Genomic DNA, 144,179 nt, shown 5'->3' with positions numbered 1-144,179 from the left:
GGATCCTTCAAATCGGCAAGCCAGCAGAGCGCGTGGTGGTCGCTGACCACCTTGAACGGCCGTCCGTAGAGGTAGGGGCGGAATTTCGACGTAGCCCAGATGATGGCAAGGCACTCCTTCTCAGTGGTCGAATAGTTAGCCTCGGCCTTAGAAAGGGAACGGCTAGCGTATGCGATGACCTTCTCGAGCCCGTCACTTTTTTGAACGAGAACGGCGCCTAGTCCCACGCTGCTTGCGTCGGTATGAACTTCAGTATCGGCGTTTTCATCAAAATGCGCAAGGATCGGTGGGGACTGTAAACGACGCTGAAGTTCTTTGAAGGCTTCTGCTTGCGGCGCTTCCCATTTAAACGGCACGTCTGCCTTCGTCAGTTGGGTTAGGGGCTCGGCGATGCGCGAAAAGTTTTTCACAAATCGTCGGTAATATGCGCATAGTCCGAGAAATCTGCGCACTGCTTTCTTATCGGCCGGCGGTTGAAACTGTTCAATAGCGGCTGTTTTCTGCGGGTCTGGGCGTACTCCTTCCTTGCTAACGATGTGGCCTAGAAACAGCAGCTCTTCGTAGGCAAAGTGGCATTTCTCTGCTTTCAAGGTTAGGCCAGACGACTTGATGGCGTCTAGTACTGTTCGAAGTCTTTTGAGGTGCTCTTCAAAGTTCGAGGCGAAGACAACGACGTCATCTAAATATACCAGACAAATTTTCCACTTCAGGCCTGCCAGCACTGTATCCATTACTCGCTGAAACGTCGCTGGTGCGGAACAGAGACCAAATGGCATCACCTTGAACTCAAACAGCCCATCCGGAGTTATGAATGCTGTCTTCTCGCGATCTCTTTCGTCGACCTCAATTTGCCAGTAGCCGCTCTTGAGGTCCATCGATGAGAAATATTTGGCGTTGCAGAGGCGGTCCAGTGTGTCGTCGATGCGGGGGAGGGGGTAGACGTCCTTCTTTGTTATGTTGTTCAAGCGGCGGTAATCCACGGAGAATCGAAGTGCGCCGTCTTTCTTTCTCACTAGAACAACCGGTGCCGCCCATGGGCTGTTTGAAGGCTGGATGACGTCGTCGCGAAGCATTTCTTCGACTTGGTCCCGGATGGCTTGTCGTTCTCGCGGAGACACACGGTAGGGGCTTTGACGGAGAGGTCGGACGTGTTGATCCGTTATAATGCGATGCTTGGCAATTGGCGTCTGCCGCACCTTCGGCGATGTCGAAAAGCACTCACTGTAGTTTTGAAGCAGATTGCGGATCTGGTCTTGTCTGTTCCGGTGCAGGTCTGGGTTGATGTCGAAAGTGGGCGAGTTCTCTTGGTCAGGCGGATCTTCTGCGGAGGGGTCGGAGAGGGCGAAGGAATCTCGTACGTCAGATATTTCGTCGTAGAAAGCAATCGTCGTTCCTCTGTTAATATGCCGGTATTCTTCGCTGAAGCTAGTCAGCAGTACTTCGGCCTGGCCATTGCGGAAATGTGCGATGCCTCTTGCGATGCTGATTCCTCTGTCTAGTAGCAACTGCATGTTCCCCTCGATGATGGCTTCAGTGTTTATGGCTTTCGTGGCGCCTACGGTCACGATAACGCTTGAACGGGGTGGGACGCTCACTTCTTCCTCCAGGACACTTAGGGGAACGTGATTTTCCCGAGTTTTCATCGAAGCGATGGCTTCGTCCGTCGAAAGCGTGATCAGCTTGGATCGCAGGTCGATGATCGTCTGATGCTCATTAAGGAAATCCATACCCAAGATCACTTCGCGGGAGCATTGCGGTAGCACAACAAAGGTCGCAGGATAGGTATGTCCTTTGACAGTCACTCGCGCTGTGCATTGTCCTGATGGCGTAATGAGGTGGCCCCCAGCAGTGCGAATTTGTGGGCCGTCCCAAGCCGTTGTGACTTTTCTGAGCTGCGCAGCGAATGTTCCATTCATCACCGAGTAATCGGCTCCTGTGTCGACTAGAGCGGTAACTTTCCGGCCGTCGATAGTCACTTCTAGGTCGGAGGTCCTGGCTCTTGCATTGCATGTCGCTCTCGGCGTCGGGTCACGGCTTCGTCGCGTATGCGAGTCACGGGTTGGGCGTGTGGTCGAAGCTCCTCTGGGTGGCGGCGTCGATTTCAAGGTAGCTTGCGGCGTGGTCGAGGTTCTCATTGTGTGCGGCGTCGGTGCAGCGAGTGTCGGTTCTTCATGCGGCGCCGCGGGTGCAGCGTCTTCATGGGGCGTGGTCGGTGGAGGATCTTCGGCGTTTAGCTCGTGAGCAACCTCACCTCCAGAGGTTGCTGCCTTTAGTTTCCCCTACGGGGGCTGGGCGACCTTCCTCGTACCGCGGCTGCGTAGCTGCGGCGTGGCGACGCAAAGCGCGAGGTTGACGGCGATGGTGAGCGCGAAAAGCGGTTCGGCGTGTACTCTTCTCGACGCAGGTACTCGTCGATTTCGTGCGGACGTTGTCCGAAGCGTGGTCGTGGGGCGTTAACGGCAAATCCTCGAAGACCGATACGTCGGTACGGGCAGTGACGAAGAATATGGCCGGCCTCACCGCAATGGAAGCACAACGGCCGGTTGTCGGAAGTCCTCCAGGCGTCGCATTTCCTGGGGCTTGAGGGTCGGTCACAGGCTGGGCGGGCGGGGGCTGGGAGGCGGCGTTGTGGACCAAGTGGCTCATCTCGGGGAGGACGTGGGGGTTGTCGTTGGGGCTGAGCAGTCCTTACTGCAGCGGCGTAGGTCATGGCCTGGGGTTCTGTGGCCGTCGGGGTGCCAAGTGCCTGTTGCACTTTTTCCCGTACCACGTCCATCAGAGTCGATGCTTGTGGCTGTGGGGAGGATGGCAGTAATCGGCGTAGCTCCTCTCGGACGATTTCGCGGATAACGTCCCGCAAGCTGTCGCTGGTGGTGGCCGGCGTGTCCGAACGGATTGCATAGGCAGAGGAAGGGCGGTTGTACTGCCGAGCTCGGACGTCGAGGGTCTTCTCAATCGTGCAGGCTTCCTGCATGAATTGCTCGACCGTTTTTGGCGGCTGGCGGACGAGGCTGCCAAAGAGTTGTTCTTTTACGCCGCGCATTAAGAACTGAACTTTCTTTTCCTCGGTCATCCCGGGATCGGCGCGGCGAAATAGGCGCTTCATCTCGACGTAGCTGCGGACGGGCTCATTCGGAAGCTGGATCCTGGACTCGAGGAGTCGTTCGGCTCTTTCTTTCCTCACGACACTGGTAAATACGTTCAATAGTTCTCTCTTGAATAGCTCCCATGTCGTAAGGGACGACTCGTAGTTTTCGTACCACGTGCGTGCGGAGCCATCCAATGAGAAAAAAACGTGTCCAATCTTTGCCGCATCATCCCACTTGTTGAATGACGCCACGCGCTCAAATTGATCCAACCATTCTTCAGGGTCTTCGCCTAGGGATCCATTGAAAGTTGGCGGCACCCGCGGCTGCTGCAGTATGATCGGTGTCGACATCTTCGGCGAGGTTGCGGTGCTCGTAGCCGCGTCTTTTCGCTGTCTTGTGCGGTCCGGCAGTTTCCCGAACTCAGGCTCCTCTCCCTGGAGACGTCGGCTGGCGCGCTGAGCTGCTGGCTCGTCCTCGGGTGCGAAGCGCTCAGGGCTGGCTTCACGACTTGAAGGGGGCGTCCGGAACATGGAAGGCTACCCCGCACCTCCACCAGATGTCACGTAGTGGTGACGGCAGTCGAAGCAGCGATGAAGACGGACGAAAGGATCTTCTAAAAGAACTGTTTATTGGGCTGACTTGCACCCAAAATGGACTGAATCACTCGGCGGCGGCGAAGCGTCAAGCGTGCTCGGCGGTCGTCGAACAGAATGCCCGCCGCTGTCGGCCGTGCTCAATTTAAAGCTGATAGCGAACATTCGAGATAAAGGGCGCAAAGTTACTAGAACATTCCGGAACAACGTAGAATCAGCTTTGCCTGGCTGCGATCAATCGAGATAAATCTAGTCGCGTCTGCGTCGCAAACAAAGCGATAAGGTGGTGTCGCGGCAGATTTGAAAAACGAATAAACACTGCAAATATTCGCGGCAATATTGTTTGGAGCGAGCTCCAATGCCTTCATTCACTGATTATATGCAGTATGTGATTTTACTTTTAGCGATGGCAGAATTGACCGAGCCAAGATTTTCAGGTTGTTTGGTGTTTAACCATGACGTCTCACAGTTGTTGTCTGAGGCTGAGCGGCAATTATTGAACATTGCGAAACAGGCTACCCAACTGACCTGAAAATTCGTGCACCAGCGTGCATTTCTTGAATGCAATTTTATATCGAAGCTGTTTTTTTTCGCTTCAAAAAGAATTTTCTCTAAACATGAATTTTCGCGACATTAGATGAAAGCTACGTTTTTCGATTAGAAGCCAATTTCTTTAAAACATCAAATTTCGACAAATTTCACCCTTTTCCTCAGGAACCACAATAAACACCTAACCTAACATAACAAAAACAGGTGGGAGTAAACTGAAGCAGAGTTATAGAATTTATGCAGAGAATTTCAAGCAAGCAAGGACTATACATAACCACTAGTTCTGCCATATGCACCGTTCAAGAAGACCGGATCCCCAATCAATGAGCCAGACATATTTCTTAATGAACCCGCGAAACGAGTACTCGCTAACTCGAAATGTCGTTGCCGCATGTGTTGTGATTTACATTTGCGGTTATGGCTGTGATAGTTCACACCTCCAGCAGCACTGCGCCGTACTACGCTATGCTGTTTAGTCGCCGTGCTGTTTTTCCCTGCGCTCTTCTGTCGTCGTGCTGTTTTGTCGCTGTGCTATTTTCTCTATGTGCCATTTTGCCGGGCGTGCTGTTTTGACGCGTGCTGTTTTTCCTCTGTGCTGCTTTGTCCCCATGTCGTTTCTTCCCTGTGCTGTTTCGTCGCTGCGTTGTTTTTTGTGGGCTGCTTTGACGCATGCTGTTTTGTCGTGTGCTGTTCTTTCGTGTCCCCACAGTAAAACAGTTCTACAACCAAAGAGTCATATTAATTCACATAAATATTCCTTGTTCCCACATGCTATCGCCCTTTTCAATAATTTGCCTGCTGTGGCAGTAAATTGCTGCACTGTTTAAACTTTTATGGAGTGCATTCAAAGCCTAGAGATATGAAGCGATTTGTTAAGAGCCTTTGATGTTGATTTGATTCATTGTCTTTTTTATTTTTACCTTAGCATTATTCCACACATCACATGCGCTGCTGTTTCCTAAGTGACCTTAGTGTCTGTTTAGCTTTTGTTGACGTCATTGTAACCACGCCTGCTTGGGCCCGAAAAGGGCCTGTAGTATTTGTAAATAAAATTATAAATAAATGCGGCAAACTAAATGGTAAAATCCAAAATAATTGTTAACAGGAGTAAAGGCGAAGGTAATGCAAGATTAGGTTTTCTTTCGAATTCGTAATTCACAGTCTCCGGGTCAGATAATCACCTCAGCGCACACAGTGTACTCAAGCTCTCTTATAACGATCATGTTCATTACGAGGCATGCGATTCTTATATTTAAGGATTGCATTTTTTGTTTTGAACAAAAAGAAAAATATAAATAAATGTCCGCCGAATTCTATTTCGACATTTGGTCTTCAGCGAAAAAAGCCACCTTTCTTGACGAGTGCGCCACATTTAGTTTACTAACTGTAGAGTAGGAGCTCCACTCGACCCCTGCACAAAAATTACTAAGCCTGGAAACAAGAAATTAGGACTAGTGAGACGGTAGTACCGTTAGATTAAGAAGCGCAGTTGTGATTTTTGAGGTGGTGTTACGCAGCCTTACGGCGTATTCCAGACAGCGCAACAAAACATTGATCTGAACCCGCGAAAATTGGCCTTGATGTTGAGAAATTCAAGCCAGCGATTGGAAGAAAAAACCCAGGCTCTGCTCTGTGGGCAAAGGTGGAGCGATCCGCTCCGTAGCAACTTGCTGCAGATCCCCTAATAGTTAATAATGTGGATTGTTGTGCTAGTTGGTGCATGATCACATAAAACCGGCAGCAGAGAACCAGGCACAAGGAAGAAACACTTAGACGTGGACAAAGCTGCACGGACAACTGAAGATCTATTAGCAACGCCGCATAGTATACTCTCGAATAGTGAACACATCGGATGAGTTCTTAATATCATTAGCTGTTTCCACCGCTGCGCAAAAAATTAAATTCTTTCTTCGATAGTCCCACTAAAGGCGGGCTGACGCATTGTTCTCCGGATTCACGGATTATCCAGGCTTCCAAGGTTTCTTGGGTTAGCTTGTCTCGGTTCTTTTTTAGTTTCTGCACATGATGTGGATCAGCAAGGCTAGTTAGTTTTTCACATTCTTCACAACCCTGCAATGCACCGCAAGGTTAGTGTCAGGTCTCCCTTCTATGGCGTTAGCGTGCTCTCTTGTTCTATCGTTGACACATCTCCCCATCTGTCCTATGCACTGCTTTCCACAGGATACGGGGATCTGATACACTACGTCTTCGACGCATTCAGTGTACATCGTTCGCTGTTTGGGTTGACAATCAGATTTTTTCACCTACCCATTTACACGCGTACACATGCTTATTGCCTTGTTTGGGATGAATAGAATGGGAAGTGCGATGATCGCTGTTTTAATCACCACCTTTAGCCTGTTCACGTCGTAACTGTCACAATTACCAGCTATATCATTTCGAGAGCACTCGTGCTGAAATGAGTCGAATTGCTTCATGTAAGTTCTTTACTTCGTTCAAAATACTGCAGACCAATACACTGGCTAGAGTGAATTTCTTGTTTCGCTTATTTTTTGGCGGCACTACAAGCAGTAGAAGGAGCTGCTGTGTGAAGGAATCATAAAAACAAACACGAAATCAGTAAAAGAAGGGTCGTTTGGTACGCAAGTGGCCTAATAACAAAGCATTGAATACAAATACTAAATGAGAAGGTATAATAGATAAAAGCAATTCAGTATAATAACTTTGATGCCCTTCACTATTCTGCTCGCTGTCAGAACTACCAAATAATGCATCGCATTAAAAAAAATGTGTCTACTGGGTGTTATTCACCGCTGCTTCATCGTCGAGGACTCGGACGTGCATAGTTCTTTGTGGGCCTGTTCACTGCAGTAAACTACTTTGCAAATTTTAATCCGTTATGCCAAACGCGATCGTGGACTATGAATTCCCTCTTATGAGTCAGGTAATGAGCTTCCCAAATTCAGAGCCTCTCGTTTTTCTCCGATGATGGGCGGTTCTAGCATGCATATAAAAATAAGAATAAAGATCTCACTGTGTACCATTTTCTCGTGGAAGACAACAAGAAAAATCAACCAAAATGTTTAGCTTTATTTGTTAGGCCTAAGTAAAACGTATGGCTTCTGACACACATTAGGTAATAGATAAATACTACAAAAGTAAAAGGCGAGCTTTTATGCTTTTTTACTTTTGTGCCCTTAGAAGTTCTACACAAAATTTAATACAGCGAAGGCAGAGGCACAGACCGTAGTTGTATTCATTATTAGCGTGAAGGTTCAAATCAATTCAGGTATGAAGTTTCACAAGAATGCACGTGACTATTACTGAACTTGTGCAGAATTTAAACAGCGAAGTATAGATAATAGGAAATTGCAATATAGTTTAAGTTTTGTTATTATTGCGGAAATGATTTCAATGATTTGAAACAGAGCATCACGTCTCTAATTTAACCAGAACCAAAATCTTCTAGTCTTGAAACGTTTGAGCGGGTGCAACGCTGCATGAGCCGGAGAAAGAAGGAATAGAAAGCTGATAGCTTTCCTTTCTAGCCGTTCGGTTGCGCTTGGGTGGATGGCAATGAGTAATTACACCCGTCTTACAAACAATAGAAAAAAATGGCAGTCTTTTAGCTCTGATTAAACCTGGAGTGACGCGATACCAACAGCTGGCCGAGTAGAACTCGCTCAGTTGAATTGCACCGTCAGCCTTTCACCGCTCCGTTTCGCTCGTTCCTTCTTCATATGCGTCCCACATGAACCGGCGCATGCGCACAGCTGTTGCAGCTCGGTTTCGCCAGCGCGCCGAGCCGCCGGCAGCAGCAGCTGCTCCGCACCACGTGAACAACTACGTGACCGTGTCCGCGCGGCCACGCAGAAGGCTCGAAATTATACCGTAATGTTGCTATCGCTACAAAAATTGACAGGGTATAATACCTCATTCTGAACTACCCTGCGCACTTTTCTAGAGAGGAGACGCATCGATAATTATTCTGCAACGTTTTTTTTCATATAACGACGTTGTTGTAAAATGTAGGCAGTGCCGAGTTTTTACATGAAGAATAAAATTAGGCAGATTTGTTCGCGTAAATAGTTTTCCACTAAATGGTTACATTACAGGTGGGGAACGACACGGCAGAGATGATTAATTTTACTTTCAGCATTGTAGCTAGCCGGCTGTTAGTGAAGTTTGTTAAAGAAAAAGTTAACCGGCGAGTGCTAGTACCAGCGGCTGCTAGTTTGAGCCGTAGGTTGTGTTCAATTATTTAAATGTTGGTACTTAAACAATAACTCCGGGCACTGAATTGAAAAACTTTCTTTCGAAACTATTCACGTAAGGGTGTGGCTGATGACTGAAAAGGGGTTTGACAACTGGGTTATATTCTCATTTCCCACTAATAATACCGTCAAATATGTAGTTTACTTTATGGTTTGGTTTGGTTTATGGGGGTTTAACGTCCCAAAGTGACTCAGGCTATGAGGGACGCCGTAGTGAAGGGCTCCGGAAATTTCGGCCACCTGGGGTTCTTTAATGTGCACTGACATCGCACAGTACACGGGCCTCTAGAATTTCGCCTCCATCAAAATTCGACCGCCGTGGCCGAGATCGAACCCCCGTCTTTCGGGCCAGCAGCCGAGCGCCATAACCACTCAGCCACCGCAGCGGCGCAGTTTACTTTATGTATTACCTGAATGAAGAAAAGGCAATAATCGTCTTTAACAAGTATCGCTTCAATTAAAGTCCACACATCTGTTTCAGTTTAGGATAGTTTCGTGATATAAGCCCAGCTATACTCAACGGTGCTCTGTCTTCATAGTTCCGGTTTTTATCAAGTGGGGATAGTGTACTTTTTCGCTCCGCATTGTAACCGCACATGTTTAGTCCTTTTCACTTAAATGGAAGCTGAAGGCGCTTTCCCATTCGGGACGCCGGTAGGGTCTGGACACAAAGTCATTCATTTTTCGTTTTCCTTCCTAGTAGTGACTTGATCATCGTGAAAAATAACGCTGTCGAAGTCAAATAATTCCACTTAGGTGACGTAAGGGCCCTTTGCATCCACGCCTCCTGTGACGAGCTCGGTTTTTCATTTTTTTGCTTTCTCTGATTCCTACGTTTAAACCGTGTCAGCGGAGCAGGAATAATTGTAGGTCAAGCACGAGTTAAGTGGCGGGCATAGCATTCCGCCGTTCTAAGTAGTCTTCTGCTGCACGAGACACACGAGCTGCAGCGAAGCCGTCTTTCCCTACTACTCGCGATAGCAGGTGCTAAGGACCATAGTCAGTACTGGCATGGGTGGCAGTCGCTTTGAAGCCCTCCGAAGCAGCAATGTTCACCGCAGGTGCCTTCTGTGAGGATAGAACCTTCAATCTTTGTCAATATTGCGTGCACTACTGTTTTGAATAAAAAGTATTTCATTGAGTCCACGAAAATTAAATGTCATTTGTCTTTGCTGACATAACAATCTTGTCGACACCACATAACAGCTTTCGTGAAAAGAGTGCGCACGCAGCGAAGAGAAGTGCACGAAATGTAAGTTAAAGGATGATTTTTGTATTTCGCCTATACTCCGTTTCATACATCAGCTGCAATGGTTTCAAAGGTAGCGCTCCTGTTTGCGCTGCCTACAACCGCGACCAAAAAAGTAATGTTTTCCTTGTGGTGAGCAAAAACTAGCAAAAGTATTGCCAGCAGGGTTATTACATGATACATTTGTCATGAGTCTGATTAAACGTGCTCTTAGTGCTCTGGTACATTAGACGCCTCGGCCACAAAAGGCCGGAATAACACGCCTGGTTCTATTTTTTTACGTGGACTACTTCTGTACATTTTACAGCGTCCCTACGGACTATAGTTGGAATCGCTGCCGGCGAGGCTAGGATTGAACTTATCAATTGATGCTGTGGACTAAAATGCTGTAGACGCTGAATGGTCTCTGTTGATGTTTTTTTTGTAGAGTTACCTTCAAACTTAATATTTTCTAATATAAACCGAAAAAGAAAACAAATCACAAAAATTTCCGAATTTTGACCTCTTCAGGATAAGATCACAAATATTCTAAGTTCTTGCAAAGTGCAGTTGAATATTTGTCTATAATTCTCGCAGCAGTCTTTTCTAATTGCTTAGAGTGTTGCTTGTTGCCCAGCCACCGGAATGTAGCGAGAGTGGTCCCACTAGATAAATCAGGTAATAACCGTTGCCACAACGGCAGTCCAGCAGCAGTTATTCTTAATCGTATGCTTAACCGCAGTTACCGAACTTGACTGCGGTTAACGAGAATTGTCAGCGTGGTTATCGGCAGAGGGACGTTGCATCTGCAGATATCTTCGTTATTTACAAAGTCCTGCAGGGCGGCGACAGTGGACAATAGTGCGCTCAAGCGCCGTCCTGTAGCAACATTTCCTGCACCGCCGCGTACCAACACCTTCTCGGCAACGGATCCCTGGCGCCACCGGGAGAAAGCGTGCTTAAATTTGTTGTTCTCCTAAATAATGAGCCTTTGGATAAATCAATCTATCTAAAAAATGAATCCTCCTTGAGGATCCCTAAATCCATGTATCTGGCAACAGTGATAGCTGCGATACAAGTTAGTTGCTCCTCACAACCGCATAGCAGCTGCCGCTGCTGAGGCGCGGCTGACCCGGTCTGCTAGCAAGCTACATTCGCCGCTAAGGAGTCGCTGAAATCAATCATATCTTTAGTAAACTATGATAAATATATGTTTACACTAAACCAGTGCCATGAGTAGACCATTTACCAAAGCGCCCTCCGCTAAGGCTTCGATCTGAAGCGACGATATTATGAGTAGCGCACTGCCAGAGCACCATCGTCCGCCTCGCTGGCGGGCTGCACCGTTGCGGTAAGCTCGCGGGGTCCGATGCTTCGAGCGCTGCGAACTTGCCACCTTCTTTTTCATGATGCGGCAGGGGCGGGACCTTTTTTCGATGTTACTGCGTTAAACATGTATGTTGAGCGCCGTGCTGCGTTGCTTCAGTGCGCAGTGGCGGCGCTGTCATACAGTACTCGCTGGCTGTATAAAAGTGCCGTCGGAAGGCATTCCAATGCTTCCTATATTAATATCTTGCTCTTGAAACTCGATTTTTTGTGAAATAGCCATGAAGCTTGAGCTTTATGACAATGGTGCTTGCCTCATTAAAATAGTTCTTTATCAGCAAGTCGTATACAATGTCAGTGTAGTCAAGGGAACTGACTTTAACTTGCACACTAGACACACTAGATCAATCAGAGATATATGTTCGCCTGCTTCAAAAACCACCTCCAAAGTACAGTGCTTAATTTGCCGTCCTGCCGGAACATCATTTCATTTGTGCAATGTCTCTGGATGGCGGCAAGCTGATACGACGAAAATTACTTGAAGACGTCAGAGGAGTAGACTGACTGCGTCCCGTAGAAGTACAGCGGCGCCGTCTGTAAGCATCCCGAAGATTATCTGAGAAACCATAGCCCTCTGCTCCAAACGCTGAATATGAGGCGAGTTTCTTTGATACTCGGCCGGCTGTCAAGACGCAATCCTATTTTATGGAGGCAGGGACGCTGGCGCGACGAAGAGTATTTGACGGCGCTTAGCCGCTAAGGAAAGGCAGCGAACAGTTTTCCTTGAACGCAGAAGATATAACGCCAGCCGGAGGGGCGCCCGGACACTTGATATAACCATGCCCTCGGCTTTCGAATCCAAGCCAAAGGCCACGGTTGCACAGGGCCTCGCCGCAGACATTACCGCGAGGCGCCTCCAGTCTATAGCCGCCACAGAAGAGGAGTCGTCAACGCTCTGGACCCCGGCGACGTATCTTGCGTCCTGCTCCTTACTACCCGCCCGCCATCGGCGTGATCCGAGCCTCCCCGAAGCTGCTGCCGGTAGCAATGCCTCGTGGTCTTGGAGGGGCGGGTGTCAGACTCGAAAGTCTTGGCGCCAGTTGGGCTCCACTGCTGGTCGGCCTCCTTGTCCCGGGGCGCGATGTATAGCTGCGAATATCGTCGGCGTTCCACTCCAGTTTGACGTGGTCGGCGGGCGAGCAGGTCGGCATGCACGCACAGCCCAGGATGGAAACGCCCAGCACGGCGACGATCGCGTAAAGGCCCACCCTGTTGGCGAGCAGCGCCGGGTTCACCAGCATCTCCAGTTCGTCGTCTGAGCTGCCTCCCGCTGCGATTCGCCGAGCCCTGGTGTGCCACCAGGTGATACTGGTGCGCCGAACGAGTGAAGGAAGGAAGGCCTCAGACGTTGCTGGCACATACCCACTACGGAGGAGTGGCCAAGACACAGGCGGTTAATTGCTGGATACAAGAAAGTTTTGACAGGAAAAGGAGTGGTAATAGGATGTAGTCTGATAGATTGGAAGACAGAAGGACAGGGGTCCTGCTAACTTAGAGATCGAAGACGGGACAATGGCTTAATGCGCATAATAGTATACAATATCTGTAATGTTTCAATGTCGTACTGACTGAGAGCGGAAAAAAGAAAGTAGAATGGGAGTCGCTGCGTTTCTTGAAGAAAATTTTGCACAGCAGAGCGCACACTCCTGTCGCTTCGTCCAAGCAAAGAAGCGCCAATGGAAAGAACAACCGCGGAGGACACAGGCAAGCCCGGTTGATGAAATGGAATTTGCAAAAGACGCTTCTTCAAATGAGAGAAGCGGCGGCAGAACAGCAGGAAGTGATCTATTGTCTCAGATTCGGCACAAAAAGGGCGCAGTGGGGAAGCCGCCAGGCCAGATCTGTGAAGGTAGAAATTTAGAAGGGGAACCCGGAAACGCAAGCGCGTGAAAGAGACCTCTAGTCGGCGTGAGCGCCAATCTTTGCTACTGCAAGGATGCAGAAGATGCTGATTTTCGGGAGATGATGTAAGAGCCGAGGCAACAAATGCCTGAAATATTGTGTAGCTGCGAAACCTCACCGCAGCTGTATATGCACACGTTGGCAGGACAGAAACAGTTGGGCCGAAGAGAGAGGCTCTTGCCAAGGAATCTGCAACCTCATTTAAGTGAAAGCCCATGTGACCTGCTACCCAAAGCAACCTTACCGAATTTAGATGGAGCGGAATCAGGAACTTAAAGAGGCGTAATGCCCGAGATTCAATGGGTGACGATAAGGAAGAGCAAATGGACAGAGAGTCTGTCATGACCACGACCTGGGAAACGGTAGTTTCTGATTTTCGTAAGGCTAAGGTTACTGCTAATAATTCAGCCAGAAAAATTGGAGTGAAGTCAGGTAGACGGAGAGAAAAAGACCAATCCAGTGAAGGCAAAAAAATTCCCACACCTGCCTTCTCGCGATCCTGCGAGGCATCGGTACCAATAAGAACACGAGAGGGAAAGGACCTTAGGTGGTCCTGCAACAGACCCTGAAGAAGCGGGAAGGGCTGCAGCTTTGCATTCGATGGGAAAATGTCATCGAATTCAATCTGGACAGATGATAAGGTGTTAGACAATTGGCAGACATCAGTGATATGGATATTTATGGGATCAAGGAGGGACTGCACGTAACCTATCTATGGGGTATGAAAACGAGACCAGGCAGCACAAAAAAGAAGAAAGTTTGACAACGAAATATTATAATAGAAGCGTGAAGAGGTGAGTCGCACAATTTTAAAAATGTTTGAACTGTTAAAATGCGAAACCTAGCTGATAATGATGGCATTCGCACCTCAAGGTGCAGAACAGCATTGGCGACATATTTTGGAAGCCCAAGACAAAGGCGCAAAGCCTTACGCTCGAACAGCACAAGAGGGCGAAGTTTATAGGCGGGAGCTGCTGAGAATAAAACACACCCGAGCTCCAAAATTGGGCGGACGTACATTTTATAAATCATCAGAAGTGTATGCCTTCTCATGTCTGACCTAGCACTACAAAGCCTGCGCAGGATGCCAATGACCCGAACTCCTTTTGCAGAAACTTGCTCGATGTGTGGGCGCCAGGAAAGAGTAGAGCCGTATATTACTCCGAGATACTTCACCGTCTGAACTTGAGGTATTATGTTATTTCTATAGACCAGGCAGATATTTACAGGATCAGAAACTGGAAATACTAACAATGCGCATTTCTTCACATTAAGAGACAGATGAATCCTTCCTAACCAGTTGTCAAGACCATTGAGGTAATTTTTCAGGGTTTAATAAAGAGTGTGAATGTCACCTGCTGATGCAAAAAAATGCAATATCGTCGGCGTACACATAAGTTTTCACATTTTGAATGCATAGAATTGAGCTTAGAAAAATGTTAAAAAGAACAGGTGAGACAACTGATCCTTGCGGTACACCTCTTGTCTGTGGAAATCTCCTTGAGGAAACACCACTTTGGCAGCAGTAAAATTCTCTATTTTCCAAAAAAACAGAAATCCGGGCTGCAAAACAGCTTGCGAAGTTCAGTTCCTGGAATCTTAGTAATAGAGTCGAGTGCTCAACGCTGTCGTATGCTTTACTAACATCCAATGTGACAAGCGCAGCATACTGTTTTCTATTGCGAGCTAATCTAATAGGACTCTCTAGGTCAGTGACCACACCAAAATTGAAAAACCCGGCCTAAAACCAATTTGACATGGATGCAATAGAGCATTTTCTGAAATGAATGACATGACACTGCTGAGAAGGACCCTTTCCACCAATTTCACTAGGTTCGATGTTAACGAAATAGGGCGTATATTGTCTAAAGTTAAGCCCTCCCCTTGCTTTTAAAGCAATGGAACTATGTCCGCAAGACGCCACTCGTGCGGTGTCCAAGGACATTTAATAGAATGGTTAACTAGAGCCAACAGGTCTGCAGGAGATTCATTGAACAAAATTTTGATCATAGATGAAGTGACCTTATCGGGGCCAGGAGCCGCTGGAGATAACGCAGAACAATTTGCGACAGCTCAGGCATAGAGACCTCAGTGAAATCACTTGAGGTGCATGTGAATATAGTAGGAGAAGGTAAGGCAGATGTAAAGCGAAGCTCTAGGCCACACGCAATATCCTCTAAGGCATTTGCGATGCCTGCAGTGGACTGAACGAGGGATTCAATGTTGGCAGCCGGTGGAATCACCATGTTGCGCCTCATGAAATTAAACAAAGCTCGTTTATTTCCTGATAGTGAAAGGAAATCATAATGATTTGTATTATACTCCTCCTTTGCACGGGCAAGAGTGCGCTTAAATGTTGCCGCAACATACCAACATACCAACACTACCCAAAGGGAAGGTAGGGAGAGCCCCCCTGGGTCGTCTACCGCTCATTGATACACCATTTGAGCGAGTGACTGTAGACCTGATTGGACCGTTGCACCCCACTTCATCCAAGGGAAACCGCTATATACTTACGTTGGTGGACTTTGCAACACGATATCCCTACGCGATACCTCTACCTGCGATCGACTCGGCCACGGTGGCAGAGGGTCTTCTGGAAATATTCTAACGGATTGGTTTTCCAAGGGAGGTCCTCTGTGATCGAGCATCGAGCTTTTCGTCTTCGTTAATGAGGGAAGTTAATGGAATGCTTGCAATCAGGCGTCTGTCTTCCACACCATACCACCCTATGTGTAATGGCTTGGTGGAGCGATTCAACGGGACGTTAAAGAGCATGCTCCGCAAGTTGTCTCAAGAACAGCTTAAAGCTTGGGACCGTTACCTCGCGCCTCTGCTTTTTGCGTACCTGGAGGCACCGCAGGCTAGTCTGGGCTTTTCCCCGTTTGAATTAATGTTGCCGCAACATCCAACCAATTTTCTGGGCATTGATTGATGAGAAGTTTCTTCCAAGCTGCTTTCCGTCGTCTATATGCACGCGTGCACTCAGCATTTCACCAATTGTTCGCGATTGCACCCTTGGTTCTCTTAACCAAAAATTCAGACTTTTGCCTTGCATAGTCCAGTACTCAACATAGATGTGCAGCCTTGCTTTCGGCACTTGTCTGAGCGCAAGTGTCTAAAGTGATTAGGAGGGCTGATTTTAGCGTGTCTTTAAAGCAACTGTAATTTATTAACGTGCGCTGATTTCGCTCAGGAAGAGTTAATTTACACACAAACTTGAAGCTAATCGGTACATGATCACTGTTGCACAGTCAACAGGCGCCCAAGACATAACAGGGACTCCTGGGGAGGAAAAAGTTAAATCCAAGGCAGAGCGGCATTGACTCTGAACAAACGTAGACAATCCGGAATCGTTGCAGATCAAGTTGTTGTCAGAAGCCCAATCAAATAGTCTAGAACCAAAGCTGTCTGTTTTAAACCCCCACGTCACATGGTGCCAATTGAAGTCTCCAAGTAATAGAACCTCAGATCGGCTACTAGACATGAGTGAGTCAAGGGGCCGAGTGTCACGCACACCAGACGGGAAATATGCATTAGCTACCGTAAAGGGCTGTTGACCTGGGACGCTGAGGTCAACCGCAAGGATTTCACCTTCATTGTCCGCATATTGGAAAGAAATGCATGCCCTGTGACCAAACATTTTATGGAGATGAGCACTAACATCCCCCCCCCCGCTCGTAATGACCGGTCAAGCCGGAACGGACGGTAATCCTTGAGATGATAATTGAAATTTGAAGTTAGGCATGTTTCCTGTAAAGCAAATAAATCTGGTAGAAGCTGATTGCATAGGCAATTTAAATCTGTTGAAGCTGAGAATATAGATCGACAATTCTACTGGAGTACACTTAAGAACCCTATCTTGGCGGGAGTGCCGCAGCCGCGACTGCCTTTTCTAGAATCCTGGACTTAGCATTTTGACTTTCGTTACTTTTTTTTGTCTTTGACTGGGGGGGGGGGGGCAAGATGGACCTGCAATATTCAGAGGAGACCCACTTCGTTTCTGGGCGCGGAGATCAGACTCCACATCCATAACGCTGTTCGAAGGAGAGGCCTGAGAAGTCTTTTGCTGCTCACATTGTTTTTGGCCCTGTGCAGCGGAATCGATTACTACAGAAAGAGCAGTAGCTTCCGAAGCCAAAGAAAGGAAGAGCGGAGCGGTGGACGCCTGCAGAAGATTGGACATCTGAGCAGCTATGACCTGCGAAACGCATGTAGATACGGTTTCCACAATGCGGTCCATTGCATTTGCCACATGCCACAGCTTTCTCAGCTGCCGCTGTAATAGCCTGGGACCAACTAGAATCCATAATGGGTGGGAATTTGGCGGCCACACTAGAGTAGCCTGAGGCACTCTCCTTGACTGCGGCAAAAGCCTCTCTGCGCGTGCATCTGCGCTTGTCTATAACCTCGAGCACCTGAACTTCTTGTGCTCGTGCAGAACAGTCAGGCGGATCAGCAGGGTGAGCACCGCTACACAAACAACATTTCTCTTGCTGTTCAGGACATTCCTCTCTGCAATGACGTTCCCCACAGGCACAACAGCATAAGGCCGATTTGCAGGCTTTGCCGCTGTGACCAAATCGCCAGCAGTTTCGACACTGAAGGGGCCGAGAGTTAAAGGCATCTACTCTTAAAACCAATGGCCACACCTTAATCTCTGGCGAGCAAAATATTTCTGCAAATGTGGCAATGACGGACTCCGTAGGATTTTTTACTCCGTCAGCCATCCTGCTGCATCGATGGACAGCAATCACTCCTGCAGGTGAGAGGTTCTCAAGCGTTTCCACAGGGCTCAATCGAGAGTCGACCCCTCGGACCAAGCCCTTGGAACATGCAAGATGAGGCGGAATGAATGCGCTCACCGGGTGGTTGGCGAAGGTCGTACACTTTAGCAGGTCTTCAATACAGTCTTTATCCGGTGACCTGCACAAAATACCACCCCTTCCAAACTGCCGGACATCAGTAATGCGCATGTAGTGCTTGGATGTGGTTTGAAGAGCAACCTGTGCTGCCTCTGGGTTGTTCAGTCTGATAGCGCCTCCATCGGAAGGCACTAAAGCGACCGGAATGCTCGAAATACCACTGCGCAAAAAGACATCAATTGGGAGCTGTTGTTGAGGAAGAGATGCCGACCAAGGGGAAAACCCCTGGCCGGGATAAGAAGTAGACATTAAGCACTCGTCCCGCGCCCGATCACCGCAGAACAGGAGCAAGCAGGCACAGACAACAAGAAGGAGAAATTCAGCAAGCTAGCGCAACACCGCCAGGTACTTAGCCGCTGCCCCGCAGCCTGGGTTGCTGGGCCACGTCACCGAACGCCTGGGCCGGAAGCCTCAGCCGCCGTCTTCTTCTTCTTCTGCCTCTTAAAACACGGCACACACCCACATGGAGGATTGGCTAAGGCGTAGTGTCATAAACAAGAAAATTTCCATAGAAGATTGCGGCAAAATTTTAGCACCAAGGGTGAATTTTCGTAAATTTATCAGTAAGAAATGACAGAAGAATATTTAAAGAATATTTCACCGCCGTCATCATGGACGCTTCTTCTGCTTCGTCTTCCTCTTCTTTTGCTGCTCCTTTTGTTATTGGGCAGATGGGCGCGCCCTGCATGGTGATGAGCGGAGGATTATTCCATGCAGTGAAAGTTTACCCAGCATAAACCAAACCACTGACTCGGAGAGAAAAGCGCTTTGTGCTTCAGACAGTCTGGGCCGAGTCTGTTGTGAACGCGGGTCAACTCGAATACGATAAAATGTAGGTTGTTAAATCGGGTCTGCTCGTGAGCTTTCCGCCCTAAGACAACGCCCGGCACAGTCCGTTCACGCACACCGCCATTTGCTCGGTAAACGACGCAACCCAAGGTCGCCAAACTTGCTTCGCAATAACCATGGTTAGCGGCATAACTGCGATCGGTTCCGGCCTGTGAACAGCAGCAGCCACGGTTGGCGAAAAAACCGCGGTTATACCGTAACCTCGGTTCATCTAGCCCATGTGGCAAGGGTATAACACTCATGTCCCCCTTAACGAGACATGTGTTCAACTAGAGTTCCTTGTAAGCTTCTTGAACACGTCATCTACTCCACCCTTATCTCTTGCTTTGAATGCAACTCGACTGCCGAAACCGTCTCAGGAAGTCTTCTCGTGAGAAACGCAATTCATATTTCGAACTAATGATTTTGGCAAAGGTGTCGATTGAAACATATCGCTCACGCATTTTTCTTGAGTTTCCTAAGGGCTTTGATACCCATTCATATTAGTTACTCTTCCTTACGCTGCAGAGCGGCTGTGGTGTGCCTCAAAGCCACTCTTGTTTCTTATGCATATTCATGATTTGCGTGTCACGATTAACACATCTGTATGGATATATTCACCGATAAATGCTCTTTATACAGAGTAATTTCCAATAACAATGCCGTCAACACCTCCCAATCTAACAGCGCTAGACAACAGGACAAGAAAGAGGAGGAGACAAACACGGCGAGACAAACACGGCGCTCCGTTTGTCTCCTCCTCTTTCTGGTCCTGTTTTTTTTTTTGGCATAATCTTTCTTTTATTCTCAGAAACAGTACACAAACTGTTGGTTGGACCCATAGCCTTTACGGCTAGTGAGGGGTCCAAATACAACACAAGCACAATACTACCGCAGACCGTGTAAAATAAAAAACTTCAAGATTAACACACACAATTGATTCCTACATTTCCATGGAAATTAAATAGTGTTTTAAAGATGCTGAAAAGTTATTTTTTTCTTTAACTTCATTCGGGATTTCATTCCACACATGGGCTCCACTGTATTCTAGGAGTCTCCGGCCGTACATATTGTAACAAGGTGGTAAATTAAATAGATTGTTAGTTGCAGCTCTTGTTTGTTTCATTGGTAATCTAAATAAACTAAGGGGCAGGGGGTTGTTAGATTCTATTACATTGTTTACTATTTCAGCTATCTTCAGTTTATATGCCATTGATAGGGGTAAGATACGAAGCTGCTGAAAGAGTGGCCTGCTGGGGTGTGTATTATTTGAATAAGTTATCATACGAATAGCTCGTTTTTGAAGGCGAGAAACAGGATCTAGGTATGTTTTATATGTACCACCCCACGCTTCCAGGCAATAAGATAATTGACTGTGCACAAAGGCGAAACACAGAACGCGTAGAATTGGAAGATCAAAGCAGTCCCTGGCCTTTAGTAAAACATGACAACCATAGGCTAATTTGGAGCAAACATTATTAATTTGTTCTTTCCAGTGCATATCAGACGTGAACAGGACATCAAGATACTTGTATTGAGGCACCCTCAGCAGAGTTGTGTTGTCGATAGTTACAGATATACGTTCGTAGTTCATGTTCTTCCTGCGCGAGTGAAACACGGTGTACTTTATTTTCTCAGTATTAAGGGTTAACCGATTACTTTTAAACCACTGCGAAACTTCACCAAGCTCTTCATTAATTATACATTTAAGTGCCACTAAATTTTCCCCTGTAAAAAGCAGTGCAGTGTCATCAGCATATATTACAGCTTTCGAATATTTCAGCGTTGATGGAAGGTCATTAATATACAAGGAAAAGAATAGCGGCCCAGCACGGAGCCCTGAGGCACACCTAGATTAATGCTTTGCGGTAGTGAGGCTAAATTGTTCACGACAACATATTGTTTCCGTCCTGTAAAATAGCTTTCTAGCGCTGTTTGAATTTTCTTGTTGCCGTGGAACATCAACTCGCCCAATCTGCCGACCCCCAATTCCATCTTGAAAAAACTTCATCGCCGTGTATAATACAAGGCCAATGAGACATAACACTTCCAATCAAAGTTAATGATGAGGATATTGCACCATTTAGTCGACCCCTGCAATTACACTTCAGCTCTTAAAAACTCGAACCTAATATTAGTTTACTTATATATAAGTATCTCGGAATTCATTCACCTCAAATCCGAGCATAAAACAAGCATATCGATTTAGTGTTGAAAATTCTAACCGATAAAATTCGGGCGCACACCTGCGCCGTGATTTTTAATTTGCTCCAAATCTTCTTGAACTTACACTTTATTAATCTCTAGTTAGACTTAACTGAATTATGCATGCACGCTTGGGATACGTGTAACGAATTACTAACGCATGCTAATTTATCCAATATGTTGCTACCCGTTTCATCTTGACTGATTTGTTTAGTCACACAAGCATTCAATCCATGAACCACTCCATCACTTTACCTGTTACCTGACTTGGCGTCTCGACGGAAGCACCTTAGACTGCGTCTTTTACACGAAATTTTCCACACCAATTCCCGTCTGGGACACCAGTTATTGCTTCATCCATCATACACTTCGTCACATATTGATTACATGCTTAAAGTAGATGTTCCCTTATGTCCTACTAATAAGCACTCAGATTCATTATTTAGTGAGTCCTTAAATGAGTTCAGTGAGGACTGCCACCACCTTTCCGCTTCTGTCGCTGCATCCGCCAATAACATCGCCATCAAAAAAGCTGTAACCGATTGCTTCAATTACTAATTTCTTCTCTTCACCCACACCTCTCTATATTGCCCTCTGGCCTAGAGATATTTAAATAAATAAATAAATAAAAATCGATAAATAAACTCAATGAAATGTTGACTGGCACTCGATCAACGCCGCTTCCATATTGCGCCTCTGTGACGACTTAAAGGTATTCTCTATGCATTTTCAAGAACGTGGACTGTTGGGATAGTAGGAGTCGCATTTTTTAAAGCGAAAGCTTACTAGTCCTCTCCGTAGCTTCTTCGTCGTGTGCGCCGTGGGCGTGAGTTTGATTTGGAATCGAGGACAAACCACGTGAGAGCTATGACGTCACTCATCGCCGCCGCCGATACCGAGCGCTCACCTCTGTTTCTAGAGGCCGTCGGCGTTCGTTGTGCTCACTGGCGTTGGCGTTGACAACGTTCTGGACGCCGATGATTTTGAGGCAAAGAAGGGCGCCTAAAGTGCCAACTCCAAGGGCCCTTCCTGGGCGTACGCGCCCAGCGTCGGCGCTCTTGGCGTACGCCGGAACGGGCGTCGAAAAGGGGCATGCATCTCCATTGGCCCTGGTGTTGGCTCACTCCCCCTCTCGAGAATTTCAAGCCCTGAAGAGAAGGGCTTGGGGGGCGATGAAAGGACAACTTATACCGCGAAGAAAAGTTCGAGGAACCTGAAAGAGCTTCAAGCCACAAAGAAAAGAGCCACCGAGAGCCCCCCGATCCTCTTATTGTTGTAAACTGGACCCCTCTTCCGACGCGTACGCGAGCGCCCGTGCGCTGGCGCCGATATCTAGCACGGTCAGATATCGGCGCCTCGCCGAGGTTTGCTGGCGTCTCGAGCAGTGCGCATGCGCAGACCGGTTTTTGAGTACGCCAAGAGCGCCTACGCCGAGCGCGTACGCCCAGGAAGGGCCCTTGGAGTTGGCGCTAAACTCTCTTGGTCAGTGGACGCCTCCATCGCGCTTTCAGGTACGTGCTGGTGGTCAGAGAGAGAGAGAGAGATGTGGGCTGCATCCATCAACGCTGACAAGGTTGTGGTAGACATACGTCACTGCAGCAATAGGCCGCAGCGTTCGTTGGGTGGCCGTCCTATCGCGATAAACCATTAATTTACGGGAGCCCCACAAGTTTTAACAACTTTTTTTGTAGAACCATTTCACCGTCCCTTCAGGACGTCTGTCACTGTGAACACATTTTATTTGTCGCTATAGGTACTTTTAAAGCAGCAAGAAGAAATCAAGGTTACACGAAAACCAACGACACAATTTTGTAAAGTCTAATAACAGAGGCGATAATAAAGGGAAAAAGAGGACAGCCTCGGACAATTATAGATCTGAATAAAGAGGCCTTGACTGGCTCTATTCAGGTGTGTTGTCATCTTCCCGGCACCAGAAGACGATTTAATTGACGATAAAGTTCAGTTTTTAAACTTCTTGCCTGCGCTCGATGCCAGATGTTGATATCTGGGTCTACAATAACTGGCTACCACCATCTTTAAGTGAACGCCTCTGTAACCTGGCCCCTGGGATTGGCATAAAGATTGCTGCCGACCTAGGCAGTTTACTTGCGAAATCGGCTGGTAATGGGACACTTGTATTAAATTTTTAATCCTTTTCTATCTCATAAAAAATTGGCAGTGGCTTAGCTTGGTTATGCCACGATATGCGTAGCGAGAGGTACGTTTCCTTGGCTGAGCTTGTTTTTCGGAAACTCGAATGGTGTGATCAGTCACCCGACGGGCCCTCACATCCTCTTCTGTTTGTTCCCGTTGGCTGACGCCTTCCATAGGCTCCATCTCGGCGGCTATGCGCTGTCTATTACGCTCGGCAGTCTGGCGTCTCCGTTTGGCAAGGCATTCCCCTCTCTGATCGGGCGTCTCCGCTGCTCTCTTCACCTTCTTACACTCATTTTCTGGAGTACCCAAGTGCCAGGCGACAACCTCAGGATCGGAAGAGTTATTGTTCTCTTGTCTATAGCGCCGTTTAGCAGCGGCTGGACTCTCCTTCTGTGCATCCATGTCGAACGTTGTGATAGAGACGCCTATTACCACGGCCGCTCAATGGCAACAATCAAATATGCTCATTACTCTCCACGCAACCTGTGTGTGCGCTGCCGGCTTACATCAGCAGACAGTTGCCCAAACTCAGCAACTCTGCCCGCCTACTTTCACTGTTAAGTTCATTGCTGATTTTCTTATTTCCGTTTCAGGTCGTTTTTAGCGCGTTTGAAAGAACGAATGCCAAAGGTTGTTTGGAAGCGAAGTTTATTTAGTTTGTGTGAGAGAGAGAATTAACATTATTAGGAGACAGGATTAAGTATCGAGAATATCCTGTGTCAGTGTAACCATAGCCAAATGGCCCGTTCAGTGCTCCGACCCAGGCTCGCCACACTTTGCGGAGGAGGGTTATGGTTAATGGGGGATTGATGGCAACGAGGCAGGCAGGAATGTTCCAGATTAGCAGAGTGCTCTGGGCAGTTTAGGCATAGACAGGAGGGCTGGAAATGGTAGAAGCATGAACGGGAAGAGATGACTCGTTTCAATATGCACGTGGCGCCCTCTGCGGCTAGAAGCCGCAAAAAGCGTCTGTTCTCGCCGCGCCGTCTGCTGGTACTTGCCATGGCGCACGCCAGTGTGGCCGCAAGTACAAAGCTATAAAAAATTTTGTTTCTACAACAGCCACAACAATACTGCCAAAAGAATTCAAACGTTGAACCACCGATCATCTGTAGAAGTCCGAAAATAATCAGATGAGAACACGCCGAATCACAGTGGCACTTCGTGCAGGCTAGGCAACAGCTCTAAATGAAGCCGCTTTGGCATATGAATACACCGAACAAATGGATAAAAAAAGACGGAGGCACGAAGCGTGTGCAACTTTTTCTTTTGTATTTTTTGTTTTTTTACCTACCGCGATGTGCGCATACATGTTTAGAATGCTGGCGTACCCAAACATCTCCTGTGGACAACCGCTTTCTTTCTTAGCAAACGTTTCGTTGCTTCAAATGCATTGTCTGCTAACTCTGAAGACAGCGATGGGTGCTAGCAGACGATATCAGGCGGAAACTAGCCATAGTGACCGAAGTCAACTTTTCGCCTCGGCCCCGCATTTCCAACAATATCCGAAAACCTCATGGCGGCAGCAATCTCATCCCAATCTCCGTAGACACCCTGAACATTGTCTACGGATATATTGACCAAGCAAAGAATTCTTTTGACGTTTGAAATCGTCAGAGTGCTCAAAACTGTACTCGTCCTTAGCTTCGCGCTACTACTATCTTCGCCCAACCTCAGCCAACCTCTCTGCCTTTCCCGTCAGAAAACCCTCTCTCTTTCGCTCAAAACCACCGCAAAATGCTTGACTTTACTGTTGGTGGCGCCCGGTGTAGCGGAGCGGTGGCGGCCCCATACCAATGCACCTCGATGTCATCAGTTTCCATATGCGGCAGCTTCACGAACACGAGTGGTCCTCACACGGGAGAACTTTTTTTAACAATTTTTCAAAAAAATTTACGATAAGAAAAAAGATTGCACTTATGCTTAAGGACGGAAATGCGAAAGCCATGCCTTTTTCTCTTGCTCCCTCTGTTCATTTTTTTAATTGGAAACTTTTTATTTCATTTATTTTATTTTGTAGTTGCTTGTTTTTCATTTTTTTATTTGTTTTTTATACTAAGTAAGCCTTGTCGTGCATTTACATCGTTTTTCCTCAAATCGGTCACACAAAACCTGCTTCATACACAGCAATTTTTTTCATTATTTCAACTTAATTAACTAATTACAATTCATCAACCAAACTTTCCCCACTTCAAGATCACTCGCGCACTGCCTAACTCAAACTTTTGCATATTTATCTCCACAGAACGACATAACCATGCAGACAGAATTTGCGGACACGTTTTGCTGATGCGAAGTAACCATATAATTTTTTCGCATTATTAAAGAATGCCAAATTGTTAGGATTAAAATGATGTCAGAAGATGAAACGTGCGAACATGCAGGAAAGTGTATGGGACAGTTTTTGAATGTAAAACTGTTTCGCTCACCTGTCCGAAAGATTTCCCTCGTTTCTTCAGACTTCTTCTTTTTCCACCGGGACTTCATATTGTCCCACAGTTTTCGTAGCTGTGCTACACACACAGTGCGTGTGCCGGCCAGGCTATTGTAATCTTCGCAAAGCTGAGACCAGGCTTCATCCTTTGCCTTTTTAGTGGTATTGTCCGTTCGTTTGTTTTCTATCACGTCGCGATACTTCACCATAATGTTCCTAAACACGTGGCGTTCCTCTACGGTGAAGATGAATGGCGGACCGGCGGGTCGTTTCTTGGCGCGCTGGGTTGCGTCCGAAGCGGATGCCGATGGTCTCGGGCTGAAGTCCGAAATGTCGAGATCGGACATTGTGCAACCAAAAAGAAAAAGAAAGGCAGACACTAGAGTCACTAAATAAAGACTTAGAGTACCGGCACTCTTTTCTCCTATTGTTCTGTGCCGCCGCCACGATCATTGGTCAGTTTGCATCACATGATATTTGTTTAAACTGCGACGGTTCATGGGGGCTGCCATTTTGTGGCTTATGCGTTTTCAGTCGGGCAACTGTGGTAGTCCTAGTGCTGCGACGCTGCGAGTGCTGCCGGTGACCGACTCAGTGACCAGGGATTCCGCGCCTCGCAGCATTTCAGCTGCACAAGAGCATACGAGGATGCCGTTTTGCTGCGTTGTTGGCTGTTTCAACTCGCAGAATGATGGAAAACGCTTCATGCGCTTTCCGTTGGGGAAAAATGACGGTGCTCGACTCCGCGCATGGCTGCAACTCGTGAGCCGCGATGATATCGAGCCAACTCCGCACTCCAGGATTTGTGAGGTGAGGCTCTTTGTAGTGCATTTGTGATATAAATAATCGCTTTGTTTAAAATATAATTACCGCACACGTTTAAGTTTGTCTTCGCGTTTGCATGGCGTTGTGTGGACGTCTAAACTCGCAAGGAACTCTGATTAACGTTGGTGCATTCAGTGTGGACCTCTGCCCCCTTGTTTATGGGAATTTGAAATTGCTTGACGGATTTAATGACGGAAATTTAGCGTTCGCCGTTGTGCCAAAGAATTGTCGTCACTTCTTAGGGTTTTTCTTATTATTTTCGGCGTGCACCTCTTTGTCCAAGTGCGTGCTTTTGACCGGTCACAAACTCCTTCCTCCTGTTCTTTTGGTGCCTGTTCGGTTACAGTGATTGGCCTGTTCACGTTACGTAAATTTCCGCGTTCCGTTTAGCGATTCCATGTTGCTACAAAGTTTTGCATCCTTGAATATGAGAATATGACATGAAACTTGACACCATTAGGAAGTAAACTGAATGCATTCTTTGCACACTGAGTAACGAATCCACTAAAAGAGTTTCAAAGCATTTTCACAGCCTATACGATGTGACTGCCTTACCGAATAGTTCGAAAACAACGCACTGCGATAGCTCATGTACCCTAATTATCACGAACTTAGATTATCCCATTTGCGATTTCTTTCCCTGCGGGATAAACTCAGAAGTTCTAATGTGATGCTGCTGAATACAGCTGCTAGCTGTACCGCTGCACGAATTTCAATAATCTTTAGGAAACTTGAGAGGAAGGCGTTGAAGCACATTTAAAGCATTCAAACAATGTTTTGCATTCACTAAAATTTTCCTTGTTTGCTGATTGTTTACTATTGTTTGTTAGGCCCACTTTGAAGAAAGCCAGTTTGAAACTGGCAGGTCTTACGGCCGAAAGCTCCTCAAGTGGAATGCTGTGCCAACAATCGCTGCATGTGACAACCGGCAGAAACATGCGAAGCGAAAGGTTTCTAGAAGGCCAGGCAGTGATCAAGCGCATGGTATGACATTTAGCTGATACACTGCTATATATCGTATCATGCATGACTTCGAAGATGTATATCTGACTTTCTTGGCATTTCAGGCACATTGGCTACCCCCGAGGAGCTTGCTGCCTCTACCACATTTCCCAGCAATGTGCATGGTTGTGAAGTGCGGCTTCCTGCACCAGAGATCGAAGCTCAGTCTAATGAGACAGGTAAGCATATCTGGGTGTGAAAGTGGATTTAGTTCACTGAGGCATAGGTGTTTGTAGGTGAGTTGGTAATCTATAATTCAAGCTCATGGCATGAAAGAAGAAAGACAAGGAGTAACAGAACAGGGTACGTGACGCATTCTGTCGTGCGCTTTACTCTGTTCCATCTTTTTTTTTGTGCAGTGAACGTGAAGTAAATAGTTGTCGACAGAATTTGGCCGGGAGTTGTGTTAAAGATGTTTATATTGAAAATTTGAAAGTTTTAGAGCTTTCCAGATATGCTTCTCATGGTAAGCTAGGTACTTCGTGGCTCAAGAGTGGCATCTTCGCTTTGCGTGGCTCAAACTCATAGAAATCCTGAAACTTTTTTAGGAGGACGCCAACGTATTTTTTGTCTTCTTTTGCTTCAAACTTGAACGTGCTGTATGCATTTCTAGCTTCTTCACCAACCGTCACTAGCAGTGTGGCTGCCTGCACCTCTTTGCTCTGCTTGATCAGCTGGGTAGCTGTAGAAAACAACGTGGACTCACTCTTCCACGTTTGCCATCCTAGCCAAGCGTTGCCTGATGTGTCCAAGGGCTTCGGTGGCGGAAGAAGAGACGCTGGCGTCGAATAGCGTCGACATGCCGACTAGGGACCGCTGCCACCATGTGAGCAGGCTGGCAGTCAGTGAAGAACAGCGTTTATTTCCGACAGGAAACGGGTTTATGAAGAGACAGGAGGGTGACGTACTAGGTCGCTGTCAGCGGGACGTCAGAGTGACTCAGCTCTGCTACAGTGTGTTTAGGTGCAACTGTCAAATAATCTTAATCGAATCAATCGGACCAAAGCTGCTTTGTTGAGTAATACTTACGTAAAAAAGTTGCGATAAACATGTATTTCTGCTTTTTAGCACTGCCATGCACCATTGAACTGGTTGGTTACCCAAGGCTGTCATCTCCACTGGCAATGGAAGTAGAGGTCGAAACAAGTAAGTATTACGCTATAGAGTTTACTGATTTTCTACATCTTAGAAATAGGAACTCTAACACCACGATTTTGGCAGGTGCACTTGTCCCGAAAGGAAAATACACGGATGCTTGTACCAAGCCTGATGAGCCAGGTAAAGTACTTACCATAGTATGAAAAACCAGTAGCCGTAATACCAGAGTAGTGGTGTGCGAAATGTGGCAATAAATGTTTCATCATCATGGTCAGCCTGACTACACCCACTGCACGGCAAAGGCCTCTCTCATGTCTCTCCAATTAACCCTATCCTTTGCCAGCTATTCTGTCTGTAGGGTTAGACGCCCTCATGCTTAGATGTTTTTTAATCAGATCTTTCGTCTTCTATGATAGCTTGCCGGTATCCTGTCGAACCATTCTGCTGCCTACTTCTATTGCGCACTCCGCAATGATAGCTGTCATATTATCGTTCATTGTATCAGCATGAAGATCATCTTCCTCAGTCAAAGCTGAATATCTGTTCTGCAGCGATATCCTGAATTCCTCTAAATGTTTAAGGCGTGAAATTTGGTGCCATTGCCTCTGTGTCCTGCCCGGAGCATGCACTGTATACTTTCAGAGAGCGGAGGGCAGTGCAGCTGTGCCACAACTAAGAAGCAGCAATAATGTGTTTGTTCTTTGGTTGCCCCGGCAACTGTGAACTTCGTATTAATGCGAACGCATTACTAGCCCCATTAAGCGAAATAATGTGTGTGTGTGTCTCTATGTGCATGTGTCTTTGTGTGTGTATACTTAAAAATGGTACAAAAACTAGTTGCAAACAACCTGGGCTCTAACAGTCCCTCGGAAAAAGCCGCCTGCCAAGGCAGTGGTGGATCACTGAACCACTGCGCTAGCAATTTAGTTTAGCGGCACTCCGTAACCGGTGTCTACATATACGCCACAGTGTCACGACTGTATGCTCATGCTTTCGCATTCATACACGTAAGCAGCGTTAAGTGTTTAAGTGTCTCTGCCAATTTTTTGGTTCCTTATCTCGGCTGCTGTTGAGTGAGCCTCTTCATGACGCACACAGTTGGTTCTTGCGTGCCAGTGCCACAGATTTAACTAAACTTTTTCAAACTAAAAATTAGCGCTGCCAATATTAGCAATCAAAAAGATAGTAGAAGAGCTTGGAAAATATATCAGCGGCTGACCTATGATTTGCGGTTCCTGAAAACAGCAGACTTTATAAGACAGTTTCAGAGCATGTGCTGTCAATACCTTGAGAATATATGTATCGTAAAGTGCACCCTGCAGTCACTAAGATAAGCATTAAACTCATTTTAACTGTTGGTTCAATAGTGCCAGCATGTTGCTTTTTCCTTTGGCATTGTGCCATGAATCCAGTGGGTGCACAGTGCCATTCCTTTGTGATGATGCATTTTAAAGTTCGGTATTGTAACGAAGATTTGTAACCCACTGGTTAAACTGGGCTATAAAAGATATATATATATATATATATATATATATATATATATATATATATATATGCTTGCTGACTCGTTTCAAGCTATGTGCATAGTTATTTACATCCTAGATATATAAAAAAAAGCTATGCAGTATTTGACGTCTGCGTCCATTAAAGTGCCTTGAAACCCTGCTCAAATTCCAGGAAGCAGCGTGCAGTCTTCATCACTGCATCCATGAGGATTTGCTACAGAAGCATATCAGGAAACTGGAAACACAGCTGGATGGTGTTGTTGTGAGCATCTCATTTTAAATTTCATTTGGATCTTGGTTCGCATGATGCACTGACTGTATTAGTGGGCTTGTAGAGCAGCTAGCAGAGCTGTAAATACAGTGCCCAGTGATGCGATTTCCTCGAGTCCTTTTGCAGCAAGAAAATGAGATTTCGTAGCAGCCAGAAAGTGTAATTTGGAGCAGAAAAACAGGCATTTGCACCATCGGGACACACGCTTTGAAGGGGTAAACTGGCCTTCAGCGAAGCATCATAATATAGAGTCACGAAATAAAATGTCTTTATTTAGTGACTAGCATAACCAATGTGAATTCAAAACGCGATTACTGAAGCAGAGGAAAATCCATTAACAAAAGAGTGTATGTTATGCTTAAATAACAATTTGTTAGCGCTCCTTATCAATGTACAAAGTTCGAGCACAACCACATCAAAGGAGGTCATATAATTGGCGTGCGAGAACAAGCTCTCAGAGCTAGTGCCTCCGCTTTAGGAGGACTATCTTCATAACACGCGATGCTTGGCTGCATTTTTCCGAGACAACCGAGTGGGGAGATGGCAGGTGCGCTCGTGTCATCTGTCCTAGAGTCAATAAATAAAAATTTTATTTGTATTTAGTGACTCTAGTCTGTTCTTTATATTTTAATTTTTCCGTTCTGTTTCATGCGTAAGCTTTTCAGACATGTTTTTTTAATGAATGCATGCATATGATGCACGGGCTACACTAAATCATTCAGAGCTTGGCCGGTTAGCTTTGCTTCTATAAACCGTAAAAGCAAAGTTACATGCCTAGTTCGGCACAGATTATTTAAAATAGCTGGATGTAGCAGGATTTGCCTTTTGGTGCGATTGGCATAGCGATCACATCACTGAGGGTATGAGCATGAAGGCATTAAAGCTTACTGTGGTCTAAACAAGGGGAAAAATGGTATGCTAGTAGCAGAATTCCACCTCTGTACTTACGTTTTCAGCTGTACAGACATTTGATGGCATGAAGCCAATATATCAGTGTTTGTGTTCAGGTTTTATGTGTATATTTTTCTCATTCAGGTTTCATTTCTTGTACTAATTCTTTGTCAATTTAGGCAGAACTGACTCATTGACATGCAGTTTAAAATGTTTGATAATCATTACCAGGGAGAATTAAAAATAATGCTCTACTCACATTTTTGAGTACTTCACTAGATGTCTTGGTCCTCCTTGGCTTAAGATGGTCTTGCATCATTAAAGCACATATAAGGTTCACCAGTTAATTCTCAGCGATAAGAATAAAACTAAGTGCATGGTGTGAATTTTTTCACTTCTTTTTGTTTTTCAGGCAACAAGCTTGCGCACCTTGCCCCAGACCAAGTCCACAATGTTGCTAATTGTGATCCACGTGGCAACAGGTGGACTAACAAAACTGTCCAGAAAGCCCTGCTAATCCGCTTGGCATGTGGCAACAGAGGTTACAGCCTCCTGAAGGAGGACGTTATTCCTCTGCCGTCAGAACGCACCCTGCAGAGGCGTATCGAGGAAGTCAAGTTTGAACCAGGTGTGTATGCAAACTTCACTGGCTGATATTGCCACTGGCAACTACAGACTTATTAGGCAGCAGTGTAAGCACTACGTTTTTTTTTTTATTTTTAAGGAATTCTTGAGGAACTGCTGCCTCCACTCAAGGCCAAGCTCGACACAATGAGGCCAGAAGAGAGGCATTGTGCAATCTTGGTTGATGAGATGCAGCTCACTGCGGGACTCGACTTTGACCCAACTGTCCGAACCCAATTGGCCTTGCAACGGCGCCACTGTCCAATCCAGTGCCTGAGGGCGAGCTGACCTATGCGACACATGGTCTAGTCCTCATGCTTACTGGACTGTCGTCTCGCTCGAAGCAAGTTGTTGCCTACCACCTGACAGGTACGTCCAATCATACTTTCGGCCCTTTTAAGCCTAGGCGTTCATGCATTTGGTCTCGCTGCAACGGAGCAAGCAATCTGCTGTTACATGGGAAGATGAAAGCGAGCGAACGCGTAGAGCAGCGGAGGATGAATGAAAGTTTTTGTGAAGAGAGTGCAAGCAAGAAAGCGAAGGAAGTGGAGGATGAGGGTACCGAACGAGGAAACAACGCTGCATGAGGGATGGTATGTCGGGAGTGGCGAGGAGAGGTCGCTCATACCCTCCTTCCAGCTCATCCTATGTCAGAGCTGGTGGCTTAAAGAAGGCTGTAACGAGGAGAGTGCGCACTGCAGTGGGAGGCTGGGAGGGGTTTGCTGGTATGATAACGCAGAATGTGAAAGCAGCCCAGCACACCACAAAGGAATCGTCAGTGGTATGCTTACAGGTGAGCGTCCTAGATACAGTCACCCTCAAGGGAAGGTGTCGAGGTGCAGGAATTTATCCCTTCGTAGGGCATTTCAGAACACGTTACTCGACAGCCTGTTCGAATTTGCCTTGGGGTTTCGTTCGTTTTGCCATCAGGTTGATTTCAAGGCATAATTATCGCAGTAAGAGATGATATAACCGCAAAGAAGAATATTTCAACAGCTGGGTTTGAAATTTGCACTAAAAAAGGTGTAATTGTCACCCAGCCTTTTAATATTCCTGCATGTGGACAGTGGAAGCCAAAGTATTGCAGCGTGATGTTGGCATTTGTCTGTTGTGATGCCATTGGGCTTTTTTGAACTAAGAGGTTTACTGAAAGGGAAACCCTGAAACTGCCTGAGAAGTACACAATTTTTTTTTAAAAATTGGTTGATTTATGGGGTTTAATGTCCCAAATCTACTCAGGCTGTGAGGGATGCTTTTTCGAAAAGTAAATTTTCGCACTCCTCACCATGCATGAAAAAATTTCTCTTATCATTAAACTAGGACTTGTGTCACATATGAGCTGCCGGAGGATTCCAGGACGACTTTCAGCACTCAATATATTTTCATTATGCTCTGGAGAAACAGCATGTGAGGGCCCGTGGTTGCTTCTGTGGAGAACTGTGCCTTGCCAGATATTTCTAGCTGCAGTGCTGCTGTTCTTTTTTAATGCTGCTTTGTTTTTAATTTTTTTTGTATTACCTCTCAGTCATCAGTTTCTCTGCCCGCTGCTCTTTCCATTACCGACTGAAAACGTGACTGTAGCCTTGTTCACAATCTAAACCAGCATACACCTCATCTTGGTACATTTTTTCTTTAGTAAATCAACATCAACCCATTTGACATTTTTTTGTTTTCATTCTTTTGCAGGGGACTCCATCGATGGCAGTTTTTTTAGAGACTTCCTATTCTCTGTGATTGAAAAGTGTGAAGCGGCTGGGTGTCACGTGGATGCTGTGATTTCTGACATGGGGCCCAGCAACAAGGCACTGTGGAAGAGATGTGGGATCGCTGCAACTCGCTCAGTCAAGCCCGTGGTGTCATGCAGGCATCCGTGTGCGGCCAACACTGACAGACAGCTCTAATTCTTGGCTGATGCTCCACACGTTTTAAAAACATAAGAGGTCACCTAGTGAGGGACCAGTCATTCTTTCTGCCCGCTGCCATCGTGACCAAGTACGAGCTTCCAACTGACGAGGTGGGTGCAAGCACAGATTCCATACATTCTATGCCCAGGCTGTCAGGGTAATCAGGCAAGCATTCTGTATTGAGGAACCTAATTCTGTAATGATGGACTTAGTGGGTATGATTGAATGCCACATTAACTTGCATTTTACTTCAAACTTAAGTTTTGTTAAAAATCACATTTACCTGTGCAGTGTAACAGGGATATTGTGACATTGCTTGAGCTGAGGTCTTTTAAAATATGGTATGATTTAAACCATTTTCAAATCTGTTTTGTGCTTCTCACAGGTGTCTGTGAAACACATCAGGGAGCTTGCTGTCATTGACGCAGAACAGGACCTTAAGTTAGCCCCTCACCTGAAGCCTGCACACCTGGACCTTGACCATTTTGCCAAAATGAATGTGGCATCTGCGGTTGCAGTTCTGAACCACAGTTTTGGTGCTGCTATGCGCACCCTAGTGAGTCTTCGGCTCCTGGAATCTGAGGCTCTAACCACAGCATGGTTTGTAGAACGCGTGTTCCGGAGGTTTACACTGATGACATCACGGTATATCGGCACTGCAATGTCCCTTTTCAAGCAGGATGCGCATTATGAGGCAGTGGCTTTTCTCAAGGAATTCATGGAGATTTTCGCACATGTTTCCATAAACTCCGGCAACGCGAAGGAAATGTTCAAGCCTGTCCAAGCTGGTGTGCTCATCACAACGTCTAGTGCACTCCACATTCAACACCAGCTTCTAAGTGTGCACAAGTTCAAGTTTGTGTTGTGCAGACTGTCACAGAATGCCCTGGAGAACCTCTTCTCCTGCATTCGCTCAAGACACCCAGTGCCGAGGCCACGAGTTTAAACTGATGCTCAGGCTCATAATGTTGAGCCAGTTCTTTAAACCAAGCACCAAGGGCAACTATGGCATCGTTGACACAGTAGACCTCATTGAGTTCGTTGAAATTAAAGAAGCAGCTTTGAAGAACGGTGTGAAGGCAGCAGGAGATGAGCTCTTGAACGACAGCCTTCTTGACGATGATGCTCCCCCCATTGATGAGGTGCAAATGGAGTCGCTGGTCTATGTGTCTGGGTACATCACCCATAGCGTGACCAAGAAGTACAAGCTGTGCAGCACATGCAAGGAGAGTCTTGAAGCAGAGCCTGTAGAACAAAACGACCAGCTATTAAAGCTGAAGTCGTATCGGTGGCAGTCGCAACCAAGCCCCCTCACTCGTCCTTCCCGTCACGTTGTGAGCCTGCTGCAGCATGCCAATAAGGTCTTCCGTGACCACGAGCATGAGGCCTTAACTGTTTCCCTCTCCTCACTTACGAATGCTACCTTGGACACGTGCAAACTCGCATACAGCTTCACATTGCCATGATCGGCAAAGGCGCCTAACCCAAGCTTTCCTCATGCTGCGGCTACGAATTGCACTACGAAAGCTCAGCAGCAAGGCAAAAACTGCAACCAAACGCTGCCCCCTACCGCGATGCCTAACCACCAAGCTGTACAAGTGAGCCCGGCCGCCATTGTCTCTACTGGTTCTGGGCGCCAGCGAGACCCCGCTATTTTCAGCGGCACGGACAACCATTATGTTGAGGATTGGCTCCCATCGTATGAGCGGGTGAGCGCATACAAGTGGCACGCAGAAACCAAACTCACCAATGTGATTTTCTACCTGACGGGCGTGGGGAATCTGTGGTATCAGAACCACGAGGCGGACATTACATCATGGTCCGTTTTCAAAGCAAACTTCTCAGAGGTATTCGGCCGTACGGCACTTGCATGCGTGATCGCAGCAGGTAGGGGAGAACTTCACGAGTTACACTGAGGATGTCGTTGATCTGTACAAGAGGGTGAACGCACAGATATCTGAAACCGACAAGATCAGGCATATTATCAGGTGCATTGATGACGACGCCTTTCAGATGTTGTTGGCACGAGACCTGCGCATCGTCGCAGAAGTCTTCAACCTATGTCAGAGCTTCGACGAGCTATGCAAGCAGAGGGCTCTGACACGCAAAACACCACGAACGTCGACTCGCTTGCTGGCCTGAACAATGCAAGAGACCAGTCATCGCTTTTCACGCCATCAAGAGCCATGACCACAAACAACTGCGAATCTGCGGCACATCATTCAGGAACAGGTCGCCGAGGCTGTCCTGCAAGTCCCTCAGCCCACACCTCTCGCTGCCCCGCTGACATATGCGGATGTTGTTGCGCAACCTCCGGTTACTGGCCTCAGCGTTAGTACTCACCTCGTGCTGACCCGCCCCTAAGCCGTTCTCTGTCTCCTGAGCGCACCGTCTTCCCTGGACGCCGTTCGCCTTCTCCACATCGGCGCTCCATCTCTCCGATGCGACAGCTTCCCTCGGCCACACAAGAGGAAAACTAGGTGCCGCAGTTCCTGAGACGAGAACTGCGCTGTCGTCGAAATTTGAAAGGCCTCGTTTGTCTGCCGCTAATTTAATTGAAGTTTTGTAGAGGGTGTATCTGTGATGGCGCTTGTCGACACCGGTGCTGCGGTTTCTGTCATGGGTGCAGTGCTTTGCCGCTGTTTGAGGAAAGTGAAGATGCCTCTTTCTGGCCTGTCGCTACGAACTGCAAGTGCTCACCTCATCCACCCGTTAGCAGCGTGTACTACTCGAGTAGTCAGAGAAGACATTTTATATTTGGCAGAGTTCATCGTTCTGCCGTCATGTTCGCATTCGATCATCTTGGGCTGGGACTTCTAATCGCTCCACGACATGGTCATTCACTGCGCTCGGGCTCAAGCAGCGCTCTCTACGTTGCCGAATCCCGGAAATTTGTGGCGCCCCTGTTTCTGCAAAAGCTTTTGTCGCAGAATATACCGATATTCCTGCGTGCTCTTCTGTGATTGTGCCTATCTCCTATGACTGTGTTCGCGATGCCAATGTCATCTTCACACCGTCTCCTACTTTTCTATGCCGCCACTGTCTGCCGCTGCCTTATTCCCTGCTCACTTTATCCGCCGGCCTCACCGCACTGTGGGTCTTCAATCCGTTTTCAAGCCCCTTCGCTTTGCGCCGCGGAGAATGCGTCGGAACCGTGCAGCTCTTTCATTCTGTGTTCGACCATCCTGACACTGTCGCATAATCACCGCTGGGCGCCATGGACGCCCTCAGCTCACCTACTCCTGCGCTCGCCCCGTTGTCGACCAACCTATTCCTTCGCTCTATTGACGCCAGTCTTCCTCCAACTCAGCGAACGCAGCTTCTTGCGCTTCTTGCGCTCGTGCCTCGACTGGCAACGCCGCAAGACATCCACTAACCGTACTGCTGGCAAGTTGCAGCCGCTATCTTGTCCGCCTCGCCCTTTCGACCGCGATGGCATTCATTTATATGCCCCCCTTTTACTGCTTCTGGCAAACGATGGATCATTGTTGCTGTCGATCACCTCACGAGGTATGCTGAAACTGCCACGCTCCCTGCTTGCCACGGCACAGGATGTGGCATCCTTTCTTCTGCGTCAGTTCATCCTTCGACACGGTGCCCCTTCTGAACTCCTCAGCGACAGAGGTCGCGTCTTGCTATCTGATGTCATCAAAGCTCTCCTCTGTCCATCCATCCATTGGACTTGCACCGCTTACCACAATCTTACCAACTGCCTCACTGAACGTCTTAACCGCACTCTGCGGGACATGCTGGCTATGCACGTCGGTTCGAGCCACACGAAATGGGACCTTATTCTCCCTGTTCTAGGCTTCATTTTGTCTGCCTCACGTCTTTAAATATGGCACAGCCATCTAAGGACGTGGAGCGAAGCCCCGTTGATGACCTCCAGAAAAAAATAAAGGACATCAGGGTGCAGCTGCACACGTTACTGCAGACATTCAACGTGAGCAACGATCACGGACGAGATCAACAAGCCGATAGAGCACTACATGTCCCACAACTACGGCTTGAAGAGTCCAGCAAGACAACAAGCGGTGACTACGGCCCTAGCTATCCACGTAAGCCACGACTCCACCCATGTAGAGACGAAGGCAATGGGACACATCCCTATTCTTCAACTGGCATCCTCAGTGTGATTGCAGAAATACAATGCCAACTCACCCAAGCTCTGGTTAGGAACACACATCCACTTCAAAAGCATTCGTTTGGAGACACGGCAACAGCAATTCGCACCTTTGAAGGTACCATGCAAGAGAGCCTGACGGATCGGCCAAACGTGTCACCGCCCTCGCGAACTGGGTGGAACGTCCACTATGCTGAAGACCATCACGTGACTTTGCGGTGCAGCACTTGACTGGCACAATTCCTACAGAACTCACAACATGATTGGAACACCTGGATACAAGCAGTCGCTAAGTGATTCAAGCGCAAGGTGACATAGTGGATGTTACTGAAAAGGCCGTATTGGTGAGGCTGTTTGCCGACGATTGTGTTTTCAAAGACGTGGTAATCTACCATTACTTTCTGTGACTACAAAAATCGGTGGCAGCAAGTGCAGACTGGTGTGAGTGCTTGAGTGTGGGCATTAGGCAAGAGAAATCTGTATTTTTATAAATCACAAAGAAAGGGCCCAGGCTTCATTGTTACACACTTCGCCATTGTCCTATTTTTTTAGGTAGAGAGTTATAAATACATCGGAGTAACCCTTACTAACAAAGTTACTTGGTCCTTTCATATCGATGACTTCAACTCATCAGCATTAAGAAAATTATGCTTTATTAAAAGAAAACTTTGAAACTCTCCCATCAGCATCATAATCACTGCGTACCTGACTTCTGTGAGGTCTCGACAAAAAATTACGGAAGACACTTTGTTGAGACTAAAGTGTGAAACGGCGGAAGCCTGACACCGTTGCCAATGGCGATTTGTTGTAGTGTATGCATCACGGAGGCACACAACTCGGATGCGCCTCACCGCCCTGATGCATGCAACGTTTACGCTCAGCCTCTGTTGAGCACCGCTCCCGTTCAGCGGCTGCCATATGTCGCGTGTTGGGAGACGCTGGTTTGGCGAGACGAGGCATCCTTCCCACACGATACCGCAAAGTAAACTGCCACCACCGCAGCCGCCACACCGCACCCAAGCAGACAGTTGCCATGCGCAGCTTGCGACAGTGACGTCTGGCCACACAGCGCCCAATCGGGAGGCCACCTCAAGCAGTGACGTCACGACACAGAAGAGACCAATCAGGAGGCCGGAAAGCTGTGACAAATTCTGCTAACGCCAGATGACCTTGAGAATGACCCATTAAAGGCTTCCGCCTTAATATGTGGCAGCAGTGTGGGATGCACATAATAAACAGGACATCGCGCAAGTGCTCACTTCAAAAAATATTGAACAGATTCTCCAAGTGCTTTAATTGAATATAGTAACTTATAGCCTCTGGCAATAAGAAGAAAAGTTAGCTGTCTCGTACTGCTTCACAGTTACATCTCTAGCAATTTGAAAGCAGATATTCCTAAATGTATCGAATTGGCCTGTACTAGAAAAACACATGTACGCGAGCAATTATTTGTCCCAATTTTTGCATGAGCCATTGGCTCATGCAAAAATTTAGCCCTTTGACATGCTATGTACACAATTGTGTACAAAGCAAACCCACGGTGTTTCTTGAGAGTGATTACACCTAGCAGTGGTTTCTTTATTTCAGATGAATTTTGCCTCTTTCATGTGGTAAACAGGGTGGTTTTTTATGCTAAAATAGGAAACGCAATAAATAAAATTTTGCGAAACATTGAGCACGGTAGCACGTCATTCCCCATTTTTCATTTTTATGATGACATATTTTGCCACCAATAGTAACATTTTTTTCACAATTTCAAGCATAATGTGCACATTTGATATAGAAATTATTTCCATGATCTTTTGGGTGTCGACTTGATAGGTCACAGCATTTCGATGGCACTATTTTCATCAATTATTACACTTCGTATGAAATTTTGCACATCCCTGTAGCAAAATAACTACTACTATTTAGCATTGGAAAGCTAACAAATGGTCTTTTTTTTAATGCCTGAATTTACTATTTAGGCAGGAAAATGTTTCTTTTCAACACAACAAAAAATAGCGTTTCAAAGGGTTAAGCGCAGTTCTTTCCTGGAACTGCCACGGAGTGGAATAGTCTTTCTTCCGGTTCATGCAGGTCTGAATATTTTCTGAAGAAATTGGAAGATTATTATGCGCCACCTAGAATTGTTCTGATGACTTTTGACCTGGTCTATATTATGACTTGCGGCTGTTGTGCCTGATGGTTTTTATGGCTATTACATTTCAGTTGACTGACCCTCTTTTTCGTTGCAGTCATATTCTTGAAAGGCCTGTTTTCCTAGGTCAACAGCATGATGTGACTTATGCCATGTGTTTACATATTTTCAAATCTAACATGGCCTATTTTATCTGTGTATGTGCCCGCACAAGATTTTTTCGCGTGTCACCTTGCCAGTGTATGTACTGATATGCTTCCAAACGCCTGGTCACTGTGTGCGTGTGCATGTGTGTCTGTGTGTGCACGTGCGCACAAGTCATACCGCAATGATGCCCTTGCTGCAGTCTTAAGTTCAGCAGTGGAATAAAAAAGCAGCAGTTGCCTGTTCATATGGCAATCATTTTTTTTTCATGCAAAAGTTTAAAATTTTCTTTTTCTTTCCATGCAGAAGTTTGGTTTCATGTGCTGCCATTTTAGTTCCTGTTTTCTCGAGGCATATGAAGCATTTGTTGTGCAGCAGCTGCAGTGTTCTCAAAAGGCTTGCACTTTGTTCATGTCATTTGTCCGCATTGTTTTTGACACTGATTGAATTTGTATTTCATATAAGGTGTTATCTCGTGAATAAAATTATTCTGTTGGGATGTTGACTTGGTAGCACTGGTTTCACGCGTTAAGTGCTTTTGGCTCCTGATAGTGGTAATTTTTTATATTAGAGTCTCAGTGAATGGAAACTGCTTAATGAAACTGCAGAGAACAGTGTCTCGAGTTTAACTAAATAGCACATCATAGCTTACATTGTTATTGTGAAATAGTATACCACAATTTATTTCCAGTACTCAGCAAAATAGAGGTACTCCAACCACCAGATGTTAGGGTTTCCCATAATTTTTCTGCGGTTATTTTAATCAGTGTGGAATGAATTACATGTAGGGATACTGCCAGGAACCACTGCCAGCGAATAATGAACGTTACAATTCACTGTCCCTCCCGAAAAATAAAATTCAAAGCATGTGGCTGCTCCGGCGCGTGCTGAGCTGTGCTCCTTTCTGTGTTTTCAATAAGCAATTTCCATAAATTAGAAAGCATTTGCGTCTGGGTGGCAAGGTTTGTTTTATGTTATTGCTTGCTGAAGCGGCTAAATGTATGTTTCCCGAAAATCAGCCGGCGAGCAGCTGCGTGCACGAAAACCGGCGCTGCATATCGAATGTCTGTGTTAGAGTATCGCAAGATTATGCCATTCCCTGTAACCAGTCCCCAAATTTTACGGAATTGTAGTGATTACTGTACTCCGGAAGCGTGCTGACGATCGAGTTGCATCAGGTACAAGTTGCGAATACGGGTGCAAACGGCTCGCTGTCGCTCGCTTCCAGATTAAGCCACTGTTTGAAGCAGTCGCTAGTGCGCCGAGCGTTATTTTACCTCCAGCGGGGTTACACTTGCCTTAATCACCGTGAATTGCTCAGCCGGAGCACTCGTATATTTCTGCAGTAAAAGTGTGGAGTAACCGCGACGATACCCGTAGTAGCATTGTATTCGACCACTGCCTACTATGAGCCATTAGCAATACTCCCGCGGTGTTGGCACATTAGCTCCTACAAAATAAAAGCAAGTTTAAAAGACAACGCCTGAAGTGTTATAGCAACAGCACCTACTGAGGAGGCGATCGCCTATCGCAATATATAATAAAACATATGAACAGCGCAACGCTGATTGCGCAGAGTCAAGAAAAAATTGCCCAGAATAATCAACAATAACCTGGAATATTTAAGTTCATAATACAATGGGTGTCTCCGCACGACGAAAGCATAAACTGAAGGCAACAGCTGTACCGTTTGCATCTGAGCGGCTCCATGCCGTACGGCTACGATCCCCGCCGCAGCGCTGGGTGGCTAACAGCGTTGTTTACAAAATGGCCGGGCCAAAGTTAGCGGCGAGGTCGCCGAAGCGGCAATCTGGCAACAATGATAAACAACAAAATGGCCGCCCCTGCTTACCGCCGTGCTGCAGTGACGGTACTCTAAAAGTCTTTATTTAGTGACTCTAGCAGACACAAAAACACGTGCACACACGAACAGTCGAACACGCGCAAGCACAAACACTGCAACAAAGCTGCAAGAAGCGAGTCAGGAGCACAGCAAACGGACGAGAACACGCGGCGAGCAAGCGGAGAAAGGAAAGAGGGACCGTAACAATAATGCCGCGCCGGGCAGCTGCGACTGCTGCGGTTGCCAGACAGGTAAAGAAAACTGGTTATTTCTTCTGAAAGTACACGTTTTTTATGGAAAAACAAAAAAAATGCATTTTATTTGTTTTTACCTTGCAGTTTACTGCTAAAATAGACAAATGACTTCTGTATTACCAAATAGGTGGTGTTTTATTTGCATAAATTTACAATACTCTCGTCATCGGCAGTTTCTTTCTTCTCCTCGAAAGCACTGGAGTGGAGGAGGGCTACTCGGCCAGCTCCTCGATGGAGGAATGTCCGAGGTGTGTTCAAGAAGCGCGACTGCTCCTCGGGCCGAGGATCACAGCCCTCCACTCGACGCTGCGCCTCCACTCCTGGGAGTGGAGGAGAGCGCTCATCCTCGGCCCGAGGCCGCCGTATTCACAAACAGCCCTCCACTCGAAGCTGTGCCTCCACTCCTGGGAGTGGAGGAGAGCGCTCATCCTCGGCCCGAGGAGCAGTCGCGCTTCTTGAACACACCTCGGACATTCCTCCATCGAGGAGCTGGCCGAGTAGCCCTCCTCCACTCCAGTGCTTTCGAGGAGAAGAAAGAAACTGCCGATGACGAGAGTATTGTAAATTGATGCAAATAAAACACCACCTATTTGGTAATACAGAAGTCATTTGTCTATTTTAGCAGTAAACTGCAAGGTAAAAACAAAAAATGCATATTTTTATTTTTCTATAAAAAAACGTGTACTTTCAGAAGAAATAACCAGTTTTCTTTACCTGTCTGGCAACGGCAGCAATCGCAGCTGTCCGGCTCGGCATTTTTGTTACGGTCCCTCTTTCCTTTCTTCACTTGCTCGCCGCGTGTTCTCGTCCGTTTGCTGTGCTCCTGACTCGCTTCTTGCAGCTTTGTTGTAGTGTCTGTGCTTGCGCGTGTTCAACTGTTCGTGTGTGCACGTGTTCTTGAGTCTGCCCTTCTTTTTCTTTTTGGTTGCGCAATGTCCGGTCTCGACATTTCGGACTTCAGCACGACACCATCGGCATCCGCTTCGGACGCAACCCAGCGCGCCAAGAAACGACCCGCCGGTCCCAGATTCATCTTCACCGTAGATGAACGCCACGTTTTTAGGAACATTATGGCGAAGTATCGCGACGTGATATAAAACAAACGAACTGACAATACCACTAAAAAGGCAAACGATGAAGCCTGGTCTCAACTTTGCGAAGATTACAATAGCTTGGCCGGCACACGCACTGTGTGTGTAGCACAGCTACGAAAACTGTGGGATAATATGAAGTCCCGGTGGAAAAAGAAGAAGTCTGAAGAAACGAGGGAAATCTTTCGGACAGGTGAGCGAATCAGTTTTACATTCAAAAACTATCCCATACATTTTCCTGCATGTCCGCACGTTTCATCTTCTGACATCATTTTAATCCTAACAATTTGGCATTATTTATTAATGCGAAAAAGTTATATGGTTACTTCGCTTCAGCAAAACGTGTCCGCAAATTCTGTCTGCCCGGTTATGTCGTTCTGTGGAGATAGATATGCAAAAGATTTAGTTAGGCAGTGCGCGAGTAGATCTTGAAGTGGGAAAAGTTTGGTTGATGAATTATAATTAGTTAATTAAATTGAAATAATGAAATAAAAATTGCTGTGTTTGAAGCAGGTTTTGTGTGACCGATTCGATGAAAACGATGTAAATGCACGACAAGGCTTACTTAGTATAAAAACAAATTTAAAAAATGAAAAACAAGCAACTACAAAATAAATTAAATGAAATAAGAAGTTTCCAACTAAAAAAAGGAACAGAGGGAGCAAGAGAAAAAAGGAAGGCTTTCGCATTTCCGTCCTTAAGCATAAATGCAATCTTTTTTCTTATTGTGAATTTTTGTGAAAAATTGTTAAAAATCTGCGTACTACTTTTGAGCAAAACATTACTGGTGGTACTCTACTGGTTAGCGATTTTGTTTGTTTTTCCTTTTCAAGCATTGCGTGCTGCGCACAGAATGCACTTCACCTCAGTGTGTTTCACTGCGCAGATTGTGCTGTAGGAGATGCACAATTAAGAATTTTGGTGCAGGTGGCGGTACTCTTGAACGCCGGCCAATGAGTCCGGCAACAGAACTGGTTGGTGCAGTCGCCGACCATATGGCGACCAGACTGCCCTTTGATAGCGACGGAGCCCGTGTCAGCGAGGCAGTGCTGTCCCTGCCACCTGTTGCATTATTGGAGGCGATGGTAAATGACAACGAACCAAGCCAAGGCGACTTTTCCAGTAAGTAAGGCTGCCCTCTTTAAATACTAGTTACAACTGTCACGGTTAGTTTTCCTCGTGCATGAAGTCCAAAGCCTGGGCTGAGAAAGACGTTGTTGGGGAGGGCTATGGATTAATTTCAACTGCAAGGGATTCTTTAACGCCCGCTTACATGCCGCATTACACGGGCGTTTACACAACTCCTCGCACCTGTCGATATGTGGGCGCAGCATCCCAGATTCAATCCGCAACTGGTGCTCGGCTATCGAGCGGCACTGCAGCAAACACTAGTTATTTTCTGCTCGTTGTATGTGCACGTGCTCAAGCAGGCGGGCCACATATTTATCAGGACTTCTTGGCGGGCTCGTACTGGGTCCATTTTTCGCCATGTCACATATATGTTGAGAAGTTTGTTTTTAGATGTCTACACTAGTCGCGACCATGTAGAGCATTTGTTTTTGGTTCCCTGTTATGGTCTGAATAGCCTCTGTTTATGGTCTTATATGTTCTTTGCATGTCATATCACAGTAGTATGTATGTAAGCATAAGAGCCCACCAATTTTGTCACAGCATTGCAGAGTTCTCATGAAGGTATTGTATGTGTGTGCATGTTTTTGCAGGCGAGGTTCCTGCACCCACATCAATGCAGGCAGCACCGTCACCATGGCTGAACAGCCGACCACTAACTGACGAAGCACTTCCTGTTCAAGAAGAGTGCCTCAGTGCAGGCAGACCAACAGTGCTCGTGCCTGTCGTGCCGTCGTGCCAGAGCGTGTCTGAGGACATCGCACCAGCACAAATTGCTCGCACGAGTGCAGGTGGCCCCCGTGTTGCTGCGGTAGAGCGGACACTGGCTCCTGAAGTAGCAGCCAGAATTAAGGCCATTGAAGCTGAGGACCGGCGCTAGGAAGAGTTACAGCAACTCGACCTACAACTCCGCAGGAGCCAGCTGGCCGAGCAGCGGCTCAAAAACAAAATGCAGAGCAAGCTGCTTTCTGTGGATTTTGAAATCAAAAAACGGCAGTTAGAAGCACTGAAGCGCTAAATAGATAAATAAAATTAACTTGTACATATTTGTCTCGGAACACTTCTGTGCACAATTACCAACACTGAGGATGAAATTGAATTCGAATGCCTTAATAATCTCAGATTTTCTAAAAATATTTCACTGCTAAGTAGCTGAGAACAAACTTCCAAACATGATCGAAGACAAGCAAAGCAAAGGAAGCAGAACGGTGGGAGTAAAAATGCATATTGAGATCTTCAGTAATGTTAACACTCAGAACGGAACAGCCGACAAGAGGCAGTAAAGCATTAAGGTTGTAAGGTAAACGCACCTATTTAGAGCATAGTGACCACAGATCTGCACCACATGTGTAAACTAACTAGGTGAATAAGAATGATGGTGCAGCACATTTGCCAGGCACTCTCCAGCCATGAATGGCAGTTTACTAGTATTCCTCAACAGCCATATCTTGTGGGGCAAAGCCTATAACCTATGGGGCAGATATAGTGCAGCGAACTATGGAAAGGAAAATGATAGAAGTAGCGGTTAAAGTGCAGAATGAATGAGGGAATAATCGCGAGTTGGTAATGTCCAAGCTGGAATCAAGAAGAAATGGGCAGGGAATGTAATGTGAATTCAAGATAAATGTTGGGCCATTGGTAACGGAATGAATCCGAAAAGAAGGTAAGCATAGCAGAAGGCGGCATAAAGTACGGTGGGCTGATGATATTAGGAATTCTGCAAGAACAAGGTGGCCGCAGCTGGCACAGCACAGGGTTAATTGGAAAGATACAGGAGAGGCCTGCGTCCTCCCATGGACGAGGTTCAGCTGATGATGACATTATATGCTATAAGAGAACCCAGTTCAAAGAAATAGACAAAAACCCTGCAAATGCCATAAAAATAGCGGTTCTCTAACACTAGAAAAGTATCGTGTACATTTTCGGAAAAGGTAATTGGGACATTTAACGGAACGATCTGGCTATAAGCCCCACCCGAACACGAGAGCCATTCACTGTGTCGGCAGAAAGCTGCGGTGGCACATGAAGCTGCTGTGGTTGTACGCTGGGCTGTGGCTGCTGGATAACGGGGAGGGTCACAGCAGGTGTCTCCGGGTCCTTCCGTAGAATGGCGAGATTGTGAAGGGCGCCGCAAGCAGTTATTATAACTGCTGAGCACTCAGGGCGGTTCTGGAGGCCCGTATCTAGGCATGGGAAGCGGCGCTTCCAAACTCCAAAAGCCCTCTCCACACTATTTCTCGTTTTGATGTGGGCCGCCTGATACCTGCGTGAAAGTCGAGCAGTTCGAAGTAAAAATTTGTATAGATGTGCTAAAATGAAGAGCACAGCAGTCTGCGCATTACTTGCTCAGTGGCCCTTCTGCAGATAATAATAAAGCTGTAATTACATTTGCACGCCTCGGAAAGTTGCAAGACAGCTTCAGGGGCGTTGTCCGTCGACTGGTGGCAAATGTATACTAAATCTGAATTTTTAATCCTTGTTGAATTTGAATGAAAAAATGGGAAAAGCATGGAAAAATTATGTGTTTCAGTAACAAATAAAAATGAAGATTCCACTCTTTGATGTAAAGTGTTTACGGAGCAGTACAGCAACAAAAGGAGATGACATTCGTACACTTGTGCTGCCTTAAATCAAAGAAACTATGGTGCTACGTTCCCTCTTGTACTTACCTGCCCTCTGGGGCATTTGGCGGGTTGACATCTGCCAGAGGTGGCATTAAAAATGACATGCAGGGATAACCTGCGTCTCCCAGCAGCAACCCGGGAACTCGTTTTGTCTCGTAGAGGACCCATGCACGGCTGTTGTCAAAAAACCTGCTGTCATGAACTGATCCAGGCCAGCCGACGACCAAGTCATAAAATTCAAGCCTTGGCCCCGTGATTGCCTGAGGATGAAATATTATGTCTCTGTCGTGAAAATATTCTCAGGAAATGAAAATAAATTTTTGTGCCTACATGTCAGATCACTCTACTCTTCAGCAATTAATATATATTCATAAAGCTTAGGTTCTATGTTTTACAGGAAACAAGAGCCAGAAAAATTAGCACTTTCATTGAAATGGTGCAAGTTGTTTACTTTCAATGCGAGTGAAAATTTGGTGCATCATGTAACAGGAACGCTAGGTAACATTCATGGTATTTATTTATTTTTACCCTCGGGGTCATACAGGCATTTGAAAAGGGTGCAGGAAGAATGAAATGTAAAACAAGCAATGCGAAAAACAAATTATTGCTCCTATATATACAATGTTAGCTAAGAAATAGAGAGTAAATTTATTAGATGTGCTGGTGTTTATACAACACAAGGCAAATATTGAGGCATAACAAAAATATTGTACAAAAAATACCTGCATCACTGATGAATCGATAGCAGTCGCTTTGGACGTAAAAGGGGTTTGCGTATGCGTACACGCCATAATTAAACCGGACCCTCCAATCCTGAAAACTGATGCAGTGCAGGTTCAGCACTCCAAGAGATCGATCCTTTTTTTAGTCAATATTTACAAGAACATTATTTGAAGAAGACGACAGCTAAGATGGGTAATGTGAAGAAAAGTGGCCCTCAAGTTTGTTCTATATCAACGCGCGTTTGTACAATTTAATGCCACCTAGAACGCGATAAAGTTTTGCAAAAAGAAAAATGGGCTCACCTGCACATTGATCGAAAAGTAGCCTTTCCGGTTGCGGTATACCTCTCCGAGCTGCCCGCCAGGAGACTTGATTCTGATGTGGGTGCAGTCTATGATCCACCCAGTCACCCCAGGGAAACGGCCAAGGCGGTAGAAGTCTCTCGTGTCCGCTTGAAACTCGGCCGCAGTAGCGGGGAACTTCACAGTTCTAGGGAACAGATGTGCCGCGATCAGCGTGGATACTCGTTCCACTGCACGACACACCGTCAGTTGCGAAACATTTACCAAGCTACCGGTGACGACTTCGAACGTTCCACTTCCATAAAATCGAAGCGCAATGGCCAGCTGAAGCATCGGTGGTAGCGGGTGACCGTGATTGCTGGCGCTTTCTTCCATGGGCAGGCACATCAGGAGCTCTCGCACGGTGTCCTTGGAAAACCGGTACCGGGATGGGAACTGCCCATCGCTGAAATGCTCCAGCGGGTTTATTTTATCCCGCAACGCCCGTCGTGGCACAGCTGCAGCTTCGCTATCGTCGGCGCCGTCGTGGAACAGTTCGTCCACAGGTAACGTAGCACATGTTCGGCGAACTCGGCGAGCGAGCCGGCAGCCATCTTAACACGGTTGAGGGGGGACGCTCCGGTCGAGGTAGCAGCAGCGCCACCTCGAGATTTTGGAGGAAAGCGTGGAGGAATTCCTCCGTTCGAGGGCCGCTAGGAGTGGAGGAGGGTTTAAGAAGCACTAAACAGGCTTTGAGGAGCAACTCGAGTGAAATTTCAAACTGGAGGTCTGTTTAAGAATACGGGTGTCAGACTTGGAGCAGATGTGGCTCGAGAAGTACAGCGCCCGCGGTGGCTGACGTCGCGCAGTAATATCAGCGGCCGTCAACAGCCGAGACTCGGCATGCTCGCGAGCGTGAGGAGCGCCGAAAGTGAAAAATCCAGCCTACATCAAGCAAATCGTTCAGCTGCTAGGCTTCGCGGTCCAGCCGAACACCGACTACAGACGAACGGAGCATACGTTCGGGAGAGGAAAGCATCCGAACTAACTACCACACTGGCCGCGCCAGGACCGTCGACGAAACCATTGCCTGTAGTCGGGTACGACTCAAGAGCGAAGCGGCTTTTCCTCCTCATAGGACCCCCTTCCAGCCAATGGCGTCGACCAATCGTCCTAAGCCTGCTAGCGTGACAATCCGAGGAGTTGCAAATGAATGGGGATGGTCCTCTCCCTCCATAGTCGGAGATAGTTCCTTCGCTGCAATGTCACGCCGCTCCCTGCATTGTACGCTAGCAGGTTGATTAGAATTGGCCGACGCCATTGGCTGGGTAGTGGTCCTTTGACGGGGAAAGCCGCTTCGTTCTTGAGTTGCTTACGACTATAGTAACCTAGCAAATGTGTGCTAACGGATCAGCAGCGTGCTTTCAAAGTCCAACAGCAGCGGTAACGCCGCCGCAGGGGCAGCTTTTCACTGAATCTTTCGTGCTCAGTCAGCTTAGCTATTGTAGTTTTTTATTTTGCCAAATGTTCACGGGTATAGCATCTGGTTTTCTTGCCTTCTTTGAAGGTTATGTACCTTAGTGGAAAGTGCGCAGCGTTAACACGCCAGAAAAATTTGAAGGTCAATATAGGCATCGTTAGCAATTGTTATGTTTATCACGGAAGACCAGTCGAGGTTCCTAATCTTATATATAAATGACTCTGGCCCATCCTTATTGATGTTCTGAAGAATAATGCATTAGCTACTTTTGAACGAATTATTAAGGTACGCTAAGAAAGCTAGACAATGGTCAGTAATTTGAAATGCAATTGTACCAACATTGTAAACAGTGGCATCAATGTTACTTATAAATAGGCTGAGCACGTAGATATGGTGCTTGCAAAGCGAATTGGTGTCACGATTAAAATTTTAAGCCAGATTATATAAAGGCTGTGTTCTATTCCTGACCGCAATTGCATTTCTTCTGAGATGCATATATAAAAGCTTGCCCGCACATCATCAAGCGAAATCTATTATCGTAAATATACTCTAAAAAATGTATCATAAAATAGTATAAAGCGTTTGATGTTTCCCCTCTTGGGTGATGCAGTCAGGAAATGATTTTGTTTCTATTTTGCATGCTCAAAAGATTACAGCCATCTGCCACCGTGATGCATTCTGAGAACAGGCGACATTTCTCAACTTCCACGGCAAGAATTGCCACACTATCACCTCGTCCAGCTAGACGCTTAAGAAAGAAATTGTCGTCACCGTACAATTTCAGACTTTTACGTTACCCTAAAATGGCGCTTCAGAAACCAAGAAAATGACAACTTTCAAATTGAACTTGTTCCGAACACAGGCAATATCGTACTCGTTCCTACGATTTGAACACGAGTGTATATTATTAACCGATTTGAAATAAAAGGAATTCAGACATAAAAGGAAGCTGAAGCACTTTTCGAAAAAAATGATTTCTCTGCGTCATTTTATAGTTTTAATCCACTGAAGAAGAATATCTCATTCAAAAAAAGCTGAAATAAAAGCAAAAAGCTGTTTTTTAGAATAAAACGCACCCCATCGCCTCAGGGCGCCGAGCGAACGCCGCTCTTGCCCGCGATTGGTCGGGACCGTCGTGACGTCATTCACGGGGATCTCCGGCCGGCATCGATGGCGTTGCTGCGCAGCGCGTTGCTTCAGCGGGCTTTTAAGGACTACGTTCTGGAAATTATGCATAATTCAAGCAGTGCTGAACAGTTTGCACTTTCACCATGCATGTTCGAGCCATCAGCAGCTTCAGAAAACGGCGGAATCATAGACGCCGCGGAGTGCGCCGGCAGCGAATGTCAATTCGCGTCATTTATTTATTTATTTATTATAGATACCTCAAGGGCCGTTGAGGGCTTTACATGAGGGGTTCACGTGTCATGTTCACGTGTTGGAAATCTCGACTTGATGGATGGGTGGATGAAAGGTTTTATTTCCACCGGAAATGGAGGCCCCTTACCACTCACCACTCCGGCACGCAGGCCTGGAGAGCGAGGGCCGGAAATTTCGTTAACCCAGTATGGGCCTTTCACGTCCTACCAGGGTAACACAAAAACCAAATCACGACTGATACGTACGTATGTTTTGCGTAGGTGCATGCGTGTGCATGTTTTGTGTAGGTGCAAGTGGCAATAAAGAAAGTAAATTGCGCCGAAACGTTTCTGTGTACCGCTGCTGCATAAAAGCCAACTTCTTGGGACCAACTTCTTGTAACGCCTGTAAACATGATCTAAATCAGATCACCGGCACACTTACTCCAGTCGCGCGAGGTAAAGCATTTATTTGTTCATTTATTTATAGTTACTTGCATAATTACCCCCGAAGGCCTTTTAGAACTACAAAAGAATGCAAAACTGCATGAGTTGCAGTGGGTGCACTGCTGTACTACAGCGCAAAGAGACGAGGCGACCGGGAGGAAGCTCCCGTGTGCGCTTTCCTTCTGTCGAATGTTCGGGCTACTGTTCAACCATGAAACTTCTGCACTTACCCCCCTGCGTTGTTTTGTTTTTTTAATGCTGAACACGCTTTTGAAAATAATTATGGCTGCGTTTCGGAGCTCGCAGTACTGCTCATAAAACTAGTGTGCTGCGAGATATAGTTGCTGCTGTTGCGTATTGAGATAACGAGCATAATTACTTGTGGCAGATATATGTGTACAGCTGCTCGACCACTTTGCTGTTCTGATCAAGGACAAATTTGCATGAATTCTGGCCCCATTCTCGATCGTCAGCCATGACCAAGCGCTCATGAATGCAAATGTTTACTTTGCTCAAGTATACTAGGCCTATATAATCGGTTTTTTGTTCAGTTAGGTGCGGCTGCATGTGCTGCGCGCTGATGAAAGATTAAGAGAATTGCTTGTGCTGCCACGATGTGGAAGCAATCAGGAAAAAGCAAAAAGGCACACAGTGCGTAACGAGCTCAAAAAAGTTCAAGACTGCCTCAATAAAGCATAAGTGGCTTTAGCTCAGCGTGGATGTGAACCAGCTGGAAAAGGCAAAGAGTTTACAAACATGTAAGAGAGTAATACAACGATAAGAGAAATATTGCTGGACATATTTTGTGCAGACAGTTTCGGCATGCTGCGTACCACCAGATTGTCTGGTTAACGTGGGAGAGGCTGGGGGAGAACCACCGACGGATTCTACCAAGCTGTGGGCTGAGCGCGGTTCGAAACAAGTACCATGCCAAAATTGGTTTATATACAGGCTTCAAGCATTACAGGGAACGCCCGAACGAGAGAAAGTAAACGGCACTGGCAGAAGATTACGCTGATCTGTGGTTCGCCAAAGCGCGGGCCGCAGCGAAGCAAGCGCACTTGGACGGCCGGCCGACTCTCCGTGAATGGCGTCACTTCCGCCAGTTCTCCGTCTCTGCCGTCCCCCCACCCGGCGCTTCCGGAAGCGACGAGGACGTGCCGGCGGCGGGTTTTGAAGAAGTGATTGCAGCTCTGTTTGATGATAGAATCAGGAAAAAATTTACGCATATTATTTTCAAGGTCCTTTCTTCCCAACCACAGCGTTTCATGCGATTTGAAAACCGTTTCAGCTTCCCTTCAGCTTCAGGAGCTAACACGAGCTCACGGTAGTCCACTTTGCGATCTATTTTTCTAGATCGACATATTGCCACACTGCTCACATTCTGCGAGCGCCGCCATGCGGCCGAGCGGCATTACTGGGCTCGTGTGGGAGCGAAGAAGAGGACGTTCCCGTTCGAACGCGCGCTGCTGGGTTCCTGGCCTTCGGATTAAAAAAGCCCCTTTTCGTGCCGCCCTACGTTTGTCGGCGACATTTTGGTGGAGCCGCTGGGTATCGTTCCATGAACGCTCACCCCGAGGGCAACTCTGACGCTGATCAGCGACGCTTGGACACAACACCCGTCCACAATGCGAGCCGCTGCCTGCGAGGCCTGCAACCTGAGTGTCAGCCACTGACGAGGCCGGTGCGTACCATGACGTCTACTACAGGCAGTCAGACAGGCCAGCCTTCCGGCACTGTCCCGCCCTTTGTAGTTCTCACCCCTCGCTCACCACCATCCTTCCACGGCGATCGGTTTGAGGACGTCGAGGACTGGTTGTCCAGCTTTGACCGTGTGGCCACTTTTAACCAGTGGGACGACGACCGAAAACTACGAAACGTCTATTTCTTGTTCCAAGACTCTGCGAAGACATGGTTCGAGAACCATGAGGCATCCTTTACGAACTGGGAAGCGTTCCGCCGTCAGTTGCTGGCTACCTTCAGCACAAACGCACGCAAGGAAAATGCCGAACTCGCCCTTCGCACCAGCTCACAGCAGGCGAACGAAAGCGTCGCTATGTTTATTGAAGACATGGCACGTCTTTTCAATCGAACGAAAGCGTCGCTATGTTTATTGAAGACATGGCACGTCTTTTCAATCGGGCTGACCCTGCCATGCCAGAGGCTACCAAGGTGCGCCACCTCATGCGTGGTATGAAGGAGCAGCTCTTCGCTGGCCTCATACGCGACCCACCAAGAACCGTCGCTGACTTCGCTAAAGAAGCCACAGGCATGGAACGTTCCTTACAGGAACGCAGTGCGCAGTACGGTCGTCCGTGAAGTGTTGCGGCCAGCAGACAACTGACGCCCGGCGTTACAACCTCCGCCACAGGGAGGTGATTTACCAACCCGGCGAGCACGTCTGGGTATGGAGCCCTATACGTGTGCGCGGTCGCTCTGAAAAGCTTCTGCGGCGCTACTTCGGCTCCTACGAGGTGCTACGTCAACTCAGCGATGTGAACTATGAAGTGTACCCGCAAGGAGTTGTCCGGTCTTCTCGCCCGCCCAAGTCTGAAGTCGTCCACGTGTCCCGCATGAAACCGTATTACGCCCGTTAGCCCCTCCCAGAGTTCACATTCAGTGCTACCACCACACGCCATCGCACTTTCGGTGTCTCCACACTCTTTATCCCCCTTGCCGGAGGCATCGAGGCGATGCCTCTTGAAAGGAGGGGGGACAATGCCACACTGCTCACATTCTGCGAGCGCCGCCATGCGGCCGAGCGGCATTACTGGGCTCGTGTGGGAGCGAAGAAGAGGACGTTCCCGTTCGAACGCGCGCTGCTGGGTTTCTGGCCTTCGGATTAAAAAAAAGCCCCTTTTCGTGCCGCCCTACGTTTTTCGGCGACAATATACCTATCCGGCAACATCTTTCACGTCTTCCATAGCCGGAGAAAACACAAGAACGAAGCGGGAAATAACCTTCAAGTTATGCCCTCAAGTCAACGGCTTCGACTGATTTTCGTGACTCCGCGGTGAACCCGATTAAGCCGTGGTTAATCTCCATTCATCTGCCACTTCCCCCGATTTCAAGCTACCCGGCCCCAGATATCGGTCAGGGGGACAAAGGGAGAATCGGTGAAGTGGGAGAATCGATCGAGGCCACTGGTTGGAGGGGTTCCTTTGACGGGCGTTTGCCGCTTCTTTCTTGATTCTAACCGACTATAGCCACGCGCAGCTTTTACGCCTCACTGCCTTGTGTCAATCCTCTCGAAGTCATGCTCCCAGCTATATCTTTGGCAGGCAAGTTTTCGGCATGCCTCGCGACTATATTTCCGCTGGTCGAGCATACTAATTCATTTCGTGTTCACGCTCGTGGGCTCGTGTGCTTCGAGAATGTTCGCTCATATACAGTGGACGATGATCTTGATCTCAGCATACTGTGTCGCAACTTGAGTGCAGACTTCAATGTCGCCTTCAGAAATAAGCTCATTTATCACGCTATCCATGTGACCCAGTATTTCTGTATTTACTTCGCACTGAATTTCGGCGTTGCATTTCATTGAATACTGCTGGGATTGCACAATCCCGCATTCCAGACCTGACACTTTGGTATCCGACGGATGAGCACATTGCACGAACTACCTCAATTACACATTTAAGCCTCGTGTTTTTTCTTACGTGAATCAATTAGCTTCTTTTTCTGCGTCCATTATTGTTTGATGTGCGAATCCCCAACTATTGGTACAGTTACTTGCTTACTTTTCAGCTTGCGGATTTCATTTTGCAGGATCTCGTTCACTTGACCAATGCTTCAGTTCTTTCCTCAATTCAGTCAGTTCAGGGCTTATTTAACCTATAACCCTACCTTTGCAATTGCAAATTTGCAATTGGCAGTTTCTTCATGACCGCAGCGACGAAGTTCAAAACATAACAGTCGATTGGGAATGCAAATGCTCTCAGCACTATCCGCCGGTGAAAGAAGACTTTAACGCAGCGCAAGCAGGCTTCTTCGCAACTGCCAATTAAGTGAAATCAGTACCAAGTAACCCACCTCCCCACTTGCCCGCTAAATCCTCCATACAACGCGCAAGTACAAAACACGAATGCGCATCTTCAACGGCGGTTTTGTCATTACTGCTCAGACAAGCACCAATCGGCCTGAAATTACCTCGTGCGTTCCAATGATTCTCAGCTTGAAATCCGTCACCGGATTGAACACTGAGCAACCAACGAGGCATGGGTCGTGAAAGCACCGATGCGTCAGAAAACAAAGCCAGCTCTCTCGACCGAACTCTGTTCCGAGATTGACTGCGCGTACACATCCCGAGCGACAGCTTCGCAGCCACTTCGTTTCGGCCCATTGCGAAAAACTAATTCGCCGCCCTCCGAGGCGAAGTGGAGGCAACTCGACTGTAATTAGACTCACTGCTTGTTTTTTCCCGCCTCCCGGTGGATTCGGCCGCAAAGAAGTGCTCTCACGCGTTCTCAGAATACAGCCCCCTGTCCTTGACTCCCCGGGGCTCCAAGTCGCTCGACCATCAGCGCTCACAGTTCGCGAGAGGCAATTAGAGCACTCACGCCTACGAGGTACAGGCGACAGGACGCTGAACTTGGCGATCGCTGCCGTCTTGGCCCGACAGATGCACATGGGGGAAAAAGAATATGCCGATGTCTTACTGTGAAATGAACTGGATATTGGTAAGCGCTCCACGAGTATACCGCGTAGCAAGCGCCGAAACTAAGTGCCTTCCCGCTGCTTACTTGGAGCTATATTAAGAAAATGATTTTCGCTCGGGTCATTGTCCGCTCCGATCGACGATGCCGGCAATTACGACAGCTAAAGGCGGTGCTCGAGGGCTCGACACAAAGCAAAATTCCTTGGAACGGAATAGAATTAAAATCGATTAGTTATCCTGTCGAAGGAGTCAGCCACTGCCAAACAAGCTTATGAACCGGTTGGGCTCGTTAGGGGAATTATCAGCATCCTTGAACTGGCTCTGAAACGTGTACAGTCCTATTTTCCATATTCCTTGCTGAATGCTTGGTGAATGCAGCAATGTAAGTGTCGCATACCGGACTATAGTTGGTGCGGTTCCCTACTTAAGCGAGCAGCAATGAGTGACAGGAGCACATTACATAGAAGGGACACCAACTGGGTTGTGGCTTGTCCTGCGGTCAGTCCGCGCTACTTGATAGAGCATGAGTGCGGTTATACTTGGCTGCGTCAATGCAAATAAAAAATAGATGGTTTCCTAGCGCTGTATCGACAAGGAAAGAACGCTTTTTATAACATATCATCGAAAACAAATGAAACAGATGCCACACAGTGTCATCGAATACTCCATGCGCGCGAATGCGCTGCGTTTTTATTGATGCCGCATTTCACACGACTTTTTTTCCGCTTTGGACAAAATGCTATGCTATTTTGTCGCCCCTTCTTTTGCAGGGCTGACAACAGCTGTTACGCGCTTGCTACTGTACATGGCGTCGCTCCGCATACGTTGTGGCGTGTTCAGTAATAAAGACTTCCCTCATCTACCTATCAGCGTAGTCGCCTGTCGCACGATGCAGTTAAAGTCATGCCGCTTATTAAGGCAGCAAACACGAGTTCTTTAATTATCCCATTTAAGACATTCCGAAACAGCAGCACCAACAGACCGTGGCTGGTTTTCGATCCTATACGAGTCAACCATAAACCCATCAATCTATCCTCTCCTTTCCTCTCCAAACATTCTTCCCTTAAAGGGGTTGTGAAGGGGACTCTAATAAAGTTGCGGCATGCCTGGGTTATGGAAGCACGCCGCTTCACGAATAGTGTCCAGCAAGGATTTTTTTAATGTGCTTCGTAGAAGCTGAGTTATTTGTCGATAAAATTTGAATTTCAGCGTCTTCGCGCCTTTCCTTCTCTCGTCACTTTTTGCACGCTGGAAGGTAGGCGCTCCTTCGATGACCCCCCCCCCCCCCCCCCCCCCCTCTGCGAGCGGAGCTTCCCGACCCGCCGGAGCTTAGCGGCTTATTGGCCGCGGCCACGGTAGCTGCCTGACGTCTGAAAGAATCTAACCAATGGCAACCTCTCACCTTGTCTACGCAGATGCGGGGGACGGAGGAGGGTGTGAGCATGAAAAAGTCGCCGGGAAGGGCTCGCCAACTTTGACGCGTGATTGTGGGTCTTCTGCTGCGTGTAGAAGAGTATTATTTGGCTCTGGTTTTCATGGCAACACAGTGCAGTGATTAAGTGAGTTAATGTGCTCTCCTCGAAAGGCGTTTCAGAGCCTCTTTAATCTCCTCCATATTTAATCTCCTCCATAATCTCCTCCATATATATATATATATATATATATATATATATATATATATATATATATATATATATATATATATGAGTTCATTATTTCTCAACACCGTGAAAAAAGCGCAGCAGCTTGCTAAGAGTCCTTAATATTTAAGCATGGAGAAAAAAGGGGAACTTGAAATCTGGTTACATTAAACTCGTTTAATGGCAGTCGTGCGTAAAGCCTAGACTTCATTGCTTTTCTACGGATAGATTTTAAGTGCACTGGCAGATTCAATAGTCCGCAACTTTGCAAGAGCAACAATACAAATGGGCGGACGTACGGCCAGCGATGCAATTGCCCTCTAACAAACTGAAGAAATGCGTGAAACCTCTGGTAGATTTGGTCAATATACAGTGGAGATGTGGGCGCTTCAATCTGAGAAAAAATATAGGCCCATTGTTATAAACATACATCTTATGAAAGTTTGCATTGTCTCCCGTTCTATCCGAAATCTTTAGGGTTTGGCGCCTATAAAATAAAAAAAGTAATACTCAGTTACGCTGTCCTTGCTTTGCAGGCTATGGCGTTTTTCATCTTTAAGGTTATAGATGACAAAATGGAATCGTGCACTTGTCGAAATCTCAAGAAGCTCCGCCTCAGAGCTCACGGTCGTGTTCCAAACATGGCTCCGATGATGATTACATACCTTTCTGGCGTTCACGTGCATTCTGCTCCTGAGTTTCTTTTCTGTACGCCGGTCAGGGACGTCGAGGACAGTTATTTATTAATTTTAGCTTTAGCACTTTTATTCACGCTATTAAAAGGTTTTCGCGTATCACATCCACAGGTGAAAGGAGGAGGACAGCGGTTGCACCTAAGAAGGGGCGAGTCCACGTCGGGGACAGGTGCAGTGCGCCGCGGCCTTGTCTATTGGCCCTGTGGATTCGAAGGCCGCTGGTGCCGCAGCAGCGTAGCCGAAGCAGCCCGGAGTGCCTGCACACTGTATAGAGATGGAGGTTCCCCTCACTCTTACGGCAGGCAGCAAGGGAGAAGCGAAAACACTGGGCGGTGAGCGAGGAGGAGGGAAAGGGTCGTCGGAGGGAGCGAAACCTGTCCAGCGGCCACGCGACGTGACCCAAATACAGGAGAGCGAAGAAACGGCTCGCCTCTCCCTTTTCTGGGTCAGCTGGCGGCGTCGTTTCTTCCGCCTGCGGCGGCGCCCACGCTGCAACTGACGCGAAAAGCAAATCGTCCAGCCGGCGGCTCCTCGCAGCACGAGAGGATGCTTCATCGTCGACGTGACGAACCCACTCATCTGCCGATTCACGCTGGCATCCAGACAGGGAGAGGCCCGCTCTACTCGGCTGCCACTCGGGCTCCCCTGGACGGGACACATTGTGACCAGGAGCGGGCGGCTGCGCGCGACAGCGCTGCCTGAGCGAACATGTCGCGCTGCGTCGGGGCTTCCAAGGGGCTCGCAGAAGCTTAGCAAGGCCGCGCTGTCGTGCGTGCCGCATGCCTGCCAGTCTTTCGCGGGAGAAAGCGAGGGAACGTGAAGAAAGGCGGCGTCAGTGAGGGGAGCCGCGTTTGTGGTGGTGTTCGACGAGGGGAATGTCGCCCCTGCTGCGTGCTGTGGTGTTGTGAAAGGCCGCGACTAATCGCGGTTAGCGGGGAGCCAACAACCGGCGCTACTCGAGCGTCGAGAGTGGACTCGCCTTACTGCGTTCCTCGGAGCACCTGAGGAAAGTGCCATTAGGGTTGGTGGTTCGCCTTGTGTGTAGTCTGTGCCTGTGCGCTCTTGCGTCGTGGATGGATGCATGTTACGCGCCGGTAGCCTCCGTCACTGCGACGTTGCGCTGATTGCGAGATCGGCGTTCTCGCTTCGGTCTAGGGCCACTTTCTACAAGCGAAACAGCAGGGAGTGTCAGTGAACTGTCCACCTCGACAACGTCTTTAGTTACTGCTGGCCAAGCAGCAAGCGTCACCGTGGGGTTTCTGCTGCGGAGATGTAATCCCAAGTCGCCTGGTGTTGAGCACGCCGCAGGAGTTTCTGGACGACTGCCATTGAAACCCCGGCATTGCAGGCATTCCCGGAGCTCCTACATTGTTGGATAAATTCTTGAAGGTATGTCTACTACTAGTCTGGCCGTTGCATACGCGATGCTGCACATCGAGGTGCTAGGCATTATTTTGTTGCAATCGCTGAAGGAAAGGGCCGAGCTGCGCCAATCTGCGCTGCAGTCTCTGCCATTGCCGGTGCGTTTATTTTTTTTTTCTTTACGCTTGACCGTCAGGAGGTCGGAAATTGTGTGGACGCTGTTACAACAGTTTTCTTCAGTTTCTATTTTGGTAAATGTGTAAAAAAAATTGGTCAGCTCTTTCAGGAGATACATCAAGCAATAATCTCGGTTGAGGGGTCGTGAAGCATTGAAGGCGGTACGGATTTTATTTATTTATTTATTTATTTATTCAAGTTACCCCTAAAGACCCTCCAGAAGAGGGTATTACATGGGGGGGGGGGGTACAATCATAAGTAATCGCGATACATTTCAACAAGTAAGTGTAAAAAAAAAAAAAAGCTAATTAAAACATAAGGCATCACACAAAGAAAAATTGAACACTAACAAAAACAGCAAACATTTACACATTTCCGTCACAGCGAAGAAGCTCTTGGAATTTTTTATTGTCAGTTTCTGTGGCGATGACTGATGGCAAACTATTCCATTCAGTGATAGTACGGGGAATAAATGAATTGGCATAAGACGATGAATGACAGTTTACGCGTTTAACTTTGAAAGAATGATCACGGCGTGGAAAGAGAGCATCAGGTGACTGAAACAAATCACGGCGAAGGGATGGGTGGTGATAAAGCTTATGGAAAAGGGTTAAGCGAGCAAGTTTACGGCGATATGACAAATCTTCCAGTTCGGCACGTTTTTTTAATGCTGAAAGGCTTGTGAAGGGTGAGTAGTCTGAAAATATGAAACGAACAGCACGGTTTTGCAAGGATTCAATGTTAGTGATAACGTAGGCTTGAATAGGGTCCCAAATGGCCGCAGCATATTCGATTTTAGGGCGTATTAGAGTTATATAAGCAAGCTTTTTAACGTGTATAGGGGCGTATCTGAGGTTACGTTTAAGAAAACCAAGTGAGCGGTTAGCAGATGCTAGGGTGAGGTCCATATGGTGATGCCATGTTAGGTCAAACTGAAGGTGCACCCCAAGGTACTTGTATGTTGATGTTAGTTCCACAGTATTGTCATTTAGAATATAAGTGGTTGGAATGCGAGCTGTACGGCGAGTGAAAGATATTAGTTTAGTTTTAGAAACGTTTATTGCCATTAACCATGATGAGCACCAAGAGCTTACTGCGTTCAGGTCAGATTGTAGAGATTGGCGGTCACTGTCTGTAGTAATGTTACGGTAAATTACGCAGTCATCAGCGAAAAGGCGAAGTCTAGATGTTACACAGGCAGGTAAATCATTAATATAGATTAGAAAAAGCAAAGGCCCTAGCACGCTTCCTTGTGGTACCCCAGATGTCACATTAGCAGAGGAAGAGTTAGAATTATTAACGGAGGTAAACTGAGTTCTAGATGACAGAAAGTCCTTAATCCAAGCGAGCACGTTAGGGTGTATATTAAGCTGTGATAGTTTCAGTAGAAGTCTTTGATGAGGAACCCGATCGAAAGCTTTTGAGTAATCCAGGAACACTGCGTCGACCTGAAAGCCCGCGTCAAGTGATAATTGTAAGTCATTAATAAAGCCAGCTAACTGAGTATCACAAGAAAATCCCTTGCGAAAACCGTGCTGATAATCGAAAATAATGTTATGATCTTCGAGATAGCTGATGACTTGGCTGTGAATGATATGTTCGAGTAGTTTGCAAACAGTGCTGGTTAACGAGATGGGTCGATAGTTTAATGGAGAGGAACGCTCACCTGATTTAAATATAGGTATTACTTTGGCTATCCGCCAGTCATTAGGAATTAATCCGTGCGATAATGATTGCGAAAACAAACAGGACAACACAGCGCTAATGCTTTGGGATGTGTTCTTCAGCAACTTATTGTTGAAACCCAGGTGATCCGAACTATTAGTTATTTTAAGATTGTTTAATAAAGCTAAAATACCAGTTTCATTAATAACTATTTCAGGCATGCAAATATCTTGGATTATATCTAAGTCAGGGAATGCGCTAATGTCTTCTTTGGTGAATACTGATGAGAAGGCGTCGTTGAAAACCTGAGCACATTCATACTCTTTAATTATGACGCCGTCGCTGTCGGAAAGCAAAATGTCGGGTTGAAAGCCAGGATTTATGATGCGCCAGAATTTACGAGGGTTGTTGGTTAGCAGAGATGACAGGTCGTGATTGAAAAAGTGACGTCGAGTGGATTTCAGTAGTGACTGGTAGTCCTTGTCGCATTTCTTGTACTTTTCCCACGCGCTTAGAACACCATTTTTCACTGCCTGTCGGTAAAATCGCTTTTTCTTGTTATTGGCACGTCGCAACTTCTGGGTAAACCATGGTGCACTGCTGCTACATCTAATGGTCATTAGAGGAACGAAATCATCGATAAGTTTATTAAAAGTACTCTTGAATAAATCCCAGTTTTGCTGAACAGTGCGCAATAAATATTGATTAATGAACTGGGTGGAAAAAATTTCGAATTCGGAATTTATTTTTTCATAGTTTGCTCTGTTGTAACATCTGATTTGTTTAACAGTCGTTTTCTTTTCGTTAAAAGAACCAGTTATGCGTCCTGTTATTACGTCATGATCCGAAATGCCATCTAAATGAATAATGTCTGAACAAATATCGGGATTATTTGTTAATATTAAGTCTATAATGTTGGCAGTACTCGATGTGCGACGCGTGGGATTGGTAATGAGTTGCGATAGTGAAAAGTCAAGACATGATTGAAGAAACATGTTAGCTTCAGTTTCACTCGCTGTGACGGATTGTGTGAACCAGTTGATACTAGGAAAGTTAAAGTCTCCAAATATGAGTAAAGTACAGTTAGGAAAACGCGTACATATTTCACACAGAATTCGATTAAATTCAGAAGAAAAGCCATTATTCATGTTAGCAGGACGGTAAAAAACACCAATAATTATAACTTTAGAACAACACTTAAAAGAAACCCATGTACACTCAAGAAAAGAACTAATCGTGAGAGGCACAGTTGCCAAATCATCCCTTATCGCCAAGCGTACACCACCTCCTCTCCGGTACGGTCTGTCGCAGCGAAAGATGTTAAAATGTGTCTGGCTTACAAAAATTGAATCATCAGGAATAACATCACTGAGCCATGTTTCGGTTAGCGCAGCTAATGATGCGGAGCACGAGTCGATTAGCGAAGATATTGCGACATCTTTCGATAAAACACTTCTGATGTTAGTGTAAAGGAAAGAAATGGTTTTGGGAGTATTACATGACGAACTTTGAGAAAAAAGGAAAGCTGGGATCTGATTTGAGTAAGTGACAGAAGAACGTCAGTCTTCTTGCGAGGGGTGCTGAGAAACACATACCACGCGATCAGCCTTAGTGTCCCATACATAGGCATCGTTATTAATGTGAAGCTTATTAAATGCGAGACGAATGCGGTCGCCTTCCTTTTTCACGGATTTGGCGTACTGCCAGAGATGACGGCGCTTTTGTCGGACGGCCTCAGAATAATCGCGAGAGATGCTGAAATCTGTACCCTTGAGCTTTGAACCGTTGCTTAGTAAAGATTCAACATCTTTATCATTGTAGAATTTTGCAATGATTGGTCTCTTCTTACTTGGCGAAAAACGGCCCAGACGATGCGCTCTCACAATCGAGGTTGATAAGACATCAAGTTTGGTGGAGCAAAATTCATTCACGAGCTGCTCCGAAGTATCCCAGGTTTCATCGTCTGTATCTTGGATGCCATAAAAAAGAACATTCGACCGTCTAGACCGGTTTTCTAAATCGTCAATTTTGTCTTGCATTTTAGAGAATTCTAAATTCGGGCTGAACTGGGACTGAGCAGCTGGCGCCAATTCTATTTTAGATTCCAGTTCAACGACACGCTTTGTTAGTGCATCCAAGTCATTCTTTAGGCTGATATGAATGTTAAGGATCTTATTCAATGATTCCAGAACTGTTGTATGGCTAGTTTCCAGCCGCTGGACCGCAAGAGCAACATTGTCTAGCTTTTCCTCTTGTGCCTTAGTCATGGGCCCAGGGTTGGACTCAACATCGCCACCGAGCAGTAGGACGCGCCAAAGGTACATCAAAGCAGCACGAACACTTTTGAAAGAATTGGGTGGCCACGACACCGCGAAAAGGCAAACATCATCATTTCGGTAACAGGAAGTTTCGTACGGACAAACCTGGAAGAACATCAGCGGTGAGCGTGACATCGTAACTGCGGTGCCGTGGCCCGGTGCGTCGGTGAAAGGTGGGCGCTTTGTGCGGCTGGGTCAGCTGACGCTGTTCCGTGTTGCCGGACTGCGTACACCGCAGCGTCCAGAACTGGCAGTGGTGGATACGGTGATGCGGTGTACTCGGCTGAGGATCCGGTCGCACAATTCTTTGCGGCATCAGGACACCAAGGGAATTGTGGTATATCCAGCCATAGCGGTGCCGGCGTTACAGGAGACAGCTGGCCCAAGAATGATAGCAGCAGCACCTGGAAGAACATCAGCGGTGAGCGTGACATCGTAACTGCTGTATTGTTATAGATCAACGTTAGTTTTCAGCGTATATTCAAAGTATAATGTCTAATATCACTGTTGTCACTCTTTTTCCCCGTGCATAAGCCATTTAAAGACCGCGTCTTTTATTGAAATATTCGCACTCCGCTGGAACCAAAGTACCTAAAGTGAAAACGTAAAGCATGCGCAGAGATAAATCACGAAAAACTCATAGCACGATATTCACGTAGCTTGCACGTGCATTGCACATTACCTGCTGGCTTCATTGGCTGGTCCCTGCAACTTCCCCTTCCTTTCTAGGAACTGCCTCGCGCAAGACGATTTCGAGGCTTGCTATCGCCCGAGCAGTTCAGTGCAAAGACGCTGTATTCCGGCTCTTTCATTCGGTTCGATTTCCCGCGAAACACGCTTGATACCAGTGCGCTGCCAAGAATCGCCTTTGGCCGAAGACCGTGGCAAGCTATAACTGGCTTCTGTTCGAACTGGGCACTTGTGGAGATGAGCGGGGTTTCTGCATGGCTTCGAAAACACGCTGCTCACTTTTCCCTTCGGGGTTTCAGGACAGCGCGACTCACACGAGCGAAAAGATGTCAAGAAGGAATTAGGGAAGGTGGGGCTTTAACGCGAGGGAACCTAGCCCTAGCGTGAGAAAAAAAAAACGAAAAAGCCGCCGCTTTGACAGCATTGATTCTGGGAAACGAATCCCATTTCCTCCCATAAGGCGTCGAAAAAAAAAGAAATTTGGCGAAGCCTTCCTTTCCCCGAAGGTGGATTTCAAGGCACTCAGGTGGTGTCCGGCGGCGAATTACGCGCAAGCAGTGAAATGCCGGCGCGAGGATTGAAAAAGCACGCTTGCTTTCTAATAGCTGTGCGGCTTTCAACTGCGAAAGGATATCGGTCCTCTCGGAGCAAAGATGTAATGCCGGGTTTTTCTGTGCGGTGATTCGCTTGACTTCTGCAGGGTTCCATATTATTGTAACGAAGCGTACGTCGGGACGGAACGGTCGCTCCGCCACCTCGAAGAAGTTGACCAGCAGGTGCCGATGGGTAGCATGAATTAACTTGGTTTATTTAAAACGGGTGCAAAACATCATTTAAACTCAACAAACTGATGCAAAGCTCTAAGAGTAAATAATAACGCCGTCAGTCATACCAAGGGGTGCGCAACATCTTCCGAGCAAAGGTCCCGAGCAGCAGGACCGCAGCCGTTCCTCTCCACCGTTCCTCGCGCCAAAACCCCCTCTTAAATACGTTTGCCCAGGATCCTGGGGACACTTTTAGTAACCAATCGGAAATGCTGTTCTCGAGGCCAATGAGAACGATTTCTTTAAAACGAAAGCAGCCAATAGCACGCCGGTGCCCACGAGGTTGTTTACTCGAGAGCACCGCGTAAATTCCACGAAGACGCGCGCATTTCCGCTTGGCACACAGATGCAAGCACACAAAACGACATCCGAAACACAGGGAACGCAAACCTCCCAGTCGGTGCACCACGCGACCCGCCGTCCGCGCTCTCAGCCCTCGCGGCTCGTCTCCGACGCATCTGGTCCGCCGGGCAGTCTGCTGCCCGAAGCAATCACTTCGCGCGACTCTCCTGGAAACCACGGGGGGGTCCGCGCGCCCGCTCTGGTGTCTCGGACACGGCCTTGGGAGACATTGTCCCCCTGCAGGCAGCTAACCGTGCGTCTCAGTGCGTTTTACTCTAACTAAGCATTCGAGCAAAGCCGGGGAGGGGGCCGCACAACGCCTCGGCTTACAAAGAGCCGGAGAGAAAACGGCTCTGGCAAATGTCGGGGTGTGAGCCCCTCTAATGGCTCCCCGCACAGCAGCGAGCACAAAGACAGCAACAGTAGCACCGCGGGGAGAAGAACACATTCAGCTTGTTGGAAAAACTGGCGCACGAAACCTGCGAAGCTCGCTACGCGACACCTCCCTCCTACGAAAAAAGAGTGTCCCACTCCATTACAGTTCCGTCTGTAGAAATTAAACAACGAAATGATGCCAATAACTCAGTACAGAGATCGAAAATGAAATTGGGCCAGCTTGACATGAAGGTACAACAATACTAAACCCAATAAAATACGTGCGGAATACTAAAACAAGGCACGGAGATGGGACTAACTTAATATCAGGTCAAACAAATTACAGGCAGGTCAAACAAATTACAAGATAGAGAAAATACGTACAAACATGAAAATATTGGCAACGCAGTCAAATTTTACATAGCACACTCAAAACGTTCACATGTACATGTTCACACAAAGCACACAAAAAATGGGTTCTGGAGAACAGTCATAGGTGATTAATCCACACTTTCGTCCGCACTGTAGTATATCTCAGTCTCACTATCGTAATCGGTCCTCACTGCTGTGGTCTCAGTTTGAGGTCCCGCATGGCTACTCTGATGTGCCGACTCGGAGTAGGAGTATGCCTCAGTCGCACTTTCACCGGAGGTTTCGTGATCGTTGTTCGTCACTGTCGACGCCACTGCCCCTTTCGGCTTCGCGGAGACACGAACACTGCCTCCTAACTCATGCACACCATCCACACCACAATCACTGTTTGCTGACTCGTCGTCGGCGTCCTCATCGGAACCAACACGAGTGTGGCAGAGCTTCACACGTTTAACGTTAACGACGTCTCGCTTGCGGCCGGTGCGATCGACGACCTCCCAGTTGTTCTCGGATACTTTCCGAAGCAGACGGAACGGCCCGTGGTACCGGTGGAGCAGTTTGGTGGTCTTTCCTTTCGCACGAGAAGGCGTCCATAGGTACACGAGGTCTCCAGGGTAGAAAACAGCTTCGCGTCGCCTGGAATCGTACGCTTTTTTGTTCTTTTGCTGCTGCTCCTTCTCGCGCTGAGCTACTAACTCGCGCGCCCGGCGGAACCGGTGTAAAACTTTGTGAGCATCCATTCCGCCCCAGTCAGTCTGTGTGGATCCCAGGGCTACCTCAACGGGAAGTGTTGGCTCTTGTCCGTGCAGAAGGTAAAATGGAGAAAAGCCTGTCGTTTCGTGCTGCGATGAATTATAGGCGAAAAGGACGTAGGGCAGGAATTCGTCCCAATCCCGGTGGTGAGAGGAGACATACATGGTGAGCATGTCGGCGAGCGTGCGGTTGAAACGTTCGCACAAGCCGTTGGTTTGTGGGTGGTACGCTGTTGTTTTGGCGTGGTCCGTACCCATGGCTTTAAATATCTCCTCAATTACGGAAGCGACAAAGTGCTGTCCGCGGTCCGTAATGATGCGGTCTGGAGCTCCGTGGCGTAGGACGATCTCTCGCACAAAGCCCTGCGCGGCTTCAGCAGCTGTGGCTGCCGGGCATGCTACTGCTTCAACCCACTTCGTGTGGTAATCGGTCATCACGAGGATGTAGCGGTTCCCGGAGTAACTCTTTGTAAACGGCCCCAAGAAATCCATTCCCACTTGCTGAAATGGTCTTCCCACCGGCGGAATAGGCTGGAGAAATCCGACTGGTCTGCCAGGTAGGGCTTTCCGCGTCTGGCAGTCGGGGCAAGAGAGCACATAGTTGGTCACCTGTGCGAACATCTTAGGCCAGAAGTAGCGCCTTCGTACCTTCTCCTGTGCGCTTGACTCCGAGGTGTCCTGCCGTGAGATCGTCGTGGCAGCTCCTTAATACCTCAGTCCACAAGGCTTTTGGTACGACCAGTGCGTCGTAGTCTTCCTGGTATCCCTTTGCCCGCCTGTGCAATACACCATCGATTATCCGAAAGCACCGGGCCGTTCTTTTCAGTGTTCTGGCAACGGGTGAATTCGGGTTCTCGAGGTGTTGTATCATCTCTTTCATCCAAGGGTCTTCCCTCTGCTTCCCACTTATATCCACGCGACCAGCACAAGCAGCGGTGTAAAGTTGACTTCACTAACCGGTGCCGGCTCGTGCGGCAGGCGAGAAAGGGTGTCGGCATTTGCGTTCTTAAAACCGGGGCGGTGTTTTAGGGTTATGTCGAACTCCTGTAATAGCAGGGACCATCGCATGAGGCGTCCGTTTGGATTTTTGACGTGCATCAGCCATGTGAGGCTGGCTTGGTCGGTGACCACGGTGAATTTGCTTCCAAAGATGTACGGCCGGAACTGCTTACAGGCGTACACAACAGCCAGACATTCCTTTTCTGTTGTGCTGTAATTAGCCTCGGCGTTGTTGAGATGACGACTGGCGTATGCGATGACATGTTCCATACCGTCGTCTCTCTGCACCAGCACGGCACCAATACCGTAGTCGGAGGCATCCGTACGGATTTCGATGGGCTTGCCTGGCTGGAATTGACGCAGAACTGGCGCTGTAGTAAGTTTTTCTTTGAGCGTCTGCATTGCCGCCTCGCATGCCGTGTCCCACTCAAAAGAAACATTTTTTCTTGTAAGATTAGTCAAAGTTCGGGTGATTAGGGAGAAGTCTTTGATGAAACGCCTATAATAATTGCAGATTCCCAGGAAACTCTGTACACCTTTCTTGTTTTTCGGAGCTTGGAGCTTTTCAATCGCGGCTATTTTCTCTGGATCTGGCCTGAGGTTGTCGCCAGTCAGCACGTGCCCGAGATATCTAATTTCTTCGTGAGCAAAGCTACATTTTCCAGGTTTCAGACGCAGGTTGGCTTCATCTAGAGCGCTAAGCACCTTCTCCAAGTCCTCTAGGTGCTTTTCCATGGTGTTTGAAAAAATGACAATGTCATCCAAGTAAGCCAGACACACCTTCCAGAGAAGGCCGCTCAAAACTTTGTTTATCATCCTCTGGAAGGTCGCTGGGGCGTTGCAGAGGCCGAAAGGAACGACAATAAACTCGTATAGACCAGAGCTGCCGTATAGACTGGACCAAATGCTGCCTTCGGCTTGTCCTCTTCGCGGATTCCTACGTGCCAATAGCCTGAGGTGAGGTCGAGTGTTGTGAAATACCGAGACCCTTGCAGCAGATCCGGGATGTCATCGATCCGCGGCAGTGGGTGCACATCTTTCTTGGTCACCGCGTTAACTCTTCGGAAATCGACGCAGAAACGCCAACCTCCCTGCGGCTTCTTTACGAGAACGACGGGCGACGACCAGGGGCTGTGTGACTCTCTGATCACTCCACCCTGAAGCATTTCCTCTACTTGCGTTTGAATTACTTTTCTCTCGAAGGGTGAGTGGCGGTACGGGTGCTGACGAATGGGTGTCGAATTTCCCGTGTCGATAGTATGCTCCGCTACGTGAGTGCGTCGAATAGGGTTGTGCTCGCCGGTAAACAGATGACTGAATTTCTGAATAAGGGACAAGAGCTCCCCCCTCTCAGATGGCGTCAGGTGTGGCCCAGTCTCGACGTCGAAGTGCCCCGTCGTGGAGGGGTCGTGCGGCACGGCGAGTCCGAGTTGCGCCTCATGTAGGGATGTGGCCCAGCCAATTTTCGTCTCGCGATGCACCACTATCGGCGACAAGGTAGGATTAGCAACACGGACAATTCCAATCCCGCCGACCACGTTCATTACGGTCCGCGCCACCTGAAGTCCACTCCTAAGGGTTGAGTTCGGCTCGACGAGTTGAATTCCATTTCTCGGAACGCGTGCCCTCAGAATGGCTTCCGTACGAGGCTCGATGCGAACTTGGTCCTCACTTCGTGCCGTGACGATGTTTGTCTGCGATTGCACGCCAGCGTCGAGTTGCAGCCGGTATACGTCGCTCCCGATCTTTAGTTCTTTTTGGCGAAAGTCAATGAGCAAGTTCGCCTGCCGGCAAAATGGGAGCCCACCCAACAATTCGTACGGGCAGTCCTTGAGAACGATGAATTTTACGCCGAATTTGGCTGATCCGAATTGGAGTAGTACTTCTGTTTCTCCCGCCGGTGACAACAAGTCTCCGCCGATTCCTTTGACGAAGGCGGTGCTCTCAGTTGGTTTGACTTCTGAACAAATTTTAGCAGTGAATTTAGAAGACATTATATTTACGGAGGCGCCTGTGTCAATGATAAGGGTGGCCTTCGAGTTATTTGCCTCGACTTGCACTGTGAGGAGCTGGTTCTCGCTCATCACGCACACAGGTCGGCAGGGCTGACCACCTAGGCCCTGCCGTTCCCGTTTCTCAAGTTGGGAGCTTGCTCGTCGCGTACATTTCTTTGCTCGCGGTCCTCGTCTCTCCATCGCTGGCGACACTGTCGAGAAATGTGTCCGTTTCGGTTACAGTAGTGGCATCGCAGTCGTCCGTCGTCGGCACGCGTCGTTCTCGGCGGCCATGGCACACGGTTTCGAAATACTTCTTCAATTGCCTTTAGGCGCCCGGATAATGACTCAAGGGATGCGGCGATCGCCTTGAAATCTTGCTCACCTTCGAGTCTTTGTTGCTGACGGTAGGATGCAGCAGTGCAGGCGGGAAGTAGGTGGGGCTGCCCAGGCGCAGGAACAGGCTCGGTGGTTGCGCTGTTGGGTGTTGCATGGATGTTCGAATTCCGGGCACCTGTTGGCAGGTAGGTGGTGCTCGCTGGGGGCGGCAGCAGCCGAGAAGCAAGACCCATCAGCGTGGCCTGACTGAGACGCTGCAGTATTTGTAAGAAGTCTGCGCAGGTGGTCGGGTTGGAAATTATCATTTTCTCCATAGTCGCTGGTTGGAGGCCCCGCAGCAAATGACGCAATCGGTCTTCTTCCGGCATCTTTGGGTCGACCCTGGCGCACAGCTGCATCACATCGTAGAAGTACCGCTCTGAGGATTCTGTAGGAAACTGCATACGATTCTGTAGCCGGAGATAGGCGATCTCCGCAGCGTGGCGGCTGCTGAAGCAGGCCTTGAGCTTCGCCGCCCAATCACTCCACGAACTTGGCGCACCGGTAAGTAGTTGCGTTGTGTACCACTTCTTCGCGTCCACGTAAAGAGCAAGGTAAAGAAACTTTACCTTAGTGTCGCTGTCCCAGCAGTTCAAAGATGCGACGTGTTCGTAGCAGGTCAGCCATTCCGCAGCGGACTCCTCCGGGGTTCCCTTGAATACCGGCGGGGCGATGGACGGTATCGATTGAGGGCTCGTCATTGTAGCGAAGTCTGCTGACGTCTGGCTTGGCTCACTTCTAAGGTTGGGGCGCATTTCCAGTAGAGCGGGGTCGTCGCTACCCCGCAACCTCCACCACTTGTAACGAAGCGTACGTCGGGACGGAACGGTCGCTCCGTCACCTCGAAGAAGTTGACCAGCAGGTGCCGATGGGTAGCATGAATTAACTTGGTTTATTTAAAACGGGTGCAAAACATCATTTAAACTCAACAAACTGATGCAAAGCTCTAAGAGTAAATAATAACGCCGTCAGTCATACCAAGGGGTGCGCAACATCTTCCGAGCAGAGGTCCCGAGCAGCAGGACCGCAGCCGTTCCTCTCCACCGTTCCTCGCGCCAAAATCCCCTCTTAAATACGTTTGCCCAGGATCCTGGGGACACTTTTAGTAACCAATCGGAAATGCTGTTCTCGAGGCCAATGAGAACGATTTCTTTAAAACGAAAGCAGCCAATAGCACGCCGGTGCCCACGAGGTTGTTTACTCGAGAGCACCGCGTAAATTCCACGAAGACGCGCGCATTTCCGCTTGGCACACAGATGCAAGCACACAAAACGACATCCGAAACACAGGGAACGCAAACCTCCCAGTCGGTGCACCACGCGACCCGCCGTCCGCGCTCTCAGCCCTCGCGGCTCGTCTCCGACGCATCTGGTCCGCCGGGCAGTCTGCTGCCCGAAGCAATCACTTCGCGCGACTCTCCTGGAAACCACGGGGGGGTCCGCGCGCCCGCTCTGGTGTCTCGGACACGGCCTTGGGAGACATTGTCCCCCTGCAGGCAGCTAACCGTGCGTCTCAGTGCGTTTTACTCTAACTAAGCATTCGAGCAAAGCCGGGGAGGGGGCCGCACAACGCCTCGGCTTACAAAGAGCCGGAGAGAAAACGGCTCTGGCAAATGTCGGGGTGTGAGCCCCTCTAATGGCTCCCCGCACAGCAGCGAGCACAAAGACAGCAACAGTAGCACCGCGGGGAGAAGAACACATTCAGCTTGTTGGAAAAACTGGCGCACGAAACCTGCGAAGCTCGCTACGCGACATTATACTGAAAACGGCGCAGCGATTCGGAAAATAACAAAAAAAGAAGATTAGAAATGAAGCCGTCCTGCAGGATTCTGTCCATACGCGGACTCGCTGCATTTCTTGTCCGCCAGAATGAAACATCGCGATCTCGAGCCGTATATAGCTCTGATCGAGCGTTGCGCAGCGCCGCGAGGGAAGGTTGAAAATTCCGTGTCCAGAATCTATCCATTACACAGGGTGTATCGTGTTCCAGCTTTTGCACGCCTAAACAAACAACCCGGGACAGGCCAACACCCTCTCAATGCTAAGGCCTCTCCACCGGCCGCGTGACGTCACGCCAAGGGACCGTGCAGGCCCCGCGCTCCGCGATTTCAGCGCGCCGCGCCCGTCTGCACTATTCGGGTACTGCCGTACGTAGCTGCCTTATAAGTGATTCCTTCATTTTCATTTTTGTCGTTGCTGCAGAAAAGAAATTCGCTAGTTTGTGCGCGCCTTAGGCTATCATTTTATCTGCTTTATATATTTTTTTTATTGCAGAACACCTTATTGTCAAGAAAGTTCGAGCTGCTAATACAGTTTTTTATAATAAACAATTTAGCATACGGCCGCCAATTTCGCATTATTGGTCATTATAATAAAAAATTGATTAGTTAATTTCAATTAATCATCTAATTATTAGGTTCTATCACGTACATGATGTCTGCCGTGCGGTAAAATCCATCCGCACAGACCGCACATGCGTATATCTAGTTGTTAAAGTAGAAGTTCGTGAACATTGAAAAAAAAAACACCGTCTACTGCGCATTGTGTTAGTTTTATTCTGTATTGTGTTTTGCTTAAAGCTTTCACACACAGCAATAATGACACTCACAATAATGTTGCGCTGTTGAGTATTTGTACAGCTAATCTGACCCTTACAATAAAAAACGACGAGACACCAGCAATGAAGTGTGCGCAAAGCATTTTTATTGCTTGGGAATAAAACTTACTTCTTCTTAAGCGTTGCTGCTTTCCGGGCTGCGGCCTTCTGCTGCGCATTGTCTTGTATGGCATCATTTCTTAGTTTGCAAAAGTTGTTTAGAACAACGTTGGTTGCAACGCGTACTACCAAGCGCAGGAGAGTTTGTGCAGTGTGGCCATTTTCACATGTCTCAATGTCGTGTTCGTCCAGGAGGGAAATCGTCTGTGAAATCACGACACCACGTTGATTTCTACAGGAGAGAAAATCTTCCGCGGTTGCTCCAAAAGACAACTTCTCTGCAACTAGTTTAGTCATCAGTACCATGTGAACTGTGCATGGCTGGGGAAACTTCAGCCCTCCTCTCGACAGGTTAGCTATCATGGCAGTATTTTCCGCTTCGATCTCTCGATTTTCAATCACCAATGTGCTGAAGCAAGCAGAACATGAAAGCTTCTTTAAAGCAGCATGAGCAGCGTATCCTGCAATGTAGACAATAGCATCCATGTCAGAGTGGGCGTGTGTAATATCGTCGTCGCTGACAGCCACAGAAAAGTTGCATGGGACAAGATCCTCACTTACGTCTTCAAACTCTGTTTCCTCGCGTGGAAATGTCAAAAGTTTTTGAAGACGAAGCTTCTTCTCACATTCGTAGAGCTGACGCACGGAAATGTGGTACTGTGATCCTGCCAGCTGGCGGTAACGGCCGAACCGGTCTTCTAGCGCATCCGTCTGAAATTTGCCCAGCAGTACGTACTTGAAGTGAAGTTCTTCTAAGCAGTAGCGCGAGAGTTCTACCAGAGAATAGCATGTCAGTCGCAAAGCACTGTGAGTCTCTTTCGTCAGCGAGCCACTGGTGATGTTTATTCTTGCCCAAGCGTCCAACCAGTCCACAACGCCGCTCAGGAAAGCTAACTGTGTGTCATCAACAGACCTTACAGGGTCTTGCATGCTGTCCCTTAGCCTCTGGCCTTTGCAAGGGGTCTTAACATTGACTATTTGCCACCATGTGAGGATAACGTCAATGAAAAGAGCAGTCGACTCAGCTTGAGGAATCTTGAACGCGGAACCATGTGTCCTGAGGGCATTTGAAACAAACTGATTAATGACGTCGAGAGCGAGCTTTACATTTTGCCGCTCCATTGAGGTTGGATTCACGGCTTTTGCGTTCAGTCTGTAAGCAGCCTTCACAAGCGACGTCTTCTCTGAAGAATAAAGCTGCCGCACAGCTGCGAAAGAAGCAGCTTTCATACGAGGAGGCCCTTCGGGCATTGCTCCACTCAAGTCCATTTCAGGGAAATAGAGGCATGTTCCAGGGTTTTTCTGGTTAATCCAATTGTTCCTAATGCACTTCAAGAGATGCACAGGATCGACCACGTAGAAAAGAGGGCGAGCGTTATCGGCTGGATGGGGATAGACAATGCTCACCTGAGGACTTGTAGCAAATAACGACATCATCTTGCGGTTCAGAGCATTGTTGTCCGTTATCACAGCGATAATTTTGAGCCCCATTTTCTCAACATTAATGATTATGTTCTTAGCATGCTCGTGCAAAATTTCTGCGCTCAGTTTGCTCACAGGTAATATGTGAATGACGTCCTTGTTTGCAGAAAGGAGTGATTGTACCATGAACACATGGGCTGTTGTTGCTGGTTCCGTTGAATGAACCGACGATCCTACTATTGTGCCCCCTTTGTAGTCGAAGTATGGTTTTATGTGGATCTCATCGATCATCAGGGTCACTGTCTTCTCGTGGTCTTTCATTGATTTGACTCGTTCTCGGATGTAGGAGAGACAGTGCGGTTGATTTTGCTCCACAAGAGGGTCAGCTTTGTAATTTGAGCAAACACGGCGCAGTGTGGAAGGATGGGGCAGAATGATTCTTGATGCAGCTCTTGTGAAGTGATATGCGTGAGGAGAAATTGAATTCAAAATACTGGCGAATACCAGCAGCTCTGCGCTATACACATGCTGTTTCGCGAGGCGAAGCTCTATCTGCTCAACCAGAAATTTCAGCAAAGAAGACTGTTCTTTCGTCGTATCACTGTCCTCAATGAGGTCTGCAAGCAGTGAACCGACAAACTGCAATACTTTAGTATGTTTCGACTCTTTCGTCACCTCAGGTATATTATGCAAGCCTATCTCGAGTTCTTCTAGCAGCAAGGACAGGCTGGAGGTGTCGCATACTTGAGCTGGCAGAATCCTGCCTGAAGGAAGCGACAGAAGCTTCACTCCATTCAAGAAAACAGAAAGTGACAGATCAGGGAGAACTACCAAGGCGCATTTCACATTAGGTGAAGGATCATTCTCGATGAGAAGGAACCTAACGCACTGCTCATCGACAGAAACGGTCCAGAATTTCGTGTTGCAGATTCCAGGCAACTTAGATTTGAACTCCTCGTAAGATGAAACTTTGTTTCTTTTCTGTTCAAGCTCATTAGACTGAAGTGACTTCCTCATAGCCTCCTGCAAAGCAGCGTTTTCCCTTCTTGCTTTTTTCGTCTCTGGCGATTCACTCCGTCCAGGCGTTGAGGACAAGTATTTTGGGCAGTTTGGAAAAACAGAAGGCGCAGCATCAATCTTCAACTGTAGCCTGTCACGCTTCACCTCTATTATTTTCCCTGTCAGTTCATCTTGGTGTGACAACGTCGTAATGAAGTCGCCTGCGTGGAAGTGCAGTTCACACACCTGCACGAGAAAATGAAGCAAGGCCATTCGCCATGACTCTCCATTGCCTAAAACACTAAGTAAAAAGAGTCTGAATAGTGAACAGCTTTTACATATTTACACAGCTTTTACACAAGCCTTATGCACATCCACAGAACTAAATGCTTCCTGGACAATTCATACATAAGTGTAAGAAGTGATATCATTGCCTACAAAGACAGCATGCCTTTCCGGGAGCGACAGCTCACAACTAAGATAATTACCAGCGCCTATTAAGCAATATTTCAGAGTCTTACCCTCGAATGCTCTGTAGGTGTGAAATCCTTCCGTGGAATGGCTCGCAACCAGGCTTTTCTTCGTACTTCGTCTCTTGGGAAGCAATAAACACGTACTTTGGGACCATTCTGGTAGTTCCCGCGGCACCCGGGAACACAGCACCGGCCCATGTTTCACGAAGTTGCACTCGCTACACGGCAGGCAATCAGTTTCCCATTCGTGCGCTAGCACAGGTACGCACGCCACACAAGAAACGGCCACACGAAACAGACACAGCCGTGCGAGGAGCGAACGGAAATGCACCCAACGCCAGGCTGAAAGACTCAAGCAGCAGCTAGACGCTCACTGCAAGACTGCGTTCGTGTCTGTGCTTGCCCGGGCAAGCGCGAGCACATCGAGGGAGACAACCGAGCGGAGCGGAGCCGCGCTTGGTGAGCAGCCTGACCGGACACTTGGCGTGACGTAGCGCGTGTGGAAAGGAGGGCCTGGAGAGGCCTGAAGAAAGTATTTAGAGGGTGTTGGACAGGCCCGTCCGTCGCGCCCGTCAATCAAATTTTACACGCGCCAGCCAAGCCCCCCAAAACAGGTTGCCCTCTTGGCTTTCCACGGTTACCCCTCGTCCTCCTCCAAGGCCGCAAAAGGGGCGGATGACTTCCTGTCTGGCGAGAAAGGAGGCGCTGGGGTAGGCGGTGAGAGTAGGTGAGAGGGCGGAAAGCTCTGCGAATGACCTTCGGGTTCGGCCAACACCTTCTCGACTTTACAAGGCCTGCTCACGTCCTCCTCTCCCCGGCAGTCTACGTCACGCTAGTGGTCCTGTTCTCCGACGGGCCAACACCGTCTTCGACGAGCGCCCCCGCACATTCCGAACATTCCGGAGCGACAGGTTCCAGCCAAAAAAAAAAAAAAATTTTTGAGCAAGTCCAAGCTTTTCAGTCGTCCCTGTCTACACTGTAAAAAAAAAATGCTCCGCAGTACAGAGAAACCCGCTGGTAATGCGTTGCCCGAGGGTCTTCCGCAACATGAGGTAGGGACTAAATGTCAGAAACAGAGACTCCGTATGACGACTGTCACATTCTTGGTAACGGAAAGTTATGCCATGCTATGCACGAGACCGAAATCGTTTTTTCACAACGAATGCTTATGTTTTGTTCTTATTGAAGTTTCCGCAATGTGTATGCATACGTCGTCCGTTTACTCGGAAGTCATTTCATCTAGAGCGGAAATTATCTGTATTGTAATTATGTACTTTCTGTATTACATGAACATGCGTCTTCGTATAGCTTCTGCCCGCAATGTTTACTGCAGATATAGCCGTCCAGGTGCCGAAGAAATAAGTATTATGTACAAGGCTTTCCTTTACGCATATTATGTAGTGCATACGTACAAAGAATGCAGCTTAGAATGAAAGAGTGGTAAGTGTTTGGGTGAGTACAAGTACATACGTTTTATTTTCATGGCAAACTACACACATTGTACATCTGCACATTGCTGTCGGATCCATCTGAAAAGCATAAAAAAAATCGTCATTTAGTGGTCACACAACACCAAATATAAATTTCACAAATACATTTCAACCATCTGCTATTGAACAATCGGCTTTCGTAGAAGCTTTCAAAAGCCATTCACCGAGAACCAACCCGTTATAATTTATTGCCCAAAATTCATTTCTCATAACAGTAAACAGTAAAAACCACAGGTCCAGAAAGAAGCAGACAAAATGCGCTTTCCCGGGCGGCACTGTGCGCATGAAAGTCTTTACAGTTGCTAATCATTTTGTGCAAATAGAAAGTAGCTCAGGATGGGGGCCAGATGCAATTCAATGCAGGTGCCTTTCTGTACATAGTACTAAATGCACAACTTAGCGAGCAAGGAACATTGGTAACATCTGAAAAAGGTGGGAGACGCTTGCCGAATTTATCGTCCATTCAATTTGTTATAGGCAAGACAAGACGAAGTGAAAGTCCCCGGGCATGCCCGTTGCGGCAGATTATGACGCTTTTTATTATGGCATTCCAATATCTCTGCAGTGTGCCTCACAAGGAACGGATGCTCAAGTTCCAAAAAAAGGGCTCTTGGCAGAAATTTAACCAAAGGCCGTTGCCATGTGAACCTTTTTAAAATGATGACCCAGAAAGACGAAGTGTCCTCATGTGTCTGATGCAAAATAAGGATGAAGGCATGAGTCTTTCTGCTTTTTGAACAGCTGTGATAAGTTTTTTACTGGTACTGCTTGGTGCAGCTTCAGTCTCCTTCTTGACATTTTGTGAAATAATTATATATCTGCGAAAGATCTCGCTAGCAAACATTTTGGCACTAATGGAGAAGCAAAAAGACCCATGTCCTAGGCCTTTTTTTGTGACACTAAAGGAAGGCTTGCCTTTTAGAGTCATTGATTACGAAGAGGTCCATGTGGCAACAAACTTTGAGAGAATTCCTTCAAGGGCTCTTTGTTCTCATGAGGTGCCCTGTAGATATACCACAACACCTCAGTGAGTAAAACACGTTGCGGGGCTAGTTGGTTATAACCAACTAGCCCCGCAACGTGTTTTAGCGCCCGTCCTGTCATGTCTTCTGTGTATTCGTCCTAAAAGTTAGCGCTGCTTAAATTTTAACGAAAGAATATGCATAACCAACTAGCCCCGCAACGTGTTTCAGCGCCCGTCCTGTCATGTCTTCTGTGTATTCGTCCTAAAAGTTAGCGCTGCTTAAATTTTAACGAAAGAATATGCATAACCAACTAGCCCCGCAACGTGTTTCAGCGCCCGTCCTGTCATGTCTTCTGTGTATTCGTCCTAAAAGTTAGCGCTGCTTAAATTTTAACGAAAGAATATGCATAACCAACTAGACCCGCAACGTGTTTCAGCGCCCGTCCTGTCATATCTTCTGTGTATTCGTCCTAAAAGTTAGCGCTGCTTAAATTTTAACGAAAGAATATGCATAACCAACTAGCCCCGCAACGTGTTTCAGCGCCCGTCCTGTCATGTCTTCTGTGTATTCGTCCTAAAAGTTAGCGCTGCTTAAATTTTAACGAAAGAATATGCATAACCAACTAGCCCCGCAACGTGTTTCAGCGCCCGTCCTGTCATGTCTTCTGTGTATTCGTCCTAAAAGTTAGCGCTGCTTAAATTTTAACGAAAGAACACCTCAGTGAGCTGTTACCAGCCCTGTGAGTTCACTGTCACTTGACATCAAGGGTATGTACTTTTCCTCGCCACATGCAGCAATGATGTATATGTCAAGAGAAAGCATAAAAGATTTCTAAGTGCAATTCTAGATTGCTTGCGGAGGAAAGCACAAGAGTGGCCATGCTCAGCTGTTACCTTTGCTTCTTGCTCGAGTTCTACAGTGAGTACTACGTAATGACAGGTGTCTGCATCAACTGATATTTAACACCCGTCCTGTGCGACCTCCATCTTGCTCTACATGACAGGCAACTTTATAACACCCTTCATGCAAACAGTGTCATCAGGGTCGGTGTGTCCTGTCAGTTTCCTGGTCCTGTGGTTTGTGCTGTGTTTTCTACTCTTAAATTATTTACTGCCTTCATTCTCCACTCCATGAAGCCTGAATGTGCTACACTGGGCTGCTCCACGCGTCGTGGAGCAGCCCAGTGGCCATTTTTTTTTCATACGTCGGAGGCACTCAGCTCGAAAGCCATGCTTACTATATTCAGCAGACAAGGGTACATGTGAGACACATCATTAATAACTAATTCCCACAGTGGTATCTGGTGCAAGAATATCTAAATATTACTCAAGTTTTGCTTAAGTTTTCAGACACGCTCTTAGATTAAAAACATAATTTGGCTACATTAGCAGAAGCACAGCACCAAGGTACTCACCAGTTACCTGAAGCACTGTACGCAAGTTCTCGTGCCATCATGAATACAGCACACTGTCCACGTCTTCATAATGCCATGTCACTCCAGCACTTCGGTAGCAAAATTTTCCTTTAAAAAAAAGTAGTTTTGTTTATGTTAGACTGGTCATATTTAATTTTACTATATACTATGTACTTCTCATTGTACTGCCCCTGACTAAAAAATACCAATGATCACGCTTTGAATTATGTCATATGTGATCACCAATATGTTCTTAGAAATTCTGATTGAAATAAATCTGACAAAATATTATTTCAGAAAATGTGGCACAAGGAAGAAGGACGCTAGCTAGATAACCTGGACGAATGTTTTCAGTTGCATGCAGCCACCGGCACCATTGCACACAAAATGTACAATAAAGTGGGTTTTACCTTTCCGAATAGAATTTAATGCTGCAAACATTTAAGTAAAAAAATTTCAACCTTCCATTCCGCATAAAGGAAAGAAAATTCCTCTCGTTTTTTCACAAGCCTCTGCAAGTACACAATTCAGTGAATCTACTCTACAAGTACTTGAATCTATCAGCACGAGACAGGGACAAGAAAAGAAACAAAACAGACACTGACTCGCAACTGAAGTTTATTGAAGTGAACAGAGTATATACAGAAAAGCCACACACCACAAACTACACAATTACACATAAGCTACATCACAACATAAGCAAAAGATTGCCCTTAACATTCCTCTCATCTAGACAGTCCAACCCGCTGCATGTTAACGCTATGGGCAGCACACTCACACATTCGTCACCGAGTCATAAGATGTGTCTAGCCTCGATAATTTTCTGGTTAATCTGCTGTGAACGTAGTGCCAAAATGCGTGTTGCCGAAAGGAATGGCTAGCAGCCTTCACATCCTTTGTAATATGCAGATAAGTTACAACCCCTACCAATATCCAAATACCTCTCATGCTCCTGTAGTCTTACATTGATACACATTCCAGTTTCACCAACATAAACCCAACCACATGATAATGGTATGCAATGCATGCAATGGTTGCAAGGCACATATATGTTGCCACGTTTCACTCGACACATGTGCTTTTCCCTAACGAAATTCACAAAATTATTAACAATTTTACAGATTGTAGACAACTTATTAGGGGCCGAACACACCATTTTTACGTCATACCTTCTGGCCACAGTTTTCAAATTTTGCAACAATCTGCAACAACACAGTCAGTCTTTTGGCATCTCACTGGCTGGCCCCAGCCTTATCATGCCAGTCCCTGCGAAGGGGTTTCAGCTTTTAACATGCTAAAGGGAAGAATGGCACAGCATCAAGTAACGAGGAAAGCAGGACAGCACACCCACACACAAGTGCCAACCCTGGAGCAGATACAAAATCCAAGAGCGCGTGCTTGACATTCAGCGTTGACAGTCAAGGAAACAAGGAAACACGGATTTGAATGCTAAAGATTGAACGAGCCCGATCCTTGGCTGCCAACGCTGAATGTCAAGTACACGCTCTTAGATTCTGCATCCACTCCAAGGATGGCACTTGTGCGTGGGTGTGCTCTCCTGTTGTCCTCGTTACTTGATGCTGCGCCATTCTTATCTTTAGCATGTCAGACCAACTTGCCCAATCTTATATGCTCAGCTTTAACAATTTATCGCACGCTTCTGCAATAGCATGGTTGGGAAATCATGCTTTCATTAGCCTTAAAATCTTCTCTTGGAAACCAGTTGTCACGCTGTAAAAGCATGGCTTCACCAATACCGAGCCTAGACTTGACGACGCATTGCTATCTTTCACTAGCTTAGAATCGTTCGACCAACAGTCAAGTAGCTGCTTAACACTCCTGGGTGAATATCGCTAGCACACATGGCGTGTGCAGAACATCAAGGTAAGGTTCAGAAACCGCAGCTCTTTTTGTTGGGACATTTTCTCCAAGGTAAACTTAAGACAAAGGCCTTGCTCCTTAAACAAGTTCACAATATGTACAGGTCCCACACTATCACAACCTTTGTAAAAGACCAGAAAATCATAGACGTAGCGAAAGATTTCCCCCAGCCCATGCAATTTCTTGGCAATCATTCTTTCCACCCTGCTTAAGAGAATATTGCTTAGCACAGGGGCAACCTTCGAATCGATACATTTAGCAGACTTTTGAACATATGCCGCACTGCCATACTCCACAAACATGCTCTTCACTTCAAATAAAAGGAGGCAAGTGCTAAAAAAGACTTATGTTACACACCCATTCCTAAACACGAGCTCATCGTTGTGCTCCGATATACACATTCATATGCTTTTCACAAGATCTTCATACGGGATAGAATAAAATAGTTCTACATCGACACTAATCACAAGACAATCCGCTGGATTGTCATTCTTAAGATACTCAACCACACTGCGAATTGAGTACAAGAAATGGATCTTCAAGATGCGAAGTAGACAGATGCTTTTGCAAATAACCAGAGATAATTTTGCATGAATCCTTTTCTGAAATTTATCTGAAGAGCATGTTATTGGGTAGCATTTATTTGAAGAGCATGTTTGTAGAGTAGTGCAGTGCGGTATGTGTTCTAAAGTCTCGAATATGTAGTGGTTCAAAGGTTGACCTAGTGCTAAGCAATATTTTCTTGAGTAGGGTGGATAGAATAATTGTCTAGAATGTGCATGGGCTGGGGGAAAAATCTTTTGCTATGTCGATGATTTTCTGGTCTTTTATAAAGGTTGTGATAGTTCGGGACCTGTACATCTTCTCAAGTTGTTTAAGGAGCAAGGCCTTTATCTCAGGTTTACCTTGGAGCAAATGTCCCAAGAAAAAGAGCTGTGGTTTCTGGACCTTACCTTGATATTCAGCACACTTCATGTGTGCTGGCGAGTGTTAAGCTGCTACCTGGCTACATGTCGACCATTCCAAGCTAGTGAAAGATAGCATTGCACTTTCTAGCGCGGGCTCAGAATTGATGAAATTATGCTTTCACAGCATGACGACTAGTTTCCAAGAGCAGATTTTAAGGTTAACGAACGCAGGATTTCCAAACCTTGTTACTGCAAGAGCATATGATAAATTGTTAAAGAAGCTGAGACAGTTTTGCGGCGACCGGCACAATCTGGCTGGGGCCAGCCAGCGAGATGCCAAAAGACCAGTTGTGTTACCGTATGTACATAAATTGTCACAAAATTTGAAAAATGTGGGCAGAAGGTATGATGTAAAAGTGGCTTTCTCGGCCCCTAATACGTTGTCTAAAGCATGTAAAATTTTAAGAATAATTCTGTGAATGTGGCTCGAGAAAAGTACATGTGTAGAGTGAAATGTATATGTACCATGTAAAATGAATGTGGTATCAAATATTATTATCTTGTAGTCTGGTTTACGTAGGTGCAACTGGAAGGTGTATGAATGTAAGACTACAGGAACACAAGAGGGTAGGGGCTTGGCTAGGTGGTTGGGGTAACTCTGCTGTACACTGCACGGGATGTGAAGTCTGCTACCCTTTCCTTTTGGCAACACGCATTTTGGCAGTAAATTCAGAGAGATTAAATGGGAAATTATCGAGGCTAGACACATCTTATGACTCCGTGAAGAATGTGTGTTTTGTCTATCGTGTTAACACACAATGAGTTGGACTACCTCGATCAGGGAAATGTTGAGGGCGATTTTTGACTCATGTTGTCCTGTATGCTTATCTGTAACTACATGGTTTATGGTATTGCTTGGCTTTTTATATATTCCTTGTTCACGCCAATAAACTATAGTCGCGAGTCAGCACCTGTCTTGTCTCCTTTCTCATCCCTGTCTTTCGCGCTGGTGGATTCACCGCAATGGCTCACCTCTGCAGAAATCCAAGGCATGACATTTTCCTCTTCACACTCGTGGTTCAGCGCACAATACGGCAAAGGCTTTTCAATTCCAAGGAAAGTTCATGGCTCCATTGAACACTGCCTCCTGCTTACAAGGCACAGAGCAGCAATCATTGTAGATTCTACCTGTGACACAAAGAGCAAAGTTTTAGTTTGAGATGACTAAACTAGGAAAGCAGCACAATATATCTATAGCCAAATAACTGAACTGAAAGAAATAGAGGGTAGTGTAATAGTGAACACACTGATATATTGCAAGTGAGATATATGCTTAATATATTGCAATATCCAACACTGCTACCATTGCCTTAGCCAACTACTTCATAAATAACAATAAATGCAGTATCACAAAAATACTGATAACGTACTATGTGCTAATAGTAGCAGTGCAGGTTCCATGAACAAAAAAGGGCCCAGTGCTGACTGTCGTTCCCACAGCAGCCTTGTGACCAATGGCCGGTGTAAAGGAAAGAGGAGGAATGACTGAAAAGAAAAAGAGCCAGGGGGAAGGAAAATAGGTATAGAAGGGCTTAGGATATCATAGGCAAATAAGGTTGTTTAGACAGTGAGCACAAAATAAACATTACCACACAAGTAAAGACATACAAGACCAAACATATATATCATTATGCAGAGTGGCAAACTTGATGCCATTTAGCCCAAAATATGTTTCAATAAAGTGATTATAATTATTAATAGAACAACTGACCGAGTGAAACCATAACAGGGATGAACAAGGAAGTTGTTAATATTCTGGCAGAAATTAAAAGAAGAAAATGGATCTGGCCAGGGCATACAATGCAGAGAATGAACAGTTCGTACAGGCTTTGAGGGCACAAATTCAAGGGTTTTTAAGGACTTTCAAGGCCCCCAAAAGTTTTTTTCAAGGACTCATTTCGATACTCAATTTAGTACCCTTTATAGTAAAACAACTTTTTAAAAACACGCTGTAACAAATTTATTGAACACTAAAAAAGACGCACTTACAGACTAGACTAGTTTAATACTAAACTAAGACAGGTCGCAACAAGTATTCATGAAAGCTCCAGAAGCTTTGTGATTATTTCTTGCTTGATGTTCAGAAGTTCTTCAGTCTTGCTTTTTGCCATTTTCCTAAGGCAATTTGACTTCACAATGTGCACGACGTCGCCCGTCTCTTCTGCTTTCTCAGCCAAGTTGTCTGCTGAAGCTGTCAGATCAGCAACGGTTGCTTCAAGTCTTACTTTCTTTCGCTTTAATGTATCAATTTCTTCCTCAACAAGGCGCCTCTTTGACTCCTTTGCTTCTTCAAGTTGCTCCTTCTTCTGCGCCTCCAGATATGCCTGATAACGATGCCTTGCAGCTGAAACGGAGGTCCTCAACTCCTTTGTTACAGGAATGTTAAGGATGCCACCTGCCTTGTCAACGGCGTCACATATAACGCGTTGTGAGATATACGACAGACTTTTCAGGTTTTCCACACAGACCTGCCGGTTGACACTAAACCCTCTTTCCACAGTTGCCTGGCCGTGGCTGAGCACAAGCAAAAGTTGGTCTACTGTCCAGAGCTCAGCGTAGGATGAATTGAACTTTAGGAGTTCTAAAAAAAAATGTCTAGCCTGTCAGAGCTCTTTTCAAACAATTGCAGCTTATGCTTCTCCATCTGCAGCATTTCGGCGTATTCAGAGAGAACAGAGTCCCGTTGGTGATTGCTCCACCTTTTTGCAGCGATGAGGGCATTCAAAACATTCTTGAGTCCCGCTAGGCACTGGTCTGACTTGGTGCACATTTGACGGGGATCCAGTGAGGAAAGGCCTCTGACCAAAGGGAATCTTAAAGGACTCTTCTCAAGAACCTTTTTACACACACTAACAAGGAACTGCTTGAATTCCATTTTAAAAGCAAACGCATCTTTTGCACTGACCTTGGAATTCTTCAAAATTTGTTCAGCTGCATAACCAATGTCCACTTTCTCAAGTGCTGTGTGATTGTTCACGTCTTCAATGTTGATTTTCAACAGGCCTGTAGTCCCAACTGACGCAGAGAGAACTGAACACTTCACAAACTTTGTGAGAAGCTTCCTGACAATTCTTTCGAGGTCCCTTGCCAGAAAAAACACAAGTGGTTGGTCTGCCTGATAGTCCGTCAGGAAAGGTTTCAGAATCAGTGCAATCCCAAGGGCAAAATTAAGTTTTGCGGGGACTAGTGGGTCAATGGAGAAACTGAGCAAGTTTTGAAAGGAGGCACATTTCGGCTGGTTCACTTCTTTCTTTCTTGCAGACTCAATGTAAATTCTCACACCAGGCCACAGCGGAAGGGCTCGTTCAATTACCGGAACTTTTTCAACCCAGCGATGGGCGACGTACTTAAGAGGAAATGTAGCCTGACCAGTCACAGCTACGAAGTCTTCTCGCCTCGCCGGGGAATCTTCAAACAATGCACTTAGACTAGACAACAGAATGTCCACTCCCCACTTGCTGGCAGTTACACCCGCCCTTTAGCCGTTGTGCACAACGTGCAGACCGCAAGTGCCTAAATCTAGGCATTGTACTTGATAGTTTTTTTGAAGGTGCTCCTGAAAGCTTCTGAAAAATTTCAAGTTGACATTCGGTCCGTCCATGGACACTTGTAGGATCTTAACAAGCGGTAATGGCTCCAGTGCCTTCAACAATTTATCCTCGATGTCATCTGCAGTCGCGTGGCCCATAAAAACGGATGTGAAGTACCTTGTTATTTTCTGAGATGCATCCCAGTACCTGACGTGTATATCCATCTGCTTCTGATGGAGGCAATCATTTGCGGATTCATCAAACAGAACGACGTAATAGTCGCACTTATCTATTGCCCGATGAATGGATGATAGAAAGAATGGTCCAAGACCATGACACGCCAGGTACGCGCACTTTTTCTCTCCACATGTGAAGACCTTCGCCACATCGCTATCGGGAAACATTCTCTTGAACAGATCGCTTGTGTGGGCGGATGAGCTGTACGAGTAATGACACGTGACAACTTTCAAAGCCCACAATATTTCTGCTTCTGTCACTAAATCGTGAGCCTTGCTTGCGGCATTCAAATTCAAGGACTGCATTTCGACCACACGAACGGATTCGCCACACTCGCGCGATGTCACGTAGTTCAACAAGGAGCTACTTGCTGCATTCTTCATGCTCGCGCTGTGTTTCGAACTCCTCTTGTGGCTCTTCAGCGCAACCTCTCCCATCGATGAGATGTCAAACACTTTTCCGCACGGTCTGCATCTAGCACGATGTGAACTCATGGTGTCCGGCGCAATCCAGTCTTTGTACTCGTCATGGCTAAGCCACGATCGCTGGAAATTCCATTTCCCGGGCATTGTGCGCACACACAATTACGCCCACGTCCAGCGCGTGCCGCAATACAAGTGCTCTGAATAAGCCACCGGGAGGCGATTAACAAGCAGTATGAGGACGGCAACTATAAAAAGTGCGCGACCGCAGCGAACAAAAAAACACAACCCGACAACATGGAGGACGAACGCCCGAACCGGACTGGATTTTCTTGGCTTGGATCGGGAGGCTACCTTCGCTTTCAAGGTGGCCAGCTGATCAATGGGCAATCGCTGAACGGCGCCAATGACTATCACCACGGAATTCAAGGGTTTTTCAGGAACCACTAAATATTTCAAGGTTTTCAAGGCCTTGAAATTCACATTTTCAAATTCAAGGGTTTTCAAGATTTTCAAGGACCCGTGCGAACCCTGATCAATCACCAATGGTATCTTAGGGCAACATAATGAATTTGATGGATTTTAATGGCACAAGGGCATCTGTGGCCAAAGAGTGCCTTAGCACAAGTTAATTTCGTCTACTCAAGGTGAAATCAGAGACCCATTTCCCAAGCATTTCATTCCAGATAAGCTGAGCACCACGCCAGGAAACAGCTTGTGCATTGTATCGCAACAAAATGAATTTCACCCTATGGAAAATATAGCAGGAGATAGCTGATTATAAGCTCACTAGATAAGATTAGGTGATTTCTGATAGTGTGGCATGTAGCTGGTGCAAGACACAGATAATTAAACTGGAAAAGGCCATTGTCCTGAGGTGAATGTAAACTAAGCAATGAGGATAATGAAATTCGCTACACTAGAGCTGTTAAGAATCAGCTCAAGTTCCATGCTTCAAGATGATGCAAGTTTGCTCAGTGAAAAAAAATCATAAGTTCACACAAGAATTGGTATCTTGGCGGTATCAGGCTGCAGGTGCAGATGAATTAATCCTGCCTCAGAGAAGAGCTACATGGAGCACAAAACATTTTAGGCCAGTCCTACACTGACAGCTGTTAACTATTTTAAAACTGTTTTTCATTGCACAAACAATAATACCAAGTTTGTGTTGGTCATGTGATTATGTTACTGAGGAGCTCCTAAAAATTCTAGCCAGAGCTAAAATACAAGCTGTCTCAACTAAGTTTTTATATCAACAATGAGAACATAAACACATGCAGATTATTCAAGTAGAAGTATTATTCTTCATGACGTGCCCTACAAATTTTAAATTATACTGAAAAGTAATAGAGTGGAGTGCTTGTGCCAAAAATACTAAACCTCAACAACAAAGAGAACACAAGATAAAGGCAACAACATATTGCCCAAAATTTAAATGTTTGACAGAACAAATATGAAAAGAAAACCTCTCCACAACTGGAACAAAGCAGCGTGATACCGAGCACACATTTGAAAATTGTTTCATCCAAATCCCCAGTCTGGTGCTCCAGCACTCTTCAGCCAGCATGTCATGAAATGTACCATAGTTCTGGTAGCTGTAAAGAGTATACAGCTGATCCGGCATTTTGATATGTGAACAGTAACCCTCAATGACCACCAGGCTGAATGCTTTCAAGAGGCTGTTCTAGTAAAAAGACTGCAGTGAAACACTTAGCAAGTTATGCGGGCATAATAATGCAAACCGTTAATCTGAGAGTTCACTACCACTCAACTCTGTAGTAACTCCTAAAGTGTTGCAATCGAATGAAAAAAAAACTGCCTATTATATAAACAAAAGTCAAGAGGCTGCAATGCAAGGCCACGACAGAAGTGCTGCAATACAGCAATAGTGATACAATGTACACTTTAAGCAACACAATGAAACATGATCTTTTATCCTTAATTATCAGAATTTAAATATTTGTTTTCCTTGCTCTCTTGCAAAATTAAGTTTAGATCGTGAAAGCGCTCGAAAAGACAAGGATACAGAAAGAGATTTCCACACAGTGCGCTTACTTCCAGTGTCTTTTTGAGCACATCCACTATCTAAACATGGTAACCCAACTAGTTTAAACGCTGTCGTTATTCCAAAATTAAGCCTTTCACAAAGTGGGAGCCCCTTTCCCCATACAAGGTGCACCATAACTAATCCAACACTTTTTTCATGATATGTTTTCTCTGAGAATAAACACTGTTTGAAGATTTTGCAATAGTACTTGTCCTTTCGATTCTACGAATGTATCATGCAAGTGTTCAATGAAATGACCATCTGCCTATCTTGATCATTGCTCAAAATCAGGGTATAATGCACCATGAAGGGCAGGCTCTGCTTGATTTTTATGTTTTCCTAACGAAGGATGTATGTGCAACCCTTCTGCTGGCTTGTATGCAGCAGGTTTGTCTAGCTAGGCGAACTGTGGTTTTGCTATAAAGATCAAATGGTACTTTGGAAGTGAATGGTTTTCTAAAATGCATTTAACATACATACCGGGGCTTTAACAGCGCCTGGTGTAAGCAACATCAGTGGGGGGACCGCAGGAGTGGCCTAGTGGTCCGAGCATCTGCCTCGCAAGCGGTAGGTGTGGAGTTCGATCCCCAGTGCCATCGGGTAACCAGCGGTGATACAATGGGTCGTTTCAATGGCCAGTTTAAAACTTGAAATAACCATGCTGCAATATATACAAAAAATGATTTGTGTGCTCTCTCTTACATGACATAGTTAATCATATCATAGTGTTGGTAGTACACAAAATGCATGTGTGGAACATATACATGCACTGTTTTTGTTCACATCTTACCTGCTATGTGCTGTTATGGCATGTTATGTGCTGGGAAAGCAACAGGTAGTGAGCAATGTTGTGTTGCAGCCTTTCTTCTGATGGAATTTGAATCATGTGAGGTGCAGCTGAAAGAAATTGTTTCATACATAAGTATATTTCATGTAACACAACAAAAAGTGCACAGCCCCATCATGAGTTGTGGTTTAAACTAACAGCGAGCTTTTTACTACTCTATTTAACATATGATGCAAGTCAGTGATGCTGGAGGCACAAAACTAAATACTGTGAGGTAACAAGAGCTAATATGGACAATCATGTCTTTAAGAGATATTGTCAATATATATTTTCCTGAATGAACTAAAGTTATCCTTAGAAGCATTCAGAGGAAGATAATTTTGCTAAATGCCTTTTGCCAGAATAGGCCTTTTATGAACCAGTTGCAAATGAAAAGAATAACTTTAGGACCATGCTATGCATGGTCTAACGCCAAAGTAGTTGCATACAAGCAGTATACTATGCCCCTAGTTTTATGGTGGGCCTGTACTGCACAATTTTCATGCAAGGTAGTGGAAAGTATGTGCCATGAAACAGACCTCTGCTTGCTGAAACTGGCAAATAAGTACTGGGTTTTTAAGGTAGGAAAAAAGTTACATAGTTCCTTCTGCAGGTTTTGAACTTCAGGTTAGTTATTTGAAAAATATCAATCCCTGAACTGCAATGATTGAAGTTTTTAGCAAATAACATTTCCATTGTAACAGTGGAAACACTCTTTTATATGAGGAATGACTTTTCAAAAGCCTGCGTTTCATGGTTGCTGTCAAGTAGCCCTGATAAAGAGAAACCAGTCACGACACACAACCAAGCCCCCGTAGCACATTTTCAACTATATCCTCATGATATAGCTTTAAAGTAAGTGTTAAGCAATACAAATACAAATCCCTTGATTTCCTTCATGATTTATCACTGGTGTATACATACAAAGATAACCGTACAAGATGTGGAGTGCATGGTACAGAGAGAGTAGGCAGATGGTTTCTTGACACTCAAAAAGTGAACAAGGGAAGAAAAAATCTCAGGGTGCTTGCCGTTTCGACAAGACAACTTGTTTTCGTCTGGGGTCAACATATACAGAGGAAACTTAGAATCAAGTACAGGGTTGTCCACTCTTAGTGCGAACACACGAGCACATGGCTGTGCTCTTTGGGCCACTGTGTCTGACATTGCCACACATCGAAGTGTAACATGACACGAAGCACCACATCCAGGTGCATCTCCTCTTGTTCCATTTTGCAGCGATGAGTGGCTGCGCCGCACACCGTGGACCTCTAAAGAGTGCGGCCATGCGCTCACATGTTTGCACTAAATGTGGCCAGCTCTGTACATTCCGGAATTGGCATAATTATTTGAAAAGGCCTTGCACATGGTCAGAGGTTTCCCAACCCACATTTTCCCCCTCCTTTCCTGCTTTCTTTAATTTATCATTATACTTTAACCTTACGCCCTGCACCTCCTGACATCACTTCTCGGAACCTTGGCTGCCATACTCCTCCCCCTTCTTTTTGCCTTTTCTCCGAACCTGCCCTCATTTTCTCTTTTTACTTCAAATTATTTTGCCCCCCCACCCCCCCTGGTATTTTATTCTGCCACGCTCCTTAATTCCTTTATCCTAGTTTTTCAGGAAAAAACAGCCAGCCATACCAAGCCACCTGTTGTGGCTGGACATAAAGCCATTCAAGCCCACTATCCACACTCCATACCCCGAGATTCGTTTCTACTGAATTGGGCTTTTTTGTTTTCACAGTTTTGCAGGTCAACCGGTTAATCTTCTTTAGCAGCTATCATGCCTGGTCAAGGTTCATGCTCCCCATCGTAACGCCCTTCCCATATCGCACCCTCGTCCCACACAACAGGCCTTTCGCCTCGAAGTGAAAACCTTATTTAAACCCCACCAATGATGAACACTTTGCCAGACAAAGACAAGTCCTCTTGTCGAAACGTCGGCAAGCACCCTGAGGCTTTTCCCTTCCTTATTCAGTTTGTGAGATACCAGGGACAGGTGTTCAAGCAGCCATACCACACTAATACCCCTGTCACACGGGCACCGCAAAGGCCTTTGAGAATCATATCCAAAGGCGTAAGGAGTGCAGCTACCCGGTACAAATGTTGCGCCTTTGTCGCTAAGGGCCTTGGAGGCGAAGGCGCTCAACCGAGACCTTCGGAGCCCGAAGACGCGGCATTCGAGAAGCTGTGATCGCAGTACCATCCAAAGTCAAAAAGTAAAAGCAATAAAAAAAATACATAAGCTAATAATGTTTGAAAACATTTTTTTCAAATACGAAAGGTGTGTCTGGCTTTGGTTTTCGTACGGGTGTTTATGTTTTATGTTCAAATTTCAAGACAGTGAAAGTGTTGCGCGGCAACACCGAGCGCCCATGGAGGCCAAGGCAATACACGTACAAAACCTGCTCCTGCTGATGAGAGTAGCTGTTGCAGTACTTTTAAGGAAGCAATCAGAATAAAAAATTGTCAAAGCTCAACGAATGAACAGAATACACCACTTTAATTTTAGAACACTCACTTCAGCCACCTCGAGTATAGCAACGGGTGCTAAGCCTGAACGACTTTCACCTTTGGGCTGCACCGTGTAGCTGCATCGCTGCTCCTTTAAGCTTTCACTCCTTTGGTGAAAAATGGTGCCTTTGCTGGAAAGGCCTTCGAGGAATGCCATGTGACAGGGGTATAAAGCACATTTTTTACTGACACGAAAGACTCAGTGCCTTTAGTTCTGACAACATTCTGAATCATGCTTTGGTGGCTTAGCATATCAGAATACTGGACATGACAAAATCAGCTAATTAGTGAGGGCTATTATTTGCTATAGGTAAAATTATAACATTCTCCTAAAATAATGAAAAGAAACCACCAGCACTGACATCAATGTACAATTTGGCTGTAACATACTGACATGACAATCTAGTTAAACGTAAATTCTCTTTTCGCAGTTCAAAACTGCATGCATTATTTCTAGAAAGCGCGAAAACAGAAGCTCATACATAGTGCCAAAGAAAAGAGTGCATAATAGTACCACTTATGAGGTGTTTATCGGCAACTGCAATGAGCAAGGCTATGTTAATGGCAATCCAGAGTTATTATGTGTCTTACGAGCGCATGCACTTGGGAGGTGATTGCAGCTGTGGACGCAGCTGTCCATCGCAGTTTTCAGTCTGTCGAGATAACACATGGGGTAAGGTATTCCCTGTTTTGCTGCCGAAGGCAAAACCGTCAGCAAGTGGAGTTGCCTTGCTATTCACTGTCAATATCTACTGCTCAATGTAAAGGAAACTAGGGCATAAAACATACAGCATTTCATATTATGCTTTGGCCAAATGCAGTGAGAATGAAACAGACTAGAGACTTGTCTTATGACGTTTGCACTCTTTACTTTGCACCAGAGGAGAATAAATTTATGTACAGTTGACCTACTGCTTGTCACAGTCCTAGAAGAAATGAATCCAGGTCTCAGAAATTCTACCGAGAGAATACTGATGCTGCATGTGCATTTCTCTGAACTGTTCTGAAATATGCAGAAGTTACCAATTTTTTTAGTACCTGATTACATACTGTAATCTTTGCAAGGAATATGAGGTTAACGGACTGGGAAAAAATGTCAGGAATGGTACCTTTGGTACTGGGCACTTGGACAAACAAATGACCCACTGGGCGTCCCCAGGAGCTCTGCTACCAGGCACCCCTGGCAACAGTAGTCAATTTTCCAGATCCAAAGGAGCCATGCGAATGATTGCCGAAAAGTCAAGTTTAAGGACAGCAGATGCATGAACACAAAAGTTTTCCAACTTTGTTTCAGTGTGATAAATGGTTTCAAATGTCTAGACTGTATCTGGTAGTACACAAATTATCAGAACACCATCTCCCGCTCAGAATCATCTCAAAACACATTCGACACGCAGTACCAACATGGACAGTTCGTGCTTAATTGAATCCAAAAGTTTACGCTGATCGACCAATATTACTCTAGAGACAGAAAGCGCATGCACGTTGTACTGATGTTATCGTGAACATAACATGCGACGAGACGCAGGGTTACAATACAAACAAAAAACCGCTTTCAAAATTTGAGAACAAAGGCTCACCTTCTCACAAGTTCGCCAAACCGGAGACGTTGCCGAGTGGCTGCCGCCAAAGTCACTCGCAATGCACAGAAACAATAAAAATGCAGTGCCGCTGACTTTCCTTGAGCAATTCCAGTCGACTGAACTTCCAACTGTTCGCACCGACTACCTCTGCAAGCATGTCTAAAAGTTAGCGGCGCAGCCGCGCCATTTGCAATTTACGGAGCAACACGGGAAATTCATAGCGCCATTCGCGTATTCGCGCTCAAGCTCACGTCGCTGATGTCTCAAAGGCGCACAACGGCAAAAACATATAAGATGTATTTAATTTTACGGTAGCTTTTTTAGCTGACAACCTGAATCGTTTGATATATTGTTTTTTCTTTTCGTTGCATGAACGTTGTTACCACCAGCTGCAGCGCAGCTTGGCCATGGCGAAGTCGAAGCGCTAGCCGAGCCCGCAGTCGGAAACATGTGCGCAGTTAGCGCAGTGTGAAGTTGAATCACGACCGGCTTTATTACTTGGCGACCTGCTCACTAAGCCGGCTCCTACGGCGGCGCTTGGCCTGGTAAATATCACGTGACACTTCAGGAGGGACGGCGCGCCGCAACAGGTGGCACCACAAGTTACCCTCACTTCGGCAGCGCCCGCCGTACGCTTCTGCTAGCTTCAGTACGCTTGCGCTGCAGGGCATGTGGCCGGCAGGCCGAGTTAAACCGCGTCGTTTTTTAAGCACGCACTGCAAAGACGTGTTAATATTCATTAGATGCAATAGTCGTGGACAGCTTTCTGTATACAATGGTAGTTACGAGCGCGAGCTGTCAGCTAACACGTACACCTGCGTCTTTGGCTCGTGAGCGCGTGATAACAGCGCAGAAGACGGCGTCTCGCGCTCGTAGCTTCCCCTGCATAGCCACAAAACGCTGTACCCGACTAGAGGCTGCTAGCGGTGATAATTTTTTTCTTAGAGCAGCAGTTTTGCAGTTAAAACAAGCTCAAAGAGCGGTTGTACTGGTGGGCGCGGCTCTGGTGCTACTCGAGCGGCGTTTTTTTTTTTGCGCACACAGCTGCACAATTTCAACACGATTGCTTCTGCTCTGTGCCTAGCAGCATTCCAGGGCGAAGTCGCGCTACTTTTCCGCCAATTTGCGATAAAAAGCGCGCTATAGACACTTCTTATATACTAACACTTGTTTTCAAGAGCGTTAACCCAATTGTTAATCATTTCAAGACGCACTCTACATGAAAAATAAATAAAACCAGAGCCGAAAAGCTTGTTTGCCAGACACAATAGCCGGTCTTGGCCAGAACTTTATTTGACGCCAGCCAGGTCCTTACACATTTAGGACCTTCCCTGATTTTGGTTTGGCATTTATCATTTTTCATTTGGCGTGCTCTTCTGTCAGATCAGAGGCAAAATTGTTCAAAAATGGCCTCATAAACTTGTGGACAATCACCTTTAGCAAGGCCCTTCTGTGAGGCTCTGTGGTGTCCTTCGAGCACACAAACAGCGGATTTTTTGCAAGTGATGGCAGCTAGCACTAGGTCTGCAAACTTCTTAAGCCGCCTTGGCCCCCTAACAAGCACAGGAGCCACACTTGATGCAGCACCTTCCAGGCGGCTGACGAACTGTACGAAAGCCAAGGTAGGATACGACAGCCCTCCCCGGTCCATGCCTGCTATGATGGTAGTAGTAACTAGTAGACTGAGAGGCTGGTGCCCGCTTGATTTACAGAGCGGAATGCAGCAATAAACCATCGCGGGCGATGATTTTGACGGCATAAAAAAGCTAAAGGCTGTCAGATATAATTAAATTCTTAGCACGTATGCTGGAAGCAAGCAGAACAGCCGGAAACACGGTGTGCAGACGCGCACAAAAACACAACGAAGAAGCCGCGACTGCTACCGCTACGGCAGCCCACACTAGGCACGGGGGTAAGTTGTGGCGCCACAGAGAGCAGTGGCGGTCGAGCGAACTAACAAATTGGGGGCTACGGAGGCGGCGCCGGTGAACAGGTCGCCAAGTAATAAAGCCGGTCGTGAGTTGAATGAACAGGCGCTATGGAATGGGTTTTTGTTCTTCCGTGTTCGCTGCGTGCGTCCTGCGCGTTGCGTGTCTTTAGTATGTGTGTGTGTGTATGTGTGTGGCCGGAACGCTGCATTGGAGTGTACATACAACAGCTCGCTGTCCCGTGTGGCATCGGTGCGTAGTAAAACGATCATGCAGAATGTGCGTTACAATGCCAGTGGCCCTGCACGAAAGAGGAGACTTGAAGCCGACGGAAAAGCTGCTCTCCCTCGTGGGATTGCAAGAATCTGGCGAGTAACAGTCGACGCGCGTTTCGGTGGATGATTCCGTTTACCACGCCAAAAAATTCAGCACTGGCCAACAGCAATGATGAACTGCTGCTGCATCATCACCTGTGTGATGTTTGTGACAAGCTTGTTGGATGTGAACGTGGCCATGAATGGTATTCGCCGAGCAGTGGCCCTCAGGGCGTGGCACCAGTGGATACCTGAAGACGATTACTGTTTGCCCGCGCCCTGGCGCCTCGCATTCAACCGAATGCTTTGGCGTTAATTATCTATATCTGAATTTCACACGTAGTTGGACTCGCAAATATTACAGCGTACAAACGTACCGTCGGAAGAGCACCCTTTTTCATTTTTTTAGGGAGGGGGTAGGGGAATTACCGTCTGCTCAAATTTAATGTCACTAATATTTTGAGCTTATTTTCTAAACAGGTGCCGTGGTGGCACTGTAAGCAATGCATTTACTGGGCAGAAGTTTATTTTATGTTGTGTTGGCACAAGGTTAATGATTGTCATTGTACTGTGGTGCCATGTTCAAACAAAACACATAATTGTACACTCTCTTTGAAGAATGTCTAATGAGGTAATAAATTACTGAGCAGCGAGTATGCACTGTGGTAAATGCGCCGAACGTTACTGAATTACTTCACACTTGTCATGATCTGTTGTCGTTAGTGATTACGTATGCCTTGGTGTCTGCTGCTTTCCAGTGTAGGGGTCGAGAGGCATGTCGAGCTCCACTTAGCAGCTTTTTTTCCTTCCACTCTCTACTGGCCAACGTGGTAAAATAAACTCAACATAATGCGTGATTGCTCAGACCTAGATTAGACTACCATTTCACTTATTTACTCTCAGGGCCAATTGGATCGAAGAGAGGAGAGCAACTAACATAAATACATGTGTAGGCAGATTAATTAAAATGATTATACACAGCAGACTTGAAGGCATTGGATGCAGTGGTGGACATGACGAAGGCAGAGAAGATGTGACAGCTGGAAACGTAGAAAAGTGGAGATCTGCGTGAGTTTGTACGCGACTTAAGGTGAACGCTAGCAAAAAATTAAGAAGGCGCAGAAGACTGAGGCCAGAGTTAAAACTGTAGTTTAACAGAGGAAAGCACCTCCCAGCAAGCCAAAATGTGCACATGCAAGCAGTTGTGTGTACACAGAACATAGAAAATGAAACTCCTTTTTGGACAGAAGGAAAGCTAAGGCACATTGCTTATTGTGATGTTGCTTAAAAAGTTGGTGTCTAGTTGTTGCCCTTCATATCGGGTCCTTCCACACCCAGCAACTGAAATGCCATCAAAAAGGAGCATCTCCAATCACTCTAATTACATGGGAGGTACACATCGCCAGATGTCAGAGGCTTGGCGTCTCATCTTGCAGACTAGCTAGTTTGGCAGATTTAAACTTTACCGCATGTAAGAGGCATGCGGCAGCCTTGAAGGGGAGTATTTCATAAGTGTTACAGCATATTGTACAGTGCTGGCATGCTTCATTATTTACATCACAGTAATATGCTAGCACAGGCTGGAAAGTTTCTAAGTGAACAGAAAAAAACTATGTTCATGCCATATCTTAGCCACATTCTTAGTATTGTATAAAAAGTGGAAATAAGGAATTCCTCATTTTTTGGCCCCTTGTTTGTCAAAGGTACCGAGTACACAATGGGTCGTGTCAGTGCAAGCTAAGTAAACGATGGATAGAAAATTCGTGCTTTCAGAGTATTTCCAGAAAAAACTGCTATTATTTCCTACTCAGGATGGGGGAACAGCATCGATGGTGCACATCCTCCTTGTCACTGCAGCAATTATGGCTGCTCGCTGCTTTTTGGTAGCGTTTCATTTATCTGCAGGAAGAGCAGGCATGAATGGGCGGCAATAGGTACCTACTGAATTAAACATTGCATTGAGCAATATGTTGTTGTGTCGGTGCTTTTGTTATCCATGAAGGAGTTGGTGTTTTTGATTAATGCTGGTGTAGCAAAGATGTAACTGCTACATTGCACTGCATTCACAGATTTGTTTGCCCATGCTTTTGGTTTACTCAGTTGTTTATTTCCTTACCAAATGGCAGATGGAAATTCGGCTTTCAAATTGTGCACTTTCATCATGTTTGCAATGTACTTTCAGCTGGTGTTCAGTTTCACTTTGGAGAAGTTGTCCAACCATTGTCTGTGTCTAAATGTTTTCTAACAGTTGACCTCATTACGCAGCATTTCTCACAGGAAGCAAATGTTGCAGTAACATTTTTATTAAATGTTACTCTATCATGTGGCTAGAAATGTAGCGAAAAATATTTTCATCAAGTCAGCTTTTAACATTATAGCAAATTAAGGCCTTTGTTATTTAACGTTGCTCACAATTTGTACCAATCACTCAACCTTGAAGCAACGTAATGCGTTATCACCCTTCCTCGGCTCTTCATTGTGTTAATCACATTAGACATGCTCACGGTCGTTCGCCATGCTAGTTTGCAGACATTGTTGGCTAAGAGTAAACCAGACAAATAAAAAATCGGATGTCATGTGATGCCTATAGTCCGCGGGCCAGCAGTTCATCGTGTAAAAGTGGCGTCACATCATAAGCATCTTCTGTTTTTGCTGCCTTTAAGCAAGTTATTAGTGCATTTGGTGCAACACATAGTCGATGGGGTCAACCGTCCTGTCGTGTTAAGTTTTGATCCCTTAAATTGAATGTTTAGTATTTTTCCCTGCAACGACTACAGAGGAACACGGACGTTTCCTTCAATACTGGACTGAATATACGGTCATTCCCTACGTTTCATTGAAAGCAGAAGTGGTTCTGTGTTTAAAACGTACATAGTGTACGTTATAGGTACGGAATTTTTTTACAGTGTACTCTGTCGGTTAGGTTTGGTGCTGCATCGCTCTTCGCTGACGTTATTTTCGGGGTTTTTTTTGCCGTGCTCAAGGGTGCTTGCATTCGTGTGCATACATTTGTGTGTGTGTGTATGTGTACGTGCAAAATATTGAAGTGTGACAGCATCACCAGTGCTTGAAACAAGAATGTGGCGTTAAGCAGACGCAAACGCTTCACGTGGCGCAACATGGGACGGTGTTGTGTCCCTGGATGTCGCGGAAACTATGACACTGGTCCCAAGGTGCGTGTTTTCGCGTTTCCCAAGGATGCAAGTCGAAGAGAGTCGTGGATTAGAGCCATCCCACGGAAGGATTTCACACCCAGCGTACATTCTAAGGTGAGTAACTGAAGTTTATGCCGTATCCTGCATGTCCCGCGTGCTCGATCAATAGGTCAGAAAAATCTTAAATAATGTTTGATGAGAAAATACTGGTAGTTTTATTGCAATTTGGCTAGGGCAGGGCAAGAATAATGAACAGAAATATGCAGTACTGAGCTGAACTGCTTAATACTAGGCTAATTATGAAATAGTGTGTCCATATACCGACAATAAGCGACTACATATTTTTCATACATTGCGCAGGTTTGTGAACTTCACTTTCAAGAGAATTACCTCATCAGGAAGCTATCACACTTCGATGCAGCATCAGGAAAGACTCTGACAGCTGAGATTGAGAGGGTTCATCTAGTGTCCGATGCAGTACCATCTATTTTTCCGAACTGCCCTGCTTACTTGAGCACGAACCACACTCGACGCGAATCTCCAGCCTCGAAAAGAGCTCGAATGGAAGACGAGGCCTTGGGCAAAGCCATCAAGAGCTCGATGGAGACAAAGAAAGACGAAGAGCAAAGAATTGCGATAGCATCATTTCAAGACCTCAAACACAAACTTTCTGGTATTGGCAACAGTGATTTCTGGACCATCAGTGTCAACAGTCGCTGTGTGATGTTTCTACGCATCGAGGAAAATCCTTCACCACATGTTAGATTTTCCGTCACCGTATTTGCTGACCTCTCACTTTCAGTGTCAGCAGGCATGATCAAGCTGAATTCCTTACCCTGTGGAGGGGCAATTCCAGAAGCCGTGCGTGACACTAGTACGTTGTCGGTACTGCTTGAGCAGCTAGAAAAGCACATGACTGAAACATCAGAAGAAACTACTGCATCTAAAACTACGACAGTGTTGCAGCATATCGGCTCCTTGCTGAATGAACTAACCGAAGAGAGTGACGCAACGAAAGAACTAAGTGCCTTGATTCGGTTGCTACATGAGCAAATCACTCTCACTCTCGCTGGACCCATTCGTCGCTACAGTGCTGATACTTTAGTTTTTTCCAGCATTCTGCACTCAATTTCTCCCCATGCTTATAACTTCGCGAGATCAGCGTCAATGTTGACATTGCCTCATCCTTCTACTTTGCGCCGCGTTTGCTCGAAACATGGAGGTGACCCAATGAAAGAACAAAACGAAGCCCACTTTCTGTCCTACATCCGCGAAAGAGTGAAGTTCATGGAGTCGCACGAAAAGACAGTGACTCTAATGATTGATGAAATCCACATCAAGCCATACTTTGATTATAAAGGAGGCAGCATAGTAGGATCGTCAGCGAATTCACAAGAAGCAGCCACAACTGCCCACGTTTTCATGATACAGTCGCTCCTGTCAGCTAACAAGGACGTTATTCATATTCTTCCAGTGGCTAAAATGAACTCTGAAATCCTGCATGATTATTGCAAGAGGATAATATTAGAAATGGAATCATTGGGCCTTAAGGTGATAGCTGTAATCACCGACAACAACTCACTAAATCGAAAGATGATGTCGCTTTTCTCTGAGAACCGAGAAGTAAGCATTGTGTATCCCCACCCAGCCGACAAAAGCCGCCCCCTTTTTTATGTCGTTGACACTGTGCACGTACTTTAATGCATCCGGAACAATTGGATAAATCAGAAGAACCAAGGAACATGTTTATACTTTCCTGAAATGAGTCTTTCTGGAGTACTGCCCGATGGGCCTCCCAGAATGAAAGCTGCATCATTTGGTGCCGTGCGGCAGCTATATGCATTGGAAAAGACATCGCTTCTAAAGCTCGGCTACAAGTTAAATTCCAAAGCCGTTTATCCAACTCCCATGGAGAGACAGAATGTAAAGTTGGCGTTAGACGTCATTAACCCATTTGTCTCAAACGCACTTGAAATGCGGGGCGAGGCTCTGAAAATTATGAATTCCAGCTCAACAGCTCTCTTCATTAACATCATAGCAACATGGTGGAAAATAGTGAACGTAAAGATACCTTCCAAAGGTCGCCGTCTGAATGACCCCCTTCAATATCCAATCAGTTCAATCTCTGATCAACAGATAATATTCTTGAATGGTATCGTAGACTGGCTGGACGCTTGGCGCAGTGTTAATATGACCAGTGGCTGCATGACAAAAGAAACCCACTCTGCTTTGAGACTGACGTGCTAGTCGCTTATTGAGCTTTTGCGGTACTGCCTAGAGGAACTAAAATTGAAGTATGTTCTGCTAGGAAAGTTCCAAACGGACACCCTTGAAGACCGTTTCGGTCGCTACCGGCAGCTTGCTGGGGCGCAGTACCATGTTTCTGTGCGGCAGCTTTTGGAGTCCGAAAAAAAAATTCGATTACAAAAGCTACTGATGCTTCCCGAGCCAGACAACAACAGCGAGAGCGACGAAGAAATGCCACCGCACAACTTTTCAGTGTTGATTTCCGAGGAAGAAATCTCAAGCCCAAAGCATGGCATGGAAGTTGTTACCTACATAGCTGGCTACTGTGCCTATGCAGCCCTAAAGAAACTTCCCTGTGCATTTTGCCGCAGCGCACTCATTCTGGAAGATATGAATATAGAAGTTGAATCTTGCAAAATGATTGCAAACCTCTCCAGAGGCGGGTTGAAGTTCCCACAGCCATGCACTGTGCACATGGTGCTGGTTACGACGCTTGTTGTTGAAAAGCTCACCACGGGCGAAAATGGAAACGCATTCCTTGCATCTAGCAACCAACATGCAATTGTTAGCTCCACTGCGATTTCATTTCTGCGAGATGTTGCCTTGGAAACCTGCGAGAATGGTCACACACCAGAGACACTCGTGCGGCATGTAGTGCGTGCCGCAACAAACGTTGCTTTGAACAACTTTTGCAGAATGCGAAATGATCAAATTCAAAGTGCCGCGCAAAAAAAAGCTGCGGACAGAAAAATGAAGACGTTAAGCAAGAAATGAAATAGGTCGCTTCCAACCCTTCCTGTCAATAAACCCATTTGTACAAATGCATTTGCGACTTTTTCAGAACGCTGTTAACAAGTCTAAAAAGCCGCCTTAGATCGTTGCGGTGCATGCCTCAATGGAGCGGAAAAAAAAATACCCAAGTGCATTAGTCAAACTCGCTAAATAATTACCGAGTGCAAAAACCTTGCAACAGACGCGCACCTGGGTGTCATTCTAACAAGCAGCCACGACAGATTCAACGCGAACGACAAGCGACCGAAAGCAGCGGCCGGGGTGCCGGGGACCACTGGCGTGACGTCACGGTCCCCATGGAAGGGCCTTGAATAGTCCAGAGGGTGTTGGTTCGGCTCACTGCGGCTTACCGCCAAGAGCCGCACCACAGATGCAGGTGTTCGTGGCGAATACAGCGAAGCGAGCGCAGAGACAGACAGAGAAAGAAAAAATCAAGATGCGATAAAAAACCGGATGACTGCAAAGACAGCTTAGAATAAACGATCGTGGTTCCCTGGCAGCTTTAAGGCATGGCGTAAAGCTATCAAGAGCGGCAGGCGAAAAACTCCATGGGTACAGGTCTGCTTTACTGGTTTTTAAATGTAAATGAGCCCTTCTCTTCTTTCATTCACACCTGGAACTTTTGCTTTACGTAAACAGGATAGCGCGCCTACAGAACGCCTTCCGTGTTTAGCGACCACAATGCCATGCGGTACTTGAAAAGATATATATGTATATATTTATAACGACTGCTTTTATCCGCACTCGTATGTCGTTAAGTGCAAGAAGAGTGTTAAGTTAGATTAGCTCTATCAGTATTTGTATACTCTTATCAGCAAGCTGCTGGATATTGCTGCTATCGCCTGTTGCGGTCCGCTACTGTATATGACAATTCTTCGACCTTATGATGAGCACCATTTGATTCAGAATCCAGAATAGGTTTCCCTAAAGGTAGGCATCTATTAAAAGTTTTCCCCAGGAACATAAATAACATCATTGTGTTCCATGCTATTGGCCGTAGTTCAGCAGACAGCCAAAAATACTGTAACGGGATGGCGTCTAACACACATAGTGAATATATTTGCAGAGGCAAAGCACACAGCGCGCCGCAGCCGAACAAGCGGGGCCCTGCACCACCAATGCACTTGGTTCTCTTCGCGTTCCATGCACGAGCGGAGCATGTGGTCCACGTATGCGGCCATAACAATATCCTAATCCCATCGTGAAAAAGTAATTTAAATTCGGTTTATCTCTCACAGGTGATAGCATTGCGCTGGAGATTAACCCCGCTGCTGTAAGCATTAGTAGCACTTAAGTCTTATCGACACGTTAGTTACATCTTCCGCGTTCGTCGGTACCTCTCTTCATGATGACGTTTTAAGAGACTCGAGCTCAGTTTTAGGAATTCGCTAATTTCCTAAGCCAAAATGCATCCTCAAAACAAAGGACTGGAATGCGGGTAGGCGATATATCAACTTTCTGCAGTAGTGCAGCTAAGCTTTGGAGGAAAAGGGGGGGATGGTGGGCTCCTGGCCATGGGTCACTGCGCCAAGAGGCACAGCCTATAAACTAGCGTTCTTTAGTTTTTGTGCCCTCGCTTTTTCTTTTTAATGACCAAGGGGTGCAAATGCGTTTGACTCGGAAGCCGAGAATATGAGTAAAAAGTTTAATAATGCCATAATTCATAGCTGCTAATATGTTGTTATCAACGTGGACATACTCCTGGAATCCATCGCCGTGTGGTAGGAAAGCTTTGAGCTCCGGTCATCTAGCTTTGGCTGGACTGGCACATAAAATGTTTCCTGGTTCTTACGTGACAATAAGCTGGAAATTTATTTTCATGGGAGGTCTTCAGCGGGTGTAGGGCAAGAGCCCTCAGTATTAAGGCGAGAATCCGCGCTCTTCAGGTCGAAATACTGTTTCGTGGGAGTTAAACTTCTTGCCCTCCTTCGGATGGGAACGGCTTGTAGCAGTACGAAGAGTACTTCAGGTCGTCGTCCGGCGACACGTTGCCGGTTGGGGCAGAAATTCCAACTTCTCAAAGCAAAACTTATTTATTAAAGACGGGATGGAAATACAAGGTGATGATGACAAGGCAGTTAAAGAAATGGCTGAAAAAAAAAGGCTGTTAAAAACGGCCGAGCTTGAGGCTCGGCGCGCTCGTCCCAAGTCGTCGTTTCCCGCGGGTTTTAACCCCTTCGATAATTGGGCGGAGCTTGAGTAATCTAGCTCTCGCCCAGTTTGGACCAATAGCAAAGCTAATGCATCGTATGTACTAGTGGGCGGAGCCCAGGGCTCGCCGGCCCGAGCCCAGTGGAATGCGCAGCTCTCACCCTAAGCGGGCGTCACGCCTCGACGTACATTCCTCGATTCCCCGTGGGCTGTCCCGAGCCCAGTGGAATGCGCAGCTCGCTGCATGCGCATTCGATCCACCGGTTGCCACGCGTCGGGACAGAAAGGATTAGTGCCGCCTTTCACCCTAAGCGCGGGCGTCACGCCTCGACGTACATTCCTCGATCCCCCCCCCCTTCCCCGGGCATGATCGCTCCTGGTAACAGGTGCGCGGGGGGGGGGGGGGGGAGGGGAACGGCTCCGTGGGCTTTTACTTAACACATCCCCACCAAGAATGTTGGGGGGACACTTGCTGTACAAACAACATACCGAAGCCCACAATAGCACAAAGCATCCGGCCTTCAACAACATACAAAACGCGCGAAAGCACAAGTACCAGCACAAAAAAAAACACAAACCAAGGGGCACTTCACATCCTACTTACAATAGCAAAAAGAGTACTAAAAAAAATTGCCTTCACGCATGCAGATATCTCAGTTACAGGAAGACAAGCATAACTGAAAACCTCTCGTAAAAGCATTACAAAAATCGCACAAGCAACGGCATGTAAATAAATACTGAATGAGGAAACATTCAATCAATGCATAGCTTTCATGAAGTTGCATATACACCGCAACCCGATCCAAATGAGGGCAATACAGACATTGTGACGCGGCGCTATTCGCCAGACATGGATTATATGTCCTCAGAAAGGAAAACAGTTCGCAAAGGACAGAATAAGCCCACTGGCATGAGCTTGTCCAACCATCTTCAGTGTCTTTTAGCAGTAACCTGCTCATGTTCCCCCACTCTCACCCCCTGCCTCGTTGTGTGCTCGAGCCACAAGTGCATCTTTACACCTATCGCCACCCGGCAGAGTGAGTTAAGGCTGGGATCTTTAGGCGTTTGTCTTTATCCACCAGGATCGAACACGTGGCCCGACGGCATAAAACTGGAGATTACTTGATGCAGCGTGCACCATTCTGGCATTTGTCCTGCTCTCCGGTTGCATTGCTCATCTTCTACCTCGGTGGAGCCGCCGACAGTCTGCGCATATGGGGCGCAAGCTTCCGCGAACGGCTCAAAATGCTCATATCGAGAGGGCCTTTTAGAATGTGGCATGGTCGGCTCATTGCATTCATCATCACCGGCCTCTAGGTTTGCGACCCACCAGTTGCCCAGACCCGTAAAGAGATCGCAGCATGGGTCGCGGTTCGCCGCTGTAAGCGGCATTGTAACTTTGCTTCTCTCAGGGCGTGGAGCAATTTTACCGTCGTCGCTGCTGGGACTCCACTCATCTTCCGCCCAACTTATCGCCGCGTTAGACGAGTTTTCCGGCTCCAAACAGTCGCGACTACCCAGCTGTGGGGCTGGCTTCTCCAACGCAGCTGTGAGTGCTGCGCATGCTGTTTGCACGCACACGCCGCTTTCGCCAAACGCTGTCTGGCCTACTGGCGCTTCTACTGGCAACAACGTGTCACACTGGGCAACCCGTCCGGCAAGGCAGTCCATGCCGTTTCGCTCATCAGCGCCATTAGCCTTACTATCCACATGCTCGGCTGCTTCGCAATATTCGGCCTGCATGATCTGATCGCTGGTCGAATTTTTCCCGGGCACGTGCGCAGAGCCCACCTCCGCTCTAGGGATCAAGGGGTGTTGGTGTGTGTCAACACCCGTGGTTGACTGCACAACGTGCGGCTCCTCGACTCTACTGATCGCTGCATCGTCTGGAGGAACCTTATTCTCCTCCTGACTGTCCTGAATAGGCACCGAATGAATGCCGCTATCCTCTTTAATCGTTGCACCGATCAGCGTTTGATCAGCGCCGTTTTCGATGGTAGTGCATGACTGTGTCTGTGCCGTCTTCGGCAATGCACGCGCAGCTCTCCGTGAGTGTTCCTCCTCCTCAATTCTCTTCCTCTCCTGCCGGAGCTTCTCTTCTGCAATAGCTAACTGGCGCTTGAGCTCTCGAATGATAGCGTCACCTCGCTCCTTTTCTAAGGCCCGCTTGGCCTCTGACATTTCTGCGCGCTCAGCGCCATACTCATAGTCGTATCGACCTACCCAGCCTATAGTAGCCATTGTGCCTTGTTTACGTCTAACCCTGCGGCTCAAGCACTCCCGAGGCAAGTAAAGTGAGAATGGGGAAACTCACTCCATTGTCGGGCTGTCGGCCATGTCACTTGCTTCGTGGCAGCAGCAAGTCACGTCCTGAGTCGCAGACGTGTTGCCGGAATCCAAAGCCCGCCGTAGACCTATCGCGTCCTCCAAGCCGATGAAGTCGCCAGCCACAGATGGCTTAGCAGTAGGTTTCTATCTAAGTGGCGCCTGAGATGAACACTGAATCATTTTTTTTCTCATGCACATTAATTAAACCATTAGTTGTAAAGTGGAGCTCACTTTTGCCTAAGCTTTTAAAGAGCCTATGTCGGCACCACAAACTTCTGTTGCCCGTGGCGGTATTCACTTCCGCGTTCAGGTAGTCAGTACAAGTTTGCCTGTTTTGTCTGTTCTGCATTTCGATGGAAGCCACTGACGAAAATTTACTTGTGATGTCCCTGTTAGCTCGAAGAAGCCGAAATTAGACAATATCCCTTCTTTAGCGGGCTCTTGACTACATCGGATCGCGCCTACGCGGTGTGTCTGTCTTGCTTAACGATTCTTGTGTGCTTGATGAATGGCATTTTGAAATTGGTATTATCATGTAATTTATGCCATCTGCAACTACTCGCTTACAATCGCTATGAAGTGCTTCCGGAGGTGACCGCACAATCTGATGGTCAAAGACGGACGCTCTGACTACATTCGACTGGCTCTTTCCGAGCGCTTGCCTCTCACAGAGAGCGCTGCGAGGCGCTCAGACTTCATTTCCAGAGCTGTCGGGGCTGATGTGCTTGGGAATCGGGACCGAGGTCTTCACCGCATCAGGATGAAGTAGGCAGACTACGGAGGAAAGCCTTAAGGAGAATTAGCAAGCTTGGAGGTTTATTTTACATATTTACAACATATTTGTAAACAGGGAGACCAAAGGCCGGAAATGAAGTGCTCTGAAACACGCCAAATTACGGCTTAAATACAGTTGATATTCCCCAGGCACGTAGCCAGGGAATCCGGTACCTGGTCCAGCGTCCAATAGGCCTTTAGCCTCTTCATAGGCTCCACCCTCACCACGTGACCGCGCATACAGCACAAAAACACACACAGGTTTAAAGGGATCCTGGCGCCTTGCAGTCGCGAACTGCGGTTTCCCGCGGGCCGACCAGCTCCAAAAGGTCGTTGGCTTCTTATGCGGCGATCCCTTCCATGGGAAACACGAGTTCTGACGGTTCACACCGGTGAACTCTTCAGGAGGGAAGGACAAATTAGCTATGTCCACCTCCGCTTTGTCGGGGCGCTCAGGTGCAAGCCGGCAGTGGCTTGGCGCCGCTGTCGCCGCCGCTCGAGGTCTCCTTCGCCGGTCCACGGGAGAGCACAGTGCGGGAGAAGCGCCGCATTCCACATCACCGGCGAAAGGGATTAGAGGCCTTTGTTCACGGCGTCTCCATCGCGAGAAGCCGCCCCTACGCCAACGTTTCCTGAGTCTTCTCTGAACTACGGCGCCTTTGGTCGCGGTAGCTCGATGGCGCCTGTCTGGCTCGTCTGTTCCCGCTGTCTGGGCCATCGCACATAACAGGGCGCTCTACGCCACTTGGGTACTGCGGCAGTAGCCGGCGGCCGGCGGCGAAGTGGCTCCGTGGCAACGTTTGATGTCCTTGCACTCGAGTTATGCACAAGCTTCATGCCAACGAAATTCATCAGTATGCGCCAGCGTCCCGGAACGATTCCTTTCTGTGCATAGCTGCATAGATCACTGCGCTAACTTCGGTGACTTAGCCAGCGGCGTTAGCAAGTGTGGAAAAGGCCTAGCGGGATGGGAGTCTACGGCGATGTCTTTGCGCCTGCATTTCTGACGGGGCATCTTTTCGACGCCGTTATCCTGCTTGCAAATGGAAAAAAAGTGTTCATAAGTGCGTACAGTGCGTAAAATACACATGTGGCAATGAAAGTGAATGTATTCGTGGCTTATAGCTCTAGCAGTGTATGCTGGCGAACTGATGGGACGACAAAGCTCACCAGGCTCGAAAATCATCTTGCAATGTCGGCAAACAGCTTTGTCAACGAGCGGTCTCAGGATGGAACGTTATGGATGTGCTTTGAAGGAAAGGTACTGTGCGGAATAAATATTATGCGCTGAATGCTGCTACCAGTCGATACCATGCGTGAAGCTTCCACCTTTTGTTTCCATCGCGTGACCGCTTTCAAAGCTCCTGGCATACTAGTCTGGACGACGCCTCCACCGACACGAATTCAGAGGCCGCTCCGATCTGCGCTCGGAGCCAGGGAATCGCAGCGGCCAATCGAAAATGCCGTTAGTAAACCCATGCTTCCGGGCAAGTTGGTGTACCATACGCGAAAATTTTTTGCGCAACAGGGACTGAATGAAACCGCCAGGCGTCAGGATCACAAACCGTTGTGTTCGTGATTCCTCGTTTTCTGCTCCAGTTATTTCGCGAATTTTTTTTTGTAAGCATACGTCCATCATGAAATGCACAGAGACGTATATAAGTCGACGAAGAATTACCACTCTCCAACGCGCAGGCGTGATTGTTGGCCTCTGTGATGACCCCCATAATGCGCAGGTCCACACGGGACGGAGAGGCAAAGAGACACCGTATGGCTCAGTTTAAACAAACAGATATATTCAATAATTATACATGATTAAGATTCAGAGGCTGGGGCGTCCGAGCTTACGTGCCGACGACTTCATGGGGGCGATGGAGTGGCTCCGGAGTTGGGCTCGAGCGGTTGCTGGCAGAAGCTGCACGCCGTCGGGCTTCGGCGCTGAAGGCCCTCTTGGCGAACGATGTCGTCCTGAGCGTCCCTCTTCCGTACTGCTTGTCGATTTTTATATCCTCTTCTCCACACTCCCTAGGGTGAGGACGCCCACGCTGGAGGGGAAGGACAGGGGCTAGGGCTTTCACTTGGGCGCACAAACATACCACCGCACTTATGGTCTGGCCCCCCTCACGTGTTGAGTCCGAGGGAAAGAAGGTTGTCTTCGAGGTAGCGCATAGCGTCGGCTGTGGTAAGGCGCGCTCTGGCCCGCTGACAGTTCCCGCGGGTCACCGGCCTCCGCTCTCCATCCATCAACCGACACTCGCTCATCAAGGTAAGGCGCGCTCTGGCCCGCTGACAGTTCCCGCGGGTCACCGGCCGGGAAAGTGGTCCCTTGTCCTGGGATGTGCTCGGGAGGCCTCCCCTGGAACCGCCACGGTAATTGGGGAGGATAAAGCCCGTTTCCCCGCGGCGGCGGCGGCGGGTCCGGTTGGGTCCGGTTGGGCTTAAACCCCTTCGTTCTGGTCGTCACTCTCAGAGAGCATGGCTGGGTACTTGATGATGCCGCTGTCATCTGGGTCTCCGTCTACGCCGCGCCGTCGAACGCGGAACCTCGTAGCACACACAAGGAACGTCACACTCGCTCACCCTCCAGAAGAATGTTCTCCGAACATTTGAGTCCATGCGGCTCCCCTTGTCTTTCTGAATCGCCTCGCACAGTGCGTCCGACAAAACACTTTTCGCTGCACTCAACACCACTGCACAACACCATATGCCTCCGCTGTCATAACTGGCGTCTCCAGGGGCAGCACTGACCTTCTTTTACAGATAAACATGAAACTCAGCACCCAAGCCCCTCCTTTCTAGTCCAAACTGGACGAAATAAATTTACCACAGTTACAAAGGAGCTCCCACTTCTAGCACGATCACGGCACAGACAAAAATATAGATAACGAAACGAAAAAGGCAGGTTCTGCATGCGCTCCGCATGCTCTCCTGTGAAGGTGTTACTTAATGACAGAAAGGTTCAACTACCAACTCCGATAACTTAACACATAAGCACATAGCAATGTTATGAGCTGCGGCATTACACAATTCTAACCAGTTCACGACTCCGCTCTGTTTACGCCATTAGTCCGACTTAGCTTTCCGATTTCGCAGCGGATATCGGCCTTCTTGAGTCATACTAAGTAAGTCTGTGACCCTTTGTCTGCTTTGGGACTCGCGAGGGCTCGTGGCAGGAGCCTCTCCTGGCGTTATCTGCGCGGCAACCTCGCGCGCTTCTTCTAGCAATGCATGAAGTAAATCCGGTGGCATTCCGGCCGTCACCTCTGGCGCCTGCCGAACAAATGCTGGAGAGGGCGTTTCTTGCGAATTATCTGCGCGCTCCGCTTCACTTCTGCCCCCATCAAAATCCGCGCTTTCCCTTTCCTCATTTCGTGAATACTGAACCGGTGCCGACTTGAGGCGATTTGCGTGTATCCTTATCAAGCGCCGGTTCACGTCTCGGACTCTGAAGTTTACCAGAGAAAGCTTCTCGACAACCTCGCACGGTCCTCTCCACTTCGTCTGGAACTTACGAGCTAGCCCAATCTGCCTTTGGCAGTTTTCAATGTACACGCTGTCCCCCACATCAAACGGCGCGTCTCTAGCACTGCGATCGTGCACCTCCTTCCTGCGCTTCGCCGCTTTCTTTAAGGCCTCCTTTGCGATGTCCCTCGCCACTTGCAAGCGCGATTCTAGCTCAACCTTACAGTCGTCCAGTGAAGCGTATGGGACACGACGGGGGCCCTCTGGCACTTCACTAGGCTGGTCCGGGTCTCGGCCGTAGAGAAGAAAGAATGGCGATTCGCCCGTGCTCTCGTGTGCTGCGGAATTGTAGGCAAACATTGCATACGGGAGCCACAAGTCCCAGTCCCGCTGGTCGCGCGAAACAAAATGCGACAGGAACCCGGCCACGGTTTGGTTCAGTCGCTCCACCGCGCCGTTGCAAGCCGGATGGTACGGTGTTGTCTGCTTCTTAGCGATCTTAAGCAGCTCGCAAACTCTCCTCATTAGCTGCTACACGAAGTTCGTTCCCCGATCTGTCAAGAGTTGCCTCGGGGGTCCATGTCGGAGCACGATCTGTTCGACAAATCCTCTTGCAACCGTGTCTGCCTTCTGATCTGGGAGTGCTACCGCTTCCCCGTATTTTGAAAGGTGATCGACAAATACTAAAATGTACTTGTTTCCGGAAGTGGTCGTGGGCAATGGGCCCATTATGTCCATACCTGTCCGCTCGAAGGGAGCCGAAACCTCAGGGAACGGCTGAATTGGAGCTGGTCTTCGTCCCTTGGGTGTTTTTCTTTTGAGACAGGAATGACACTTCGCACAGTAGTCTCTAACATCCTGTCGCATGCCACTCCAAAAGTACAAACGCTCCACACGCCTGCGTGTCTTCGCTACGCCAAAATGACCGGCGCATGGCGCATCGTGAAACGCGCGAAGAACCCTTTCTGTCCACGACCGAGGTATGACGACTCTCTCCCAAGCGGTTTTCTCTGGTCTCCCTTTCCTGGTTGGCCTCGTGCGCCGACACAGGGTGCCGTCTTTGCCAATGAAATAACCTAGCTGTTCGGGGTGAGACGGTGCGCCCTCTAAGCTTTCGATTATTCGCTTCAGGTCAGGCTCTTTGCACTGCTCTGTGCGTAATTCGGAGGGGTCGACTACGGGGACAAACTCATCTATAGCTGCCACGGTAGCTGTGCGGCTGAGTGCATCAGCATTCAGATGTGTCTTTCCTGACTTGTGCGCAACTTCAAAGCAGTATTCCTGCAGGTGTAGATTCCATCTAGCGAGTCGCGAGCAAGGGTCCCTGACACTCATCACCCATTTCAGAGGATGGCAGTCTGTGACTAGCTTGAATTTGCGGCCGTAAAGGTAGCATCTGTAGTCTTTACTGCCCAGACAACGGCGAGGCACTCCCTTTCCGTAGCTCCGTACTTTTGCTCTGTGGGGCTCAGCTGTCGGCTAGCAAAAGCAATGGGATGTTCTTTGCCCTCGATAACCTGAGATAGGACGGCACCAACTGCGAACTTTGACGCATATGTGGCCATAACGAAGGGCAAATTAAAATCCGGGTGGCGCAACAGCGGTGCACTCATTAGCTTCCTTTTCAGGGCCCCAAAAGCATCCTCCGCGTTTTCGTCCCAGCGAAAGGCGACATTTTTGGCTGTTAAGGCGGTGAGCGGCTTAGCGAGCTTGGCGAACTCCTCTATGTGCCTTCGGTAGTAACCGATCAGGCCGAGAAACTGCCGGACCTGGCGGACGCTAGTCGGGGATGGAAAATCCGAGACACACCTTAGTTTCTCAGGGTCCGGTCGCACGCCGTCAGCTGAAACAACGTGCCCGAGGTATTTCACCTCGTTTTTGAGTAATTGGCACTTAGAGGGATTCAGCTTGAGACCCGCTCCTCTTAGTCGCACCAAAACCTGCTCAATATCGCGCAAATGGTTCTCAAAACTGTCACTGCATATGATTATGTCATCCATATACACGAAGCACAGCCTCCCCAGAAGACCTGCCAGGATAACATCAGCGGTTCTCTGCCAGACAGCAGGGCTGTTGGCCAGACCCATCGGCATTCTTTTCCATTCATAGTGCCCTGAGGGCGTGTTGAATGCCGTTTTCTCGGCATCTGCCGGATCCATTGCTATCTGCCAGAATCCCGCCGCCATGTCCACTACCGTGAAGTACCTGGCAGAGCCCAGCTGAGAAAGCGTCTCCTGTATATTGGGGATGGGGTATGGATCGATGCGAGTTACGGCATTTAGTTTGCCGTAGTCCACTACCAATCGATACGAGCCATCTGGCTTTTCCACCAATAGTGCTGGTGCTCCCCAGGGTGACTTTGAGTGTTCGACAATGCCGCGATCAATCAGGTCCTGCACCTGCCGCTCCATCTCCTCACGTTGGGAGTAAGGAATCCTGTACGCACGCTGGTAAACGGGCGATGAAGTGCCGGTTTCTATCCTGTGCTTTATAACGCCACAGCAGCCCAAATCCAGGTTGGACGCGGCGAATACCTCCGAGTAGTCGTTCAGCAAACCAGCCAGAGCCTCTCTCTCCCTGGATTTTACGTGAGAAAGATCGAACGACACCTTTGGAGCAGCCGAAGGACTAGCATGCTCTACAGTTGCGAGTACCGTATCGGTGGGCTCACGTTTCTCTATCGCAGAGGTGAAGAAAGCCAATGTTTTGTTCTTGGGAAGGCTCAGTGGCTGCTGGCTACAGTTAACCACCCGTAGGGGCACTCTGTGGGCGTCATTAACTGTCACGAGGCACGCGGCTGCCTTCAGGCCATTGTTGAGAGAGTCAACCGGCTCAAGCACTCCCACGGCGCCGCTCTCTACATCTGAAGGCACAAACGTGTACAAAATGTGCTCCGACCAAGGAAGGACGACCGCCTCCTCGACAAGCCTGACGGCAACCCGCGAATATACCTTCTCCAATGATCCCACAGTTTGACGGGTGTCAATATCGGTAATGCGAATCTCAGCCCATCTCCTGTTCAAAAACGGAACTTTTGAGCCGCCCGCATTAACCTCTTCCTCAGAGAATGAGACTACTACCTTCCCTTTTCTCAAAAAATCCTGCCCTAATATACCTGACACTCCGTTTGGCAGAGACACCGTGTCCGGGCATATGTAGCAGGGGTGCTCCAATGCAATTCCGCCGAGAGAGAAGTGTAACCGGTAGAGTCCACTTATGCCAAGAGGATCCCCCGTTATGCCTACAAATTTGGTTGCCATACCACCAGACGCTTCCAACACCTCGCGGTCCCCCTTCCTTCGAAGCGTGTTAAAACTGCTCTCCTTAAGCAATGTCACCTTTGACCCCGTATCTATCAACAATTCCATGCAACAACCATTTAACTTGCAACGCACAACAGGGCATGCCTCGTCGGCCACACAAACTACCACCACCTCATCATCCACTGCTCCCTCCCCACGCTCCTCAGGCTGGGGAGGACTAACTAGTTTTTTGTCTCGGTATCTGGAGCCCCGCTGTAGGCTTGCTTAGGGTGTGTCTCGCCTGCTTCTCTTTGTGGCTAACCACAGCGCACGTTTTGGCAGAACCAGGCGATGTGTCCGCGACCCTGGCAAGCGAAGCATACGATTTCTTCAAAATCTCGCATACCGCGCCTGTAGCTTTGTGGCGGTCTCCGGTTTCCAGCGAATGAGCGCTGTTGAGCGCGCGCTTCAACCTGGCGTTCTACCTGCTGAGGTAGCAGCTGTTCTAAGCGATCTAATCGCTCTGTCAAGAGAGCAACCTCAGGGTTGAGCACCGCTCTCTCTATGACGCGCACTCTCGCTGCGGCTGTCGTTAACGCCTCATTTCGTTCCTCATCCAAAGCGGCCTCCACGGGTTGGTCGAAATTGCTCGGCTTGCGCGAGAGCACGAACCGGCGCACGGGGTCTTGCAGACCAGCCACGAACAAAGCGGTCATTTCCTCTTAAAGTATATCCTCCGCGTATTTCTTCTTTAGCTGGTCTCCTTCCTCCTCCCTGCTTAACGTATCGCGCGCTAAGCGCTGAAGCCGCGACGCAAACGTTCGCACGTCCTCCCCTACCATCTGTCCGGCGTCACGGAACCTCTGTACCCGCACGTGACGTGGTTCAGTGTCGAAATGCTCAAACGCGAGCTTCTTAAATTCGGCAAATGATTTTGTGGATTTTACTTTTTCGTCTCGCCATGCAAAATCGTGAGCAGCTCCTGCCATCTTACACCTCGCCATTCCCAGCATTTGAGCATCGGACCATCCCCCCATTTTCCCAATCTCTTCTAGCATGGAAAAGAAATCGCAGATTGGAACCCCTGTCTTATCTCCCGTAAACGTCGGAATGACGCTTCCTAATGCCAGCATGCTTGCTCCGAGCGACGGCTGTGGAGTGGGAGCTCCCTCAGATAAAGACATTTTTTTTTCAAGCCCTCCGGTGCCTCAAGCCTCTCAAATGGGGGTAAAAGTCCCACAATCAGTCCCGTGATTCCCTTTTGATTACAATTTTGAAGTCATGAATGTCGCAGCATTCAGAGGACATTTGCTTTTGAGACCCCACTTCTGACACCAGTGTGATGACCCCCATAATGCGCAGGTCCACACGGGACGGAGAGGCAAAGAGACACCGTATGGCTCAGTTTAAACAAACAGATATATTCAATAATATACATGATTAAGATTCAGAGGCTGGGGCGTCCGAGCTTACGTGCCGACAACTTCATGGGGGCGATGGAGTGGCTCCGGAGTTGGGCTCGAGCGGTTGCTGGCAGAAGCTGCACGCCGTCGGGCTTCGGCGCTGAAGGCCCTCTTGGCGAACGATGTCGTCCTGAGCGTCCCTCTTCCGTACTGCTTGTCGATTTTTATATCCTCTTCTCCACACTCCCTAGGGTGAGGACGCCCACGCCGGAGGGGAAGGAGGGGGGCTAGGGCTTTCACTTGGGCGCACAAACATACCACCGCACTTATGGTCTCGCCCCCCTCACGTGTTGAGTCCGAGGGAAAGAAGGTTGTCTTCGAGGTAGCGCATAGCGTCGGCTGTGGTAAGGCGCGCTCTGGCCCGCTGACAGTTCCCGCGGGTCACCGGCCTCCGCTCTCCATCCATCAACCGACTCTCGCTCCTCAAGGTAAGGCGCGCTCTGGCCCGCTGACAGTTCCCGCTGGTCACCGGCCGGGAAAGTGGTCCCTTGTCCTGGGATGTGCTCGGGAGTCCTCCCCTGGAACCGCCACGGTAATTGGGGAGGATAAAGCCCGTTTCCCCGCGGCGGCGGCGGCGGGTCCGGTTGTGTCCGGTTGGGCTTAAACCCCTTCGTTCTGGTCGTCACTCTCAGAGAGCATGGCTGGGTAATTGATGATGCCGCTGTCATCTGGGTCTCCGTCTACGCCGCGCCGTCGAACGCGGAACCTCGTAGCACACACAAGGAACGTCACACCTCGTCACAGATCTAACGGTTCCTCATTTTGTGCACAAAGCGAATTTAGGCAGAAGCCGTTCGGCTGGGGTAATATGCTCATGTTTTTTTGGGTTCTCGATCTTTCTTTCTTCTCTCGCGCTCTTCCAGAAACCCAGCAGCTCTGCCGAATTTCGCCTTGCCGATCCTGCACCATTCGAATATGGCGGATGTTTCATCGAAAGAAGAGCATAAAAAGCGTGCTTCAGTTTTACTTAGGGCTGTCAGCTGCACAGAAGGTCCGCACCCTCTGTTCACACATCAAGGTTTCACAGTTCACAAGGTTAACACCTCAAGATTTTCTCGGCTCTGTCATCATTTACTTTTTTTTTTCGACAGCCGTTTTTGAACGCATCTACATAACCGTAAGTTCAGTAAGGCAAATGTGCTGCCAGCGAAATGGTTCGAAAGACGTTCGCGTTACTGAAACCAATGTCGACTAAGCTTTGCGTCTTGATTGGGAGGTGTACCAGTGCACCATCTGACGCAGCAACGTCAGGCATCGGCTTGACCATTTTTAATCAACAATAGCACAGGTATCGCCTCTCAACGCCGACAAGCGAAATTCATTTTGCGGACGTCAATCACACAGTATAGAGAAGCCAAGTTGAGCCAGTTCTCAAGAGCTGGTCGGCGTGGTCTCCATATGATGGAAGGCATGCAAGGAAAAAAAAGAAACAAAGATTAAATGCGAGAAAAGAGCATTAAATACCGCAGTGCGTTCATGAAAAAGAAAACAAGAGAAAACGCAAGAGTAGTGTGTGTCTAAACGCCAGTTTAACTGGATGTTGACCCTCGGTCCCTCTCAGCCTCCTGTCATGTCCTTCATCGTTTTTATTGACCCTCTGTCCCTCTCAGCCTCCTGTCATGTCCTTCATCGTTTTTATTTTATTTTTTCTCCCTGGTTGGCTTCCTTCTCTGTGCTCTATATCTTCGATTCAAAACATTTATGGATCCTAAGCCGTGCCGTGGGGAAGCTGACAGCCCCGGTTGGTGCCATCACAGCGGCGGCCATCGTGAGGCGAACTGAGAGTCACGTGAGCTGCAGCCACTGACGCCAGCCCCCTCCCCACTGCATTTTCATTCGCTTCTGCTCGCAGTGTCTTGTGATGCTGCCATCGGCGTCCCGGGTGCTGGGCCCGGCTCGTCATTAGACGAGCAGGGTGGCCCGGCGGTGGTGGCGGGAGGAAAACAGATTGCGCATGCTCGGCCGGGGCATTAGCGTGATGAATGAGGCCGCCTGCAGGGCGCGCGAGACCTAACCCCGCGTGTGCCACGCTAGGGCGAGCGTGAAGCATGAAGCCGCCCGACCTTCTCCGGAGCTTCTTCTCAGTCGGGTGATGGAACGAGGGAGAAGGTTGCCCGCCGTAAGACGCGCCGGTGGCGACGCGGGGGGAAAATGGAGAGGGCGAAACACAACTCCCGTGAAAAGGCAACAAGGTAAAGGTCCCTTAGCTGCGCCGTCTCCTTCCGTCCTTTGGCTCCGTTTATCATCGGCATGCCGACCTCTCCACTTTCTGGCCGCCACGTTCGTTGAGAAGCCTGACACACGCGAGACGACGAACAGCACCGAGACGATGGGACCTCTCACCCGGGGTCGAGTAATATACGAGGGTGCCAGAAGAAAAGGTCTGCAAGTATTGTACAAAAGCGGATAACTTTTTGAGCTTGCAAAGAAAGTACAATATCTGTGGCCAAAGTTTCTTGTATCTACTATTCATTTTCCATAGCCATGTTCATGGAACTATTACCAGGCACAAATGACGTTTTCTCTGTCCGTAGGAGTCTGTCAGCGCTGCATTACTTGCAGAGGGATATTTTAACGCGTTTGCACTCAGCATCGCCCCTAGTAACATGTCATTTTATTACTTTTCTTGCTGGATTGCAAAACAAAGCTCGCATGTATTTTGGGCCTAAAGCCAGATGTGTGCTTTTTCTTGCCCGGCTTAGGTCGCTTTCACTATTTTTGCGCTGCTAGCATTAGGCACTTTCCTTAAGTAAATCTTGCGTAGTCGTGTGTTTATTCTGCTAAACAATAGTAGAAAAAGAGACCTTCTCGGATGCTGATGGTGCATTCCTCCTCTTATTTCTCCGCAGGTTTCCTTCTCGGCAAAGCACACGATGCGAGCCTTGACAGTCATCTGCATCGCCGTGATGGCGCTGCTTGCTGAGGCTCATCCGAAGTGTCCGAGCGGACAGACTCATCTTTACCCTTGCAAGTGCACGAGAAGCGAAGATGTTGGACTCCACATTCTATGCGATGGTGTGAACCTGGCCATGATGTCGCGGGGCTTAGGCAACGTTGACCACCCTGTTGCGAACCTTACGATCGTGGGATCGTCGTTCAAAAAGCTGTTTGGTGATGTCTTCAAGGATCTGCAGGTCATCAACCTCACCGTTGCTCATGGGTCTCTCGCCTCCGTAGCCACATATGTAATGGACCACTTCAACGAATCACTGAAGCTGCTGAGTTTCGAAGACAATGCCCTGACCGAGATCCCAGTAGAATTGATCAACAAGTTCAGGAATCTCACGACTCTCAATCTGGCGCACAACCGAATCGAGGTTATTCCAGCAAACGCATTCGGTGCGTTGAACATCCTCTTTGAACTGCGGCTTGACCACAATCTCATCTTCAAAATACACCCGTCTGCTTTCACCGGACTGAACAGGTTGGAACGGCTTGAGATGCACCACAACAAAATGGAGAGGATTGAAAGAAACACGTTCCGTGTTGCCAGAAAGATCAAATACCTTGATCTGTCGTATAACAATTTTACGGCGTTTCAGAAGATCGATTTCAACCAACTGACAAACATGTGGTTTTTAAACATATCGAATAACAGGGTCAAGACGTTCCCGCGTGGCATGTTTGTAGCGAACGCCATTCTCAGAGTGATCAACATGTCATACAATGAACTCCCTGAGGTGGACGCTAACACTGTCAAAGGTGTCAGGTTTCTCCGTGATGTTTACTTCAGGGGAAACAGAATCAAGAAGGTACACAAACAAGCCTTCGTGTCATCCCGGCATCTTCGGACTCTTGATTTAGCCCATAACCTACTGGAGGACATTGGATATGAACAGTTCAAGGATTTTCAGTGGCTTGAAAAATTGGACCTAAGTTACAATAAGATAGGCAAAATTGCCAGCGCAGCCTTATTGAAAATGTATCAAATTCACATCGACTTGAGTCATAATAATATCGACTATATTGGGGACATGGCCTTTCAGGAATTGTCTAACGTTACCATCTTTGACCTTTCTCATAACAACATAACCACTATGCCAAAAGACGTGTTTTACTTGTCTGACGTAACTATTCTCCTACTTAACCACAACAACATAAGTGACTTTAACACGGTTCCTGTTGCTAACATAACCGGTATCAAGGTTCTGAACATGACTTTCAACAAGATAAACGAGCTCAACCGAAAAGCTTTCACGAAAAAGAGGCTGTACGAACTTCATACCGTTGATTTCAGCTACAATAACATTACAGAAATTACGGGATCAGTTTTCGAAAAGCTAGCTGGTGTAAGATTTGTCAACCTCAGTCACAATGCAATCAAAAAGATTGGTTATAGCACCTTCGGATCAATTCCCACGTTGCTTGAACTGGACATCAGCCACAACAACATCAGCGACGTCAGCCATGGTGGGCTTTCGGCTATGGTCAGCGTTCGATTGATCAAAGCGAACGACAACAAGATTAAGCGTATGTTCAATTTGCCGATAGCCTTGAACGAACTTCATTTGCAAAACAATCGTCTCACTCACTTCGGGCCGGGTACATTCAGGTCCATGAACTCCATGCTACGGCTGTATCTAGATAGTAACAACCTTACACGTCTAGAAAGGGGATCTTTCTCCAATCTACTCACGCTGCAAACCCTGTCCCTTGGCAACAACAGCATCGACAGAGTACCTTGGGAAGCACTCCAAGATCTCAGTGCCCTGCAGTACCTCTACTTGAACGACAACAAGATCAAAGCTCTGCCTAAGAAGGCATTCGGTCGTCTTCCGGTCGTGTTCGAGCTCCGGCTTCAGAATAATCGCATCAACAACGTCAGCGAATACGCCTTCGAAGGAATGCTGCAGCTGCTCCGTCTCAACATGAGCTACAACAACATATCTACAATCCCGCCTGAGGCGTTCAAGGGCCTCGTTTCTTTGCACACGTTGGACCTCTCGCATAACTTTCTCAACAAGCTCGAAAACAAAACCCACGGCTTGCTGGACGACTTGCTGTCGCTTTCCACCATCAATGTCTCTCACAACGAGGTTGCTTTCGTCACGGAGAAGACGTTTCCCCGATCGCCGTACATTCCTTACAAGCTCAAGCATGTCGATCTCAGCTACAACTTCCTCTCGGTTCTTACTAACAGCTTCGACGACGGCCTTGGTAAAGCGGAATACATCGACCTGCGCCACAATCTTATCAACGAGGTTTACCCCAACGTTCTGAGGAACCTGACAAGCCTTAGACACCTAGACATGTCGCACAATGACCTTCGACATGTTGCCAACGGTGCTCTTGTACTGCCTGAGAACGTTAGCTGGGCAGATTTCAGCCGCAACAAGATATTCTCAGTAGACCTGCGAGATTTCCTCGGATCCCAACAGCTGCGCCATCTCGACTTGCGTTTCAACAATGTGAGCATGTTCGAGGAGGAGTACATGGCGAGGATCAAGGGCGGCCTACGCCTTTATTACGAAGGTAAGTTGCTAAAAAACCGCAATGCTTCAACTATATTAACTGCTGGAGATTCCATGTTGTGCGCATTCCAAGGTATTCTTTTTTGGCCTGATATCAAAGTAGAAAATTAGGTCCGAATTACCTCTAACCGCCAAAAAGCTGTTCGCGCACCTGAACATGATATATTTCCAGTTAGTTATGTTCTTAACTTTTCTCAGTTTCTCGGCGTTGCGTTGTATCTAACAATGCGTATGAGTACTGCCTATTTTTACCACAACACGCTTATGTCCTCAGTCTTAGCGGCAAACCCTCATAATTTCGTCGTACAGGCGCGAGTAAAAAAGATTAGCCCCAGTGACGTGCCACAGGAGCGGCAGATAGCTACTCTGGGCGCTGCGGTTACGAACACGCCGATTACAGAGTGCCAGATGTGTTCGCAAAGCACATCACCGCACCAGCCGCGCGGTGCGATTTTCACCGCCCCGGTGACGCCATAGTGCTCATCTTGTTTACTTGCGACTGTACCTCAAATAAATATCCGGCGCTGCACCTGAGCCAAAGAGTTTCATCCTCCATTTCATTTTCGTTACGTCACGAAGTGCTTCGCAGTTTTTCAAGAAGCCGACAAGATCAAGAGTAGGCTGGGGCGCCAGGACCACCATTTTGATGTCACCAGTGTAGTAACATTAACGAGCACATATCTGCCATATCTGCAGCAAACGCATCTTACTGAGTTGAATACGCCAAAACTATCAATCTAAGTAGGAAGCAAACAGTATGACAAAGCTCCGTGCTGACTGGCAGTCGCAGAGTGTCGCAGATTTTTTATAAACGCATCCTGTCACTCCAGAGCTTTAAATGAACACCACTATGCCTACTTGTACTTGCAGCTTATTTGGAGCTGTAGCCCTCATCCCGTATTAAATAAACGCAAGGCAATTGCAGAGTCGCCTTCATTGTAGATTTCCAATTGTTTTGTTCAGACGCGCACTATTTCTCGCAAACCATTGTTATCTTCTCGACTCTCGTTATTTAGAACAGCTCCTTGCTAGCGCCGTTAAGCCTTGCGCCCTATAGTGCTCCAGTAGGAGTAGTCGGAGATTCTGGTAACGTCGAACAGATAACAACATATCTTATCCAAACAATTAGATAGTTCGCCTAAATTTCGCCTACAAAATTTATATTAGGATAGACGGGGAATTTTGGTCATTGTTTTGTTGTAAGGATGCGTTAGACATTGCCATAATGAAAAATCATGTGGTTTTCGTCTGCCACAGTTAAATAATTTATAATTGGATTTCTTCTATCAGATGTTTTGGTTTCAACAGCAAAGCAAGAACTGTGACTTCGGTTGCTAGTGGAGGTAACATGAGACATTAAAACAACCGAAATATAATTCCTCTTTCTTCATTAGTGGTGAGTGTGGCTCATGAGGCAGGCTGATTTTGTGTTCCAGTGAATAAAAACGACAAATCAGAGATTATGACACCCTTTCATGCATTGCATCACCTATACTGGCCTGCGACGTCATAGCTGCTGAAACCGAAACGGCTGAGATGAAATTGAATTAACAATTATTTAGCGGTCGTAGGCAAATACTAGGCGATGATCCATGTGTACTGATGCCTTAAGCAAATTAGAAAGAATAAAACACGCAACCAAAATTTGGTTGCTTATACATTTTGAAGAAGTGTTCTCGTAACTGGTGTTGGAAAACTGCTGCGTGTCTTCCTGAAACAATGAATGCTGTCTTCGCAGGAAATCCTCTGAACTGCGACTGCCGCGTCAAGTACCTTCGTCAATGGCTTGGCCACAACCCTCAGGCGACCGAGTGGAACGATGTCGTCTGCGACTCGCCGCAACACCTGCACCAACGCCACCTGGTAGACGTCACTCCCGACGTCCTCGACTGCCTCACCGACGAGCAGCGAGCTCAGAAGGGCGATGAGGATGAGTATGCCGTCGACCTCAAGTTCAGGCTCGTAGACTCACCCTCTAAGAAGGCCATACGCTTCGCGTGGTACGTGGCCACCAAGGAGGACGTGTCCGGGTTCCGTGCCATAGTGAGCGACGTGCCCACGAGCAGCCTCGCGAGTGAAACGGACATTCCGTACCGGTACAGAGAATATACCATCGACGGGCTCGAGCCATCGGTGGAGTATCGCCTGTGCTTGGTCGCCTTGGACTCGACGGGAGAAGCCCGCAACTTGCCTAGCCGCCAGTGCAGGACAGTCACTCCGGTTGGCGCAGCCACAAGGGCAGTGTCCCCTCTGCCCGTGATCCTCGTTCTGCTTGTGGTCGTGGCCACGGTGCTCTGTTCGGAGTGCTGGATTTTAAGTGCGTGAGCCAACCTAGGCCGAATCAGTGCCACTAGTGTATAGGCGCTCTGTGCAATCGGTCGGCTCTCGTGCGCATTGCTCGGACCTCGTGAGTTTACAAACTCTGCCGCACTTGTTCGACGAGAGACGCACCCAAGGACGAATCAAACGTAGCCCAAGGCTATCTTCACTCTCCAAAACAGGGACCACATTCGACTGTCGAATCGATCAAAGTAGAACACATGCGCTGAGTGCACATATTTAAATGCGCGTGTGCTGTGGCTGAAGGGATGCACAGCGAATTTCACGCATTTTCATATCTGCGGATTGGTAACTGCTGCTTTAGATTTCACAGAAAAGAGTGATGCTGCCTTGATGCCAAGGTATGAGTCGCCATGGTTGGCAGCGTGTGCCGTGCCAACCTCTTGCCGCGATTTCTTACCTACTCTGTAAACTTCGTGGTCGCAGTTCTGCGTTCCTGGTGCTGTGCATTGCAGACAACTAACGCGAAACGAAAACACTTTGTACTGCAGAGTTCTGCTTGGGACGGGGCAGTGATATATATGCCTGGCCCTACAGATATCCCTGAGTGTGGCTAAGGATGGCGTCGGCCGCAGCCTGAAGGACAATACCGTTCACTTGTGCTGCACTCGTGAGCCGGAACTGTGTCGCAATGTTTGGTTGTGCAAACCCTCAATATAAGCTGTGCAGGAGGATTGTGAAGATGAGATATTATTGCTGCGGTAATGCTTTGCTGTAGCGTGAACGCCACTCACAGTCTTCATTTTTGTTCCCCAGCGCCAAATCATGTTGCGATTACAACCATGAATTGAATCGACGGCGCAGGTCGCATTCCGTTCTTCGTCCAACACCCGAATGGGCAGCTTGCTGCTGCTCACAGGCTGTAGCGATTTCTTAATAAATTTTTCTTACTTCCTCACACATTAGAGACAGAATAAATATATGTTTCTTCAACCCATGTGCGAAAGTTTGAAGAATGAATGCCAGGCGAAAGCCTTTGTTTTTTTCTCCCTCATTAGCATAAGTCGGCTGGCGGTTGTAAAAGTGGACCAGCTTGTTTTGTTGTTTTTCAACCCTAAGAATCGACTTACTTTGCGCCCACTAACGTCCCACAAGAACAATTTGTGTACAATGGCAGAGTCTGAGGGTAACATGCTTAATGAATTTTAGTAGTAGTGATAAATATTTACAATTACGATACTCTGTAAGGCAAAATCACAGCTCAGCTGTGGGCTTTGCGGCGTAAAATTTGTGCTGTAATCCGTGCCGCGCCTGAGATACTCTGCTGCAGAAATTGATGCGTGCTACCTTCTGATTTGCTGCCATGCATACACACCGCGCAGGGTCAGAAAACCGCCTTTATGTGCTCGTTTTATTGGCTTGGTTTTGGACAGCGACTAAGGGATCAAAATCAAGTTCAAGTGAAACTTTGCCAACCGATTAAGCTCCTTCCGCAGCAGAGTGTCCAAGGGCTTCGTGGAGGCTTGGCTGGACTACACGGTGAAGTCACCGCTGTATAGACAAGCCTCTTGATTGTAAGCAAAGATGGTGCTGTGGTCGGCAGCTACGCGGGCTGTAGGCAGAAACGTAGCATGCTACACAGCGGCAAGTGACGTTGCCTTCGAAACTAACTCGCGTATGCGGATATTTCAAAACGTGCGCATTTCTTGCGGATAGAAACATTTTTGTTGAGGCCTGCTGAAATCACTGCTGAAGTCATTGCTGGCATCAGCGCCGTCATTTCCTGACGCTTATCCCGAAGACGTTCGTAACTTGTTGGCTCTCGCCCGCTGCTTGTAAATGCGATCTTGCCATCACTTCGGGGCGGCAGTAGCCCTGCTTTGCTGTTACCGACTAGAAGAAATCTTAAAGAGGTCATGACATGGTCTGCCAACAAATCGTGTATTTACAATGCATGTGCTAGCCGCGACCGACCTTGTTCTGCGTACTTACAAAAAAAGTAGGGCTCCACGCGCGCGTTAGTGCTAGAAATTGCAACTAGAAGTTATCGACTCTAATAACCTCCCCCTGGCAGCGACGGCCATCTTGAAACAGCCCGAGTGAAGTAATAAACAGACAGCGTCGCCGACTAGTGCAAAACTCTAGCTCGCACGGTCGGTGCGGAGCAGATCGTGGGCCTACTCGAGACCAGCCATGTACACTGTGGTGAAGCCGCCGTGATAAGGTAGAAGCTAGGCAGAAAGGCGACGGGCACGCGCCTATGTTGCCTTTGTCCCCCTGTCATGACTTCCCACCTTTGCCCTGCGCATTTCTAGCCCGAACAACAAACAACCCTCTCCCCTACGTTCACTAAACGCAGTCCGCAGTTCAGTTCCGACCAAGCACGTGACCGTCGTTTTGTCTTCATGGATCTTGAGCGCGCAAGAGTTGCCTCACTACCGCATGGTTCAGCAGGACATTTAAGGATTCAATTACGAATTACTCGCTTGCCTAATGAGCTCGTGCAGCGAGTAATTTGTAATTGAATGTTGAGTCTGAAAAAAAAACATGTCATGACGCTTTGAACTTGTCGACGTTCGTAAAAGCCACGCGGTGGTGGCCCAACATATGATACTATGATATGTCGTGGCCGTTTGGCAACAAGCGGGAAATACAGCTTGCACTTGTGCGTCGTTACAATTTTTAGCACTTAACGCTTTGGACGGTTCGGAAGTGTTTTGCGCTGAGGATAAAAAATATCTTGTTCCCATCGACAGCAAAACGCCAAAAAATATAAAGTAGCATTCTGTAGAGTATTTAACACTAATCAGCTCGGTTTTTGTAGACAACGATAAGTGAAGCGCACAAAACACAGCACACAGCCAAAGAATAACACGAGAAGCGCCTCTCTCGTGTTATTCTTTGTCTGTGTGCGGTGTTTTGTGCGCTTCATCTACTCAAGCTATGCACCAATGAACGTGTTCTACTACGATAAATGGAGGAAGAAACAGACAACGAAAACCAAGAACGTGAGATCCATGAGGCTCGCCTCCTTCTGCAGCAATACTAAACCAGTGGCATATCCATTGTCACACGCGTCCGGTGCGGCGGAAGGCGCGTCAACTTTTACCCTACCTTAATCTCCTTCATTTCACAACAATCAATATAAGCAAGCACTATCCGAGCGTGTAAAAAGGCTTTTAAGGATTGCTCAGAAAAATCAGCCTGGGTTTGACGCTGCTTAAGCCGACGTATGACGTGCGAAAGCGCGGTGACGTAAATCGTGATGACGCAAGCTACTCCATAGCAATGAAATGGCGCAAATCGTAACGCTGTGAACTACTTTTTGGGGTGCTGCCGGTACAAAATATTTGGAAGTGACCTGAGACAAATTTGGAGGTTGCCATCATGTCGGGCACGGTTAATTAGGCTTTGGAATCGATTTTGGTTCAAATCAGCCAAGTTTACATTTCGGGGGTGGCCTCGGCCAAATTCTTGCCGCTTGGCGTCATAATTACACGATGGGATGCACAAGCAAGATGCATAATCAAGACTTTTGCTCGGTTCTGACGATCGTATGAGTGTCTGGCACTAAAAGATCTAAAGAACCGAATGGAGTAAGCGGCCCACTCGAATAATCAGAAAACAACTGAACTTATAAGCGTTGGAATGATGAAGGACAAATAAGCAACGTCATTTAATTTATACATACATGAGGGGTGTTCACTAGGTTGTCTACACGAACATGTTCCGTCAGCGTTACTGAGCTTAGCTTTTCTATGCAGATTGAGAAAAGCCCGGAACTGAACACACAGTACGACCTCGAGGCGACCGGAGTACGACCGCAGGGTTTAGGGCGGCCTGTGAAAACGTACTCACAGGAAATATATCGTAATGTGGAAGTCACGATTTCCGACGATTGTCGGTATTAATTAGCTTTTCTGTAGGCACATTTTGCAGTGCTATTCATAATGTCTTGATGATCTCAAAAGATAGTTCCTGCTGAATGCCACTAATGCTGGCATCTCAGCAGAAAGCATGCCCCCAGCACTATAATCAGGATAATTTAGGCCTGTTGAGAAAAAACCCTGAAGCTACTACTGTCGAATTGTCACTATTGATGAACGATGTGTCCGCCCTAACAATCCAGTGTACAAACAAGCGTATATCTCATAGAAGAGGAAAATATCAGCTGGAAAGATTATAACAGGCAGCTATAGGACACAGGAGGTGTTCTGTTACTAATATGTATGCCACACAAGACGACGACTAGAGAATGGATGAATGGCGGGATTACGTGAGCAGTCAAAGCAGAACGGCGGGGGGGGGGGGGGGGGGGGCAAGTGCGGTTCTGCTTCACAATAATTCGCCAAATCACTAGGCTCGGAAATCACAAGTTGATACCTGAGAATTGGCTGCATGTAGTTTTACCTTCAGTTCAGAACTAGGTCCCTGGGATTACTATCTCTTTTATGACACAAAAATTTCGGCGCGGGTAACGATTTCCAGATGATATTGCCGTCAAGGGATTGGTAACAGGCGTCTTGTGGCAACAATCATTATCCTTCGGTTTTGATGGCAACCGCAATGGCGAAGTGTAAGTAAAGGGACAAGGCAGGGCCTATCAATAAATCGTGCTTTTACTTTGAATCCACTAGCCACGACGTTATAATGCGTATTAAAAAAAAGAAGCAGGGCTGTATGCGCGCATTTGCGCTAGAAATTGTAATTTGAAGTTATCGGCCTGGGTTCGAAACCAACCGCGGCGGCTGCGTTTGTATGGCGGCAAAATGCTAAGGCGTCCGTGTGCTGTGCGATGTCAGCGCACATTAAAGATCCCCAGGAGGTCAAAATTATTCCGGAGCCCTCCACTACGTCACCTCTTCCTTCCTTTCTTCTTTCACTCCCTCCTTTATCCAATCCCTTACGGCGCGGTTCAGGTGTCCAACGATATATGAGACAGATACTGCGCCATTTCCCTTCCCCATAAACCAATTATTATTAATATTATTGTGGTAGTCGGTGGCAGCGATCTCGGCCAGCACATTTTCTGCTATCGTTCGACAGTGCAAAGTGGAAACCTTCTCCCAGAACCATCGTGACAACGCTGTGCCGCAAGCCACAAGTTAAAAGGGGCGGACGCTTCGTCCGCGGTGCAGTCGGTGGCAGCGATCTCGGCCAGCACATTTTCTGCTATCGTTCGACAGTGCAAAGTGGAAACCTTCTCCCAGAACCATCGTGCCAACGCTGTGCCGCAAGCCACAAGTTAAAAGGGGCGGACGCTTCGTCCGCGGTGCAGTCGGTGGCAGCGAGCTCGGCCAGCACATTTTTGCTATCGTTCGATAGAGCAAAGCGGAAACCTTCTCCCAGAACCATCGGGACAACACTGTGTCGCAAGCTACAAGTTAAAAGGGGCGGACGCTTCGTCCGCGGTGCAGTCGGTGGCAGCGAGCTCGGCCAGCACATTTTTGCTATCGTTCGATAGAGCAAAGCAGAAACCTTCTCCCAGAACCATCGTGACAACACTGTGCCGCAAGCTACAAGTTAAAAGGGGCGGACGCTTCGTCCGCGGTGCAGTCGGTGGCAGCGATCTCGGACAGCACATTTTCTGCTATCGTTCGACAGTGCAAAGTGAAAACCTTCTCCCAGAACCATCGTGACAACACTGTGCCGCAAGCCACAAGTTAAAAGGGGCGGACGCTTCGTCCGCGGTGCAGTCGGTGGCAGCGAGCTCGGCCAGCACATTTTTGCTATCGTTCGATAGAGCAAAGCGGAAACCTTCTCCCAGAACCATCGGGACAACACTGTGTCGCAAGCCACAAGTTAAAAGGGGCGGACGCTTCGTCCGTGGTGCAGTCGGTGGAAGCGGCCTCGGCCAGCGCATTTTCTGCTATCGTTCGACAGTGCAAAGTGAGAACCTTCTCCCAGAACCATCGTGACAACACTGTGCCGCAAGCCACATGTTAAGAGGGGCGGACGCTTCGTCCGCGGGGCAGTCGGTGGCAGCGAGCTCGGCCAGCACATTTTCTGCTATCGTTCGACAGTGCAAAGTGGAAACCTCCTCCCAGAACCATCGTGACAACACTGTGCCGCAAGCCACAAGAGGGGCGGACGCTTCGTCCGCGATGCAGTCGGTGGCAGCGAGCCCGACCAGCACATTTTCTGCTATCGTTCGACAGAGTAAAGCGGTAACCTTCTCCCAGAACCATCGTGACAACACTGTGCCGCAAGGCACAAGTTAAAAGGGGCGGACGCTTCGTCCGCTGTGCAGTCGGTGCCAGCGAGCTCGGCCAGCACATTTTCTGCTTTCGTTCGACAGTGCAAAGTGAAAACCTTCTCCCAGAACCATCGTGACAACACTGTGCCGCAAGGCACAAGTTAAAAGGGGCGGACGCTTCGTCCGCTGTGCAGTCGGTGCCAGCGAGCTCGGCCAGCACATTTTCTGCTATCATTCGACAGAGCAAAGCTGAAACCTTCTCCCAGAGCCATCGTGACAACACTGTGCCGCAAGCCGCAAGTTAAAAGGGGCGGACGCTTCGTCCGCGGTGCAGTCGGTGGCAGCGAGCTCGGCCAGCACATTTTCTGCTTTCGTTCGACAGTGCAAAGTGGAAACCTTCTCCCAGAACCATGGTGACAACACTGTGCCGCAAGCCACAAGTTAAGAGGGGCGGACGCTTCGTCCACGGTGCAGTCGGTGGCAGCGATCTCGGCCAGCACAATTTCTGCTATCGTTCGACAGAGCAAAGCGGAAACCTTCTCCCAGAACCATCGTGACAACCCTGTGCCGCAAGCCGCAAGTTAAAAGGGGCGGACGCTTCGTCCACGGTGCAGTCGGTGGCAGCGAGCTCGGCCAGCACAATTTCTGCTATCGTTCGACAGAGCAAAGCGGAAACCTTCTCCCAGAACCATCGTGACAACACTGTGCCGCAAGCCACAAGTTAAAAGGGGCGGACGCTTCGTCCGCGGTGCAGTCGGTGGCAGCGAGCTCGGCCAGCACATTTTCTCCTATCGTTAGACAGTACAAAGTGGAAACATTCTCCCAGAACCATGGTGACAACACTGTGCCGCAAGCTACAAGTTAAAAGGGGCGGACGCTGCGTCCGCGGTGCAGTCGGTGGCAGCGAGCTCGGCCAGCACATTTTCTGCTTTCGTTCGACAGTGCAAAGTGGAAACCTTCTCCCAGAACCATGGTGACTACACTGTGCCGCAAGCCACAAGTTAAGAGGGGCGGACGCTTCGTCCACGGTGCAGTCGGTGGCAGCGATCTCGGCCAGCACAATTTCTGCTATCGTTCGACAGAGCAAAGCGGAAACCTTCTCCCAGAACCATCGTGACAACACTGTGCCGCAAGCCGCAAGTTAAAAGGGGCGGACGCTTCGTCCACGGTGCAGTCGGTGGCAGCGATCTCGGCCAGCACAATTTCTGCTATCGTTCGACAGAGCAAAGCGGAAACCTTCTCCCAGAACCATCGTGACAACACTGTGCCGCAAGCCACAAGTTAAAAGGGGCGGACGCTTCGTCCGCGGTGCAGTCGGTGGCAGCGAGCTCGGCCAGCACATTTTCTCCTATCGTTAGACAGTACAAAGTGGAAACATTCTCCCAGAACCATGGTGACAACACTGTGCCGCAAGCCACAAGTTAAAAGGGGCGGACGCTGCGTCCGCGGTGCAGTCGGTGGCAGCGAGCTCGGCCAGCACATTTTCTGCTTTCGTTCGACAGTGCAAAGTGGAAACCTTCTCCCAGAACCATGGTGACAACACTGTGCCGCAAGCCACAAGTTAAGAGGGGCGGACGCTTCGTCCACGGTGCAGTCGGTGGCAGCGATCTCGGCCAGCACAATTTCTGCTATCGTTCGACAGAGCAAAGCGGAAACCTTCTCCCAGAACCATCGTGACAACACTGTGCCGCAAGCCACAAGTTAAAAGGGGCGGACGCTTCGTCCGCGGTGCAGTCGGTGGCAGCGAGCTCGGCCAGCACATTTTCTCCTATCGTTAGACAGTACAAAGTGGAAACATTCTCCCAGAACCATGGTGACAACACTGTGCCGCAAGCCACAAGTTAAAAGGGGCGGACGCTGCGTCCGCGGTGCAGTCGGTGGCAGCGAGCTCGGCCAGCACATTTTCTGCTTTCGTTCGACAGTGCAAAGTGGAAACCTTCTCCCAGAACCATGGTGACAACACTGTGCCGCAAGCCACAAGTTAAGAGGGGCGGACGCTTCGTCCACGGTGCAGTCGGTGGCAGCGATCTCGGCCAGCACAATTTCTGCTATCGTTCGACAGAGCAAAGCGGAAACCTTCTCCCAGAACCATCGTGACAACACTGTGCCGCAAGCCACAAGTTAAAAGGGGCGGACGCTTCGTCCGCGGTGCAGTCGGTGGCAGCGAGCTCGGCCAGCACATTTTCTCCTATCGTTAGACAGTACAAAGTGGAAACATTCTCCCAGAACCATGGTGACAACACTGTGCCGCAAGCCACAAGTTAAAAGGGGCGGACGCTGCGTCCGCGGTGCAGTCGGTGGCAGCGAGCTCGGCCAGCACATTTTCTGCTTTCGTTCGACAGTGCAAAGTGGAAACCTTCTCCCAGAACCATGGTGACAACACTGTGCCGCAAGCCACAAGTTAAGAGGGGCGGACGCTTCGTCCACGGTGCAGTCGGTGGCAGCGATCTCGGCCAGCACAATTTCTGCTATCGTTCGACAGAGCAAAGCGGAAACCTTCTCCCAGAACCATCGTGACAACACTGTGCCGCAAGCCGCAAGTTAAAAGGGGCGGACGCTTCGTCCACGGTGCAGTCGGTGGCAGCGATCTCGGCCAGCACAATTTCTGCTATCGTTCGACAGAGCAAAGCGGAAACCTTCTCCCAGAACCATCGTGACAACACTGTGCCGCAAGCCACAAGTTAAAAGGGGCGGACGCTTCGTCCGCGGTGCAGTCGGTGGCAGCGAGCTCGGCCAGCACATTTTCTCCTATCGTTAGACAGTACAAAGTGGAAACATTCTCCCAGAACCATGGTGACAACACTGTGCCGCAAGCCACAAGTTAAAAGGGGCGGACGCTGCGTCCGCGGTGCAGTCGGTGGCAGCGAGCTCGGCCAGCACATTTTCTGCTTTCGTTCGACAGTGCAAAGTGGAAACCTTCTCCCAGAACCATGGTGACAACACTGTGCCGCAAGCCACAAGTTAAGAGGGGCGGACGCTTCGTCCACGGTGCAGTCGGTGGCAGCGATCTCGGCCAGCACAATTTCTGCTATCGTTCGACAGAGCAAAGCGGAAACCTTCTCCCAGAACCATCGTGACAACACTGTGCCGCAAGCCGCAAGTTAAAAGGGGCGGACGCTTCGTCCACGGTGCAGTCGGTGGCAGCGATCTCGGCCAGCACAATTTCTGCTATCGTTCGACAGAGCAAAGCGGAAACCTTCTCCCAGAACCATCGTGACAACACTGTGCCGCAAGCCACAAGTTAAAAGGGGCGGACGCTTCGTCCGCGGTGCAGTCGGTGGCAGCGAGCTCGGCCAGCACATTTTCTCCTATCGTTAGACAGTACAAAGTGGAAACATTCTCCCAGAACCATGGTGACAACACTGTGCCGCAAGCCACAAGTTAAAAGGGGCGGACGCTGCGTCCGCGGTGCAGTCGGTGGCAGCGAGCTCGGCCAGCACATTTTCTGCTATCATTCGACAGGGCAAAGCGGAAACCTTCTCCCAGAACCATCGTGACAACACTGTGCCGCAAGCCACAAATTAAGAGGGGCGGACGCTTCGTCCGCGGTGCAGTCGGTGGCAGCGAGCTCGGCCAGCACATTTTCTGCTATCGTTCGACAGTGCAAAGTGGGAACCTTCTCCCAGAACCATCGTGACAACACTGTGCCGCAAGCCACAAGTTAAAAAGGGCGGACGCTTCGTTCGCGGTGCAGTCGGTGGCAGCGAGCACGGCAAGCACATTTGTGCTATCGTTGGACAGGTAGTGTGAGTTTGATCTTGCTTCATAGACAAACTTCATTATCGCGATCTGTTAAGTTGTGTGAGCTTTTGTACCGGTGATGGCTGATGATTGTCTTGTTTGCCAGAGGCCAGTACCTGATGATGGCCGCTTCATGACGTTTGCAGACTGTAAAGAGCCGTACCATATGGGGCAGAACTGTTCAGGAATCGCTCTAAATACATTCAATACGATGGGACCACAGAAAAGAGATGTATGGGTGTGCAAAACCTGCCGTACCAGCAGAAAAGGCGGTAGTTCGACTTCACAGGCACTACAGTCGACCGACAGCGGGGACCTTTCAGAACTGGTAGCAGAACTAAAAGAGATAAAACGGAATGTAAAACACCTACCAGAGCTGCTTGTCAAAGTTGACTCGTTGCTTTTGTTAAAAGCAGATTTCAGTAAGTTTTGTACCATGGTCAATGAGTTGGAAGATTCTGTAACGCTGATGTCAGCAAAATATGATGATGTGGTCCTACAACTTAAAGCTGATAAAGAATAAGCGTCGGCTTACAAGGAAGAAATACATGAATTGCAGGAAAAGGTGGTTGGTCAGGAGGCCTTGATTCAAAGACTACAGCAGGGGTTGAATGATACCGAGCAACTTAGTAGGAATTGAATATAGAAATCCGTGGCTTGCTATTTAAGCAGGAAGAAAACCTGTTTGAAGCCCCCTATTCTCTGGAAGAGAAACTTGATCTTCATAAGCCTACTAAAGGGGAAGTTGAGGCTGTCCACCGTCTTCCAAGCAAAAATAAAGTGTCACCGACGGTCTTGGTGAGATTCTCATCGGTAGCGGTTCGAGAACGCTGGTTTGCAGCGCGTGGCAAGCTTCGGGGACTTTTCCAGTCGAAACAGTTGCCGGAGCTCTACTTCAATGAAAATCTGACTGAGATGAACAGGAGGTTATTTTGGCTGGCGAGGACTGCAGGGAAGAACAATGCCTATAAGTACGTTCGGGTTAGAGGCGGAAAAGTGTACGTAAAGAAGGATGAAGCAGCAACGCTCATCCGAGTTACCTGTGACTCTGACATAAGCAAGATAAAATGAATGACCTTTCTATACCCAGCCAAATGGAATTTTCAGACTTTTCTGCCTTTAAAAGGAACCTTGGGCGAAACGAAGATCAGGAGTTCACACTTGTAAATTTTAATCTTCGTAGCCTTCGTAAATATCGTGACCAATTCAAACTTGTAGCGCAAGACGCCACAGGCTTTGTCGACATCTTTGTTCTTACTGAAATAAATGTGCCAGCTTCCTGTTTAGACATGTTCGCAGTGAAAGGCTACCGGCCCAGTTTTGTTACGCGTCCTACACGCCGGGGAGGAGGGATTGCTGTATTCGTCAGTGAAAAGTACGATGTTTGTCCTATTGACATCACTTTTACGCATGCGGAATGCTTAGCTTTAGAAGTAAATCTGCTGCATGCATCTCTGACATTATTGGCTGTATATAGACCACCATCTAATAGCGTAACTCGCTTCGTAATCGAACTTGAAGAGATACTTCTTCAGCACAGAGGAGATGAGTTGTTCTGCTTTTCAGGTGACCTGAACATCGATATCTTATGCCCAAGCAAAACTTCGGTCGCTGATTACTTATCCTCTCTCCGCATATGGAATTGAAAACGTGATTAATGCCCCCACACGTGAAGACCTAATGAACGGTCGACTGGTGAGGTCTTGTCTGGACCACAATGCTGTACGTGCACCGATTCACAACTTGACCTCGAGCGTTATCACACAATGGCTGGCCGACCATTATTTCACTGCTTGTCGTTTTTCTGCTCAATCGAAGGTTCAGAGTGCTACACTAGCAAGTTGCGGTGATGCCAAGAAGATTCCAGTGTAAATATTAGATGAAAGGAAACTTGATAATTTAGTAGCAACGTTCAACTGTGCATCTTTAATAGAAGATGAACCAGCGGAAAAAGTTTACGTAAAGATATGCGATAAGCTAGCTGAGTTCAAAAACATTTCTACGCGTACGGTTACTCGTAAAATCAGGCAGAATCACAAGTGGCTAAGCCCTGAAATAATGCGAGCGATCGCGAACAGAGACTGGCTTTGGAAACGTTCTAAACGTAATCCCAGAAATGCACACCTCCGTTCGGAATACAGGGCTGCGAGAAATAGAGTGGTAGCACTTATTAGATCTGCACGGCGCAGGTATTTTCAAGAGCAGTTCGAAAGATGTGTCAAAAATCCTGCAAAGATGTGGTCGTTGAGTAACTACCTTCGTGGAAAAGAAGCTAGCTCACTTTGCTCGGACGCGTTAAAAAATGATTCTGTATCAAAAGCAAACGACTTCAATAAACATTTTACGCTCGCGACGGAAAAGGCAGCAGCTCGACAAGACGTTAAGTGCACACTAAAAGAATGTTTATCAGCTTCAGCATATCTTCCAAGGCTCTCAAAGGACGATCTTGAAAGGATAGTATTCAGCTTCAGACGAAACAAGCCTGCAGGAATTGATGGGATATCAGCCTCATTGTTACAACAGAATTTTCGTGCTTTTCAAACATCCTACTTTTCTTGTTGAACGGATTATTGGAAAGCGCGGTTATTCCGGAGGGCTTGAAAACCGCTATCGTTGCCCCGCTTTTCAAGGGTGGACAAAGAAATGCTTGTGAAAACTACCGACCTATCTGAATACTGCCAATTTTGTCACAAATACTGGAAAAATTTTTGTTTGAATGCATGACGTCTTTTTTGAATAAACTGTCTGTCATTTCGGATCGTCAGTTTGGGTTTGTTACAGGGAGGGGCACTACAGCACTTCTGGAGGAATTCGCTGATGAACTCTACACTGCGTTTGATGAAAACCTGGTCAGTTGTGCCCTCTTTCTCGATGTTCAGAAAGCTTTTGATGCCGTGAACCATAATATTTTGTTGCAGAAATTGCATCTGTTGGGCTTCCGAGGCCCCTTTTATGATATTCTCAAGAGTTTTCTGTAATGGCGCGCACAAGTTGTCAGATTAAATTGCCAAAAAGAGCACAGCGGGAGGCTGCCACTGAGGGCAGGTGTACCCCAGGGGTCAATTTTATCTCCATTGCGCTTTAATTTTTATACAAATGACTTGAGTTCGATAGTATCTTAGTGCTCAATTTTCCAGTACGCAGATGACACAGTTTTGTTAGCAAAGCACATTAATTATGAGACTGCGGTGAATTTGTTGCAGGAAAACATAAATAATGTGATGAAATGGTTTGCTGAGAACGGAATTTCAGTGAACACGAAGAAAACAAAGATCATGTGTTTCAGAAATGCTTTAAAAACATCACTTATAGATAAGCCGGTATTTTTGTATGAGCATGTTTCAGGTCACTGTCAACCGGTGGAATATGTAAATTCGTACAAATATCTGGGTGTGGTCTTCGACGGCTGCTTATCATGGCATGAACACTTAGCTTACTTATGTTCGAAGCTTCGTAAGGCTTCATAGTTACTTTTTAATGTGAAATCTTTGGCGCCGTTGGCCGTGAAAAAAATTATTACGCATGCGCTCGCGTACAGTGTCCTTAGGTATGGCATTGCTGTTTATGCTTCGTGTCCTTCCCGTTGGCATGACCGTTTGAATAAGCTCTTGAAAAGCATGTTAAACTCCATTGCATATAATTCCCCTCTGCCATCCGGCGCTAACGTTTTTCAATGGTTCAGTCTCCCACCATTTCGCTCTTTATTTCTTCAAACAGTCGTTCGTCGCCATTTTTGGAATTCCAACTTTTTAGTGCTGAATGTTCCGAGTAGAAAGTTGCGGAAGTCGACTCGTTATTTTGTACCGCGGAGTTCAACGCGGTATGGTAGATCAAGACGCTGCATTTATGTTCCTGAAATCTTTAATGAATTGCCTGATGAACTTTTTGAAGTGACCTCTTTGCGGAACATGAAGATGCACTTGAAAGCTTTATGTTGACTGCGGTCGCTCTTTGTTTATCACGTAATTGCGTGTGATTCTGTTTTTTTTCTGTTACCTTTTTGCATACTACTTATCTTGGAGCTCTATTCGAGAATTTTGTAATAATTTAACTTTAGTGTTCTTTGTAGCGATTAGTGTTTTCTATTGATCTGCCATTTTGTTTCTCTGCTTTGACTGCCAGGCCTAGCTAGTCCGGCAAGCCTCTTGTTGGCTTTGACGGGCCTGAACCTCATTTGTACTAAATACAAAGTGGGAATAAAGACTTTTATTATTATTATTATTATTATTATTATTATTATTATTATTATTATTATTATTATTATTATTATTATTATTATTATTATTATTAAGAGTGCTACCGGACGATGGACGGTATCTGTGTTGTTTCGAGTGTAAACTTGGCTACCACCTAGGACAGTCATGTTCCGGTGTTAGTAGTAGTACCTACATGGGCATGGGGCAAGCGAAAAAGGATTCATGGATTTGTAAAACGTGTCGAACTGGAAAGAAGCGCGCCCTTTCTCAGTCAGAAGCGGCTCCTTCAGGGAAAATATCTGAATCTGAACAGCTACTGCTGCATGAAATCCGAGAGATCAAAGCTAGCCTAGCTTCATTGCCAGTTTTGCACCAGAAAGTTGACTCGCTCTTGCTACTTAAGGCAGAATTCACGAAGCTGTCTAAGACTGTCTGAGAACTGGAAGAGTCAGTCACGTTTATGTCAAACCAATATGACTCAGCACTTGAGCAGGTTAAAGCTATCACAGAACTTGCTGCAGCACACGAGGCGGAAATTGGCGCATTAAAAGCGACGGTGCAAGCACAGGCAGATGAACTACAAGCTCTACGTGAATTTCAAAATGAAAACGAGCAATACAGCAGAAAATGTAATCTGGAGATTGAAGGACTGCAACAAGAAGAAAATGAGAACTTGAAGGAAAAACTGATTGACCTTACGAATAAGCTTGAGCTGAACTTTTCGATCTCAGACATTGCAGCACCCCATCGGCTGCCTAGCAAACAAGAAAACCAAACGGTGCTTATCCGTTTCTCGACAGTATCAGCGAAAGAGGCGTGGTTCGATGCGCATAAGAAACTGCGACAGTTATCTGTGACTGATTCAGACCCGAGCCTTTTCTTCAAAGACAATCTAACACAGATGAATCGGGACTTGTTCTGGCGCACGCGCATGGCAGCGAAAGAAAGAGGATTCAAGTACTGCTGGGTGAAAGGCGGAAGAATCTACGCAAAAAAGGATTCAAATGCCTCTCTCATTCGTGTGATCCGGGAAGCTGATATTAAAAGAATTGCTTAAGCAGAATGGCAGCTACTTTCAGTGAATTATCTGATTTCACCTCTTTCAAGAAATCTTTTGGACGCACGTCACCACGTGATTTTACACTTGTGAACATAAACATTAGGAGTCTACGTAAATACGGGGATGAATTTAAAGCGCTAGCTGAATCTTTGCTTGATTTTGTAGATGCTTTTGTGGTCACAGAAATCAATGTGTCAGAATATTTCCTGCTTACGTTCTCGTTAAATGGGTACAGGTGTTGCAGCATAACACGGACTAACCGTAGAGGCGGCGGCATTGCTCTATTGATTAATTCAAAATATGACACATCATCGGTAGACCTAGCGTTAAGGCATGCGGAATGCCTCGCCGTAAAGGTTCGTTGCGTAAATTATGAACTGTTATTGTTAGTGGTATACCGGCCCCCAAGTAATAGCGCTACTCGTTTTGTGTTGGAACTGGAAGAAGCATTGAAGAGCTGGTCATCAGTGGATCAAGTTTACCTGGCAGGGGTTTTCAATATTAACATCCTAGGTCCAACAAACACATTAGCATCAGATTACTTATCTGTTTTGGCATCTTATGGTTTCACGTCAACGGTGATTGCCCCGACAAGAGAGCAAATGTTCAATGGCCGTTTTGTGACATCTTGTTTAGATCATATTGCGGTTCGAGCACCTAATCATTCGCTCACTTCTTGTGTTATCACTAATAGATTATCTGACCACTATGCTGTCGTTTGCCGTGTATCCCTAAGTGTATCGTTCGTCGGCACGCAGTATGCAAGTGATAAGGTCAGAACCACGTCAGAATTTCAGATTACGTTTGTGGATCAAAAAAAAAAAACTTCACAGTCTCATTGTGAATTTCACCTGGTCTTCGTTGATTAAGGGTATTCCCCCAGACCAAGTGTACGATAGTTTTTGTGAGCGTCTAGCACATTTTGAACTGTCCTGCGATATTCTCAGGAATAAAAAGTGCAGGAAATGTTATGCATGGATTAATTCCGATATTATGCACGCCATATCTCACAGAGATTGGCTTTGAAAAAAAAGTAAACGCGCACCTAACAATAAAGACCTCCAATTAGAATATAAGATTGCAAGAAATACAGTAGTTGCTCTTCTCCGCACTGCAAAGCGTCGCTTTTTCTTACACAAATTTAATCAATCATCCAAAAGTGCTAGCAAAACCTGGTCGCTGATAAACCATCTCAGAGGGAAATCCGAGGCTGCAAAATCTGTGATAGAACATTTTCCAGGAAACCCTGTCGAAACAGCTGACTTGTTCAATCATTTCTTCAATCAGGCTTCAACAGAGGCTTTATCTAAGCCTCGGCAAGATGTGACGCTCGATGATTCTTTGGCAGCATCTGCATTTTTACCGCGGTTTTCGAAACCTGACCTTGCCCGGATCATTTTCAGTTTTCGAACGAATAAACCACCTGGAGTAGATGGCATATCTGTAAGCTTGCTGAGAAGGAACTTTGAGGCGCTTTCAGATATTTTGCTTTTCATGCTAAATGGCTTCCTAGATACTGGAACTTTTGCACAAAATCTAAAAACTGCTTTAGTAAGACCACTGCATAAGGCAGGAAAGAAATCTATTATTGAGAACTATCGGCCCATATCTATTTTGCCCGCATTATCTCAGGTTATAGAAAAATTTTTGCTTGAGGTTATGACTTCTTTCATTCAAAAGTTTTCAGTTTTGTCTGACCGTAAATTTGGTTTCGTGCAAGGCACGGGTACAATTTCGCTCCTGGAAGAATTTGCAGATAATTTGTATTCTGCTTTTGAACACAATCTATTTAGCTGTGCCTTGTTTCTAGACGTTTCCAAAGCCTTCGACTCAGTTTGCCATGACATATTACTTCGCAAATTATATCTTACTGGTTTTAGGGGCCCGTTCTATACTCTACTTCAAAACTATTTCACTGATAGGTCACAAATGGTTGTTGTAGGTACCAAATACTATAGCAGCAAATTATCCCTTGGTGCCGGAGTCCCTCAAGGGTCAATTTTATCGCCTCTTCTCTTTAACATATTTGTGAACGATTTCATTTCAATAATCCAAAAATGGTAAAGTGTACCAGTATGCGGACGATATCGTCCTTCTAACGAAGCATATTAACTACAAAAAGGCAATTGAATATCTGCAGCAATCGATGCATGAAGGTATGGTCTAGCTTTTTAAAAACAAACTCACCGTCAATCAAAATAAGACAAAAATTGTATGCTTCAAAAATCCCTTGAAGATTGGAACCACGGTCATTCCAGTATACCTTCATACCCAAGACTGCCTATCCTGTGTGTGTACGCCTGTCGAAAATACAAACTCAGTTAAGTATCTCGGTATTCATTTCGATAGTGACTTGTCGTGGCATAATCATGGTGCGCATGTTTGCTCCAAACTAAGATCTGTCGCATGTTTACTCTTTAACATTAAAAGTTTGGTGCCGTTTCAGACTAAAAAAATTATAGTACATTCCCTTGCATACAGCACGTTAAGGAATGGTATAACGGTTTCCGCTTTCTACTCCCAGCGTTGGCAGGATAGATTTGATAACCTCTTGAAAAATACATTAAAAATGTGACACCATTAAACAAAGACATTTTTCATGTTCTCGGTTTCCAGTCCTTTCAATCTTTATTCATTTCTACGGTTGTGCTGCGTCATTTCTGGACGGATGAATTCAAGCCTCCGCACGTCTCCCCGCGACTGCTGCGCAAAGAAACGCGCTTCGTGGTACCACGCGTATCTACTAGATACGGAGCAGCAAGACGCTGCGTGTATGTCCCCAGGATATTTAATAATTTGTCAGACGAATATTTTTCTGTGGACGGACTCTCTGTCTCAATTGAAGAGTTTGGTACGCATGTTGTGATGCATATGTATGCTCTTATTTTCCTTTTGCTTGTCGCAGTTTGTAGTGATCATGCTTTTGTTTCGATGCCTGGAGACCTGATCTATGCTTATCACTCTTATTTTCTTTTCTTTGTTGGTTTTAAATATGTACATATATACTGTATCCACATCGCTTAGCTGACGATGCCGGGCCACGTCACACAAGCCATCATTGGCTTAGATGGGCCCGTTTTTTCTGTACTGATTTTTGGGTGCTTACTAAAGGTTATTATTATTATTATTATTATTATTATTATTATTATTATTATTATTATTATTATTATTATTATTATATTATTATTATTATTATTATTATTATTATTATTATTAATATTATTATTATTATTATTATTATTATTAATATTATTATTATTATTATTATTATTAAGTTATCGGTCCTAAGGCTCCTCCCCCCTGGTACCGACGGCCGGTTTGAAGTCGCCTGAGTGACATAGACGGGCAGAGTCGTCTGCCAGTTGTTTACGTGCCGCTCTTTCCTTTTTTTCCGATTTGCTCCTATCCCCACCTGTATGGTAGCCTACTGGGCATCCCCTAGTTAATCTCCCCTGTCTTTCTGTCGTTCTTTTTCTCTCTCTCTCTGCTGCAAAACTAAGTGCGCGCGCCAACTCGAGCCCGGCCGTAGCACATTGATGCCAGGCAGAAGCTGCACAGAAAAGGGAAGGACGCATGTATTCGTTGCCTTTTTCCCTTTTCAGCTTCCCCACTTCGCCACGCCGCACCCCAAGCCAGAAGAAAGAACAACTCACTCCCCTACGCTCATTACCCATAGTTCAGTTGTTCAGTCGCGAACAAGCAGGTGACTCAGTCTATGTCGTCTCGAACCGCGAGCGTGGCAGTGTTGCCTGACTTCCACTGGATTCAGAACAACTGTTAGAAATTCAATTACAAATTACACGCAGCACCAAATGAGCTCATATTTTGTCCATGTTTTGTTAGACGTATAGCGAACAAAGTATAATAAAAAGCTTTATTCTGAAAAAGGGTGGCATGGCCCCTTTAATGTGTTGATGCCGAAAGATTACATTGATCAGCAGTAAGCTGTTTTATCTCCGAAAATCTTTGTTTTGATATTAATGTGGAAAACTTGATAACTGAACCCTGCTGGTATTACCCCGATCAGGAACGAACGTATGTACAGATTGTGGAGGCACTTGGCGAACGCATTCACTTACTCGGAGTGTGTATGGCGCCAAAAAAAAAAAACAACAGCACGATTACGGTTATATAACTTCGGGATTCAGCGATAGCTGTTAGGCGTTTAGTCACGTGAGCAGTACTGGCGTCGTGGTCACGTGATTCACCCCTGCACTGCCATGCGACTGTTCCAAACAGAGCCACCCGTAGGCTTGTGTGACCCAAGTTGACCGGCGAAGACGACGGCGACGAGAAAGCCAGGGACGGGCACCAAACAGCTATCTCTGAATGCGAAAGCACCCCGCCACGGTGACTCACTGGCTTTGGCGTTCCGCTGCTGACCCCAAGGTGTCGGGTTCGATGTCGGCGCGGCGTCCGCAATTCGATAAGGCGAAATACAGAAACATACGATTGGTGTACGATGTTAGTGCCATGTGCAGCCCTTGTGTAGCTTTTAGGCGTTAGGGCTTACAATTCACAATACCTGCGAAGGCTGCAAAGGTGCCGATTGTTTTTTTCGTAGATACACTTTGATATCAAGTAGGCATTCATAGTTTTCAAAGTACAGCACTCTCCCCTCCTCCTCTAATGATGCCAAAGAAATGAATATCCGCAGAAATTTTTGCAGGTGAAGTGAAAAGGTTGTACGAGACGTTAAAATCCCACCGAATTAAAATGTGAAGATGTACAATGCAAAAAAAAAATGATTGACTTCATTGAGGCCCATGCCTGCCTTGTTAAGGTAACTCCACAGCCAAGATGTTTCGACGTTAAGTGTCTTCCTCGACTTTATTGACAGAAGGCACGAGCTTCCGAAATTAAGCCTTGAGCTCATACCAAGGGCAGCGTGCCCGGCACTGCTCCCTCCTCCCTCCTCTGCTGGAGCTGCATCCTCTTGAGCTTTGGACCCGGTGCGGACCGCACCCCGTCTTGACGCCACTGTACTCAACTTCAGCTTTATATCTGCGAGAGAACCCACCGCGCGCGTGGGTCACTAAGAGCCACTAAGAGCGCTAAGGTTGGCTCTTTCTTCCAACTCATGTAATAATATTCCCAGTGCTTCAATGGACCGAAAGGAATTTCTCGCCGTTCCTGCGCATGCGTAGACCCAATATGAGTTGTCTGGTTTTGGGTTGTCCTTCGACCCAAAGCCAATTTCGCGGGAACAGCGTGCGGTTCCAAAGCCGGAAATGCTAGGAAGGACGGCGGCATCTGACGAAGTGGCTGCCGCTCACCGTCGCCGCATTATTATGTCGCCTGAACTCGAGGAGCGAATAACAAACGGATCTTTCGCTGTATGTCAAGTTGTCGCCACCACAGTG

The 144,179-nt window shown here is 47.4% G+C and overlaps 1 protein-coding gene, 1 long non-coding RNA gene and 1 pseudogene across 3 annotated transcripts; 1 reads left to right on the top strand and 2 right to left on the bottom strand.

The window, feature by feature from the left end:
- Positions 1–58,433: 58,433 nt before the first annotated feature.
- On the top strand, positions 58,434–124,616 carry conv (insulin like growth factor binding protein acid labile subunit convoluted). The gene is made up of 3 exons (XM_077628043.1): positions 58,434–59,668; positions 118,722–121,344; positions 123,082–124,616. Exons 2-3 carry the CDS (start codon positions 118,746–118,748, stop codon positions 123,666–123,668), a joined length of 3,186 nt encoding a protein of 1,061 aa, XP_077484169.1. The 5' UTR covers positions 58,434–59,668; positions 118,722–118,745; the 3' UTR covers positions 123,669–124,616.
- On the bottom strand, positions 77,586–94,261 carry LOC144095011 (uncharacterized). 2 transcript variants are annotated; one of them, XR_013306658.1, is made up of 8 exons: positions 94,014–94,261; positions 93,543–93,613; positions 89,881–89,987; positions 89,571–89,751; positions 84,225–84,339; positions 83,827–83,982; positions 80,006–80,113; positions 77,586–77,665 (listed from the first exon to the last, which is right to left on the bottom strand). It is a non-coding gene; the product is annotated as an uncharacterized LOC144095011 (long non-coding RNA). The 2 variants fall into 2 exon arrangements; XR_013306659.1 differs by lacking the exons at positions 83,827–83,982; positions 94,014–94,261 and having other exon boundaries at positions 93,543–94,003.
- LOC144095010 (uncharacterized) lies at positions 84,890–86,635 on the bottom strand (annotated as a pseudogene).
- Positions 124,617–144,179: the final 19,563 nt, after the last annotated feature.

This window comes from Amblyomma americanum, chromosome 6 (assembly GCF_052857255.1).
Source record: "Amblyomma americanum isolate KBUSLIRL-KWMA chromosome 6, ASM5285725v1, whole genome shotgun sequence".
Lineage (NCBI taxonomy): Eukaryota > Metazoa > Arthropoda > Arachnida > Ixodida > Ixodidae > Amblyomma > Amblyomma americanum.
Note: the sequence above shows the minus strand (reverse complement) of the source record. Positions and strands in the feature narration are given on the sequence as shown.

Bases quoted from the DNA above. Each gene is read 5' to 3' on its own strand.
- conv (XM_077628043.1), top strand. From the start codon at position 118,746: ATGCGAGCCTTGACAGTCATCTGCATCGCCGTGATGGCGCTGCTTGCT. The intron at 121,345-123,081 runs GTAAGTTGCTAA...CTGTCTTCGCAG, and splicing joins CCTACGCCTTTATTACGAAG to GAAATCCTCTGAACTGCGAC.